The sequence below is a fragment of the Hyperolius riggenbachi genome, chromosome 11 (genome assembly GCF_040937935.1).
Source record: "Hyperolius riggenbachi isolate aHypRig1 chromosome 11, aHypRig1.pri, whole genome shotgun sequence".
Taxonomy (NCBI): Eukaryota; Metazoa; Chordata; class Amphibia; order Anura; family Hyperoliidae; genus Hyperolius; species Hyperolius riggenbachi.
In genome coordinates this window covers 193,009,910-193,154,088 of record NC_090656.1, presented here as the reverse complement: position 1 = coordinate 193,154,088, position 144,179 = coordinate 193,009,910, and the positions used below count along the sequence as shown (strand labels likewise).

The window sequence follows — 144,179 nt, the reverse complement described above, 5'->3', positions numbered from 1 at the left end:
TGATACCACCACAGCAATCTATAACCATCGCACAATAAAGCGTCGGTGAACTTACTTCAGACGTGCCGCACGCCGCTTGTTCCTCAGCATACATGAGGTCTCCAAGCTGTGAAGGGGTTAGTATCGCTATTGCAGATTATACTTAAACGCGGTGTTTATGCTGTCAGAGCGACAATGCAGGCGTGGGAAGCGGAAGAAAATATATCCTACATGAAGCGGAAACGGGTTATTGTCAGCATGGCGCTACAAAGAGAAAGTGGGCGGCAAGGTGTAGGTGAAGGAGTTAAGAAAGAAAAGAGCATGAATACTAAAATTATAAAAAGGCGGAGGATTATGGAAAAGAAAAAAAACATTAAAAAAAGAAAGAAAAAAAAATGAAAATGTGCTCTAACTAAATCTATCATTGTTATTTTTGTAGTTGATAATGGCTTTCAGGTTGACATGAACAACACGGAGGCGCTTCTGCTTGTGGCTTCGCGTATGAAAGAAAAAATGGAGTTGCTGCCAATTATAATCTGAGCAGCTTTTTTGTATGTACATTTAGCTACATGGATATGTTATATATTCTTCCATCCTAGCCTGCTGTCTTGAAAACGTTATATTAAAATAATGGCCCACATTCCATCACTAGGTTTGATCCAACCTGCCATCACAGCAGTCTGGCCAATCCACAACAAGCTGCCCAGTTCACAGTCCACTATGGACTGGTGTGTACTGTATACCACTGTACACCCATATAAGGATACATGGGTTAGGCTTCCTTTATACACTAGACAGAGCATAAGTAAGCTAGATAGGGAGGCAAAGGACCTCGTTCACAATTCACCAACATAAAGCAAGAGGACATTTTTGAAATTTATTTTAAAGAGGAACGAAAAGGAGAAAAAAAAATAAACTAACACATTGCAAAGTGAGAAGTTATAAAATAGAATAGAGATCAAGAAATGATTGATATTCGCCATGTAATTTGTTCATATTGTTTGGTCCACAATGAGCCTGCACATCATCCTATTTACTTACCACAAGAAAATGTATGTGTGCATCAAACACCAAGTTTAACCCTAACAAATCTGGCTTTGCAGATTTGGCCTAAATGGCTTATCATGAGGCATTACTCATGCAAATATGCATTTGCTTTCTCATGCCACATTATGCAGGGTCAAAAACCAATACCGCAAAGTGGTTGCCCTGCGGGAATTACTTCATGCTATATTAGCACTATCCAGGAGCGCCATGGGGAGGCTTCCCAATGCCTCCATACAACCAGGGACCCCAAGCACTCTCCATGCTTGGGAACCACAGCGGCACCCCGGAGGGGGAGGCTGGGGGGCACAGGTGACCCCCCCCCCAAGCGTGGCCAGCCCTGGGGAGAGCCATCCACACCCACCTTCCAATATTAAAAACAGGCACTTACCTTAACGTCCATTGCGTTCTGCTACATGAGCATTACTTGGGAGCACCACATGAGAAAAAAGTGAAGCATGGGCCACCCCAAGCTTTGGAGCTCAGGGCTGGCTTACACGCAACACTCCAGAGAGGGGGGAGGACAGGCGCAGACAGCTCACTCCAGGGCTCACACCACCTAGAACAAGCCATCCACCACCTGCCTCCAAAGGACAAGACTCCGTGGCCCCACGGTTGTATGGGGGCATTGGGGAGCCTCCCCGTGGTGCTCCTGTATCGTGCTCCTGTATGCATGAACTAATTCCCGCAGGGCAGCCACTTTGCGGTATTGGTTTTTGACCCTGCATAATTTGGCATGCGAAAGCAAATGCATATTTGCATGAGCAATACCTCATGATAAGCCAATTAGGCCAAATTTGCAAAGCCAGGTTTGTTAGGGTTAAACTTGGTGTTTGATGCACGCATACATTTTCTTGTGGCAAGTTTCATCATATTTACTACTGGCAGACATGCACCAACTGCCATTATCTATAACCACAACCCCTAACAATGCGGTAGGCTAAAAAAGGTTGTTTTTTTATGGATATACAGTACATATGCACAGAGGGAGATACTATTTGCTTGGCAGTTGGAAACAGCTGTTATTTCCCACTATGCAACAAGGTTCACAGATAGCAAACTGTCAGGACCTAGGTCCTGACATCACACTGTGGGAGGTGTTTCAACACACTATCATCCATACAGACCCTCCGATGATCTACTGGAGAAAAGGTAAAGATTTTCTTATGGGAAAAGGGGTATAACCTACTGATTGGGATGAAGTTCAATATTTGGTTACAGTTCCTCTTTAACCTAGAAAATGTACTTAGACCCACCAGTGGAAAGAATTTTAGCTTGCACACATTCATTTGTAGGCAGTTTTATTTGTGTTTCTCCCCCCTAGACACAATTTGCAGACCTGTCCAGGTATTAATGAGGATTGGAGATTGCGTGAAGCAGCCAGTTACAGCACTGGGAAACTTTGGCGCTGCGGATGAAAGGTGAGTCTAAGTTAGGATTTGTGGTTCGGGGTTAGGAGCTATTTTATGAGTGTTAATGGTATGGGCTGTGTAAGTAACAACTAGGGTTAGGAGGTTAGGGTTAAGTGTCAGGAAGGACTTAACATGGGGGGGGGATCTCCGCTATGCATCACAGTGCACTCTCTCTACCGCCATTCGCTGGCTCCATATCACATGACTGATGTGAGTCATGTGATCAGAAGCTCAGCAAATGGCAACAGAAAGTGCAGCTGTGATGCATGTAGATCCGCGGCACCAGAAGCAGGTTAATATAATGCTCCCTGCGGAACTCTGTATGGTGAGGGTGGCGGGGATGTTTGTTTAGGCTAAGTACCTAGGGGGCCCCATGACATTTTTTTTCAGGGGGGCCCCATACATGGGAATTATGACCCTGTCTCCATAACTGACTTGAAGTGAACCAGAGATGAATGAAGCACCCTCATGTATTTTACCATATATATCCGTGGGAACATTAGAGAAAACACCTACCCTGCTCTCTGTTTCATCATTCACTGCTCAGCCTGCTTGTTATCAGCCCTGATAAAATCCCTGACTGAGCAATCAATCTGGCTTTGCTCAGTTTGTCTTTTCTGATGTCTTTTCAAGCCCAGGCCTGCCCCCTTCTGGCTCTGCTATAAGTATAAGTATATATATGTGGAAGGTAAGTTCCCCAGAGCTGCTCCATGCTCTGTACACACGCTGCTGCTCCATCCAAAGTCAACTGTAGCCGGGAAAGCAAGTGGGTGGGGCAGCTCATAGTGGCAGCAGCAGCACAGTGCTGTGAGCTGCAGGATACCTGCAGATATTCTGGTGTCTCAACCTATGCCTATCCCCTATGCCTATTCTGGGCACCCTAAACTTACCTACGACTGTCGTGAAATATTGTAACATTTAAAATGCATGTGTATAAAATGTACATTTGTTCCAGAGTAAAATATGCTACAAATGTATTTTTCCATTATCGCTGTCACTTACAATAGGTTGTAAAAATCTGATAGATCTGACAGGTTTTGGACTAAATAATTTCCTCATAGGGGATTCTTAGGCCCCGTTTACACTTAATCAGTTGGTATGCGTTAGTATTCATTAGTACGCGTTAATGCGCCTTGGTATGCGTCTTTTCCATAGCAGTGCATTGGGAAGAAGATTTCAGTTAAAACGCGTTAAGTGTGAAGTGTGCCATAGGAAAACATGGGCATTACTTTGAAAATCAGTTTTCTTTCAGTTACAGTATAACTGAGAGCAACTGATTAAGTGTAAACGGCGCCTAATGCTGAGTACACACTATGAGATTTTCTGGTCGATTTACTGTCAGATCGACTATTTCCAACAGGTTCAATTTCCTTTCCGATCGTTTTCCGAGCATTTTCTGATCGATTTCCTATTAAAGTGCTCGGAAATCGATCGAAAAGCAAATCGGACATGTTGAACATAATCGATCTGACAGTAAATCGACCAGAAAATCTCATAGTGTGTACCCAGCATTAGTGTTCTCTTTATTTTCAAAAGCACTTATTGAACAGCTGTTGCTCAGTCCAACTACCAAAATAGTGTGTGAGCAAGTAGGGAGGCAGGTCAGCATCTTTGTGTAGATTCTTTCCTGGGAATGCTTTTGCAAAGAATAAAATACTTAGAATCTCCCATGAGGAGATGGACTAGTCCAAAACCTGTCAGAGTTGTCAGATTTTTACTTCCTACTGTAAGTGACAGCAACATAGGAAAAGGGTAATTTACAGTGCATTTTTACTCTAGGAGAAATGTATGTCTTACACGTATGTATAAAAATGAATTTAAAATTTTACAAATGTTTGTGATAGTGGTTCATTAACTTGTACAGTTCATTACTGGTCTAGTTTTTTGTTGTAAGTAAAAGGACCCATACACTGGTCGATTTCAGCCATCGATCGATTCTATGGAATAAATCGATCAATCCGAAATCTATTCTATTTCGATGGATTTGATCTATCTGACAGGATGGAAAATCTGGGTCGATCTGCTGCTGGCAGCAGAATAATGGCCCATAGAGTTGCATTGGATCTAATGGTCCAATAATACATATCTATCTGTCTGTCTGTCTGTCTGTCTGTCTGTCTGTCTGTCTGTCTACTATATCTGTGAGTCTATCTATCTGTCTGTCTGTCTATATATTAGTCTATCTATCTATCCAGGGGTCTAGTCCTGGGAAAAGAAGTGAGTGGACTCACCTAAAAAACCCATGCGGCGCGCCAAAAATGGGCGTGGCCAAGCATAATGTGGGCGTGGTCATGGGTGGGGCCAAATATACATGACCTTAGCAGTGATGTAAAAGAAAAAGGTCTGCCAGAAAGTTTGAGCTCTGCCGTAGTGTATCCCCCCAAAATAGATGTAATCTGACAGCATTTCACCAAAAAGACACATAATCTGGTAGAAGTTCCTCCAAAATACAGATAATATGGCAGTGGTTCCCCCAAAATAGATAATGTGGCAGCAGCAGTTCCTCCAACATACACAATTTGGAAGCAGTTCCGCAAAATATGCGAAACCTGGCAGCTGATCACCCAAAATACATATAATCTGGCAGCAGTGGTCCCCCAAACATACACAATCTGGCAGCATTTCCCCAAAATACGCATAATCTGGCAGCAGCTGTTCCCGTAACATACACATAATCTGGCAGCTGTTCCCCAAAATACACGTAATCTGGCAGCAGCCGCTCCCCTAACATACATATAATCTGGCAGCCAGTTCCCCAAAATACATAACAGCGGTTCCACAAAACTGCAGATAATCTGACAGCAGTTCCCCCAAAATAGGTACCCCCAGCATAGGTAGCCAGGTCTATAGGTGTCCCCAGTATAAGTAGCCATGAGTATAGTAGTCCCCAGTGTATGTAGCCAGAGGTATATGTGCCTAGTATATGTAGCCAGGGGTATATGTCCACAGTATATGTAGCCAGGGGTATACGTGCCCAGTATATGTAGCCAGGGGTATACGTGCCCAGTATATGTACGAGGGATATATGTGCCCAGTATATGTAGCCAGGGGTATATGTGCCCAGTATATGTAGTCAGGGTGTATATGTCCCCAGTATATGTAGCCAGGGGGTATATGTCCCCAGTATATGTAGCCAGGGGGTATATGTGCCAGAATAGGTAGCCAGGTGTCCCCCCAGCAGGAGGGGCGCAGCGCAGTGGAAGGAGAGCTGTGAGCAGCGGTGGAGAAGGGGGCCATCTCCCCCCCCTTCTCTCACCTCGGGGCTCTCCTTCCCTCGCTCTCCCCTCCACAAGTAATGTGCGGGCAGCCGGCAGCGGGCGGGACTTACCTCTCCTCGTTCCGGGCGGGCAGCCGGCAGCGGGCGGGACTTACCTCTCCTCGTCGTCGGAACACCGGATCTGCATGCCGCAAGTCTGGTCTGGATCAGACCAGACTTGCGACATGCAGATCCGGCGCCGGAACGAGGAGAGGTAAGTCCCGCCCACTGCCGGCTGCCCGCCCGGAACGAGGAGAGGTAAGTCCCGCCTGCTGCCGGCTGCCCGCACATTACTTGTGGAGGGGAGAGCGAGGGAAGGAGAGCCCCGAGGTGAGAGAAGGGGGGGAGATGGCCCCCTTCTCCACCACTGCTCACAGCTCTCCTTCCACTGCGCTGCTCCCTCCACACAAGCCAGCGTGGACGGCGTCCACCGTAGGGAAATAGTAAGTGGACGCCGTTCACGCGCGTCCACGCCCCACTCGACCCCTGTATCTATCTATCTATCTATCTATCTATCTATCTATCTATCTATCTACTATATCTATCAGTCTATCTATTTATCTATCTTCTATCTGTCTATCTATCTATCTGTCTGTCTACTATAGGTAGTCCCCTGTTAACGAACGAGATAGGGACTGTCGGCTCATTCTTAATCTGAATCCGTCCTTAAGTCGGGACTACCTGTTCTGCTGCCATTTTTAATGCAGAGTTTTTACCTTTACCTCCGCTGCGCCAACTCCGCATTAAAAATGGCAGCAGAACAGGTAGTCCCCGGCGGCGTAACGTCATCGCGTCAGGTCAGCTGGCATTCGTATTGGCGGGTCGTTTGTAAGTCGGGCGTTCGTAAACCGGGGACTACCTGTATATCTGTCAGTCTATTTATCTATCTATCTATCTATCTATCTATCTATCTATCTTCCAATTTTATCTATCTATCTATCTATTTATCTATCTATCTATCTATCTTCTATCTGTCTGTCTATATATCTGTTAGTCTATCTATCTATCTATCTATCTATCTATCTATCTATCCTTTATTTCCATTTCTGTCTATTTGTTGATCCATTATCTATCTATCTATCTATCTATCTATCTATCTATCTATCTATCTATCTATCTATCTATCTTCCAATTTTATCTGTCTATCTATCATCTTTTTTTAATTAATTTCTATTTGTCTGTGCATCTGTCGTTCTATTCATCCTTCTATCTATCTAGATATTCAATATCTATCTATCTATCTATCTATCTATCTATCTATCTATCTATCTATCTCAGTCCATCTCTCTCTCTCTCTCTCTCTCTCTCTCTCTCTCTCTCTCTCTCTCTCTCTCTCTCCATCCATCTCTCTCATTCTTATCCGCATCTTCCTGTGCTTAGCTGCTGCCCTTGCTTCTCCCTCCTTCCCTTTCGCCCACACACTCTCTCCCACGCTCTCTCACTCTCTTTTCACCCCTCCTTATAATGAATTCCTTATTTTTAGCTCTTCTATTTATAACCTATTGCTAGCAACACTAAGCAATCAGTACCAATGGCAACTTCCCCTTCCAAACACAGTAACACCCCAAATCTTATACTGACCACAAACAGCAGCCCTACTGTAGACTGAATGCATACCCTGCAGTGAAGCAGAGCATTTGAGCACAGTGCCGGCATGCAGCTCAGTCCATTACAGCCGCATAGTGTGTTGCGTGTTTAGCTGTGAGTGACAATTCCTCAGCTGCTTTACAGCATAACACAATCATGAAAAACAGGATCTGTACAAAATCCTTCATGAACATACATGATCTAATGAAAGGAAATGAAACAATCAGGCACACTTACCTAGACAAGAGTACGTTCCAACAAATATTGTAAAGGCAGTGAATCAGATTGGACAACAAATAGAGAGGTGCCCATGCATTTATAGATGGGCAATAGATGTGGCCAAAAGATCGATCCCTCTCAGATCAAATCTGATCATTAAGGCATTGAATCCTTCCACACACTAGGCACAGATCTGTAATATATTTCTGCATGAAATCTATTAAAAATCTATTGAACTGCATCATTGCACTGTTAGAGGCAGTGCAACGCAATGGCCTGCCAATCTACCGCCACTCTCGAACGACCGCCTATTGATATCACCTGTAGGGTGCAGTTGACCAATTCAATCGAGTTTCACCAACATCGGTTGAATGACTGATCAGAATGACACGTTGGGGTATCGAATTCTAGTAGATTCAGTCAGGGTGTACGAATCTGCTGGGAATCGAGGTAAGGGTTCGATAAGTGTATGTTCACCTTAATTCTGTACGTTACAAGAATAAATGCTGTTACCCAGTGCTTCAGATATCCACTGTTGCATTATCTTCTAGACCAGTGTTTCTCAACATTTCATGGGTAGGTACCCCTTTTGAAAGCCTGTGCTGGCCAAGTACCCCCTGATATGGTAAAAACGATGTAAAGTACCCCTTGATACAGACACACATAGTACTGTACTTGATAATTGTTTCTAAACCATTTCCAAGCATTTGCTATTGTTTTTAATTGGCTGAAACACTGTTGTTTAAATGGGATTTGTTATTTTCTGAAACCATAAATGTACTAAACTTAATTAAATACATCAAGCCCAAGTACCCCCTGGGTTACGCGTACCTCATGTTGAGAACCTAAGTTCTAGACTATAGAGTAACACACTAACATACATCTTCATGTCATCTACACATATTAAATCTTACTTTAGAGTGATTTTGTGTGATAATATGAATCCATACATGTGCATTGGTTGCAAAAACATCATTTATGCTATGCTAATTTTAGCAGTATAAACAAACACTTGGGAGCACCCTCCAAGCTCTGAATGTAAAGTGTGTGCCAAGATCCTGGCCCCTATACCACAAGGGGAAAAAACTGCAAAACTTCCTGAAAGGATCTGCACCACACAGAAGGTTGTATTTATAAGCTCTTCAAATCTTTATTCCATAAAAATCGACAAGGCAGCGACAGCCCGCTGTTTCGGCCCAAAATGGCCTTTCTCAAGTTGCCAGAAAAGTCAATGCATTTGACTTTTCTGGCAACTTGAGAAAGGCCATTTTGGGCCGAAACAGCGGGCTGTCGCTGCCTTGTCGATTTTTATGGAATAAAGATTTGAAGAGCTTATAAATACAACCTTCTGTGTGGTGCAGATCCTTTCAGGAAGTTATGCTAATTTTAGCAGGCCTGCCATAGATGGTCCTAGGGCTAGGCAATCTTTGCACAGTTATTGAAGTCAGAGGTATGGCGATTGATTTGCTAAACCATCACTCCCCCAAAACCCATGCATTATCTCACTGTCCTTATTTTGAGTTCATTCATTATCAGTGTGAGCCTTTTTGGTGCAAGATGAAGTAAAAAAAAGGCTTACTTTGCGTCTGCACAAACTCCGGGCCCGCGCTGATTACTATTCCCCCTCCGAGTTCTAGCGACTTGGGGGGACACGTAATTCGGGACCTGGCTGTTGCCGTTGGCCAAATTAACTTGTTTTTACTATTTTGTGCAGTGCCCAGCTAAAACTCCTGGTGTTCAAATCAGGCATGCAGCGCTGGCGCCAAAACAATCTGGAAAGGGCTGCGGTGAAATCAGCTTCCTCACTTATATTTCACCTAAATTATAAGGAGAGGTGATTTATGAGGAAAACAAACAAGGAGAGATAAATCATGAGTGAAGACAGATAAGGAGAGATAATTTGTTAGCTAAACAGATGAGAGGCAACACATCAGATAATTTTTGTGATCCAACCCCATTATGATCCAACCCCATTATGATCACAAGATGTACAACAGCAAATCCACAGAGCCCTCTGTACTGTTAGCTTCAGACGGGTATAGCCATAGCTTTGGCATACATAGTGACCCAGGAGCAGAGAGGAGGGGGTGGGGGTATTGTCACCATAAAAATCAAACTTCAACAGCAACTGGTCTGAGTGTATTGTGTGATAAAGATGCTAATCCTGCATTAAAAACTTTCAAAACTTTTTCTGCTGTTATGGTTTGGAGTTATCACAAACCTTAGGAGCACTGGCCCTTTAATAGCCATTGTCATTCAGTTGCATTCTAGGGGTTCTTTTATCTATTTTTATCTATATTATATTCCTCCTCTTCCCTTTATTTCTCTGCCTAGCTGTCTAGCTGAAACATGATCCTCTGCTCACTTGTGTTTACAAGCAAGGCTGAGGTGACTTAGCGATTGGAGGAGAAAAGAAAAAAAGTTAAGGGAAGAAATTACATCAGTATTTAGCCTCAGACTGTGGGCAAAAGACATGGTTCCCACCAGGAACAGATTTTTATTCATTTACTATATAAAATTCACTGAAATCAAAACGTGGACAGTACAATACAGGTGTTATGTAAGTAGATCAAGTATTTATCTACTTATATATGTATTTTTTTTCGCCTGGCAGAGTGACATTGGAGGATTCCATCATTAATGCTCCTAGGTCAAGGGGGCGGGAGGAGGAGGAGGGGCACATAAAAGTTTTGCAACGAGGGCCCATGATTTTCAGATACACCACCAGCTATGAGGAAGGAATCCCACTCTCCACATTACTGTCTGCAGAACCAGACTCCACAATCAGATCCGAATCACGTGTTATTTACAATATATGATCCATATCGCTCACGACCTCTTAGTATATATATATATACATATAGTCACAGTGATTATATATAACTTGTACCCAAAGTCCATATTTTCATCTTCTGTATACATTTGTCCTGTACTTTAAAAATAGAATCAGGGACTATATTTAGAGCTGATTATTAAAACTCCTCCGTCGCTCTGCTGCAACCCTCCCTTCCTCGCTCCCTCTTCCCCCCTCCCTTCTTTGTTGCCACTCTGTGTCTGTGTATGCATGGATATCACTCGCTGGCTGCCTGACCTTCCTTCTCTCTTCTTCTTCTTCCCTATTACCAGCTTATAAAATCTCCCCTCTTGCTTATAATATACCCCTATGTATTCTTTACACATCCCCTGTGAGTTTGTGTCTGCCTACAGATGAACCAAATGCTTTCCTCTCCCTGGTGCTGGCGCTTTCCTTTCCCTGGTCCATGGTGCTGAGAAGCAGCTCTGCCCTCTCCATGGTGCTGAATTTGCTTTTCCTCTGTCCATGGTGCTGAAAGCAGCTCTCCCTTCTCCATGGTGCTGAAAAGCAGCTCTGCCATCGCCATGGTGCTGATCTATTCTTGAATATGATAATGAATATCCTTCCACTGCATTGTTTATCTGAACTGCAGTAGTGATGTGGCTCTGCTGTTATCATACACGCGTCTGTGGATTCTGCATTATTTTGTGTGACACTCGCAGTCTGGAAAGATAGGATAAAGTATTCTGATGAAGGGTTTTGTTTTTTTATCTGTGCGTTGATTTCCCCAAACACAAAATGGTATTAAAGAGGTTTCATGAATCTATATTATTTATTATTACAAGGTGACAGTAAATAGGATATAGGAAGCCCAGACTGAGTAAAGATTTAAACAGCTTAGATCTGTATCAGTATTATTATGTATGTACTTAGTGCGGACAACAGAGTTCTTTACACAGTACATACTCATGTCACTAACTTTTTCTTTTTAGGGGCGGGTTGGGGGATTAATTGACCAGCATGCTATAGGCATATGGAGGTAATTCACATAAACACACAGGGAACCAACAAACTCCATGCAGATAATGTCCTAAGATTTAGAAAGTAAGTACTTATAAATGAACCAATATCTCAGCAGAAACCCTGTCTATTATCAAAGTCACCACTGCAGCTGCAAGCTTCATAGTGCCTGATGCAGTACAAAGCTGCATTAAGCACCCATTGCGCATGACTGCTCCCATCCTCACCCCCACCTTGTTTAATTGCAGTAAGAACTGGTTTCTGGTCTATAGACTATCAATATTTTGATTGTAGCATCGACTGAGAATGCCATAGTTTTGATAAATGTTCATTATGTTTATACTGAATCCAAGGTTTAATCTATTAAAACTACCTACTAGTGTATGGGCATAGATTGCTCTCATAAATCCACCATTTGCAAATAACTTATAAGATAGTTTAAAAGAGTAAAGAGGAGGGTCTTCCTCCTGACACTCTAGGACTTTTTTAAAGTATACATGTGATGGAAGGGGGAATGGATTTATGGGGATCAGAGTGGCCCGGTTGGATGGCGAAGGAGCCAATGGCCTTGTCATGGTCACTCACCAGTAAGGCCTGGGCGGCTGGCACGTTCGGGTGTCCGGGGGCATTTCGGGGCATGCCGTCGTGCTCTCAGACGGGGAGTACTGGCGGTGTGTGTCCGTGCGGGTCGTGTGCGGCGTGGTGGGCCTCTGCATCGGAAGGTGTAGGGGCCTGCATGCTGTGCGCGTACACGTGCGGGGTTTTGTCCTGTTATACACCTCTCTTCCAGCCTGTTGTTGTGTGTGCAGGCGTGTGGCTTGTGCGCATGCGCGCACGTTTTGGTGCGCGTGCGTGCGTTGTCATGCGCATGCGGCATTACGCATCGCGCGGTGGCGCTGCGTGTTGCGCGCGTGCGCCGTAGTGCAGTGCATGCGCGGCAGTACGCGTTGCGCGCGTGCGTCATTGCGCATGCGCAGTAAGGTCAAACGGCCTATAAAAGGCCTCAGAGTGCATTGCCTGGTGCTGTGGTATTGCAGCAAGTTTCCTGTGTGACCCGTCCTGCTGAACCTGTTCCTGTTGATTGATTTCTGTTGCCGACCTCTGCTTGCCTGACTACCCGCCTTGTTGCCAACCTCTTGCCTGTCTGACTACCTGCTCTGCTGCCTACCTTTGCCTGGACGACTACCCGCTTTGATACCCGACTCGGATTGGAAGAGGACCTGTCTGGTTGCTAGACCCGGATTTGTGCCAAGAACTTTGCTATCTCAGGTTGCTGAGTTATTGCACCACCTTACTCAGCTCGCGGAAGCGTCTGTCAACTGTCAGCGCTTCTGCCCCTTGCTCCATAGAGACTCTGTTCCAAACCCAGAGGTTCTGTTTGGTGAGCCGCATAAGCAGCTGTTATCCCAGCACTAGACTCCAGCCTTCAGGTACGTGAGTCGGTTGTTACAGACCTGAAGGGGGCTGGAGGAAGGCCCAGGTACGTATAAATTATTTTTTTTTTCCATCTCAAGTTTCCTTTAAGCAACATACCATCAATCCTAGCCACACATTCTTTATTTAAGTGGGCTTTATCCTGTGTATACACAATTTCATCATAAGAAAATAATTGTGCCTGATCATCTTGGCTGAAAATCTAAAGCGTGGACAGGTGTTCCCCAACAAAATTGGTGTCCTGTTCAGCAATCTGATGGAACAGATGGCTCTCTCCAGTCCATCATTGTTAAGGTCCGCCCCTTCCTTGCCCTCCACCCATCGCACAGGACACCCTACTCAGCCAGTTACTCTCTGTACAGTCCTTGTTACCAGACCACCACCCAAAATTATACCTAACAAACATTTTAAGTCTGCATGTAGCTGCAGCTTCCCACTCCCTTGTCAATGGATGTAAATGGCTTTTGTAGGAATGAGACTAAAATAGAAAGGAAAAAAACAGCAGTAGAAAAGATAAAGACTTTATACATGAGGAATGACATCAATCACTGGCATTTTAATATAATTTCTAGTCTCTTTCAGACGTCAGTTCTCTCTTAATCATACCTTGTGTCCCTTTCAACATCTTTTCTTTTTTGGATAAGACATTCCCTCTCTCTCTCTCTTTCCAATTCTTTGCTAGTCTTTCTGTGCCTGTGAGCAGCCCACCCTCTCTCTCTCTCTCTATCGCTCACTCTCTCTCTTCCCCACATGTCGGTGAGTCACTGCCTGCCGCTCTGAGTCACCCAAAGTATTTTTAGCAACAGATTTAGGCAGCATTGTAGTCCACTGCTGGGGACGAGGGGACAGAGGGACAGAAGGGGAGGGAGGGGAGTAAAACGGAGGAGGGTCTGTGAGGGGGTGGTTACATGGACACTGCAGCAATTGTGTGCTATTACTGCACAAGAACAGACAAATCAGGTATGTAGTAAACAAGCAAGAGATGGATAAGAGGAAGATATTGACTCCAATACTAATCCATGCTGTACACAAATGCTATAGTGATACTAATGCATATTCATATAAGGTATAGTGCAATTCATATACTTATTCAGTGCAGAATGTGCATAACTGTACAACAGTCCATAGCATGCATGTAGTACAAACAAAGACACAGGGTGGGCTCACCAGAAAAATTTCACTCTGTGTCCCAAGCGTTTCATAATTAGGAGCTCTCATACCCTAATTAACCCTAGTTTTTGTACACAGCAGGGAGAAATGGCAGAGCATCGTGAAGCCAGTCCGCATCTGAATGACTACCAACAGAGGTGTGCAAAGTTTTTTTATAGGCAAACTGCACAACTTGCACTCAAAACAGATGCTACAACTTTAATGGAGGATGTTAGCTTCCAAAACCGTTTTCATGCAAAGTATTCTGTACTAGATCCTTCTACCACAGTGAGGTCATCCTATTGGAAGGGAACCTAACCTCTATTTAAATAACGAAACAAGCATATGTATAATCTGAGAGCAGGTATAAAGTAAAGTTACATTTTCTAGTCAACAGGGAGAAATGGCAGCACATCTTAGATCAGGCCGCATCTGAATAACTACCAGCATATGTATGCACGGTCTCCTATAGGCAAACGGCACCCATTGCAACCAAAACACATGCTACAATTATTCACTAATAACCCTAATCTCTAATTAAAGGGAAATAACATGCAAACAAGAGTATAACCTGGGAGCAGCTGGCCAACTTACATTTTGTACAGAGCAGGGAGAAATGGCAGTGCAACAAGCCAAGTCGCATCTGAATGACTACCGGCCATACATATCTTTGTTTTGTCGTTTAACTTTGTAATTTAATGAGTTTAGGGTCCCTTCCAATAGGAAGACCTCACTGCGGTGGAAGGGTATAGTACGGAATACTTTGCATGCTAACTGTTTTGGAAGCTAACATCCTCCATTAGTCTAAATTTGGTTAGTCTAAATTTCCCAGGTTATACTCTTGTTTGCATGTCATTTCCCTTTAATTTGAGGTTAGGGTTATTAGTGCATAATTGTAGAATCTGTTTTGGATGCAATGGGTGCAGTTTGCCTATAAGAAGCTCTGCACACATATGCTGGAAGTCATTCAGATGCAGCCTGATCTAAGATGCACTGTCATTTCTCCCTGTTTTCCACATAACTAAACAGCTTAGGCCAAACAGCACTGGGAGGGTGGGATTACATACCAATATACCTCACAGACAAATGCAGGAGTGAAAGCTCTAACATGTGCTCCCTATGCAGACAGTTTGCTAGGGGCATGCGTTGAAAGAAATGCAAGGAATATTACTTCACAAATGTTATTGTTATTGATATTGTGTTTGGTGTGAATGAAATGTAAATCACCTGTACACAGGCTAGACAGATCTCAAAGTGTGTACACCGTGCCCTCGACACGTTGCCGAGAGATCCGCATCATCTCAGTCGAGCACATGCTAAGCCCACTGTTCCCCTACTCAGCCCGCCCACTCAAAGCTGCTCTGTCATCTCTCCTCCCCTTCCCATCTCTGTGCCTGCACATACAGTAGGATGTGCCAGTGGAGGTACTGAGAGAAGCTCCCACACAAGGATTTCCATTAACCATTTTTTATTAACCTAGTTTACCTCTAGTCAAAAAACAAACAAACTAATAGATACTCTAATTACCGGACCTCTTTTAATCTGGGTTGTGCATGTAGCTCCACCCCATTGAAGAAAAAAGCCTCAGCCTTTTCTCTATTTACAGTGTCTTTTTCTTTAAGGGAGCAGAGCTCTGCACTAAATCCCAGCTGAAACAGGACTCTGGTGAAAGGTATTACAAGCTCAATGTGTCGGGGCATTATAACTCTAAATCATTAGTATAGAGGGCGGTTTTTGACCAGAGGTATGCAACACAAGGAGACATGGATGCACAAAACAGCGGTAATACTGCCGTGCACACTCATTGCACAGCAATATTACCCTTATTTCTTGTCTCCACATAGGAATGAATGACCAGCACTTCAGCATTTCATTGAACAACCAGAGTGAAATATAGCTTCCTATGGCTTCACATACAACGTGCCACAGCCAAAGCACAACATCCATGTATAGTAGAAAGTGAGAGAGCGGGCACCGATGCTCATGTCGCATAAAAACATTTATTGGCTGCAGATGGAAAACCAGAGGAGGGCCCCGATGGAGAGCGCTCACCCCTACCTGACAGCCGCTTCACAACACACGTTGTACCATCAGAGGATTATCGGGGGTGCAGGGAGGCCAGTGGCTGCGCTGTAAAACCGCTAACATTTGTATCAAAGCGATGTGTTTGACGTCACCGGTAACGTGTGTTGTGAAACAGTTGCCAGGTAGGGGGAGCGCCCCCCCCTTAGGGGCCTCCTCTGGTTTTCCATCTGCTGCCAATAACTGTTTCTATGCAAAGCTGGGACCTTCTCCAGCACCCAAGGCTGAGACTCCAAAGTGCGCTCCTCCATCCCTCCCATCTCAGCCGTCACACACTGATTGCTATTAGACTAAGAGGCGCCCCAGGGCCCCTAACATCTTATTCTCTAGTTATCTGGCTTGCTGTCTTTCTACATAGCCTTACTTCTGCCTGCAGTACCGCGAATTACGCTATTAGCACAACTCCCCTTACCGAGTAGCAGGACCGTTGGTACGGTAACAAGCATTACAAATGGTAATGCTGTTATGTGTATCAACCCCCTGATGAGATATATATGTACAGTGCCAAACACACAAATAACTGTGCTGTGTTTAGTATTGCTCGGATACCCCCTATCACAAATTCGAATAAATACGGCCACGGCAGTATCGAAATCCGGATCGTGATCCGGATTTGAAACGGAATTCCGAATTCGACTCGGATTTAACCGTGGTTGCATGTAGAATCCGTGATCACGTTAATAGCAAAGCCCCCTCATACATGCTACAATCACCAAAATTGCATGGATTATAAAGGTGAGAAGTGGCTACAACGTAAAAAAAATAATATTTATATAAAAATTAAAAAGAACTTTTAGTTTTTGAGAAAATCGATTTTAAAGTTTCAAATGAAAAAGTATTTGTGATTAAAACCCCACCAAAACCCGCCGACTGTAGCAGTTAATAGCAAAGCCCCCTTACATGACAGAAAACCAAATTTGCTGGATATGTTAAGTAGAACAGTTGGAACAAGGGGGAAAAAAAGACCTTATAGTTTTTGAGAAAATCAATTTTAAAGTTTCAAAGGAAGTTTCAAAAGATAAAAGTATACATTTAAATGCAGTAAATATATTAACTGTCATTTACTGCATTTAAATGTATATTTGTTTCCTTTGAAACTTTAAAATCGATTTTCTCAAAAACTATAAGGTCTTTTTCCCCCCCTTGTTCCAACTGTTCTACTTAATATATCTGGCAAATTTGGTGTTTCTAGCATGGAAGGGGGCTTTGCTATAATCCGCTAAAGTCGGCGGCAGATTTTTTTTTTTACCTAGTTCCCTATCAGGTCCTCTCCTCCTCTATGTGCTGTGATTGGCTATTGCCTTTTTAATCTGATTGGTTAATATGATCACTTGTGACTATATAAGCAGGTGTGGTTTTGATTGTATTTAGGCTGAGTGGCTTGAGAAAGAGCTATCGAAACAACGGGCTGTCGCCGCCAAAGCCTATTTTTTTTTACTATTATGTCATTTTAATAGCATTTCAATAAAGGGCTTATTTTTATTCCGTGGTGCCAGCCCTTTTTGTATGCATGCTGTATGGGCCTCATTGGTACTGAGACCTTTGGCTTGGGCACGCAGGAATTTATCCTTTTGCTGAGTGCTCCTCCACTCCAGGATTTTTGCTTCTTTTTGTACCTGAAAGAATTAAACATAAAGCATACAAGTGACAGCTTCTCTCAAGTTGGGACCAACTCTGCTATAGCAAACCCTCCCTGATAAGGAATTACAGCCTTAAAGGATACCCAAAGTGATATGTGACATGATGAGATAGACATGTGTATGAACAGTGCCTAGCACACAAATAACTATGCTGTGTTCCTTTTTTTCTTTCTCTGCCTGAAAGAGTTAAATATCAGGTATGTAAGTGGCTGACTCAGCCACTTACATACTTTGGGTATCCTTTAAAACTTTTTTCCTGGAAGTGAATATCTTCTGAGTGCAGGGGATAGATAAAAAGGGTCAATAGTTTGTATATTTTGGCTTAGAACTCTCTCAGCTCTCAGGCTGTGATAAGGACTGTATCATTCATTTGAGACATTACATTTTTTTTAGCTAATACACAGAGACTAAAACTGTGGGATCATAAAAAAAAGTTATTTTTAGGAGTAGAAGAATAGATACAATTGTTTATCTCATCAGTTTCCTTTCACCTCGGGTTTCCTTTAAATATACTGATGCACAGCATGCTTGCTTGTGGCATTATGCATGTTACATGGCCTGAGTTAGGAGTCATAGAATCCAGTGGAGCCTTATTGTGGGTGGGGCATATGACTACACAGAATCATGCATGTTGTTGTAAACGAATACCTCTGAATTTTAATTAGCTGTAGGGACAGCAGATGTATCCTGAGCTGACTGCGTTTGAGCAGCTGGTGTTCAGTATGTTTCTGTGTACCAGTGTTAATCACTTGCTACTGAAAAGAAGATACATACACATAAAAAAGCAAAGAAAAACTTTCTGCATTTTTGGCCCCCAGGGCTTTTCTCACTGTATACCACACTTGCAGTATAAAAACTGCCATGTATCTGCATGCATTTTTAAAGTGAACCTCCAGACTAAAATTCTACTCCGCAGCATTGAAAAGGCTTGGTGTTTCTTTAAAAGTTTCACAGTATCAGAACTTTGTTTTTCTTACTGAAGCCTCATTTTTAGCTGCACAGATGCTAAGCTCCGCCCCATCAAAGAAAACTGCCCGGGCATTTTTCCCCTGATGCTGTGCAAAGCATGATTGGATTTCTGATGTTGTTGTTCTCGTTCTGCTGTTTTGGCGCAAATTTTTTTATTTTGAATTTGAGATTTGAAGCCTAGCGCTTGCAGCTGGGAGGGTTGATCAGGACACAGGACAGTTGGAACTGTATCTCATGTTCCCTGTCACCTCCTTTCAACCGAAAAGATGGCTGCCCCCATGAAATCAAACATTTGCCTGTTCTTTTAAAATAAGTTGGGTAAGAGATTACTGTATATTACCTATCTATTTTAATAAACATAACTAATGTAACTTAATGGCAGTGTGTTTGTTTAGGCTGAAGTTCCTCTTTAAAGTGGACCCAAATTAAAAATACAAGATTTCAGAAATAAATCTATAAATCTATTTTCTAAATTATAATAATAAATAGCAGCCTTTTTTCAGATGCATGATGACAAATATAAAATATTTTACATTTATTGGAGGAACCCCTCCCTTCCTTTCAAATTGCTGGGATTTTTCCGGCAAACTGGTGGAGTAGATGGTGTCCAGCAATGGAGGAATTGCTAATGGCTGCCACCTGTAAAACCCTAGCTATGAAAAGAGAAGGGTGAAAAGCATGCACTGAAATGCTCATAGGTTTGAAGGAGTGTTTGTTTATCTTTGTATGTGTCAGAGTGGTGCAACTAAATATTTTTACTTAAAAAAATGTTTGGTTTGGGTCCGCTTTAAGTATGCACCACAGACGGCATTTGCATTGCGCTTGTGCACTGCTATGCAAGTTTGTAATCATGTTTATGTTTTCATTTGTATTCATGAATCTATGGAGGTGATCACAAAAAAAAAATCCTGAATCACGTTGGTGCTCTTGTTATTTTGTATGTTTCTATTGACTATAAAAGAAGTGCAAAACACTTAAAAATGCATCATGCAATATGTTTGCATATCAGATAAAAATAGAACTCTTAAGCTGCGTACACACACCTGATCTTTACAAACGACAGGTCCTCAGACCCGCCCGCGGGGCGGCCGTTCTGCCGACAGTTTCCCGGTGGGTACAGTCTTTCGGCAGGCTAATAAGGCTGATTTTGACTGATCCGCTCAGGTCTGACGACCCGTCCAGTGCTGCTCATCAGGATACCGGATATCCGAATAGACTCGGATATCCGAACTTTTTAGGCCTATCCGATCGGATCCGGATTCCGGATAGCTGGACGGAAATCCGGATAGCTCTATGCGGATAGTTGGTCGCATAACCCGGATATCCGCGGATACCGATCGGATATCCGAATCCGGGTACTGTAACCATGGACATGATGTCCATGACGTCATTCAGCCAATCAGAGCGCTCCCAGCCTAAGCCCAAGCACCCAATCACAGAGGGGAACCTTGGCCAGTCCCTCCTGTATATAAGGAGGGGGGCATGTTAAGAATCTCGTCCTTGCTTTGTGACTGCCACTGAGATAGTTTGTCCAGTGTGTTTGGCTGAAGCAAGTACATTATCCCAGTGATAACCCAGCGTTTTAACACTAAAACACCTTCTGGTTTTACTGTTTTACTGTGTTGTAGTTAGCTTAGCTAGTCTGTGTAATTTGTTAGTGTCAGTCAGTCTTGTCAGTCAGTCTTTCAGCTGCAGCAGCTGCCTGTGCCTGCTACTAGGTCCTGTGTCTTTGTGTGTGCTGTGTCTGTGTGCACACACTCCAGGCTCCTTGCTGCTGGCTGGGCTGCTATTACTACTGCTACTAGGTCCTGTGTCTTTGTGTGTGCTGTGTCTGTGTGCACACACTCCAGGCTCCTTGCTGCTGGCTGGGCTGCTATTACTACTGCTACTGTGGTTTTATATTGTGTAGTTGCAGACAGTGCTAGTACTACAGATTATTGCTGCTGTGCTGCTGCTGAGTGAGCAGTGTCAGTGTGTTTAGTTGTTGTACTCCTGTCTGTCAATCTGCTGATCATTTCCAAGCCCGCCGCCAATAATAAAAGTGCACCAAGTACCCCACACACATCATCTGTGACGTCGACTCATCAGTGACAGTGAGTCTTGTACTATGTCTGGCACTGGCAGTGTGAGACGGGGGAGGGGCAAGGCCAGAAGGAGAGTGAGCAACATTGCGGCCTCTGGCAGCAGTTCTGCCGCATCAGTCATTCCGCCGCTACCCACTGGCAGTCACGCTGCAGAGACGCAGCAGCGTGTTGCGTCAATTTTCAAGCAGGGTCAGCGGCGCAGATTGGAGGAGAAGGACGCCGCGTCTGTGATGCAGCAGATGGCGCATGACGAGGAGCAAGCCAGTGACAGTGAGGCCACCACCACCAGCCCTAGCCCTAGAGAAAATATTCTCAGCAAAATTGGCTTTACAGAAGAGTCTGAGATGCTGACAGTAATTGTTGGGGGGGAGCCCGTCCATGATGTGTCAGCAGAAGAGGAGTTTGAGGCGGGCTCATCATCCCAGCAGTTTTACGAAGGGGAGTTTGATGATGAGGTGAAGGACCCGGACTACCAGCGACCGGAGGGGCATGTCAGCTCTGACTCTGAGGAGGAGGAGTCAGTGTGTATGGCACGCAGGTTGAGCATTGCAGGGATTGGCAGGAGCAGCAGTGGGCATGGAGTACGTGACCCGCAGGCTGCTGCTCCATCTGTCAGTGGCACGACTACCACCAGCCGCACCACTCAACCCCAGGCCCCAACCACCACCGGGAGAAAATCCACAGCAGCATCCCGTTCTGAGCCACGTAAGGGAAAACTCCAATCCCCAATATGGCAGTTTTTCCATCTGCCCTCACTGGATAGCAAATTTGTAACGTGCAAATTATGCCATGTGAAGCTGAGCAGAGGGTCTCACCCCTCCAGTTATGGCACCTCCAGCTTCATCAACCATCTGGGCAATAAGCACAAACCTGAGCATCAGGAATTCAAGCTGCTGAAGGAAGCTGGCGCTGGCCCTTGCAGAGGTCAGAGCACTATAACCAGCTTTGCCACTCCTGCTGACACTGAGGCCTGTTCAGGCAGCCAGTCCTCCTCAGTGGTCTCCTCTGTTCCCTCCTCAGCTTCCCGTGCAAGCCTAAAACGCCCCCACCACCAGACCCTGCTGAGTGACTCTTTTGTGGTCAGGGCTCAGCCTCCCGGCAGCCGTCGCATACGCCAGCTGAACGGCTTGCTTACACGGGCCATGTCCTCCCAGCTCCTCCCGTACTCGTTTGTGCAGGAGGGGAGCCGGATGCGTGCGCTCCTGCAGTGCGCAGCGCCGGATTGGCCAATCCCCAGCCGGCACTACTTCGCACGCAAGGCCATCCCAGCACTGCACTGCTTTGTAAAGGCCAACGTGGAGCGTGGGCTGGATCATGCGCTTGGTGCGCGCGTCCATGTGACAATGGACTCATGGAGCAGCCGGTTCGGGACAGGCCGCTATTTGTCCTTCACCGCGCACTGGGTCAGTTTGGTGGAAGGGGGTGAAGAGGAGACAGCAGCATCATCACCACGGTGGGTGGTGCCACCCCGCAGCAGGGTCAGGGGAAGTGCAGCAGCTTCCAGCTCTGATCCGGTTCCATCCGCCGCCAAACAACCCCGCCTCAGCAGCAGCGTGAAGGCCCACCACTGCCAAGCGCTGCTGCAGATGGTCACGGTGGGCAAGAACAAGCTGACGGCAGACCACGTCTTGGCCAAGCTCCGAGAGCAAGAGAGGAGTTGGCTGACCCCCAGAGGCCTCAGAGTCGGAGAGGTGGTGGCCGACAATGGTGCAAACTTGGTTGCCGCCATCCAGCGGGGAAACCTCACCCACATCCCCTGTCTGGCCCACGTCCTGAACCTAGTGGTGCAGAAATTCCTGCACACCTACCAGGGGATGGACACTCTTTTGGGAGCGGCAAGGAAAACGGTGGGTCATTTTCGCCGCTCGGGTGGTGCCACAGCGACCCTTACAGCCGTGCAGATGGAGCTGAACCTCCCACAGCACCGCCTCATTATAGACGTTCCAACACGCTGGAATTCCACCCTGGCGATGTTGGAACGTCTGGTTGAACAGAGGCGGGCTGTCAACCTGTACCTGGCCAGAGCCACCATGGATGCCAACTTGTTGGGGACCGGCACCACCCACCTCCCAGACATCATCCGCCCTGCTGAGTGGGGAAAAATGCAGCTGGTGTGCTTTGTGCTGGCACCCTTCCTGGAGGCCACCAACATGGTCAGCCGGGACCATGCGTCGCTGTGTGAGTGGTTGACCATTGTGTGCATGCTGGACAAGGCCCTCGATGCTCTGCTGGAAGTGGGAGAGGAAGCCTTGATCCAGCAGCAGGAGCAGCAGCAGCACACTTCACAGTCCACCTCTGTGCAGCAGGAGGAGGATTCGGAGGAGTTGGAGGAGGACTTTGAGGAGTTGGAGGTCCCTGACCTTGAAGAGGAGGGGGCACAGCGGAGTGCAGCTGCAGTAGTGCGGGGGTGGAGAGAGCAAGATGAGGCTCCGGAATCAGAGGAGGACGACAGCACTGTCAGCGGTGCAGAAGATGATAGGTCAGCAGAGATGGCAGCCCTCTTCCCCATGGCAGTGCACATGCTGCAGTGCCTGCGCAAAGACCCAAGGGTGAAGGAGATGAGTGCTCGGGAGGACATCTGGATCACCCTGATGCTGGACCCACGGCTGAAGGGGAAGCTGGCTCAGTTCCTGCCTGTAGGAGGAGACCCTGTGCGCCGAATCAGGGACTTGCAGCGGATTCTGGTTCGGCGCTTGGAGGAAGCCTTCCCCCGGACTCCCACCCCCCCTGCTGTCTCAGTCCAGCCAGCACAGCAGCAGGTGCCTGCATCCAGCATCAGCAGGCGCCCAACAAACCTGCTGTCTCTGACAAAGGCGCTCTATGCCACACCAGTACCGCTGCCTACAGAGGAGGTGCCTGCAGCAGCATCCGGCTCTCAAAGCCAGAACCAGCACCTGACCCGGATGGTGGCCGACTATATGGGGTCCTATAGCGGGCTTGACACCGACACCCCTGTGGACCCCTTGGAGTACTGGGTGAAGCACCTGGATATCTGGGGCGAGCTGGCGCAATACGCCCTGGAAGTGCTGTCCTGCCCGCCTTCCAGCGTTATGTCGGAAAGGTGCTTCAGTGCGGCCGGTGGCGTGGTCACTGAGAAGCGCTCTTGTCTGTCAGGCCAGTCTGTGGACAGACTGACTTTTTTAAAGATGAACGAGGCTTGGGCAATTGGTGAGTTCCTGGCCCCTGTTGTTGGCAAGAGGGGGAAATGAAGTGGCTGAGTGGTTATCACTATGCCTGCTTGCTGCTTAACCACCCTTTACCACCACAACCTCCTGACTCCATCTTCATGAAGCCAGGTTCTTATTTTTTGAACTGTGCCGTGGTACCTGCCATGGTCAACTATGTAAACACAATAGCTGTGTAATTTTTTTGGAGGTGTCTGTGCTGTGCGAGTTGTGGGGAGGCCCCAACTGCGTCAGTACGACCGCTTCCTGGAACCTCTCCTAATTTTTTACTGTGCCGTGGTACCTACAACAGTGCCATGGTCAACTATGTAAACACAATAGCTGTGTAATTTTTTTGGAGGTGTCTGTGCTGTGCGAGTTGTGGGGAGGCCCCAACTGCGTCAGTACGACCGCTTCCTGGAACCTCTCCTAATTTTTTACTGTGCCGTGGTACCTACAACAGTGCCATGGTCAACTATCTAAACACAATAGCTGTGTAATTTTTTTGGAGGTGTCTGTGCTGTCCGAGTTGTGGGGCCCCAACTGCGGCAGTACGACCGACCGCTTCCTGGAACCTCTCCTAATTTTTTACTGTGCCGTGGTACCTACAACAGTGCCATGGTCAACTATGTAAACACAATAGCTGTGTAATTTTTTTGGAGGTGTCTGTGCTGTCCGAGTTGTGGGGCCCCAACTGCGGCAGTACGACCGACCGCTTCCTGGAACCTCTCCTAATTTTTTACTGTGCCGTGGTACCTACAACAGTGCCATGGTCAACTATGTAAACACAATAGCTGTGTAATTTTTTTGGAGGTGTCTGTGCTGTCCGAGTTGTGGGGCCCCAACTGCGGCAGTACGACCGACCGCTTCCTGGAACCTCTCCTAATTTTTTACTGTGCCGTGGTACCTACAACAGTGCCATGGTCAACTATCTAAACACAATAGCTGTGTAATTTTTTTTGGAGGTGTCTGCTGTCCGAGTTGTGGGGAGGCCCCAACTGCGTCAGTACGACTGCTTCCTGATACCACTCTGATGTTGATTGACAGCCATTTTTTTAGGGGGGGGGGGGATTTTAAGTCCACTCCCCACATCATCAGTGTTTCCATTTTCAAAATTATGATGCTACATGCCTCATATACCCTAAAAAACCTTTTTAAAGCAATTTAAAGGCCACTTCCGGGATTAAACACGGATATCCGAATCCGATCGGATACTAGGGTCGGATATCCGAATCGGATTCGGATCGGAAAATTTTGAATTCGGATATCCGACCCGGATCGGATAGCGGGGTATCCGGATCCGAATCGGATCCGGATTTTGAAAAGGGGTATCCGAGCAGCACTGGACCCGTCGTTTGTAAAGATCAGGCATGTGTACGCACCATTAACCATTTCAGCCCGCAGGGATTTTTCACCTTATGCATCAGAGCAATTTTCACCTCCCATTCATTCGCTAATAACTTTATCACTACTTAACACAATTTATTGATCTATGTCTTGTTTTTTCCTCCACTAATTAAGCTTTCCTTGGGTGATACATTTTGCTAAGAATTATTTTTTTTCTAAATGCATTTTAACAGGATTAATAAGAAAAAAATTGAAAAAATGCATTATTTCTCAGTTTTAGTCCATTATAGCTTTAAAATAATCCATGCTACCATAATTAAAACCTATGTATTTTATTTGCCCGTTTGTCTGGGTTATCACACAATTTAAATTTTGTCCCTATCACAATATATGGCACCAATATTTTATTTGGAAATAAAGGTGCATTTTGTCCATTTTGCGTCCATCACTATTTACAAGCTTATAATTTTAAAAAATGTTCATAGTATACCCCCTTAAAATGCATATTTAAAAAAATCAGACCCTTAGGTAACTATTTATGTCTTTTTTTTTTATTGTCATTTTTTTTTTTACATTAAAAATTTTATTTGGGTAATATTTTGGTGTGGGAAATAAACAGTTAATTTTTAATGTCATTATATGTGTAAATTGTAATGTAAAAAATATGTAGATGTAGTTTTACTATTTGGCCACCTTGAGCTTTTTTTTCATATTTTCCGGCGTAGAAGACAACTGGGCGTATAAGATGACCCCCCAACTTTTCCAGTTAAAATATAGAGTTTGGGATATACTCGCCGTATAAGACTACCCCTCTTCCAACGCGCACTAAATTAAAAAAAATAAATCATATACTGGTGCGATGTATGAACAGATACTGGTGTTGTACTGTATGTGGTACCCAGTATATAACCGTATATATGTGATTGACTGGTTGGATTGGTCAACTCTCACTCTCCCTAAGCGGATTGGTCAGCTCTCCCTGTCTTCCTGTTTATCACAGCGGTATGGAAGAATAGATCGTGCTGTACCCATAAAACACGCCTCTTTCACCCTTCTGGCCCACCCTTGTACCCTATTTACCTCCTTCTCTGCTTTTCAGATCTCACACATGTGTACCTGCGCTGATTCACTACAGTCCTCAGCAGCAAGGTCTTGAGAGGCGGTAAAGGGATAGGGAGTATCACCCGGCATCAATGACACCCGGCGGGTAAGACGACCCCTGACTTTTCAGAAGATTTGCAAGGGTTAAAAAGTAGTCTTATACTCCAGAATATACAGTACCTCTCATTTAACATCAAAATATTTTAGCCACCTCCACCCCACCCTATCAGTCAGAAACAGGAACTTCTCATCAGAATCTTGTTTTAGAAATTAATCCAACTACATTTTTTTTTAGCTCTTTGGCCAGTTACTGTATGGAATGAAATTGCCAAAACTTCAGCTCTGTCGTAATGGCCTAGCAAGGATCCTTTGTGCGGGTGAGTGGGGGGTGTAGCTTAGTTATCTGTAAATTTAGAATTAGCTTTTATCAACTGTTTCTAGATGGTATAAAATGTATAATATACTGCTATTTTCCAGTTATGAGAATAAGATCAGGATGCTGATCATTGTCTACTCAGCCAGTTACTTTACTTCTTCCTTTTATGCATTCATCAGACACTATCAGTTCTTGTTCTCCCCGTTTTCATCCTATTGGCTGCTCTACTGACGAAATAAACACGTTATTTTTATTCTTCTCTGTTCTATTTTCTGCTCCTGTCCCTTCTTGTGACAGCTTTAGTATTTGGCAGAATGCTGAAGAGGTCTAATAATATGCATCATTGGATGGAGTGTATGTTATTGTGGGCAGGAGCATCAGTGTGTTTCACATTGTCTTTCTAAATAATATCCAGACTTAAAAATAGACATCCACGGCTGGTCCAGAATGTAGAGACCTAAGGGGTGTTATTTATGGTGAATTTGTTGTATTCAGGTTTCCAGTTCTTGCTCCTATTCAGTAAAGGGCCAGGGGAAGAGAGAAAAGCCAGACCTGGGTCTGTGGACATTTTTCAGGCTTTTCTCACTTCCTCTAAAAACATGAAGCCCTGCCCCTGCAATAAGCGTACGGGATCAAGTCGCTGATGGTGCCTTCACTGCGACTCACCAGGTTGGTCACCTCCTCAAACGGCTGCATGAGCCTGCATGCATTTCGCATCAGTGTCCAGTTGTTGGGCCAGAACATCCCCATCTCCCCAGATTGTGTCCTTTTACTGTAATTGTACAGGTACTGGGTGATGGCTTTCTCCTGTTCTAGCAGGCAAGAGAACATGACCACGGTCGAATTCCAGTGAATCGGGCTATTACATATCTAGCGTCTCACAGGCAAGTTGTTATTCCGTTGAATGTCCGCAAAGCATGCCATGGCCGTGTAAGACCGCCTAAAATGCCCACACAACTTCCTGGCCTGCTTCAAGACGTCCTCTAAGCCTGGGTACTTTGACATAAATCTTTGAATGACTAGATTGAGCACATGTGCCATGCAGGGTACATGTATCAGCTTTCCCAAATCCAAAGCGGAAATGAGATTGCTGCCGTTGTCACACACCACGTTGCTGATCTCCAGCTGGTGCGGGGTCAGCCACTGATCCACCTGTTTGTTAAGAGCAGTCAGGAGAGCTGGTCCAGTGTGACTTTCCGCTTTGAGGCAAGACATGTCTAAGATGGCGTGACACCATCGTACCTGGCATGCAGCATAGGCCCTGGGGAGCTGGGGCTGTGTAGCTGGACAGGAGATCGCAGCATCAGTAGAGTTGAACTGCCACTCAGCCACGGAGGAGGAGGAGGATGATAGCGAACAGGATGTAGCAGGAGGAGAGGAGGTGGCAGAAGGCCTGCCTGCAAGCCGTGGAGGTGTCACAAGTTGATCCGCTGCACAGCCATGTACTCCCTGCTTGCCATCGGTCACTAGGTTGACCCAATGGGCTGTGTAAGTAATGTAGCGGCCCTGACCGTGCTTGGCAGATCAGGCATCCGTGGTCAGGTGGACCCTTGACCCAACACTGTGTGCCAGAGATGACACCACTTGACTCTCCACTTCACGGTACAGTTTGGGTATCGCCTTTTTAGGGTAATAATTGTGGCCTGGTATCTTCCACTGCAGTGTCCCAATGGCCACAAATTTACGGAAGGCCTCAGAGTTCACCAGCTGGTATGGTAACAGCTGGCGAGCTAACAGTTCCGCCATGCCAGCTGTCAGACGCCGGGCAAGGGGGTGACGGGCAGAAATTGGCTTCTTCCACTCAAAGATCTCCTTCACGGACACCTGGCTGCTGTGGGCAGAGAAGCAGGAACCGCTCAAGGGCAGAGGTGGAGTGGAGGAGGGTGGCTGTGAAGGTGCAAGGTAGAAAGTGGCTGAAGATGCCGCACCTGAAGGAGCAAGAGGGTGGCTTTCCTTTTGTGTGCTGCTTTTGCTCAGGTGCTCTGACCATTGCAGTTTGTGCCTTTTCTACATGTGCCTTTGTAAGGCACTTGTCCCTACGTGAGTGTTGGTCTTTCCACAGCTCAATTTTTGGAGGCAGAGAGAACAGATGGCATTGCTCCGATCTGAGGCAGACACATTAAAAAATGTCCAAACCGCTGAGCCCCCCTGGGGTGATGGCACTATGATGGCATCAGCAGCTGACGTTGAAGGGCATGTTGGCTGGCTGTACATAGGTGGCGATACATGGTGCCAGACGCTGCCACCAGCTGTTTCTGACGACGAGCTCGCCCTGCTTCTTTCAGGAACTCGTCTCCTCCTACTCCTCTCTGACTCCCCCTCTGAACCGTCCCCTTGGTCATCTTGTCTCTGAGGAACCCATGTGGGATCCGTATCATCATAATCATCCTGCCCAGCTTTATTTGCCTCAGACACCTCCAAAAATGCACCAACAGCAGGTATTTCATCATCCTCCTCCTAACACGTTACGTCCATAGTGTCGCCGCCTAACTCAGACATATGAGGTGGTGTAACTTGCTTAGCACCTTCATCTGGTTGTAACAATAATGGCTATGAATCAGTTAATGCCCCACCAATTAACTCCTGCGAAGAGTCAAATGCAGCGGATGTGGTGCTTGTAGTAGCGTTGGTGGCTGCGGAAGATGAGGTATTTTGTGTTAAATAGTCAACCACGTCCTGACAATCTTGGGAGTTGATGGGTTGTGCCTTCTTCTGAGCACTGTACTTTGGGCAAGGGCCACTCGAAATCACATCAACACGACCTTGTACAGACCTGCCGGGTGGCCTTCCTCTGGGTCTGCCTCTACCTCTGCCTGTTTTGTCCGTTGTGTCTATATCTGGGGGGATGAAGTGAAAGGTATGCACTGACTTGACTAATACAATGTGCAGTCACACAGGTGCAGTTAACAGGTATGCACGGAGTGGTATATCACACTGCGTGCACTCACGTAGGGAGGTGAGTTCACTGAACACAGCAGGTAGGTATATGCAGTGATGAGGTGGGTGCACTGAATACAACAGGTACGTATATGCAGTGATGGGTATTACAATGTGCACCTGTCACACACAGACAGGTAGCGGACAGGCACAGTGACACTGCATGCGCTCAACTCACGTAGGTAGGTGGGTGCACTGTGAACAACAGGTAGGTAGGTATATGCAGTATTGGGTATTACAATGTGCACCTGTCACACACAGACAGGTAGAGGACAGGCTTGGTGACACCGCATGCGCTCAACTCACGTAGGTGGGTGGGTGCACTGTGAACAACAGGTAGGTAGGTATATGCACTACTGGGTATTACAATGTGCACATGTCACACACACAGGTAGTCACTGAATTTGCTGGGCCTGGCAGGGGCACACACACAGTATGAATTATCAAGGCTGTCTATGCAACACAAGTGTCAGTGGGACACACAGAAAAAAAAATAGATCACAAGAACAAGATTAGCTCTCAAAAGAGCTGTTGTGGGGTGCTATTGTAGCAATATGAATCAGCAAGGAGCAAGCTAAGAAGCCTACAAGAGCCTAACTAATCTTTCCCTATGAGAGTCTGAAACAGCTGCAGCAGCTGTCACTTCTCTATTTACTGCAGGCACAGGAGTGAGTAAAATGGCCGACAATGCCTGCCTTTTATAAGGGGGGTAGTGGCTTCAGGAGGGAGTGTAGCCTGATTGGCTACAATGTGCCTGCTGACTGTGATGTAGAGGGTCAAAGTTGACCCTCATAGAGCATTATGGGGCGAACCGAACTTCCGGTAAAGTTCACAGTTCTCCGCGATTGCGAACCCCCGGAAGTTCGCCGGGAACCTTTCCCCGGCGAACCGTTGGGACCATCTCTAGTGGCAAGTGGAATAAATGGGCGCCACCATAGGCGCCAATACAAAATACCCGCATTTGGGCACCTGTATCAGGGCTTGCTATATATCGGCCACCCAAATTTCCACTGTGTTGCCCAAAGACTGCCATTTTGTATTGGTGCCTATGGCGGCACCCAATTAGTCCACTTGCTGCATGCACGCATTTTTCCTGCTCCCGACTGAAGGGAGATATCAACAGTGCAGAGAGCCGGGTGAATAACCTCTCATTTACACTCTCATCAGGACGCTGCATAGGGATGGAGGGAAGGAGGGAGAAACTTATGGAGGGGAGTGAGCTGACATTCCATCATCAAGCGCCTGTAACAAACAAACAAACACAGAACATTTATATTGCGCTTTTCTCCTGGCGGACTCAAAGCGCCAGAGCTGCAGCCACTAGGACGCGCTCTATAGGCAGTAGCAGTGTTAGGGAGACTTGCCCAAGATCTCCTACTGAATAGGTGCAGGCTTACTGAACAGGCAGAGCCGAGATTTGAACCCAGGTCGCCTGTGTCAATGGCAAAGCCCTTAACCATTTCACTATCCAGCCACTAGGCACAGGGACCAAAAAAAAAGCCTATGTGCGGTCTGTTTATATACCAAAAAGACCACATGGGGGCCCCAAATCTACTACCTTGCCTAGGGCCCCAGTACATCTTAAAAGAGTACCTGAGATGAAAACAGCTTCCAGGTTCCATACTTACCTGGAGCTTCCTTAAGCCCTCTTGAGGCCACTCAGTGCCTCACCAGCGCAGCACCATTGTTTTTAGCTAGCTTACCACTCCCAGCATCTAATACTTGCCCGAGCTATGCTCGGGATTACCACCAGGGGGATAAGAAAGCTCCAGGTATGTATGGAACCTGGGACTTCTTTCTTCTCAGGTTCCCTTTAATTCATATCTGTGTGTACATAGCTTTAGAAGGGCAAAAAAGAAAAATACACCAGACCCTGTTTTTTTTTAAATTATTACACACAGCAGCTGGTAATATGATGGAGGTAAAGAAAATAAGATGCAGAGAATGTATGGGACAAAAAGGTCACAGGGCGTGTTCTAATCTCTAGCCAGCCCAGTGACATGTTAACACAAATTGGCAGCCTAGTTTAGCATAACAAGGGCAGTCTGATTAGCACAACAATGTCGTGGCTTGCGCTATGAATATGCTAATTAAGCTGGTAATTGTTTCAGATGTGCTCTCAGCTGGTTGTCTGGGCACCTCTGTGTTCCTAGGACAATATTCAGCAGGGCGATTATGTAGGTTACGATCTCCATGTTCGCAAGGCAGCTCGACCTTATAAAGGCGGGATTGTTGTTGTCTTGCCTTAAGCTAACTAGCAGATTTTATTTTTACCATAACGTGTTAAAGAGCACAGTGTAATCTTCATTTACATCTTTATTTGTGTGGATTAGAATTTGATCATATGCTAAATGAGATATCTTTGAAAATCTACATACTGTAGGTGAGATGGATTATTTGACTACAGCAGAGGGTGGAGTTAGAGGGGAACAGTCCCTGCGACAGCTACTGTCCCTGCCACCCAACTGCTGGAGCTGACATGTCAGTTTTACAAAATGGTACTAATGCTGGGATTACACCATACAATGTTCTGTTAGATTTTTCTGTTAGATTCTCTAAATTCAACATGTTGGAAATGTATCTATCTTCTTACCATCTATCTGCCGAGCAATTAGGCATTGTTCTACTCAGCAGGAGATGACCAGACGACAATGCACCAGAGATAATGACCATTCTCTACAGAAAATAATCTAATTATGCATTCTAACAGAAAATCTAACAGAAAAATCTAACAGAAGAATTTAACAGGAAATTGTATAATGTAATCCCAGCATTAGAGGCAGAGGATCAGCGGGATAACCAGGCAACTGGTATTGTTTAGAAGGAAATAAATATTGCAGCCTCCATATCCCTCTCACTACGGTTCTCTTTTAACATGAGGTTATGGTCTCTTTATAGGGGATTCTCAGCAATGCTTTTATTCTTTATAAAGAATGGATATTCCCAAAAAAGGATTTAAACAATGATGCTGGCCAGCTTCCCTGCTCGCTACAGTTTTTGGCAGTTGGACAGAGCAACTGCCATTCACTAAGTGCTTTTGAAAATAAATAATTCCCTGGGAATCCCCCCATGAAGAGATGGACTAGTCCAAAATCTGTCGGTAATGTCAGATGTCTAATACCTACTGTAAGTGACCGCAACATAGGAGAAAAGTAATATATGGTTCATTTTACTCTGGAAAAAAACGTACTTCTTATTGGTTTATGTTTGCACATATTTTAAACGTTACAATTTTTCACCATAGTGCCCCTTTACATTTTCCCAGGACCCCATTTTACCTGGAACAGTCTCTGCCATTATTACAGAGGATTCTGAAAAGACAACATCCTCTCTGTACATGGAAGTGAACGCGGCCACCCTTCCCCACTCAGAGGCACAGAACAACATGTGACCCTTACAATGTAATATGGGACATCTCTCAGCTTGTGGCTTGCGGTGATGTAACATGCAGCCCATTGTGCTGTAATACATGTTACATTAGCGGATCAATAGTTTTCTTTTAGATGGCAATCTTAAGCTTTTTCTAAAAATATATTCCATTGTCCAACAATATTTACGCACAATCGATAACATGCATGATAATCATATGAACCAAATAGATTTTTTGTTTGCGTAATATAAGGTTTTGGAAACCCATATAACCTATAAGTGTAAGCAAAACCATGGCATGGAAGTGTCTTGACACACATTTGTTTAAAGGAAACCTGAAAGGGTAAATAGTGACCAATTTGGGTTCTTAACTTAAGAGAGGGAAGACAATGCACCAGAGATAATGACCATTCTCTACAGAAAATAATCTAATTATGCATTCTAACAGAAAATCTAACAGAAAAATCTAACAGAAGAATTTAACAGAAAATTGTATGGTGTAATCCCAGCATTTTGTATGGTGTAATCCCAGCCCAACGGCCTGTTCCAGTGCTGAAAAGTGTCGGCAAGGGCTTGTTGTCGACAGCTTGCGCATGTGCTGTAGAACAGACCTGATCAGGCTTCAGTGGGAAAAGACCAGACCAGTCAGGTCTGTGCTACTGCGCAGGAGCAAGCCGCCTGCACAGTAGCAAGGACCTGATTGGGCTCTGCTTTTTGCGCTGAAGCCCAAGTTTATCCGTGCAACTGCACAGGCACCGTGCAGCCGTAATTCAGGGGTCTTTGTTCCTGATTGGCTTGGTGGAGGAAAGAAGGAGAACCCTCAGGAGAATACAGTGGCCTCCCTCTCCCAAGGTAAGTATCTACCCCTGCCACCCAAACCTCACAGATCCACTTTAATTTGAACTGCACTGGCAGCTGATGCTGACGGGTATTCGTCTCTTCAGCACACTGACCACTTCCTCCATCACTGATTGTCTGTACTGTAGTTTGCAATCTCCTCACATGAACGCCACATACTGTGCCCACCTCCTTGCAGTCTGAACAGTGTAAATGATGCGACCAAGATGTGAGGAGCAGCCACACCCACAGGGCAAGAAATATGACTCTTTATAACAACAGTTAATGACATGTTTATCTAGAATCATAGCTTATGTTCCATTTTTTGAATTTTTAACATGGTTTCTGTAATAAAGCTCTCCATGTGACATTTCCTGTGCTTCGGCACTTGTAAGACAGTGTTATATTATATGCTTTGTCATATGTCATGCTCAGGGCCGGCCCGCTCATGAGGCGGGGTGAAACTTTTGCCTCAGGCGGCAAAATTCCAGGGGCGGCACCCGCCCGTCCGTGGGTGCGGGGAGCCGGCCGCCGAGCTGGAGGGGTAGCTGGCAGGACGGGGGTATTGGGCCTAGCGGCGGGGAGGGGGGTCGGACCCCCCCCCCTCCCTCGCCTGGGTCCCCCGTGCTCCGCTCCCCTCCAGCCTTAAATACAAGCAGCCGCTATGTGTAAGAGGCACGGGCGGGTAGGACTCACCTCTTCCTCGTTCCAAGCGTGCGCTCCACTGACGTCACTTCCTGCAACGCAAAAAAATTTTTTTGCCTCAGGCGGCAAATAGTCTAGGGCCGGCCCTGGTCATGCTTGAAATGTCTATTCACTATTCTTCAATTGGCATTTACATGTTATTGGTTGTATTCCTTTCAATAAAACTTAATTGATTAAAAAAAAAGAAATATGACTCTCTGTCACAGCAGCTCCTGGTCATGTGATCACAATTTCAAAAGAAGATTTTTAGTGGCAGGCTCTTTTCTCAGAAAAAAAGTAACTTTTGGGTGCTCTGATCTGTTTACACCTGTCCCTAGTGATGGGCTACACTATTCATAGTCCCCTAATAAGAAAATAATTTTTGGTCACGTATGTTGTGTTGCGTGAACACAAGGATCTATAATACACGCCTATTGAGCAAATGGTTCTCAAGAGTCGTGAGAAAGAACATCTATTCTTAGTTGTCAACACCTCCGAAAATAATGAATATTTTTATTTGCATTATTAGTTTCCTTTTACTGTTTGTAGCTCTTTAGCACTGACTCATGCTCTTCACGATGCTGACCCCTCATTCTCCTCTCTGCTGCTATTATCGCTTGACCATTTAATAATCAACGTTGCCTAGTCATAGGTATAAGTAATTGGTTACCCTTGAATTTCCAGCAAACCTGAACTGAAAAATAAAAGTCAAAATAAACATACACCCCTCATACTTACTCCTGTATAGTCTACTCATCAATCTCTTGCTCCTCTCACTCATCCTGTTTGTTCACTGTGATCGATGGAATTCTCTGTCCTCCATTTTACAAATCGTGATGACCCCATAACAGCTCCCGGATCAGAACCTGTAATATCACCCGCTTGAGCCATAGGGAAGTGGACATTACCTTGCACAGTTGTCCTTTCAGACTAGATCTAATTGAAACCAGAATTAATCGTTGTTAGAAGAAAAAGGTGAGCCTCTGAGTGGAACTGATGACGAGGTAAGTATGTAATATTCATTTGCAGGTACATCATGTGTTTAACTTGCACAATTTGGGGAAAGAGACGTCCTGGTAGATAAAAGCTTGTAAAAGCAGTTTAAAAATCGTAAATGGAAACGAGGTAGCTTACCTCAATGATGAAATCTTTGTATTAACAAAAAATTTATTTAGCACAGGCAACATGTTTCGCAGGTCTAAGCCCGCTTCCTCAGGCCAACTGATAGAATCAATCCAGCATAGGGAGCCTCTCTATCTCGTTTCCCTTTTCAATTTAAACTGCTTTTACAAGCTTTTATCTACCAGGGCACCTCTTTCCCCAAATTGTGCATCTTATACCCCTGCACATATCCTGTCCGAGGGCTGGTGACAGAACACACATGGTCTCCACCACGGTGGACATCTGTCCCCTTTTTACCAGGAGAGCGACCGCATCCAGGTCCATAAGGGCCACCTCGAGTGGAGTCGGGTTTATGGTCTCCACCTGCTTCCTGTTGACGGTTAACCATCCTTTGTGAGTAGTGTCTTACTTAATTTTATATTTACATTTAACATACCACACTATTGGGCTACCGTCTTCTGTCTCCTGTGCTTTTCCTACAAGGTGTCAAGACACCCCCATTAAACTATGTGTTTAACTTGGTTCATATTCCCTTTAAACCTGCATTTGATATAAACAGTTTCTAGAAGACCACGTACCATTGTAGACTGAAGCCCCACCACTTCTATGGATGTTCTTGCCGTTGTTTTTCAGGCGTGAATTACTCAACGTCTTTATGTGTCATCCCACTAATTAAGATGCCTCCTCGTTAGTAAACAATACATTTTCCCTGCAAAGAGGAACATTCTGTCTTTCTAAATATATAAGGCACTTGCGCTTTGTGGGAGTTTGGACTCATAACTGGGAATGAACCCAGAACATTTACAATTCCAAGAAGCCTATCTTAACGCAGTGGTTGACTAAGACCCCCCTCTGTTCATATAAGAGCAGATGGTGGCTCTCTCTTTGTTATCTCTTCGTATGGATATGTTCTGCTCTCATTTAAAGAACAATCATGAACAATATAGAATTCAACAGAAATAATGATCGCAGATCATGTGGTTGGTCCAACCAGGAGAATTATAATGTCTTCAACTGCTCAACCATTATGTCGCTTTCAGGATAACAATCCAACCCAGTTGCAAATCCCAGCATCGTGAGACCATTATCATAAAGCCACTTTCTGTAAATCCAATAAACTTCATTTCACTTCTCAAATATCACTGTGTGTGTCTCCTATATAATATATTTAACTGACATTTTTTATCGTAACAGCCAACGAGGAAAATCATGACGATTAACAACGTTGCCCAAACGTTCGCTTCTCACTGTATATTGTGCTTTTTCTCCTTGGCGGATTTAAACCACTTCAGGGCTGCTGCCACTGAGGGTGCACTGGCAACCAGAATAATAATGCAGCCTTGCCCAAAGACTCCTTGACCCATATGCAGTTAACATTTTTCTCCTAGGAAATAATTTTTCATCTTCTATTTAAAATAACTTTTCAGCACTTTGCAATTGAAAAAGTCCCAAAAGGTAGGTGAAATTATTTTGAGTATTTTCTCACTTGCTGGTGGATTAAAAGGTATTTTATTGACAAATTTGAAACACAAATTATCACACGGGAAAAATCAGGAGAAAAAGTTAATTGCATATGGGTCAAGGAGTCTTTGGGCAAGGCTCCATTATTATTCTGGTGGGCCCTTATTGTTTTACATACAGTTTGAGGCCGGGTTTGAAACCAGAATGAATCGTTGTTAGAAGAAAAAGGTGAGCCTCTGAGAGGAACTGATGACGAGGTAAGTATGTAATATTCATTTGCAGGTACATCATGTGTTTAACTAGCACAATTTGGGGAAAGAGGCACCCTGGTAGATAAAAGCTTGTAAAAAATCGAAAAGGGAAATGAGGTAGCTTACCTCAATGATGAAATCTTTGTTTTAACAAAAGATTTTATTTAGCACAGGCAGCACGTTTCGCAGGTCTAAGCCCGCTTCCTCAGGCCAATAACAGTGCCAACTGATAGAATCAATCCAGCATAGGGAGCCTCTCTATCTCGTTTCCCTTTTCGATTTAAACTGCTTTTACAAGTTTTTTTCTACCAGGGCACCTGGTTATATAGGAGACAAAGAATAATGGTGTGGATCGCTGCAACCACCAATGCAACCAACGGGAGCCTGGGACTCAGAGCATCCAGCAGCAGCAACAAAGAAAGGGATGTCCCGCTACACCGTTGTAGAGTAAAAGGATCTCTCCAACTTTATTAAACACATCAGCAAAAACACAGACAAAGGCTCACGCGTATCGGAGCTCTACATGGCTCCTTAATCATAGCTTATGCTTAAGGAGCCATGTAGAGCTCCGATACGCGTGAGCCTTTGTCTGTGTTTTTGATGATGTGTTTAACCTGCTGAGCGGTCTGGACGAGCTCAGCTCGTCCAACACCGCCAGAGGCTGCCGCTCAGGCCCTGCTGGGCCGATTTGTGTCAAATAAAAAGCAGCACACGCAGCCGGCACTTTGCCAGCCGCGTGTGCTGCCTGATCGCCGCCGCTCTGCGTCGATCCGCCGCGAGCAGCGGCGAAAGAGGGTCCCCCCAGCCGCCTGAGCCCAGCGTAGCCGGAACAAAAAGTTCCGGCCAGCGCTAAGGGCTGGATCGGAGGCGGCTGACGTCAGGACGTCGGCTGACGTCGATGACGTCACTCCGCTCGTCGCTATGGCGACGATATAAGCAAAACAAGGAAGGCCGCTCATTGCGGCCTTCCTTGTTTATTCTGGGCGCCGGAGGCGATCGGAAGATCGCCTCCGGAGCGCCCTCTAGTGGGCTTTCATGCAGCCAACTTTCAGTTGGCTGCATGAAATAGTTTTTTTTGTATTCAAAAAAAACCCTCCCGCAGCCACCCTGGCGATTTAATCAGAACGCCAGGGTGGTTAATAAAGTTGGAGAGATCCTTTTACCCTACAACGGTGTAGCGGGACATCCCTTTCTTTGTTGCTGCATATAGGAGACACACACAGTGATATTTGAGAAGTGAAATGAAGTTGCATATGGGCCCAGGTGTCTTTGAGCAAGGCTCCATTATTATTCTGCTGGGCCCTTATTGTTTTACATACAGTTTGAGGCCGGGTTTCGAACCCTGGCCAAAGGAACAAACCATACATCCAAGGCAACAGTCTTAACCAGTACCCTATCCAGGGGCGTAACTTGAAATCACTGGGCCCCCCTGCAAAACTGTATGCCCCCCCCCCCTCACTTTCTGCACTGGTAAACTGAGAACCAATGTTAGGCAATTGGCCAGTGCACACCTGAATGTGTTTTCCCCATGCAGATAAAAACAGACAGCAGTGAAGCACTGCAGACATTTTCTCTATCAATTACATTAGCTTCTGTGATAAAACTTGCATGTTTTCACACATACAGACACACATGGGGCTTGATTCACTAAGACAAATAGCATGCCTTATCAGAGTTAACATGCCTTATCAAAGTTAACATCAGAGTAGCATAGTGAGTGCTACAAACTTATGCCTGCTAATTGTCAATGACGAGAGCTTCACTTGTCCTGCCCTGAGCCCCACAGTGGAGCTCTCGTCATTGCCAATTAGCAGGCATAAGTTTGTAGCGCTCACTATGCTACTCTGATAAAGTGTGTTAACTCTGATAAGGCATGTTAACTCTGATAAAGCGTGTTAACTTTAAGAATGCGTGTTAACTTTGATAAGGCATGTTAACTCTGATAAGGCATGCTATTTGTCTTAGTGAATCAAGCCCATGGTGTGCAGAAAATGCATACAGAAAACTGACAGACGAGTGTGCTCGCAGCTTCAGCTTATTATTACACTTACTCTGTCCATCTCTGATGGAGCAGAACTGGCTCTGCAGACTACTCCTGAATCACTGCAGTACACAACACTTGTGGAGGGGGTGGAGAGGCTGGGGTCAGGGCGTTCTACACAAGAGCCTGCTGCACACTGAATAGGGACTGTCTACAATTCCTTATCAGTGGCTGAGCAGATGTAGTCATTAGAACAATTGTGCAGAGAGCAGAAAGTTTTTTCTCTCTATTCCCTTTGTTGTCAGTCTTTCAGGACAGGGAAAAGAAACTTCTCCCCCTATAGGGCCCCCTGCAGCTTCTGGGCCCTCCTGCGGCTGCATCCCTTGCCGAGTCTTTTGTTACGCTTCTGACCCTATCCAGTGTAAAACAATAACGTTTTTTATTATTTTAGAAAAGTCTGTGATAATTCAACCTGTGCTTTTTCTTTTTTAATAGGCAACTTTTTTCATGGCTTATTTGTTAGGATTCAATTACAACTTTTTTACGGTTGTGCATGGCAACAGTCAGCCATTGGGACTGGCCATTCTGGAATAGAGGGAATAGTCCAGCAGTAGACCTGGTGTAACCTGGCCCTTTAGGTTGACCATACGCAGTATGAAGACAAGGTACTCCTGTTCATGTTTAGTAATTACTGGTGAAGGTACAAGTGGGAATTAGTGACTGAGGCGTTGTCCTGCAGCCTACATTTCCAATCTGAATCAGTTATTATTATTATTATGCCTTTTTATAGTGCTGAAACTGTCTGCAGCACTTTACAAAGTACAATGAGCAATTTATGTCCATAACTGTCCCTCAAGGGCTACCGTAGTCTGAGCTCAATTTGTTGGGAAGCCACTCAACTAATCACTTCGTTTTTGGGAAGTGGGAAGAAACCAGAGAACTCAGAGTAACGCCTAACAAACATCAGAAGAATGGCCAAATTTAATGGAGATTATGTACTGGTCAAGATTTGAACGTGTGCTACCAACTTAGCCACCTTGCTGCCCGATGAGTCTATGGATACCCCGACTAAATGAAAGAAAAAAGGCTCACTGTGTGGTAATGTTTAGCAACACACTTCAGAGCAAGGTTGTTGTGTACTTGTTTGGTGCCCAAGGCAAGACAACCAGTGTCACCGCTCCCTCACACATACGCCGCTACTCTATGGTGAAGAGGCGAAGGAGGAGGCAAAGCTGCAGGAGACAATGGAATGCTAGAATAAACTACAGACTGCCATGGAGCGCTGGAATACATCACTGGGACACTGGAAAGAAGGAATATACTAGATTTTTTTTATTTTGTTTGCAGTTCTGGGGTATAACTGCCTCTGGAATTACTGCTGCTGTTCTAGTCCTGTGGTGCAACACTTATATTATTTATTTGAAAATTGTCACAAAAACCCAGGCGTGGCATGGCGGAAGGAGATCAATGGCAACATTTCCCCCCAAAATACGTATTTTACTCAGATGGGAGATGGGGAGTCTAACCAACAAAACCTTTATTTTACAGCACAAGTGGTCAGTTTTGAAACATTTTTCCTGCTACGAATCATATCTTTTGCTGCCTGTGTGGGTTTTATTTTTACACTGAAGGGGCTTGATTCACAAAGCCGTGCTAACTGTTTAGCACGGGTGTGCTAAACAGTTAGCGCGTGAAGTGCCGTTCGCGGACTTTTGCGCGCGCAAAGTGCCGCGATTCGCGTGAATTGCGGCAATCTGCGCATGCAAAAGTCTGCGATCGTGCGAATCGCGGCACTTTGCGTGTGCAAAAGTCAGTGAACGGCACTTCGCGTGCTAACTGTTTAGCACACCCGTGCTAAACAGTTAGCACGGCTTTGTGAATCAAGCCCAAGGTCTGCATTAGAAATGCAGATTCAAATTAAGAAGTCATACAAAGAAATTGATTTATCAATGCTCTCACATGCTCAGTTCATCTAATTAACACATTAATCAATTGTACTTTTGAAATTTATTTTTAGATTTTATTAAAAGTGACATGAAAAATAAAGGTTCCTGTTTTGAATTGCTGCTATTATTGCACACTTTTCACGAGTGCATGAAAAAGGGCGCCAGGAAAAAAGGGCCCGGCTGGATAACGAAATGGCGCTGGTGGACAATGAAATCTTAATAACCATTGTTGTCAAACTTGGTTAACAATAATACAGTTTTAAAAACAGATGGAGATAATAACAAAAATATATTAACGTTAAAAATTGTTATGTAATACAACAATACAGATTAACCCAACCCTACTCTCACACAGTACCCTCCCCTGGTGATGCCTAAAACTAACCACTCCCCTGGTGGCGCCTAACCCTAACCACCACCCGGTGGTGCCTAGACCCTAAAACCCCCCCTGGTGTTGCCTAAAACTAACCGACGCTCAGGTGGTGCCTAACCCTAACCACTCTCTCTGGTGGCGCCTAACCCTAACCACCCCCGGTGGTGCCTAACCCTAATACCCCCCTCCCCGGTGTTGCCTAAAACTAACCGCCGCTCAGGTGGTGCCTAACCCTAACCACTCCCCCTGGTGGCACTTAACCCTAACCACCCCCGGTGGTGCCTAACCCTAATACCCCCCTCCCCTGTGTTGCCTAAAACTAACCGCCACTCAGGTGGTGCCTAACTCTAACCACTCCCCCTGGTGGCGCCTAACCCTAACCACCCCCGGTGGTGCCTAACCCTAATACCCCCCTCCCTGGTGTTGCCTAAAACTAACCGCCGCTCAGGTGGTGCCTAACCCTAACCACTCCCCCTGGTGGTGCCTAACCCAAACCACTCCCTCTACAGAAACACCCCTTTATACATAGAAACGATAATGAAAAATCTGTACATGCAAATGAAATAATATTACAAAAACTATAACGTTGCAAGCTTCTAAAATGATAACATATTTAAAAAACTGTAAGTTTCTAATGTTGTGAAGGATATTAATTAGGCGTCCTTTTTTCTGCTTTTTTTTGCCGTATTAACGATAATTGCATTAGAGTTTATGGCGGCGCCCTTTTCGTCCACTAGCTGCCTGCTACCCTTTTCACAGTTTAATATTAAACAGAGGGTACCTTAGTAAGCACAACACAGTTTTAATACTATTTAGACACCTAATACAACATACTTAACACAACACCCCTTATCCCTATTACTGATAAGACATAAGCACCCCCGTAGCGACTCAGAGAACCCTCTTACCAGAAAGGATTGATGGTTAGATGTAGTTGACTGAATACAGTCAGGCTTCAATGCGGAAAGCCATATTGAGAGTAAACTGTACTTGACATTAACTGTTACCATGAGAATGATCTCAAGCTATAAATAGCATAGGTTTGCAATTAATGCTTCTAAAGGTGGTGCCAGCAGATATTTAATGCAAGCGGCCAGGGCATTTTTCACAGGAGGGTTGGACAACTTTGTGTCCTACAACAATCAATTATGAATACAATATTGTGCAATATGCTTACTCTCTTCGTATAATCCTGGAGTTTGTTTAGCGCAAACCTGAACTCAAAAGTAAAAGTCAAAATAAACATACACAGGTCATACTTACCTTCCGTGTAGTCTACTCCGCAATCTCTCCTTTTCCACATCTTGTTTGTCCTCTGTGATCAATGGAATTCTCCATCCTTCATTTTGAAAATGGCCATTGCCCCATAACAGCTTCCGGGTCAGCACACTGTTAAACTGTAATATCGCCCACTTGAGCTATAGGGAAACATGGATATTACCTTGCACCTCAGTTGTTCTTTCAGTTATAACTGACAGCAACTGATATGTAACTGACAGCAACTGATATATTTCATTTCTTAGAAAATCATGTCAGAACTGGAAGGAGTTGTAAGAAGAAAATGGTGAGCTTCTGAGAGGAACTGTCGGGAAGGTAAGTTTGTAATATTCATTTGCAGGTACATCATGTGTTTATTTTAAATAATTTCACTCGGTGCAGGTTAACTTTAACATTCCACCAGAAAACTAGGATAGCATACACATGTTCATTGCTGTCCCTGTGCTAAGTGAGGCCCCGTTTTCAGTGGGGTGTTGCAGTGCAAAGTAACAGGTGCACTGGAGCACGGAGCGCTTCAAGGCAATATAAAAGCTATGTGATGTTCACAGCATGTCCAAAGCGATCTAACATAGTGCGGCATCCCAACACACTCTACACAAATTGTGGACTTCTCACCCTCTTACACATCAGTGAGGCAAGGAGCTAAGATCACCTGTCTAATGTTGTGTAGGTCCTCCTTGTGCCACCCTGCTGTGGAGTGGTGGACTTGATGAAGATCATTGAAGCCTCTGCATCACCCCCCCCCATCATTTGAATTTTTTTTCCCCAATATATAACCAGGGGCAAGCCCAGGATTTTCAAGGGGCGATTCCTGAAAGGTCTCTCTCAGCCACGCTCAATATAATAATATGGTGGGACATTAGACTATGACTATGGGAGGTTGTAAGCTTCTCTGAGGACATTCAGTGACATGACTACGTAGTCTGTAATGTGCTGCAGAAGAGGTCAGTGCTATATAAATACATAATAATAATATTGTAGGGACATTAGACTATGACTATGATAGGATTCCTGAAAGGTCTCTCTCCGCCACGCTCAATATAATAATATGGTGGGACATTAGACTATGACTATGGGAGGTTGTAAGCTCCTCTGAGGACAGTCAGTGGCATGACTATGTGCTCTGTAATGTGCTGCAGAAGAGGTCAGTGCGATATAAAACATAATAATCTTTGGAATAAGACATAAATGTTGAATTTTGTATTTTTTTTAGGGGGAGAAGGGTGGGATAGAGATGGGGGGACAGAGGCAGTAGAGTGGGAGAAAGAGATAGAAGAGAGTGGGGGAAAGAGATAGAAGAGAGTGGGGGAAAGGTAGAGAGAGGAAAGCAAGAGACAGCAAAGGGGAAGAGACATGAGTGAGTGTCATTGTGTCTGTGGGGAAGAAGAGAGTGGGAGAAAGAGAGAGAGGAGATGGGAAGAATGAGAGAGACACACAGGACAGACTGAGGGGGGATTCTGGGCAACAGCAATCCCCTCCCAAAACGTTCTTTTGATTACTATATCTTAAAGGGAATCTGAAGTGAAGATAATGATTTGTATGTGTAGCACAGCTAAGAAATAGCTAGCAAAGAAACGAGTCTCATATTGTTTCCAGTACAGGAAGAGTTTAGAAACTTCAGTTGTTATCTATGCCAAAGATCTTCTCTGAGCTCTCCGACCCAACTTAGGACAGCTACAGTGCTGTTTTCTGAAGCACTTATCTCAACTGTCTCTCGCTGTTTCTTTTTTGTTTAAGGTTTTACTGCCAGGAAGCTCAAAGGGTCAATTGCTTTGCTCTGTTTCATCATTTAAAATACAGAGTGTAATCGGTAAACTGCAATAACTAGAGAATGATACAATGTTATAAAAAAGCTATATAACTTCGCCGATCTCCCACTTAAAGAGGAACTCCAGTGAAAATAATGTAATAAAAAACGTGCTTCATTTTTACAATAATTATGTATAAATGATTTAGTCAGTGTTTGCCCATTGTAAAATCTTTCCTCTTCCTGATTTACAGTCTGACATTTATCACATGCTTAAAGGATAAAAGGGGTTTTAAAGGAGCTTAAAAGCCAAAAATTTGGTAATTAGAGGAGGCAGTGGTGGACTTACCTCCTCCAAGCAGACACAACACGACTGTACATTCAGTCTATTTATTAACGAACTCCAGATAAAACAAAGCAACGCGTTTCACGGGTCAGTGCCCGCTTCCTCAGGCAATAGAAAAAGAGTTACAACATCTAGCAAAACAAACAACACTCGGCACCTCTTATTCCTGAGTGGGGTCAGGATAATCTCCCCACCTGCCTTTACAGTGGTTGCCTATTGGTGACCCATGCTTGTGAGTATAACAACTATTACTCTTTGTCATTATCTCCTTTGTCAATACATACTACACTATTGGGGCTCTTGGTGTTCCTCTGTTTATCTCGTTTGCAAGTTCGCTTGGCCCTTCAGTGGATCAAGGATACCCAAACACCAATCGTAGACCCGCAACATGGATTTCGTCAACGATCGTTCTACCCACAGGACCAACCTCCTGGCACAATTCAAACGTCAACCGGACCTACCTACCGCTCCCGTCGCCCCATCCACGTCTGACGGCCCAGCTCTGGTCCCTATCGACCTCAAGCCCACCTTTCAGAAACTAGAAAATGCTCTGAAGGATGAGTTCTTCCAACTTGCTGACATTGCGATGCAGCAGACTTATATTAGTGAGAAAATCTCACCCGATGGCATCAGATTTAAGACTCTTTCGGCCTTCCCCAATGATCCAGTGTATACTACTGAATGGTACGAATATCTTGAATCTTGTAGTGAGGGGATGATGACCAGGTTGATAAAGAAACGCACTACCCTGGTCTCAGACCTCCAAACTACCATTAATGAATGCAGAGATTTTCTCTCCCTCCACGTTGATAACCCGCTATATTTTCCTCTGATGTCTGGACTCACTAATAGAGTCCAGAAATTTGAACGGTACACAACGGACAATAAAATTAAAAAACTAAATCGAGACCGCCTGGCGTACGCGGAGCATCGAGAGAGGGAGCGCAAGCCTAGGACTCCCCCTAACGGTCCTCCACGTCCTCCTCACCCCCTACCACATCACCCGTTACACACACCATGGCCACTGATGAGTATATCCATCCCACCCCCACCTATCAGATACCCACCCTACCCACCACCGCCCATCTTTCACCCTCCCCCACCACCCACCCTTGGCCCAGCCCCTACACACCACCCTAAACCCACCAATATCCCGGTCCTCACTAACGCACCTAAGCCCATCACAACACCATCTATAGACCCGGCCATCATCATACACTCCACACCCATCACCACTATTGAACCTAAACCCGAAAGGACCAACTCAAAAAAGAGAACTTTCAATGACATTACTAACAGCCCAGAAAACACCGATGTGGTTCCTGAGATGGCAGGAAACACACAAGCCTCTAACCCCCCGAAATCTAAAATAAAAGCCGCAAAACTACCACACCTCGATTTCACCATCATTGACCCCACACTAGCAGCAAAAGGGGTTATCCAGAATCATACTCAAGTCTCAATGCCCGAACCAGCATCCCCTACTGAATTAAGGATGTCACAGATCAGCCTCTGTGCCACAGAACCATCATCACCCAACTATTCCCCACTCTCCTATTCCCCAGTCCCCAGCCCCCAACCGTCCACTTCCCATGCAGCCATCCTACCTCAAACACACCATAACCCCACTACCGTCCAGACCTCCATGACTTCCTTTCTCCAACCTCTCACCATTCAGTCCCACCCAGCCCCTGTCCTACAAAAGGACCTCAGCCCCTCCAATTCTTTTTTAGAACTCCCTCTGTCCCTTATCAAACAAGGGACAATCAGCCCCCAGTTTCACCCATACACAGCACCGAACAGAACCCACCTCCCTGAATAACACCTACAACCCCCAATCAGCCGAAAACCAGAAAGAGGGGCTCTAGGGGTAAAGGTAAAAAAAAGAAAAAGCCAGCTACCACCATCACACCCAATGACCCACCCATAAAATGTATCTTTAACCTGTCTAGCCATATCCTCACCACACATGAAAATACACTATTGGAAAAAGGACTTTCATTCTGCCCCATCAACTCTGCTAATATGTTCAATCTCTTTACAGACCTGAATGTTTATATCAGAAAACTTACATTAAAGAGACACTTTGCCATTAAAAAGAATCCCACACTGTCTACCTCGGCTCCCCTCATCATTACACAGAACGACAATATCCCACTTACCACGGTCAACCCCAATGAAATTCAATTAGAAAAATGCATTACCACCCAACTTAAGGGCAAATCCAGATTTTATCCCACAGCATCCAAAGGCCATTTCATTGAAACATTCTATGCATTAGTTCTAGATGACCTCCTCACTCTTCAGACCCACACCCCCATGATCAAAGATAATCTCACCCATCATGAGAAAATTGCCCTTAAGTCACTCCTCAAAAACCCCGATCTGGTTATCAAACCCGCAGATAAAGGTGGGGGTATTGTCATCCTCAACAGACTTGCTTATCTGGAAGAAGCTAATCGACTTCTAGACAACCCTGACCATTACAACAAACTTACCTCAGACCCAACCACACCCCTCAATAAGATCCTCATGACTTTCATCAATCAAGCTTTACTCTCAAACATTATCACCACAAATGAACGTAACTATATTGTCAATCATCATCCCAAAACACCTTTTTTCTATTACTTACCAAAAATACATAAAGATTTACATAAACCACCCGGCCGACCCATTATCGCAGGCATTGATTCCATGACCAGCAATTTGTCCCGGTTCATTGACAAACACCTACAACCCCTTGTAATAAACTTACCCTCCTACCTCAAAGATTCCCAACATCTTATACAGCTTCTATTCCCTATCACTTGGTCCTCTGACTATCACTGGCTTACCTGCGACATATCCTCACTTTATACCAATATTCCCCATCAATTTGGTTTATCTGCAATAAAACACTTCCTAAACACTCTTCCATCCATGCCCTCCATACAGCAACAATTCATCCTACAGTGTACTGAATTCACTCTTAATAATAACATATTCTCATTCAATAATAATTACTATCATCAGATCAGTGGAACTGCAATGGGCAGTTTCTTTGCGCCCTCTTATGCAAACCTCACCATGGGCCTCATAGAACTTCAACTACTAGACACTTATCACCCATTCCATAACAACATAATTCTGTACAAACGATATATTGACGATTTATTTTTTATATGGAAAGGCGACGCCTCACTAATCCCATCCTTTATCCAATATCTTAATACCAATAGAGCAGGCCTTCATTTTACATCTCAATATCACCCAACCTCCATAGATTTCCTCGATCTTACCGTCTTCATCGAACAGGGCTCCATCAAAACAAAAACATATTTCAAATCCGTTGATTCCAACAATTTTATACACTTTAATAGTTTCCACTACCAACCTTGGACACAGAATACACCATACTGCCAGTTTAGACAGATCTATAGAAACTGCACAGACAACCAAGATTACCATGTTCAATCTGATATACTCACTAAAAAATTTTCCGCGAGGAAATACCCCAAAAAACTTATCCGGGACGCACGTCATAAAGCAGAACTACCATATAACCCCAAACCATCGACCGCAGATAGCAATAATCCACCCCCCAGATTCATCACTCAATATTGTAGAGAACACCAAACTATCAGGAAAATAATGAACAAGCGTTGGGAAATTCTACTCCAGGACCCATTCTTGAGACCCCTCCTCCCCTCCAAACCACTTATCACCTACCGTAGAGCCCCCAGTCTCCGCAATTTACTAGCCCCCAGTAAACTTCGCTGCCCCAAAACTGAACTTACACACAGTTTAGCCCCTTTGACACCTGGCTCACGACCCTGCCAACGTCCCAGATGCCTAGCCTGCACCTTTGTAGCCAATGCTACCACCTTTACGTCCACCATCACCAACATCCAATACAATATCAAAAAACAATTGTCCTGCCAGTCCTGATTTGTTATCTATGTCATTTCATGTCCCTGCCATCTTCAGTATGTGGGTAGAACCACACAGGAAGCCCGAGCAGAATTGGCCAGCATAGAAGAAATATCCTGAATAAATTCCCTATGCACAGCGTGTCACGGCACTTTCACCAAGCTCACCAAAATAATCCTAAAACACTCTCCGTCACCCTCCGTCACCCTCATCGACAGCACCTGCGATAAAGAACCAGCGGCATTCGAAAAATTAAAAAAAGCTTGAAATGTATTGGATCCAGACCCTGAGGACACTGGTCCCAGGGGGTCTGAACGAGGTCCTGGAAAAAATATACTAAAAAAAAAATGTTTCATTCCATATGATGCATCCCTTTTGTTCCGTTTATTTTTAATTAGTCCTCTCTTTTTATATTTTATAGTATTATGATTTTTATCCTCACTTTTATGCAGATTGATAATAAGAATTTTATGTTGTACCAGTTTTATGTTTATGTTAATGTTATTTCTTAAATGTTGTCTGAAAAACATTTTTGGTCAAATACACCCACTAACCCATCTTTTAACCCTCCCCCCCCTCTCGAGAATCATATCTGGCAACTTTAATGATACTTCAGAAAAAACAGAGGTGCCGAGTGTTGTTTGTTTTGCTAGATGCTGTAACTCCTTTTTCTATTGCCTGAGGAAGCGGGCACTGACCCGTGAAACGCATTGCTTTGTTTTATCTGGAGTTCGTTAATAAATAGACTGAATGTACAGTCCTGTTGTGTCTGCTTGGAGGAGGTAAGTCCACCACTGCCTCCTCTAATTACCAAATTTTTGGCTTTTAAGCTCCTTTAAAACCCCTTTTATCCTTTTGGCGTCTCTGTTCTCTCCTATATAATATTGTATCCACCCTGGGTGGAGGGTTGCGACCCTTTTCTACTATCTACAGAGAGCGACTTCTTATTCCTGAGTGGGGTCAGGATAATCTCCCCACCTGCCTTTACAGTGGTTGCTTATTGGTGACTCATGCTTGTGAGTATAACAACTATTAATCTTTGTCATTATCTCCTTTGTCAATACATACTACACTATTGGGGCTCTTGGTGTTCCTCTGTTTATCTCATTTATCACATGGTGACATTTTTACTGCTGGCAGGTGATGTAACTGCTGCTTGCTGTTTTGGCAGTTGGAAACAGCTATAAACAGCTATTTCCCACAATGCAACAAGGTTCACAGACAGGAAACTGCCAGAAGTACCTCAGTACTCAGAGATTCTTGTGGGAGGGGTTTCACCACAATATCAGTCATGCAGCGCCCCCTGATGGTCTGTTTGTGAAAATAAATAGATTTCTCATGTAAAAGGGGGTATCAGCTACTGATTGGGATTAAGTTCAATTCTTGGTCGGAGTTTCTCTTTAACACTCCCTCCTACAATATCTGTGCCGCCTATAGCTGGTATTTATTGTGTACACTGCAAGAAAGAACAAGAAATTCCCCTGCAACATGCACCACTGTAAAAATGAATATCACATAACCATAAATCAATAATCAATTTAATTCATTCAATCAATTATTTTTTATCATAGTTAGTACACTATAGCAGAAGGAATTGTGGTCTGGCACTCAAATGCTTGAACCTGGGGGTGAGATGGCCTTACTCAGAGGACGCTAGCATCACATGCAGTATAACACATCTTCACCTTAACATTTGATGAACAACTTCTAGAAGGCTTGCAGGAAGAACTCAGGGACGTGCAGCAAGTAGCGTCAGTGCAGAGCACAACAACAAATTTAGCACATGAAAAAGGAGGATACTGTGCACCTGTCTCTTAAGCAGTTCCAGAATTTATTCTGTTCCTCAGCCAAAAGTATACAGTATTGACATATACAAAAGACGTCGTCCAACCTGTGTGTTGGAAGTTGTTGCGGTGATGGAGGGAGAGGTGACCAGGGGAAGATTGGACGGCACTTTTACAGCCGTTTCACGCCGCTCGTGAGGAAGCCCTCCGGCGCCAGCTCTTCACGGACACGCATGTGAGCAAGCGCCCGAGCGGCGTGAAACGGCTGTAATTTTTTTTCTTTCAGTGCCGTCCAATCTTCCCCTGGTCACCTCTCCCTCCTTCACCGCAACAACTTCCAACACACAGGTTGGACGACGTCTTTTGTATATGTCAATACTGTATACTTTTGGCTGAGGAACAGAATAAATTCTGGAACTGCTTAAGAGACAGGTGCACAGTATCCTCCTTTTTCATGTGCTAAATTTTTTATTATAGCTCAGCCTAATGCTTCATACACACTTGAGATAAAAGTCTTTGGAAAAGGCAAGATCACAAACCAATCTTAAGGTCCGTACACACGCCGGACTTTAGGCAACGACGGGTCTGTCGTTGCCTCCCGCTGGGTGGGCGTGCCAGCGACAGTCCGGCGTGTGTACGCTCTGTCGTCAGACTGATACGGCTGTTTCTGAGCGATCCGCCGGGCGGATCGCTCAGAAACAGCCGTATCAGTCTGACGACAGAGCGTACACACGCCGGACTGTCGCTGGCACGCCCACCCAGCGGGAGGCAACGACGGACCCGTCGTTGCCTAAAGTCCGGCGTGTGTACGGACCTTTACCACTCTTCCATGTAGTATGAGAGCCATACTCTACACAGTCTATTCTATGGAGCTGCACTCCCCATCAGATAAAATCTTTGCAAGATGCTGTACACAAAGATGCTGTACACACTCAAAAGATCAGTATCTGCAAAAGATCTGTTCCTGCAAAATATCCATTCCTGCAAAATGCATTCATAGTCTATGAGATCTGCAGATCATCATACACACTTGGTTTAACAGACAATCATCTGCAGATCAGATCCACCAGGATGGATTTTCAGATCTGCAGATGATTGCCAGATATGCAGATGAAGTCTGTTAAACCAAGTGTGTATGATGATCTGCAGATCTCATAGACTATGAATGCATTTTGCAGGAATGGATATTTTGCAGGAACTGATCTTTTGCAGATAATGATCTTTTGAGTGTGTACAGCATATTTGTGTGCAGCATCTTGCAAAGATTTTATCTGTTGGGGAGTTCAGCTCCATAGAATAGACTGTGTAGAGTATGGCTCTCATACTTCATGAAGGGTGGTAAGATTGGTCTGTGATCTTGCCTTTTCCAAAGACTTTTATCTCAAGTGTGTATGAAGCATTACAGAAAGAGACAAAAGAAGTCTAAAGACAATTAAAATCAGCAGAGGGGGCCTGCTAGCCCAAATCCATTAACATATGCATTAACTAATCAGTGTGTGGTAACCCAGAGTTATGGGGTAATATAACCCTATGTGAGATATAACCCAGGTCATATAGTTGCTAACTGGATTGCAATACAAAATCAGATATAGTGCATCAGTAAATCAGAGTAGTAGAACAGTAGTTAAACCAAACCTGATGTGAAAATAAACTTCTGAGATAATGAATTGTATGTGTAGTACGGCTAAGAAATAGAACTTTAGTAGCAAAGGTGAGTCTCATATTGTTTCCAGTACAGGAAGAGTTAAGAAATGTCGGTTGTTATCTATGCCAAAGAGCTTCTCTGAGCTAAGTTACAGTGCTGTATTCTGAAGCACTTATCTCAACCTGTCTCTCACTGTTTCTTGTTTGTTTAAGGTTTTACTGCCAAGACAGTTCAAAGGGTCATTAGTTCTGCTCTGTTTTATAGCTTAACACACAGAGGGCCTGATTCACAAAGCGGTGCAAACACTTTGCACGCCTGTGAAAAGCCCTTAGGCGTGATCTGAAGGAATTCGCGCGAACTCCCGCGCGCAAAGTTTTGCGCGCGTAGCGCAGTGCGCTACACGCGCAGCGCACCGTGCTTTGCGCGAAGTGCCCATTAAGCCCTACGGGACTTTGCGCAAGACTTTGCGCGCGGGAGCTTCGCGCGAGTTAGAGCACAAAGCGGTGATAACTTTGCTAGTGCAAAGGTTATCACGCCTAAAGTCTTTTAGGCGTGATAACTGAGTTATCACCGCTTTGTGAATCAGGCCCAGAGTGTGGTTTGTAAACTGCAAATATGACAGAATGATGCAATGTTAAAAAAAATAAAAGCAATATAAGTGCAATTAAAAATATGAGACACTTTTCTTTACTACTAATGTTCTATTCATTATCTGAACTACACATACATTTCATTATAAGTTGTTTTTTTCGCTTCAGGTTTGCTGTGATTAAAAGTGATACCAAGAAAGTGGTAATGATTCACAGTTATTGAAAATACAAAGGCCCTCTTTCAATTCACTTTTTCTCCTGAGTTTTCTCCAAAGAGATCATTTTTCATCTTCTTTTTATAATACCTTTTAACCACTTGCCGACCAAGTGGTTTCCTATTGACCTGTGCTGGGTGGGCTCTTCAGCCCCCAGCACAGATCGTATTGCAGGCAGGGCGATCAGACTTCCCCCCTTTTTTCCTCACTAGGGGGATGTCCTGCTGGGGGGGTCTGATCGCCGCCGCTCTGCTGTGCCTTGCGGGGGGGGGGGCGATCTCATTTACGGCGCTGCTGCAGCGCCGTGCACTGTAAACACCCAGGATTTCTTCCCCGCGCATTTACATTTCGCCTGCGAGCCGCGATCGGAGGCTCGCAGGCAGTTCACAGAGACACCCTCCGTGAACTGACATGGAACGGCCGCTCAAACTTTCCATGGAAACCCACAGACAACCAGTTTACGCCAATCGGCGTTAGCTGGTCGTCAAGAGGTTAAAGTGAACCTCCAGACTAAAGATCTACTCAGCAGCATTGAAAAGGCTTGGTGTTTCTTTAACAGTTTCACAGCATCAGAACTTTGTTTTTCTTACCCAAGCATCATTTTTAGCTGCACAGAAGAAAGCTGCCCGGGCATTTCTCCCCAATGCTGTGCAAAGCATGATGGGATTTCTGATATTGTTCTCGTTCTATTGTTTTGGTGCAATAAAATTTTTTATTTTAAATTTGAGATTTTAAGCCTAGTGTGCGCAGCTAGGAGGGGTGATCAGGACACAGGACAGTTGGAACTGTGTCTCATGCTCCTTGTCACCTCCTTTCAACCAAAAAGATGGCTGCCCCCATGAAAAAGATGGCTGCTCCCATGAAATCACAAACATTTGCCTGTTCTTTTAAAACAGGGTGGGTAGGAGATTATATTACCGATACCCATCTATTTTAATTACCGTAACATAACTAATGTAACTTAATGACAGTATGTTTGTTTAGGCTGAAGTTCCCCTTTAAGCTCTTTACAATTAAAAAAAGTAGAAAAAAATAGGCTATCAAAACTATTTGATCAGACTGTGTAGCTTTAATCTGGGAGAGATTTACGCTTCCAGAACACATTCACATCAAAATAATGAGCATATCTTAACGTTCTGTGAATCACTGCAGGCTTTTTTTTAATGTTCTTGTTCCAGATATTGAAAGCACTTGCTGTCTTTATCTTGAATGTAGATGACATGCTTTAAAAATAAGGAGGTGGGAGCAATTTGCTACTAAGCAAGTTGTTTCTGCAGCTGCCATGTTAAAGGGACTCCGAGCTGTAATTAAATTCAAAATCTGAACTTACCTGGGGCTTTTTCCAGCCCACCGTAGGTTGGGAGGTCCCTCAATGTCCATCTGGCTCTTCTCCCAGGGCCTGGTCAGAAATGGCTCCCGGCGACACTGGGCCCGAGTGTCGGGCTCCTCTTCCTGAAAGGTGACGTACTGTCACGCCGGCCGCCATGATGACGCGAGGCGGCCGGCGTGGTGACGACTGACTTCACCTTTCAGGAAGGTTGAATATGCTTTCGTGGCTGCGCTCCCATTTGTGTACGATCACAATTGTTTAGCACATGTGCAAGTATGGTCTGCGCATGCTTCAGGCTAGATACTCATCTATGGAGAGGGAAGGCTCTGCACCCCATAGAGCCTATCGAGCCTCTTGCCATCCCCTCATTCAACAGATGTGCCCTGTTCAAATTACATGCCTTAGGAACTCTTAGGACGTATTATGCTAGCATCCCAAGTTTTTATTTCCCTTTTAATGCATCCCAAAATGTTATATGCTTTCGCTGCAGCTGCCTGGCATTGAATATGATGATTTAACTTGTTGTGGACAAGTACTCTTAAAGCGGATCTGAACTCAGAACGTCCTCTCTGCTCTAAAGGATATGCAACAGCATAATAACCTTTAAACGAAAAAACATTTCTTTGTTACAGCCGATACAAATCCTAAAATCTGCATTGTTTCAACTTCCTGATTCATGGAAACAGACATATTGTTAACATTCTGTGCTTTCAAATGAGCTTATCTGTCATCTCTGCCGTGGCAGTCATGTGACACAGGGGAGAGATCAAATTGCAACTTGTGATTCGACAAAATGAGGGGGAAATAAACAGGCTAAACTCTCTAAATACATACAGGGTGCATTTCTCTATGAAAATACATCCATACACAAGCAGGCTGTATACAGCCTTCCTTTTGAATCTCAAGAGATCATTTGTGTGTTTCTTTCCCCCTGCATCTCTCATGCACTGAAGTGTCAGGCTGCTCTTTTCTTCCTGCAAACAGCTTTGCCCTTGTCTGTAATTCCTCACTATGTGAAAGCCCAGCCAGCTCAGAGGACGATTTATCCAGCTTGTAAAAGATAATAGAGAAGAGAGAAGCTGCTCTAATCTAAATAATACACAGGCAGTGTGCATAGAAGGGCCTGGAAGGGGGAGTTCATAGCAGAACCACATCACTGAAGAACTTGGCAGCCTTCCAGACACAGGCTGACAAGTCTGACAAGAGAGAGATAAGTTGATTTATTACAGAGACTGTGATAGTGCAAAGTGATGCAGTAAGCCAGAACACATTAGAATAGCTTTTGGAACTTGTAGGATGATAAAAGAGGATGCAATTTTTGTTACGGAGTCTCTTTAATAAATAAATTGAAGAGTACTGAACCCAGTACTGACTCCTGTGGGCCGCCACTTCTAACGTCACCTATTTTGAATATATGATCCATTGACTATAACTTTTTGCTTTCTGGCCATTAGCCAGTTCCCTATCCATGCACACAGATCCTTCCCCAGTCTGTAAATGCTCAACTTTTGCACCAGACTGTTGTGGGAAACAATATCGATGGCCTTTGCAAAGTCCAAGTATGTCACATCTACAGCATTCCCAAATGTCCACACTAGCATTCACCATCTCATAAAAGCTGAGTATGTTACTCAAACAAATCTGTCCTTAGGAAACCATGTTTATGCTGAGAAATTAGATTATTCTCTGCTATGAAGACTTGAATAGCAACTCTTAGGAACTCCTCAAATAGTTTGCACACAACTGATGTTAAAGTGGATCCGAGATGAACTTTTACTCCTTGCATAATTGTGTTCCTTACATATAGTTTATAGAGCATTCCTCAAGCCAAATACTTGTTTTGTTTTAATACCCTAATTTCCTATAAACTAAACAAGCCACATCCACAGCTTCTCCAGAGTGCCTTGGCGCTTGCAAGGGATTGTGGGATTTCAGTCTGGGCAGGTGAAAAAGGTGTTACTAGCTTTAGATTTCAGAGGCAGAGTTTTCACAATCTGAGAGCTGCAGTGCAGATACAGATCAGTTGCCTGTGTAATGGAGGAGATAAGAGTGGAGTTTTCACAGAATATGCAGATTAGCATGCCTAGATACAGATAAGCTTGCCTGTGTGTGTAATTGTGTAATAGTGACAAGCAAAAAACATGTCTGCTCCCATTGTATCACAGGAAAAAATATTAATATACTGTTGAAGCTGTTTGAAGATAGATTTGCTGTGTAAACTATCTAAACTTTAGATAAGATATATAGACAAGTCACTTGTTATATTTAGTTTTTCATCTCGGATCCGCTTTAAGCTTACATGTCTTTATTCTCGGATCTGATTTTTTTTTTTGCCCTACTTAAATGTTGGGAAAACATGGGCTGTACGCCAATATATTGGAACTATCCCACTTGAAAGAGAGTAACAAAAGTTAAAATAAAGGGGTTTATCAACAACTGAACTGAATTCCCTTAGCACCCGAGGATGTAAGGCCTGGGCCCATATGCAATACACTTTTTCTCCTGCGTTTTCCTAGGTTATATTTCACAAGTTGTCAATTAAAAACCTTTTAAACTGCCAACAAGCTAGAAAATACTCATAATGATTTTTATAGTACTTGTTCACCTACTTTTTGGTACTTTTTCATTGCAGAGTGCTGAACAGTAATTTTAAATAAAGGATGAAAAAATGATCTCCTAGGAGATAAATCAGGAGAAAAAGTAAATTGCATATGGGCCCAGGTGCCTTATCAGTTTTGATTTTATTTAGCATTGTCTTCACTCCAACCCAATCTTCCAATATTACAATTGGAAGATTGGGTTCCTTTTGCTTCTGTAATTTGCATCAACGATGTTTGCCTTGTGAAGACAGAAGCAAAACAAGCATTCAATAGCTCTGCCCTACCTTGGTCATCCACTGTGAGAGAACGCGGAAAAGACGCCGCGTGTGCTGACAGCAAGGCGGCTAATTCCGCGTCCAGCACGGCAGTTTGCACGCAGAAGCATGTGTCTGGTACTGTGACAGAACGCGGAAGAGCCGCCGCGTGTACTGATAGCAAGGAGGCTGGTTCCGCGTCCAGTGCGGCAGTTTGTACGCAGCAGCATTCGTCTGGTGTGGCTGGGTCTGTTAGTTCAAACAGATTCAGCTGAGAGGCAGAACTTTTATGACGGCCAAGGGGGGATCAGCTGACCAGGCTGGTCAGCTGACCTCAGAGCAAGTGGCTTTTGGTTTATCACTTAGGGGTGGCGCCAGAGAGCGCTACTCTATATATAGTTACTGCTGGACAGTGACAAGTTGTCTGCCGTTGCGAACACTACGTGGATGCACTCAGACCTTAGTCAGATCCAACAGTGTGTTTGAACCAGGAGGACCTGGGAATTCACACTGAGCCAGATTACTACTGTGTTACTATTGTGTTATACTTCAGACTAGTTCCAGGGTGTAGAGACCTCGGACCTCACACCTAAGATTAGGGAACTTGTGTATCATTCTGTTATACATCAGATTAGTTCCAGGGTGTAGAGACCACGGACCTCACACCCAAGACTAGGCATTGTTTGATATCTGTTATGACCTATTGCTTTCCTGACTACCTCTCCGCTCGCTGATTCGGTACCACGTATAACTGATCTTCTGTTGCCAATCCTGCCTGCCTTGGATACCGAATCAGCCTTCTGTCTTTGTGCTTTGTCTGTCTGTGTGTTGCCGACCTGGCTTGCCCGACCCCGAGAGCTATCTCTCTCCACCTAAGAGATAGTCTCCTAGATCAGTCAGTGACATCCACCTTCAGGTGTCACTCACTCACTGGCCCTTCCTACCTTCAGCCTGAGACTCCACCCCTTGGAAGATCTCAGGCTGCTGGAAGGTTCTCGTGCTTCTCAAAAGAGCAGTGTTGCCCACACTGCCAAGGATCACCTGCTCATCAGGTGGATTACTCAAAGTAAATACTGTTGCACCAAACACTTACGATACATACAGGTGTCCAGAGGTTAGTACTATATCTGTATTATTGGTGATTCTGTAGATCATCAATAATCAGATTCTCTCTGTGTGCTGACACCGATCGTTACAGAACTGCAGACCAAAACCAAATGGACGCACTCCACAGTCGTCTTGATGCACTCACCACTTCGGTGGAGAATTACACCCGAGTGCTGGACAGTCATCAGACCCAGATCAACGCTTTGTCTGGGTCTGTACAAGTCTTTCAGACGGCTGTAAATACAGTGCGATCTCCTCCAAGTACAGACTTACGTATGCCTGTGCCCGAAAGGTTTTCTGGTAACAGATCTGACTTCCAGAATTTTAGAAATCGAGTGTTATCCTACTTTGGGTTGAGGCCTAATTCTTCGGGAACCGTGGCACAGAGAATTACGTTCATTAAGACTCTGTTGTCAGGGGATTCTCAGACCTGGGCATATAGTCTTCAACCAGGGAATGAGGCCCTAGCCTCAGTTGAGGAATTTTTTAAAGCTGTGGCTATAATTTATGATGATCCGGACATTGCCTCTACTGCTGAGCGGAAGCTCAAGACTCCGTGGCAGGGCAAGGGTCCGGTGGAAAATTATGCAGCTGTGTTCAGGAGATGGGCAGTTTCAGCTAGATGGGACTCAATTCTTTACTTCTGGACTGCTTTTTGTCAGGGTTGTCAGATGCAGTCTCTGATCTAATGTTGGGTCATCCTGAGCCGAAGTCCATTGATGAGGCCATTTCATTAGCAGTCAGGGTTGATCGTCGCCTACGTTACCAAAGACAGACTCGGGGAAAGAACAATGTGAGATATGTTTCTTGCGCCTCGCCTCCACCCGTTTCACCTCCGCCGGAGCCAATGCAGATTGGTCGGTCAAAATTGTCCCGGGTGGAGCTGAGTCGCAGAGGGACAGAGCAGCTCTGTCTATACTGTGCAGAGGAGGGTCACAGAGTACAGAATTGTCCCAAGAAATCGGGAAACGCTGCCGCCTAGGTGTAGTTGGAGGTAATACCCTAGGCGCACAGTCTTTACCTCTAGACGATAAACGTTTGCTCCTCCCTTGTACGATATCCTGGAAGGATCAAACAGAGACCACTGAGGCCTTCATTGGCTCAGCAGCCAATTTTATGGATTACGAATTTGCTAAGAAATTGGGGATTCCTATTTCCCTGTTGAAACAACAGATTCTGGTCACTGCAGTGGATGACTCCCCTCTACAGAGTAAACACCCTCTGTCTCAAATCCCAGAGTTAAGGCTTACGGTGGGGCTGTTACATAGAGAGTGTCTGCAGTTTCTGGTCTTGCGTATGACAACCTCCACGATCATTCTTGGTATGCCATGGTTACAACTTCACTCTCCTCAGATCAATTGGGCTTCAGGTCAGCTAACGAGCTGGTCTACCCATTGTTATCATCATTGTCTAGCGAAGGTAACGTTGGGTAAAACCAAGATTCACATGGAGGGGTTGCCAGACCAGTACTCAGAATTTGCGGATGTGTTTTGTCCCAAGTCAGCAGATACACTTCCTCCGCATCGTCCTTTTGATTGTCCCATTGATCTCAGGTCTGGTTGTATGCCCCCTAGTGGTCATCTCTATAATTTATCTGGGCCAGAGAAATTAGCTATGCAAGAATACATCCGAGAAAATTTAGCTAAAGGCTTTATTCGTCCCTCTCGGTCACCAGCAGGGGCAGGATTCTTTTTTGTGAAAAAAAAGGATGGAGGCCTCCGTCCATGCATTGATTATCAGGGCTTAAACAAAATCACAGTAAAAAATCGTTATCCTCTGCCCTTAATAGATGATTAGTTTACCCAAGTCACCAATGCTAAGATTTTCTCGAAGTTGGATTTAAGGGGTGCATACAACCTTGTGCGTATCAGGGATGGTGATGAATGGAAGGCGGCCTTTAACACACCCGACGGGCATTACGAGTACCTAGTGATGCCCTTCGGGTTGTGTAATGCCCCGGCCGTCTTACAAGAGCTGATTAACGAGGTCTTCAGAGAGGTATTGGGCAAATTCGTCTTAGTGTACTTAGACGACATACTAATTTTCTCATCCAACCTCTCAGAACACAGGAAACATGTTGGGTTTGTGTTACGGAAGTTAAGACAAAATATGCTGTATGCTAAGTTGGAAAAGTGCATTTTTGAAGTGACCTCTGTCGCCTTTTTGGGGTACATAATCTCAACCTCTGGCCTCTCTATGGACCCTGGAAAGGTTTCAGCTGTCTTGGAGTGGCCTCAACCTGTAGGACTGAAAGCTCTCCAGAGGTTCCTGGGGTTTGCCAACTACTACAGTAGGTTCATTAAGGGGTACTCTCCGGTGATTTCACCTCTCACCAGTCTCACCAAGAAAGGGGCAGATACTCACCACTGGTCCCCAGAGGCCCAAGCTGCTTTCTGGACTCTGAAGAAATTGTTCTGTTCTTCACCCATACTGAGACATGTTGGCGTCACCTTTCCCTTTATTGTGGAGGTAGATGCCTCAGAGGTAGGGGTAGGGGCTGTGCTGTCTCAGCGTTCCGGTTTGCAAGGAAAACTGCATCCTTGTGCCTATTTTTCCCGTAGGTTTTCACCCGCAGAGAAAAACTACGATATAGGCAATAGGGAACTTCTTGCCATCAAATTGGCCTTTGAGGAATGGCGACATTGGCTAGAAGGGGCAGAACATACCATTACTGTTTACACTCACCACAAGAATTTGGAGTACATTGAGGGCGCTAAGAGACTTAGCCCCCAACAGGCCCGGTGGTCGTTATTTTTCTCAAGATTCAGATATGTAATCACGTATACCCCTTGTAGTAAGAACATCAAGGCAGATGCCTTATCCAGGTGTTTTGAGCCCGAGACAGCACAGCCCTCAGACCCAGAGACCATTGTCCCTCAGAAAGTGGTCCTGGCAGCCACTGAGACCTGGAAAGACTGGACTGTCACTTTAAGTCCGTTCCAACAAGATGTTCCAGAGGGGAAGCCTGAGGGGGTTATGTTTGTACCATTGCCTTTTCGTCTACAACTGTTGTAGCTGTTTCATTCCCACAAGAATGCTGGGCATCCTGGGGCCACCAGAACTCAGGATCTCATTGCTAGATGTGCTTGGTGGCCGTCATTGGCAGCAGACTGTAAGGAGTATGTAAGAGAATGTGCAGTATGTGCTAGAAGCAAACCCTCTCGTCAGGCACCTGTTGGAACATTGCAACCTTTGCCAGTTCCGAATGAGCCGTGGACCCATTTGTCCATGGATTTTGTAGGCGAAGTCCCCAGGTCTGAGGGCATGACGGTCATTTGGGTGGTAGTCGATCGATTCAGTAAGATGGCCCATTTTGTCCCCCTGAAAGGACTCCCCTCGGCCCAGGAATTGGCTGATCTCTTCATCCAGCACATTTTCCGGCTGCATGGCATTCCGGAAAATATAGTGTCAGATCGGGGAGTCCAATTTGTATCCAAGTTTTGGAGAGCATTCTGCCATCAGTTAGACATGGAGCTTTCTTTTTCATCAGGCTACCACCCACAGACCAATGGCCAGACTGAAAGAGTCAATCAGTCCCTGGAACAGCTTCTGAGATGTTATGTTGCAGATGCAAAAACCGACTGGGTCAAATTTTTGACGTTTGCACAATTTGCACACAACAACCTGAAAAGTTCCTCTTCAGGATTTTCCCCATTTCAGGTGGTGACGGGAAAATCACTTAAGTTCACCCCATTGCCAGTGGCTTCTACTCCGTTTCTAGCCCTGGAGAATTGGCAGAGGTCTTTAAAACAGATTTGGGGAATGGTTAAAAGAAATCTGGGGAGGGCTTTTCAGAACCAGAAGAAACAGGCTGACAAGAGACGTTCCATAGAATGGGAATTTCTTCCTGGAGACTTGGTCTGGGTGTCCACACGACATTTGGCTCTAAAGCAACTGTCACCCAAGTTGGGTCCCAGATTTGTGGGTCCCTTTCCAGTGACCAGAAAGATCAATGTCACTTATGCCATTGATCTCCCTACCAGCATGCGAGGTGTGAGATCATTTCATGTGTCCTTACTCAAGCCGGCAGTGCACGTGGATTCCGCTCCCCCCCCCCCCCCCCCTGTGTTGATTGATGACCAACCTGAGTATGAAATTGAAAAGATTCTGGACTCACGGCTTGTGCAGAACTCCGTGCAGTATTTGGTTCACTGGAAGGGGTATGGCATAGAGGAAAGAACTTGGGTGCCAGACTGTCGTATGCACGCAGAGGAATTAAAGAAGGAATTCCATAACTTGCATCCTGGAAAGCCTGGTGGGAAGTGTCCGGAGTCCACTCCTCAGGGGGGGGGGGGGGGTACTGTGAGAGAGCGCGGAAAAGCCGCCGCGTGTGCTGACAGCAAGGAGGCTAATTCCGCGTCCAGCACGGCGGTCTGCACGCAGAAGCATGTGTCTGGTACTGTGAGAGAACGCGGAAGAGCTGCCGCGTGTACTGATAACAAGGCGGCTGGTTCCGCGTCCAGTGCGGTGGTTTGTACGCCGCAGCATGCGTCTGGTGTGGCTGGGTCTGTTGGTTCACACAGATTCAGGAAAACGCGTGCGCGCGCTGAGAGGCAGAACTTTTATGACGGCCAAGGGGGGATCAGCTGACCAGGCTGGTCAGCTGACCTCAGAGCAAGTGGCTATTGGTTTATCACTTAGGGGTGGCGCCAGAGAGCGCTACTGTATATATAGTTACTGCTGGACAGTCACAAGTTGTCTGCCGTTGCGAACACTACGTGAAAGCACTCAGACCTTAGTCAGATCCAACAGTGTGTTTGAACCAGGTGGACCTGGGAATTCACACTGAGCCAGATTACTACTGTGTTATTATTGTGTTATACTTCAAACTAGTTCCAGGGTGTAGAGACCACGGACCTCACACCCAAGATTAGGGAACTTGTGTTTCATTCTGTTATACATCAGACTAGTTCCAGGGTGTAGAGACCACGGACCTCACACCCAAGATTAGGGAACTTGTGTATCATTCTGTTATACATCAGATTAGTTCCAGGGTGTAGAGACCACGGACCTCACACCCAAGACTAGGCATTGTTTGATATCTGTTATGACCTATTGCTTTCCTGATTACCTCTCCGCTCGCTGATTCGGTACCACGTATATCTGATCTTCTGTTGCCAATCCTGCCTGCCTTGGATACCGAATCAGCCTTCTGTCTTTGTGCTTTGTCTGTCTGTGTGTTGCCGACCTAGCTTGCCCGACCCCGAGAGCTATCTCTCTCCTTTAGGAGATAGTCTCTAGATCAGCTAGTGACATCCACCTTCAGGTGTCACCCACTCACTGGTCCTTCCTACCTTCAGCCTGAGACTCCACCCCTTGGAAGATCTCAGACTGCTGGAAGGTTCTCGTGCTTCTCAAAAGAGCAGTGTTGCCCACACTGCCAAGGATCACCTGCTCTTCAGGTAGATTACTCAAAGTAAATACTGTTGCACCAAACACTCACGATACATACAGGTGTCCAGAGGTTAGTACTATATCTGTATTATTGGTGATTCTGCAGATCATCAATAATCAGGTATATATCTGTATTCTTGGTGATACTGCAGATCACCAATAATCAGATTCTCTCTGTGTGCTGACACCGATCGTTACATCCACCATTGAGTTCACTACCTCATCCTTTAGGCGTCCAATACAGTCCACCTTTCTTTTTTGAGTTGATATACTTGTAAAACTTCTTTGGGTTAGATTTGATATCCCTAGCGATTTGATTTTCAGCTTCAATCTTTGCCAGCCTAATTTCTTTTTTTACAACTTTTATTGCACTCCTTATAATTGCTTAATGCAGCCTCAGTCCCCTCCTGTTTTAGGACCTTATAGGCATTCTTTTTCCCCTTCATTTCATCTCTAACCTTTCTATTCATCCATAGAGGCCTTTTTTTATTCCTAGATATTTTGTTTGCCGGCCTGCTTCAGGAGAGACTGAAGCATTAAAAGGCCAGCTGTGTGAATGTTAGTAGTGTTACACAACACAAAATAATTAATAAATAAATGGAAAGCACTCATCGTGCTAATATTGAGTTGTTATGTCTGATGCACAAGCTGCCACCCATGGTGGAGCCACTCTACAAGATGGAAATGTTTAGCAAAGCCAATCGCTCATGACCAGTAAGCAGTAGGGAAGGTAGATGCATTGCTGTAGACACTGCTGGACGCCGAGACATGACTCACACCAGCTATGACAGATCAGAAGAAGCTAAATAACTGTACACAAAATGACAGTCCCTACTTACATAAAATTATGTGTGCAGGACTGGTATTGCTTAAAGGGAACCAGAGATGAACAATTCACACAAAATAAACATATCAGTTGATAGCTTGTAAAAAATAAATGCTCTGCCTGATCATTTCGCCACTCTGGTGTGCCTTTTTGAGTGTTTTTTATCCATTATTGCTCCAGGAAATATCCAATATGGCCGCCGGCTCATATCTCTTCTGCTTCCAGGTTATAAACTGTTCTGGATGTGCTGTCTAGCCTCTATGAGACTATAGACAAGCAGGGCTGCTGCAGCCTTTCATCTGTCTGCTTTCATTATTCTGGTATGCTGTGTGGCTGCCTGTAGGAAGTGTCTCTCATAGAAATGAAACTGCATACAGTAGATAATGACTGGCTGCACACTGCACACAGATACACTGTTTCAGAGCTTCTTTCTCGGCAGCAGCAGCCCCTCCCATGTCAACAGCTCTGAGTATGAAATCTGAGCAAGGAGGTGGCAGGCTTGGGCTTGAAAAGACTCCACAGAAGAGTGACTCAGCTATAATGATTCCAGGTCAAACCTAGACTGAATCAGTCGGTGGATTCTTATCACAGTTGATAACAGATAGATTAGACTGAGAAGAATAAAACTAAAAGCAGGGTAGGTGTTTACTGTCATGTTCCCACTGATAAATGTAATAAAATACATGAGGGTGCTTCGTCTCTGGTTCTTTTTAAGACCACTTAAAAAGTGGACCTGAACTCTTGCACGGGACGGAAGGAAAGCAGAGTATGTATTTAGAGAGTGTAGCCTATCTAATTCCCCCGCACAACTGTAATTAAATTTCTCAACTGTGTCAGCTGGCTGCCTTGGCAGAGCAGCTAATTTGTAAACACAGAATGTTAGCCCTATGTCTGTTTCCATGAAAGCCGGAAGAAGACCCATTGCAGATTTTTTTGCAGGATTTTTATCAGCTGCAACAAAGAAATGTTTTTTTTTCTTTAAAATTTATTATGCTGTTGCTTATATTTTAGAGCAGAGAGGAAGTTCTGAGTTCAGGTCTGCTTTAAGGGAATTTACTCTCGCAGACTTTGGTCAGAGTACCAAAAGAGCGTTGGCACTAGCTTTAAAGATTGATTACAAGTGCAAAGTCTGAGCTAAGACTGTGCAGATAGTTATTGAGAGACTATGGCCCTCATTCAATTCCCTTTTTCTCCTTGGAGATCATATTTCATCTTCAGTTTAAAGGAAACCCTTTAAGAAAAAAAGTGCCATAATGGGTTTTCCCTTGGGAGAGGGAAGCCCCTGGGTCCTCCATGGGCTTCCCCATCCTCCTCCACTAGGATATTCCAGCGCTGTCCCCACATGAAAACCATTGACGAGCTTGTTGACAGCTCACCCGTAGCACAGACCCGCTTGGACTTCAGCAGAAAAAGCAGCGGCCGATTGGGCAGCCTGCACAGTAGCACAGTATACCGGGCTCAGCTCATGCGAGCGGGTCCATGCTACTGTGCAAGCGCGGTGCGGCTGCACTTCGGAGGTCCTTGTTCCTGCTGTAATTGAAAAAGCAGGTGAAAAAGTACTGTCAAAATTATTCTGAGTATTTTCTTACTTGCTGGTGGCTTAGAGCCATACTATTGATAAGGTGTAAAAACATCACCTAGGAGAAAACCTTGAAGAAAAAGACTTGAATAAGGGCCTATGTCTTAATTTAAAGTATATGTGATCAGAACTATTTGCTTACAAAAACATAGCACCTTCAAAGAACAATCCATGTCCTTTGTCAGAGACTGCCAATAGGAAGCTGAGAACAGTACTGATGACAAATGTGACATTAAAGTGTTCTCTACCATATGCTTTCTTTTTACACCACCAGCCTATTTGGGGACCTCAGTAAAGAGCCTCACTCATGGTGGGCTTTTTGCATTATTAACCATCTTAGCGGTATGGACGAGCTCAGCTCGTCCACCACCGCCGATGGCTGCCGCTCAGGCCCTGCTGGGCCGATTTTGTTGAAATAAAAAGCAGCACACGCAGCCGGCACTTTGCCAGCCGCGTGTGCTGCCTGATCGTCGCCGCTCTGCGGCGATCCGCCGCTAGCAGTGGCGAAAGAGGGTCCCCCCAGCCGCCTGAGCCCTGCGCAGCCGGAACAAATAGTTCCGGCCAGTGCTAAGGGCTGGATCGGAGGCGGACGTCGGCTGACGTCCATGACGTCACTCCGCTCGTCGCCATGGCGACGAAGTAAGCAAAACACGGAAGGCCGCTCATTGCGGCCTTCCATGTTACTTCTGGCCGCCGGAGGCGATCAGAAGAACGCCTCCAGAGCGCCCTCTAGTGGGCTTTCATGCAGCCAACTTTCAGTTGGCTGCATGAAATAGTTTTTTTTTTATTTAAAAAAAACCCTCCCGCAGCCGCCCTGGCGATCTTAATAGAACGCCAGGGTGGTTAAAGGTCACCTGAAGTTCTTTTTAAACAATACCAGTTGCCTGGCAGCCCTGCTGATCTCCTTGGCTGCAGTAGTGCCTGAATCACACCAGAAAAAAAGCATGCAGCTAATCTTGTCAGATCTGACAATAATATCAGAAACACCTGATCTGCTGCATGCTTGTTCAGGGTCTATAGGTAAATATATTAGAGGCAGAGGATCAGCAGGAAAGCAACACAACTAGTATTGCTTAAAAGGAAATAAAGGAAATAAATGTGGCAGCCTCCATATTCCTCTCACTTTATTTGTCCTTTAAGTCAAAAAGAACAGATCTCCATTATGTACCAGGTACTGAAATGCTTCTAGACTTTTGCTTTAAAGCAAATCTGAAAGAAATACAGGTCCTTCTCAAAAAAATTAGCATATTGTGATAAAGTTCATTATTTTCTGTAATGTACTGATAAACATTAGACTTTCATATATGTTAGATTCATTACACACAACTGAAGTAGTTCAAGCCTTTTATTGTTTTCATATTGATGATTTTGGCATACAGCTCATGAAAACCCAAAATTCCTATCTCAAAAAATTAGCATATCATGAAAAGGTTCTCTAAACGAGCTATTAACCTAAGTCCAGTGTCAAGTACTCACAGCCAGTGATGGTCTGGGGTGCCATGTCAGCTGCTGGTGTTGGTTCACTGTGTTTTATCATGGGAAGGGTCAATACAGCTAGCTATCAGGAGATTTTGGAGCACGTCATGCTTCCATCTGCTGAAAACCTTTATGGAAATGAAGTGTAATAAACATGGAGGAAGCAGCTGCGGGCAGTCTGGCGTCCTCCGCGGCTGCCTCCATTCCTCTGCCTAGCATGTCACCCATGCCTCCGGCGTCTAGCACGCCGAGGACGGGTTTTTCAGCCGCACATAGGGTTGCATTGTCGCGTGCGCGCGCGCGCGCACAGACAGGACCTTTATGCGGGGAGGAGGCGCGTCAGCTGACCAGATGGTCGGCTGACGTCAGAGGAGACGTTGGCCGCACCTCATTGGTTCAAAGGAGTGGGCGTGCCAATTGGGTCTCCTCTGCTTCTTAATCATCTCGGCTTCACTCGCAAACTGTCTGCTGTTGCGAATACTACGTGTTAGCGCTCAGACCTTAGATAGATCCGGTGTGCTTTGATCCGGGAGGAAACCGGGGATTTCACACTAGATAGGAATAGTATTGTTTTTATTACTCTTTATTGATATCTGTGTATGACTCTGGCTTGCTTCTGACCTCTCTCTCGTTTACTGTCTCTGTACTTCTGCCCATCTTATCATGTTGCCGACTTAGCTTGTATTACCACCTTCCTATTGCTTTCTGATTCTGTACCGTTACAACCTGTCTGTTGCCGACCTTGCCTGTCTGACCTCGCCTCCCCACCAGAGAGCCCTGATCTCTGGTGAGGGCCTCTGTACTGATAGTATCCACCAGCTCCTCTGGTGAGGTATAGCTAACCTATCAAGTACTACTGTTGCACCAAGCACTTCACCTGTTACACCATCTGTATTTGTTGTCACGGCAGCTTCTGATATACTAGCATTATAGGTGATTCTGCAGATCACCTTTAATCAGGTAAATATCTGCATTATAGGTGATACTGCAGATCACCTAATTTGAGTTCCTTAGAACATTTTTGTACGACAGGAGATATTGGCAGCGCTTCCAGGCTGCACCCGAGATGACCAGCTGCATAGATGTGCAGAACCCACACACTGGCAGATTACACAACTTGCGTTCAAAACTGATGCAGCAAAGGAGGATGTTGGCTTCAAGGACAGCCTGTGCACAGATTGTACAATACTAGACTCTTACACGACGATGATGTGCCCTCTCATCCCTAGAACATATCTGTGGGCAGGACACCATCTTCATATTACTACTTTTTTGGCTGTTTTGCACTTCCTATGGGGCAGCCGTGCTGATTGACCCAATCACTTTTTAATTTTATTCATCAGACCTGCCACACGGCCAATAACACTACTTTCTTTTATTTATTGCGACTATATTCCTGAGACAATAAACGCTTTTACCCACACTTGTTGAAACTTCTAACAATTGTGACAAATAGATACAGTATCTGATTGTCAAGTGTATTTACTAATATATGCAGGAAGGTATTCAGGCACATTTAAAAACCAAAATAGAAGGGTGTATATAAAAAATGGGCGCCCGCAAATTTGGTCACCAGGAAAAGCCGATAGTAGAGTATAGGTAAATTTACAGATATTCTACTATTAAAGTGGAGAAATCATAGTACTGGTACTAAATACTGATATTTTACTCCAGCTAAACCGAAGCCTATTCTCACAATAGACCCTCCCACTACCGATGCCTAAACTTAATCCCTCCCCCACACACACACACTAACCTTAACCACCCACCCCATGGCTAACCTTAACCCTCCTCCCCCACAGCTAACCTTAGCCCTTTTACCCCCCAAGGCTAATATTTACCGTCCTACCCTCCATTGCTAACCTTAACTGTCCCTGCCGCCGCAACAAAAAGAAAACCCCCATAATCAGTAGTTCTCAGGGGTGCCGCCATAGGCTCCCATTGAATTATCGATAAGAAGGCGGAATTAGGGTTGCTGTGCCCCCGACTCCTGATATTTATCAGGCACTTCGGGCACCCAAATTTTTCCTCCTTACCGATGAATCAATTGGAGCCTATGGCTGCACCCAAACTTCCGTCTATAGCAGGTACCCAAATTTTCTATTTCCGATAGATGAGGCAAGTGTACCCAGGGCCGGCCCGCTCATGAGGCGGGGTGAAACTTTTGCCTCAGGCGGCAAAGTTCTAGGGGCGGCATCCGCCCGTCCCTGGGTGCGGGGGGGCCGGCCGCCGAGCTGAAGGGGTAGCTGGCAGGACGGGGGTATTGGGCCTAGCGGTGGGGAGGGGGGTCGGACATTAAGAGGCACGGGCGGGGGATCACTCACCTCTTCCTCGTTCCAGCGTGCGCTCCACTGACGTCACTTCCTGCAACGCCGGCCACTGTATTGTACGTGGCCGGCGTTGCAGGAAGTGACGTCAGTGGAGCGCACGTTGGAACGAGGAAGAGGTGAGTGATCCCCCACTCGTGCCTCTTACTGTCTGTCGGCTGCTTACTCTACATTTAAAGCTGTAGGGGAGCGCAGATCGGGGGACCCAGGCGAGGGAGGGGGGGTCCGACCCCCCTCCCCACCGCTAGGCCCAATACCTCCATCCTGCCAGCCACCCCTCCAGCTCGGCGGCCCCCCACCGGGGGGGGGGGGGGGGGAGCTGGCGGCAATTTTTTCAAAATTTGCCTCAGGCGGCAAACAGTCTAGGGCCGGCCCTGAGTGTACCAGATGGAATTCACCCACAGGTATTTAAAGAGTTGAGTTAATTTAGCAATAGAATAATTTATCTTGTTTTCTGGGATTATCTTTCAGATGGGCCAGTTCCCTATGACTGGTGTACAGCTGATGTTGTCCCTTATTCAAAAAGGGGAAAAAATCTGACCAAGGAAACTCTAGACCTGTAAGGTTAACATCAATTGTGTGTAAACTGTTTGAAGGTATCCTAAGAAACATTATACAAAATGATTTGCCAAAGAATAATCTAATTTTACATAATCAATGGATTTACCAAAGACTGGTCTTGTCTGACCAACATGCTCAGTTTTAATGAAGTGGTCAATCACATATATATAGTGGAAAAGCAACAGATATGATGCACTTGGACTTTGCATATTATCTTGATGCAGAAGCTAAGGCTGCAGGGACTAATAAAATGTGTATATATAGACCAAGAACCGGTGCAGAAGGGACAGAAGGCAAAGGGTAGTGGTAAAAAGATCATACTCAAAAATGGGAAAATGTTAGCAGTGAGGTTCCGCAGGGGTCAGTATCGGGTCCAGATCTCTTCAACTTATTATTTAACCACTTGCCGACCGCACACTCATACCGTGCAGAGGCAAAGTGGTAGCTGGAGGACCAGCGACGCACATCTGCATCGCCAGGTGCCTCCCTAATTAATCAGGAGAGGTCGCTCGCGCGAGCGGCCGTTTCCTGTTAGATCACAGAGCGGGTCTCCGTGAATAGCCTGCGAGCCGCTGATCGCGGCTTGCAGACTAAATGTATACGCAGGAGACATTTGTCTCCTTTGTTTACATTGAACGGCGCTGCAGCAGCGCCTTAAGGCAGATCGGCGATCCCCGGCCAATCAGCGGCCGGGGATCGCCGCCATGTGACAGATGACAGCCTGTCACTGGTTGCACAGGACGGATAGCGTCATGTGCAGCCCCGATCACCAGGGGTAAGAGGGAGGAGAGGGAGGGTGGGAATTCCGCCGCAGAGGGGGGCTTTGAGGTGCCCCCCCCCCGCAACACCGAGGCAGGCAGGAGCGATCAGACCCCCCTGCACATCATCACCATAGAAGGGAAAAAAGGGGGGCGATCTGATCGCTCTGCCTGCAACCTGATCTGTGCTGGGGGCTGCAGAGCCCACCCAGCACAGATCATAAAAAAACATGCTGGTCCTAAAGGGTGGGGTCCTCAAGTGGTTAATGGGTGGAATACAAAGTAGTGTTACTTGATACGAAATCATCAACACTCGACAGGAGAGTAACATATAACAACAGGATGGCTATATGGGTAGGAATATGACAGGTGATAAATGTAATATGCAACTTGGATGTACCAGTGGCAAAACTTCATATAAACTAAATTTGAGTAGAGCAACCATATGCAATTCAAAGCAGCAGCAGCAACAAAACCAAATAAAATGTTGGCATAGTTAAAATTAGAAACAAAATCATGAGCTGCTGAACTATACTAAACTAAACTAATGAAAGGGATAGAGGAACTCACCTGTGAAGCAAAGTTTCACAAACTGGGCTTATGTAGCTTGGAAAAGAGAGTCAGAGAGGATTTCTGCCCTGATGGCGTTCTTTCCTCTGGATTGAGGTGCAGTGGGGTTCAAATGTTTGAACTTGATGGACACATCTTTTTTTTCAACCTACACAACTATGTGAACCATAAATTAGATTCTTTGGTCTTGATTAATTAAACTTTGTTAAATCTTCCGGAAACACACACAGCGCGGGTTAATATTAGTGCACGGTCCAATCAGCTGAGCGTGCACTCTAACTTATGTGCCATGCCCCTAACTGCCTCCCAATGTGCTCTTAGTGCGACCACGGTACTCCACTGGAGTGGCCGCTACAACATTAATGAATGTAGTAGCAGCCGTGCTAGTGAAGTACCGCGGTCGTGCAGTTAAGGGCATGGTGCGTAAGTTAAGAGCACGCGATATGCTGACAGGACCTGATACTAACCCACGGTGTTTGTGCCCGTAGATTTAGTGAGGTTTGGAAATGTATAACACCATTAGAGTGAGGAGAATATCTTATCTTGTCATAATTTGGATCTAACTGTCCATGTCATAGATTCCATGAGTTTTTTGTGCCAGCAACGACTTTTCAATTGAAATTAGCAGCCCTTAAAGAGAAACTCCAGTGAAAATAATGTAATAAAAAAGTGCTTCATTTTTACAATAATTATGCATAAATGATTTAGTCAGCGTTTGCCCATTGTAAAATCTTTCCTCTCCCTGATTTACATTCTGACATTTATCTCATAGTTACATAGTTATTTGGGTTGAAAAAAGACATAAGTCCATCGAGTTCAAGCAGAGAACAAAATACAACACCAGCCTGCTCCTTCACATAACCCTGTTGATCCAGAAGAAGGCGAAAAACCCTTACAAGGCATGGTCCAATAGGCCCCAAATGGGAAAAAATTCCTTCCCGACTTCAGATGGCAATCAGATAAAATCCCTGGATCAACATCATTGGGCATTACCTAGTAATTGTAGCCATGGATGTCTTTCAACGCAAGGAAAGCATCTAAGCCCATATGGAAAATACATACTACCAGGGCCGGTTTAAACAACAATGGGGCGCCAGGGCAAAATAAACCTGGGGGCCCCCCCAACAGATACCCCGAAACAAGAATCGGCATTAAGGGACCTTTTTTGCAGCTGGTATAGTCAGGGTGTGAAGTCCCAATCGGTCGGAGCTCCACATTCTGGCTATCCCAGCCTGCATGGGGGACAAGGGGTTAAAAGGTTTCAGGAGAGGGGACCCCACATAATTAAAAAAAAAAATCCCACAATCTAAACATAAATTTTTTTTGGGGAAAATAGGAAAAAATGCTCGAGATCTTCATACAGCCATATTGCGGCTGTATAGCAATCCCTGGCCCAAGCGCTGCGGCTGCATGTGGACCCCCTGGAAACCCCGTCAGGAAAGTATTGCTCTTTCTTTTGATACATGTAAAATGACATGTAAAATTACACTACCGTTAGGTTTTGCTACTAAAAGTGACATTTACCGCATTTAAAAGTATACTTTTGTCCTTCGAAACTTTAAAATCAATTTTCTCAAAAACTATAAGGTCTTTTTGAAAAATTGTTTTCTCCTCTTATTCCCAATGATCTCCTTAACATATCCTGAAAATTTAGGGTTTCTAGCATTTAAGGTGGATTTGCTATTACCAGTTAAATTCGGCAGGTTTTAAAATGTGTATTTTTTCCTTTGAAACTTTAAAATTGATTTTCTCAAAAACTATAAGGTCTTTTTGAAAAATGTTTTTTTTTCTCTTGTAGCCACTGGGGGCCCCTACAGGCTCTGGGGCCCTGGGGCAATTGCCCCCTTTGCCTCTATGGAAGCGCCGCCGGTCCTGCATACTACATTATTGATTGAGAATAAGTTTAAAAGCTTGCCATTTCCCTTCAGTGTCCTCCCCTTGTAGTACATTATCCCAGTTCACCAAACTTAGTGCCTGCCTGAGTTGATTAAACTTTGATTCTCTAAGTTTTAGTGGTCCCGCTGCCCCCGCGGCCTATCAGTCACCAGATCAAACGTTATCATGTTGTGATCACTATTTCCCAAATGTTCTTAACCACTTGAGGACCCACCCTTTACCCCCCCTTAAGGACCAGCGCTGGTTTGATTGATCTGTGCTGGGTGGGCTCTGCAGCCCCCAGCACAGATCAGGGTGCAGGCAGGGAGATCAGATTGCCCCCCTTTTTTCCCCCCTATGGGGATGATGTGCTGGGGGGGTCTGATCTCTGCTGCCTGCGAGTGGCTGGCGGGGGGGGAACCTCAAAGCCCCCCTCCGCGGCGAAATGCTCCCCCTCCCTCTCCTACCTGGCCCCCTTTGGTAAGCCGGGCTGCACAGGACGCTATCCGTCCTGTGCAGCCAGTGACAGGCTGTCTCCTGTCACATGGCGGCGATCCCCGGCCGCTGATTGGCCGGGGATCGCCGATCTGCCTTACGGCGCTGCTGCGCAGCAGCGCCGTACAAATGTAAACAAAGCGGATTATTTCCGCTTGTGTTTACATCTAGCCTGCGAGCCGCCATCGGCGGCCCGCAGGCTATTCACGGAGCCCCCCGCCGTGATTTGACAGGAAGCAGCCGCTCGTACGAGCGGCTGCTTCCTGATTAATTAGGCTGCAGCTGGCGACGCAGTACTGCGTCGCTGGTCCTGCAGCTGCCACTTTGCCGACGCACGTTATGAGTGTGCGGTCGGCAAGTGGTTAAACCTGTACATTTGATACATTATCTGGTCTATTAGAAATGCTCAAATCCAGTAACGCATTCCCCCTAGTTGGTTCCGTTACCATTTGAGTCAGGTAACTGTCCTGTAGTGATGTCAGAAATCTGCTGCTTTTACCAGAATGGGTAGCCTCAATACTCCAGTCAATGTCTGGAAAGTTGAAGTCACTAATAACTATAACCTCATTTTTACTTGCAGCTTTTTCAATCTGTTGTAGTAATTGCAGTTCTGCAGCTTCATGAATATGTGGTGGCCTGTAGCATACCCCAATAAGCAAATGGCAACAGTTATTTTCACCATGAATATTTACCTAAACGGACTCCACATCTTCACAATCTTCATCCATCTCATCGTTTAGAACAGCTGTAAAATAATTCTTAACATAGAGACAAACCCATCCACCTTTTCTCCTAAACACATTGTATCCCTCTAAATTTGCTATCCAGTCATGGCTTTCATCCATCCATGTCTTGGTTATTCCCACAATGTCACAGCCTTTGTCAATCAGTATGAACTCTAGTTCGTCCATTTTATTTGCAAGGCTCCTAGCATTGGTTGCCATGCACTTTATGTTTTTACCACCACGTTTTCCAATCTTGGTGACATGAAATGGGCTACTTGAAGTTTTACCAACCTCCTTACTCTTTACACTGTCCCCACCCCCCTCTCCACCCCCATAATGTTAGGCTCCCACTGTCTTTTTACCTTATCTTGTCTACATATTGAGACTTTACCCTCCCACCTCCCCCCAGATCCTAGTTTAAAATCTCCTCCAATCGTTTAGCCATCTTCTCCCCCATTGCAGCTGCACCCTCCCCATTAAGGTGCAGCCCATCCCTGCTGTAGAACCTGTAGCCGACTGCAAAGTCTGTCCAGTTCTCCAGGAACCCAAACCCCTCCTTACTACACCAATTTCTCAGCCACTTATTTAACTCCCTAAGCTCCCTCTGTCTCTCAGATGTAGCACGTGGCACTGGCACTGGCAGTATTTCAGAAAACACCACCTTGGAGGTCCTTGCTTTAAGTTTATCTCCAAGTACCTGAAAATCATTTTTGAGGACCTTCCATCTCCCACTAACTTTGTCATGGTGACAATTTTACTGCTGGCAGGTGATGTGAGTGGAAAGAGATGCTTCTTGCTTTTTTGGCAGTTGCAAATAGCTGTAAACAGCTGTTATTTCCCACAATGCAAAAAGGCTCCCACAGTGTGATGTCAGAACTATGGTCCTGACATCACGCTGTGGGAGGAGTTTCACCACAATATCAGCCATACAGAGCCCCCTGATGATCAGTTTCTGAAAAGGAATAGATTTCTCATGGGAAAGGGGGTATCAGCTGCTGATTAGAATGAAGTTCAATTCTTGGTCACGGTTTCTCTTTAAGAAACCTCATATGCCTCCACAGCCACTTAACAGAGTTTAAGCCAGAGTCAAATGTATACAGTTTCAGAACACCAGAGATTCCTGTTCCATAATGTTGTCACTTGAAAGCCAAAAGACAACAGATTTCAATGAATATGAAAGTGCCAACTGAAACCTGATATTGCTCAAGAACTAACTGCATGCTAGAAATAACTGGTGCCAACCCTTCATATGGGAAGGACAGTGGCTGAAAAGGGCTTCTGTCTAATCAGATATGAACCCCTTAAATGGGAACCGTTGTCAAAATAACATAATGAATAAAATGGCTTATCTTTTTTTGCAATATTCATTTATAAATTATTTAGTCAGTGTTCACCATTGTAACATCTTTTTCTGATATACTTTCTGACATGTTTCCAAGCGGCAACATCTTTAGTACTGGCAGGTGATCTCTGCTGAATGTTTATTTGCTGACAGTACTTAAGCCAATAGAAACGATCTCTGGTCTCCCAGAATGCTCTGGGGTGTGGGGGAGTATTCCGCATAGTAAACAGCCTAGGCTAAGCCTTAGTGGGAGGGCAGGGTGACACACCGATATACAGTAATATATAGATATAGAAACGTTTCTGATGCTGAAACTAGGATATTTAACCTAAAAAAAGGGTATCCTGAATACTTTACTGTATTCTACTATATGTCTTTACAGTGCCTCTTTACATATTTTCAAAAACATCGATGGCTTAAGACCATTAAGTCCATAACTCATCCTCACTCGGGGGTGTTGTGTCTCATGGTGGTTTGGGTAATCCCTCCCCCCCAAAAAGAATTGCAGATACATAATACAATCAATAATGTGCTCCCTCAATGGGGGGTGGGGGTAGATGAGCTATACTGGGTGAGAGAAAGTTTAATAGTAATAACATAATTAAAAATGTCACATCCTCGCCACCATGTTCACACAGACTTGAACTCTAAAATGGGCGGGAGCCGCCTTACAGGCAGTCAGGTACTTCAAGCTTTATATTTTCTATCCTAAGGTAACTACAGTATATTTTGGACAACTAAGCAGTGATGTAAATTCACTTACCTATGAATTTACATTACTCCACATTTGATTCTCTCTCCTGGAGCTTCCTGAAGGGAAGACTCTGTAGGATCCAGGGCCTTCCCTGTCCATAGGTAAACGTTTTGCCTCGGAGGAAGCTTGTCAGAGCAAAACGGCCATTAGGCAGCATCTGTGCCCTGCACCCACCACCCGCTTGCATATTCAGCAGGTACACTGTTTGTGGACAGCTGTATGATTATACCAGTTCAACCTTGAATAATAAATGAGCATTGTGCTGTACATGCTTCTTTTTATGCTATTTTTTTTGCTTTTACATTTACTTTAAACTATCAAGAAGTATAGTTGTCTCTTGATCACTATTTATGTATATATACGGTATGTGCATGTTTATTTATTAATATTGTGTGTGTGTGTGTGTGTGGGGGGGGGGGTTAAAACAAAAAATAATATTATGGCTTTTTTTTTTTTTTTACACATTTTTATTAGACTGAAATACAAGCAGTACAATAAAATAATTATCTGTTCACATAGTGCAAATGGTCAAAACAGTAGAACAATATGAACTTGAGACATATAGAAAAATTATTTCTTAGAGCGGCTAAACTGATAGATAACACTACATGGAAACAAAGATCAGTCCACTTTTAAGTCATTTTTTTTTTCCTTTTAACTAGCCTGCAGATGGCAGAACCTCAACCTGAGGGAGCCATTAGCAGGAAACCTCTAAACTATTTCTAGTTTGATACCGCAGGCGTCCAGAGCCCAGAACAGAGGCCTAAATAGGCCTGAATAAGACCAAGGCCCCAAATTCCTGTGAGGAAATCAATAGATGTTTCTTCATCCCCCGAATAGTTTATTTGAAAATAAGTAGGAATGCTAAATTAATCCTAGTCTCCCACATCAAATATACCCAGGTTTCCGGCTATACGTCCAAGTAGATACCACCTCGTCCATTTTGAAGGGTTGCATAATATTATACAGTTGCGTTCTCGGAACGTATTTCTTAATGAATTGTCCCCATAGTTTGAAAAATTTGGCAGTTGCCTTGGTCTTATGTTGCTCTGCATCAAATTTGGCAATGTACATTAAGGTATGCATTGTGTCTACCAGTTGTTTATGGGATGGGGGGAGAGAATGAACCCATTGAGTCATTATACATTTTTTTGCTGCCACAAAAATAAAGTGTTCTATAGGTTTAATATTTCTATCCGTTTCCTTAGCTAGGGGGTTGCTAGCGTGGAAGAGGGCCTCCCAAAAAGTCAAAGATTTTTTCTTTGAAGTTATTATAGAGCACATTTGTTCTACCTTTTTCCAAAACCGTTCAATCTGAGGGCACTTCCATAGTAAATGGGCTAAATCCGGAAGCTGCAAGTTACATTTCGGGCAATGAGTAAGATAGGTGGAATTCGGAGGGAGGTGCTTGAAATTAAAGGCATAATAACCTTTTGTCATAATCATAATTTTCAACTGCATCTCCCTCCAAGTATATTATGGCTTTAAAGGACCATTATAGTGAAAAAGTAAGCAGTTAAAACCTGACAGAACCGACCGTTATTGAACTAGTCCAGCCTCCTCATGGAGGATTCTCAGGGTTTTCTTTATTTTCAAAAGCATTTCCTGAGTAGCAGTTGCTCAGTCTAACTGCCAAAATAGTAAGATACCAGCCAGCCTCCCTACTCGCTTGCACACTATTTTAGCAGCTGGACTGAGCGAGTGCTGTTCAGGAAATGCTTTTGAAAACAAAGAAAACCCTGAGAATGCCTCATGAGGAGAGGGACTAGTTCAAAACCTGTTGGTCCTGTCAAATTTTAACTGCTTACTCTTTTCACTGTAGTGGTCCTTTAACCACTTTTGGGCATGAGTCTCACATCCAGTTTAGTGCTCCTGGATGTTCCTGGATGTGAGACTCATGTCCTGCTCTAATCTCCGCCTCCACGCACTTGTGCATGTGCGCTCCTACACACTTGTGCACACATGAAACAACAAATAAAGTTGAAGAAAAAGAAAGTTTAAAAAAGTTAATCAAAGTGTTAAAAAAAATCTGTATTGGAGTTGTAACCCCTACCAAGTCAATTAAAGCGGAACTGAATACATAAAAAAAACCAAAGTGTTTCACTTACCCGGGGCTTCTGCCAGCCCCTTGTAGCCTTCCTGTCCCACGCCAGTCCTCCACAATGCTCCATTCTCCCGCCGCCAGCTAGTTTTGGTTCAGTCGACGTGGCAACAACGGCTGCGCGCCCCGGGCCACGGGTATCTTTCTTCGCATTCCCGCCAGCAATAACGTCCTGTACTTTTAGCGCAGGCACAGGTGCCGTCATCTTAAAGTTGACAGTATAACCAAACCAAAACTAGCTGGCGGCGGGAGAAAGGAGGATCGTGGAGGACCGGCGCGGGGCAGGAAGGCTACAAGGGGCTGGCAGAAGACCCAAGTAAGTGAAACACTTTGTTTTTTTAATGTATTCAGTTCTGCTTTAACCCCTTGTGTCACCTATACTTATCATATACCTATGACACCTGAAATGTGTGTCACCCTTAGCAATCAGATGCGATCACTGGGCGACAGTTTGGGGACCCAACACTGTATAGATACATCACTGTGCTTTTCAGCACTGGGGGTCCCCAAACTGTCGTGCTAGCGATCGCATCCAATTGCTACAGATGCACATGCTGGTGGTGATGGTCCACTACATGCACAACTAGATTCGAAATATGGCATATTTTATGTTTATTAAGCCAAAGAATATATTTTGAGGTGTTTTATAACTGTGGCACTATTTCTTAATGTAGAATGACAATTCTTGGAAAACAAAATTTCCCAAAGAAAGCCTATGTTATATCAAAAAAATAAATACAAATATAAAATATATATATATAGTTATATTACTTTGATGGCATATGTATTATAAAAGTTATTACTGTATTCAATAGCAACACAGCTGAAAGGACAAAGTTGTCAGGAAACATAAAGAGGAACTCCAGCCTAAACAAACATGCTGTCATTAAGTTACCTTAGTTATGTTAATTAAAATAGATAGGTAATATAATGTCTTACCCAACCTCTTTTTGGTTGAAAGGAGGTGACAGGGAGCATGAGACACATTTCCAACTGTCCTGTGTGCTGATCTCTCCTCCCAGTTGCTAGGCAATGAGAATAACAACATAGGAAATCCCATGATGCTTTGCACAGCATCAGGGGAAAAATGCCTGGGCAGTTTTCTTTGGTGGGGCGGAGCTTAGCATTTGTGCAGCTAAAAATTAGGCTAAGGTAAGAAAAACAAAGTTCTGATGCTGTGAAACTGTTAAGGTGCCCATACACTCGTCAGATTAGCAGCAGATAGATCATCAGATGGATTTCTTATCTATCTGATGTGTTTTTAGAACATTTTTTACTAGGATAGAATTCCAATAGATTTCAGTTTGAAATCTATTGAAATTCGATCTGATGGCATTTTTTTGCCATCAGATTTCCATTAGGGCCAATGCAAAATGATAAGCAATCTCAACAGATCAACCTGGATTTTCCACCTTGCCAGTTCGATGGAAATCCATCGAAATCGATCAAAATTGGCTATCGATCAGTCGATTGGCCAACCGATTTGCAATCGATCGATCGATTTTGATCGATCGATCGGCCAGAAAAGCGGCTGAGTGTATGGGCCCCTTAATGCTGGGTTTACACCATACAATTTTCTGTTAGATTTAACTGCCAGATAGATAAAGTTCAACATGTTGGAAATTTATCTATCTTACGATCTATCTGCCAAGCAATTAGGCATTGTTCTACTTAGCAGGAGATGACCAGAAGACAGTGCACCAGAGATAATGACCATTCTCTACAGAAAATAATCTAATTATGCATTCTAACAGAAAATCTGACAGAAGAATCTAACAGAAAATTGTATGGTGTAATCCCAGAACAAAGTCTTTTCAGTGCTGCTGAGTAGATTTTTAGTCTGGAGGTTCACTTTATGGTGTACAATGAGGTGGTTAATGCACAATTGCACATTAATTCATAGTTACATAGTTGAGTTGAAAAAAGACATCCATCCATCCATCAAATTTAACCTGAAAATATGATACAACATTTTCATAGATCTTAATTTTGTGTATCTTATATGTTTTTAGACATGTTTCAATATTTGTAGATAATCCACATATTTGTACGAGTAATGTTGTTTTAATAATTGTCTATACTATAGCACCCATCGATGGGAGATAATCAATTTGAACACTGCCAGCGAGATTTAAAAAAAAAAGAGTTTTAGTTTAACTTGCATGTGCTTGCTCAAAAAGGGTACTTCCATGGGCGTAACAATCACCCCTGCGACCACCGCCATCACAGGGGGGCAGAGGCTTTGGGGGCTCCTCCTCCTCCCTCTCCCCAACCACAAGTGCAGCCAATTAGCAAAAAAAACCCTGTTCACTCACAAACACCTTCCCTGCCACCTCCTCCTGCCATGCAGAGTAGCAAGTAGTGTGTGCGTCTGTAATTTTGTACTGCTTCTAGAAACTGCTTCATAGCATAATACTCCCTGCTGCCATTCGCTGGCTCCCAATCACATGACCCTCATGGGGTTCCGGGACCAAATGGGGCACATGCTTTCATTTTTACAGGGGGGCCCTATTAAGTCTAGCCAAGCCTCTGGGTACTTCGCTATATTTTCACTTATTTTGTTTTAGTTTAATATGTTATATTATGCTATCTTCAAATGTATCTATGACTTTTTAGCACATACCTATGAGCTCTTTCAAGTGTACCTGAGATGACATGTGACATGATGAGACAAACATATGTATGTACACAAACTAATACCTAATCTGGGTTTCTTCTTTTCTTTTCCTGTCTGAGTTAACCTTCAGGCATGCAAGTAACAGTTTCCCTCTTGTGGGACCCTTGTGGGATATTAGTGTAACCCTCACTGATCAGGAACTACAGCCATAAAACACTTTCCTAGCAGAGAAGAGCTGAGAGCAGTGGAAAGATTAAAAAAGGTCAATAGTTCATGTATTTTAGCTCTGGGACACTTAACAGACTGCCATTGAGCAGAAACAATAAAACATTAAATCTACTTTGTAAAGGTTTAAACATAAAATAAGACTGAGGGATTTCTAAAAATGGCATTTTAGGAGTAGGGAGATAGATACAATTGTATTATATTCATCTTCAGACACTTGAATTGATCTGACGAATGGTGCCTTGCTCATGTAGCACATTGTCCATAGTGTAATTAAGAATTTGTTTTCTTTTTTTATCCACCATACTGGTCATTGTACGTCATTGAGTTAAGATATCCTTACCTTTTCCCTTTGTATATTGTTTTTAATTACCCCCCGGATTGTTCTGGATTGTTGTTGCTGGACCTCATCTGTGTCCCAATCGCACTGTTCATGTTGGAGGGTATCATTTACCATACCAGTGATGTTGTTTGAGACTGTATGCACTGTGTATGTTATCCAGGCTGGCTGTGCTGCTTCTGTGCATGACTTGCAATAGTTTGCTTAGCTTGCATGTCCCTATGCTGCTTCATTAACTGGCTGGATTAGTCGCTATACGGACTGTCAATTATAACATCTATTAACATCCCTATGCTAGTCCACAAGCACTTCTGGACATTATCCCTGTGCGTTTGGTGATGTGGGCTGTTTTGAGTGGTGCTGCCGTGTGCCTGGGATGGCCAACCTGTATTTTTAATCACATTTTATAGTCTGTCACAGGCCCAGATTTACATCACAGGAGCCTATAGTCACAGATGTTCTGGCACCCTAGACTTCGCACTCCACAATCCTACAAACCCCACCTGAACCACACCGCAATTGTGCTGGCTGGCCCAGCTGTGACTTCTCCCTTACTTCCCTTGCCCGTCATAGGTTTCCCTTAGCATTAGGTAGATAGAGGAACCCTCAGTATTAAGTAGCTAGAGGTGCCCCCAGCAGAAGGAAGATCTCGTCAGTGGAATGCAGAGAGCTGGGTGAGTAACCTCTCATGTACACTCTCATCAGGACTTTGCATAATGAAGGAGGGAGGGAGGCTGTAGGGGAGGGGAGTGAGCCGCCTTTCTATCACCAGGCGCCTGTAGGCACATGCCTACAGTGCCTTATGGTAAATCCAGCCCTGGTCTTTCAGTGTTCTCCCCAGGCTCTTTTAGCCGGGTGCTCCACCACGATCCCTGTGAGTTTATTCGGGGACACCTTTCACTAAAAGAGTCAATCAATATTAAAGTGTACCGTAAAAGTGCCCCAAGGGAGTACTGACCTCGGGAGGGGGAAGCCTCTGGATCCTAAAGAGGCTATCACTGTCCTCCACAGCAGAGGGGATCCAACACCTGGACCCCCAAAGATCTGATTGTCTGCGCTTGTTGGGAGCCTAGCGCAGGTGCACCAGCGGCTCTCCACTCAGAGTCCGGCGGAAATAACCGAGCCCATTTGGGTCCGCTCTACTACGCAAACATGAGCCGTCTGCGCCTGTGCAGTAGAGCAGACACAATCCGGCTTGGCTATTTCCATTGGAGCTCGAGCAGAGAGCCGCTAGTGCACCTGCACAGGGCAGGCAATGTAAATATTATAGTGACTCTGCATTCGGGGCTGCCCATGTTTGGGTGGACTGCACCCTTTTAAACTGCTAGGTTTCCAATAGGTTGTAGTAAACTACGCCTACACACAGCCAATCACAACGTTTTTGTGCTGTAGAGGGTGCTGTGATTGGACAACTGTTTCCTATGAAGATTCCAGCTGGGTCCCCTAAAGTAGACTAACACTGGAGCTTCTCCCCCCCCCCCCCCCCCCCCGAGGTAAGTACTCCGCAAGGGCTCTTTTTTCCCCCTGCAGGTCTACTTTAACCCTTACACTCAAAGCTTACACTTGCAGCTACACATAACAGACAGCAATAAAAGCTGCGAATTAAAAAGGAGAATATGAGTTCTTTATTATTTTATTTTTATTATTTCTTCCCCCAGAAAAACTGCAGCATTCTCAAATTAAGCCAACCCACCAATCGTCATGATTCCCTCCTTAGGACTGGTCTACTTACACCGGTATGCAAGCAAACAATTAATGCCTACAACAAGCATGCAGATCAGATGTTTCTTCTTTATTCTTCAAACTCAGCAGAGTTATTTCCATATACCTAGCTAGAAGAATCGGCTTCATCGGCCCCTCCAGACGTTGGGTTCATGTGTCGCATTATCATTTGAGTTAACTGGTTGTGGAGCAACGCAGTACGAATCCACGTCCATCAGGTGGTGCTACGGCTCTGACTGGACGTGGATTCAACGTAGCACTAAATTGTGCGTCCCCACCGTTACCGCCGATCTTGCCACTCTGCACCCACCGCAATTCGCTCGCTCTGCCATCTATAAGACAGCAGAGCTCTTTAAGCAGGTCAGGAGCTGCTTTCATTGGCTCCTGACCACGTGATCACGGAGAGCCAATCACATTGGCTTCCATTGATAGACAGCATCAGGAGCCAATGAAAGCAGCTCCTGAACGGCTGTCAGCACTCTGCCATCATAGAGACGGCAGAGAGAAGAGCCTGCGGCGATGGGTCAGCGTCATGACTGGCGAGAGTGGCGGGTAGGTGCAGCGATTCGTCGGGAGGCGGCGTTTTACCGTACCAGCAGTCTTTGGTCCTTACTGGGGCACACTGCTGGTACAGAAGTAGTTAATGTATGCATTTGTTTTTCTCCTTCTATTTACAAAAGGTAAGTTATACCCAATGCTAAATATTAACCACTCAACTTGCTTAAGACCACACACAAAACAAACAAATGTTACCAACATTCTCCAGATAGAATCAGCTTAAGATCCTATGTCTGGCCTAAAAATCTATACATAATTCCTGCCCAACCTACATATCTGACCTGTTTAGCAGATGGATAAAAGTTGGGGGTGATAAAAAAATTGCACCCTACAGGAGTAAAAAACACAGAGACAACAGGAGCCCGAATGGTGCCGTAGGTCACAGTAGTGGGAAAAAGTAAGCGTAAAGGTAGATTATACTCACAAAGGTGGGTACCAGGCAGAGCTGGTGGTGGTCACGCTCTTGATAAAAAAACACCAACAAGTGAACCTCCAGACTAAAAATCGACTCAGCAGCACTGAAAAGGCTTGGTGTTTCTTTAACAGTTTCACAGCATCAGAAGTTTGTTTCTCATATACAAGCCTCATTTTTAGCTGCACAGAAGAAAACTGCCTGGGCATTTTTCCCCTGATGCTGTGCAAAGCATGATGGGATTTCTGATGTTGTTGCTCTCGTTCTGCTGTTTTGGTGCAATTTTTTTTTCTTATATTTTGAATTTGACATTTGAAGCCTAGGGTGCGCAGCTGGGAGGTGTGATCAGGACACAGGACAGTTGGAACTGTGTCTCCTGCTCCCTGTCACCTCCTTTCAACCAAAAAGATGGCTGCCCCCATGACAAAGATGGCAGCCCCCATGAATCACAAACATTTGCCTGTTCTTTTAAAACAGGGCGAGTAAGAGATTATATTACCAATCTATTCTAATTAACCTAACTAATGTAACTTAATGACAGTATGTTTGTTTAGGCTGAAGTTCCCCTTTAAGTGACCTGTAAATGGCCCAAGAGGGATGTTTCCCCTCCAAAAGGAGGGTGATGACACAAGATATGGGAAAAGAGGCGCCCAGGAGTAATAAAATACTTTAAAAACAAATAAAATGAAAAAAGGTGAGGTGTCTTACCTCAAGGAAAACAAACTCACTTAATAGAAGAGTGATGAGGCACCTTATCTAGTACTAGTACTGCTTGGCACTGCTTTTTGGCCTGAGGATGTGGGCAAGTACCCACGAAACGCACTGCCAGTGCAATAAAAACTCTTTTATTAAGTGAGTTTGTCTTCCTTGAGGTAAGTCACCTCATCTTTTTTCATTTTATTTGTTTTTCAAGTATTTTATTACTCCTGGGCGCCTCTTTCCCTAACATCTTGTTTAGCAGATACACAACTGGCTACCCACACCACTCCTCCAGTGATCTCCTCGTAACCACCCCACGCATCTCGCACTCCCATGCGCGACTACAGGACTTCACTAGAGCTGCCCCCATCCTCTGGAACTCTCTCCCACTGCCCATCAGACTTTCTCTCTTCTTCAACACCTTCAAACAAGCCTTCAAAAATCACCTCTTCAAGAAGGTCTACCCCACTTCACCGCTGTTCTTACTCTCTCTGCCGAGAACCTCTAAAGACAGCCCCCCTCATTTTGTGTCACCACCCCTCCCTTCTTGTGTATCATTCTTGATCATGCATGCTACCCACAGAATAATGTGAATTTAGATTATTGGGACTACTATTCCAGTGCATAATCTGGCATTGTGTATCTTATTGCTCATTACCTGTATTATGTCGTCTTTTACCCCTGTTATCATTGTCTGTAACCTTATTTATTGCCCAGTGCTGCATAATATGTTGGCGCTATATAAATCCAATGACTAATAATAATTATAATATTTCCAAATCCACACGCCACTTTTACTCAATCCCGGAAAAAAAACCCTGCAGTAGGTAATCCCTAGGCTGCCCTGAGCTCTGTATGTACCAAATTGCTACATTGCACAGGGCCATATTACTCCATGCTTCTAACAGGAACTTAACTCTGAATTTCCTCTCTGCTCTTAGCCACAGCATGATAACCTTTATAAAAAAAAAATCTTCAATACAATTTTTGGAACTAATGGAAAAAATAACGTTTTACTAGGTTTCGCTTTGTTTATTTGCAAGAAGCACTGAAAGCGGTTCTCAACTCAGAACTTCATCTCAGCTCTAACTGTGAGAAAACGCGGAAGAGACGCCGCAAGTGCTCAGAGTGAGGCGGCTGATTCCGCGTCTAGCATGGCATCTGGAGTGTTTAGGCACGCGTCCACTAGCGGGGCGGAACACGGAGAAACCGCCGCATGCCCAGCGGCGGAATCCGCGTCCGACGCGGCAGTCGGTAAGCATAGGCCTATTACTGACACAGTGGCTAAGCGAGGGGAAACCGCCGCATGCTCGGTTGGCGGTGCGGCTGGCCCCGCGCTCGAACAGGCTGACGCATTGCAAAGCATGTCTGGTGTGGCTGGGACTGATAGTCCACACAGGTTCAGAAGGACGCACGCGCGCGCGCGCTGAAAGGCAGAGCTTATATGACACTCAGAGGAGAGTCAGCTGACCAGGCCGGTCAGCTGACAAATCCATCTGTTCTCATTGGTCCAGCACTTAGGAGAGGCGCTGGGAAGCGCTGGTGTATATATACTGGGTGTTGGTCATTCCTCTGGTGTCTGGCGTTGCGATCACTACGTGGTAGCACTCAGACCTTGTCAGTATCTGTGTTTATTAGACCAGTTTCCAAGGTGTTGATGGCCAAGGATCTCACACCTTAGTCTAGGAAGTCTGTTATTATATGTATTATACTCTAGATCAGTTTCCAAGGTGTTGACGGCCAAGGAACTCACACCTTAGCTTAGGCATTGTTGATTATTTGTTATGACCTTCTGCTTTCCTGACCATTCTTCTGATCTCTGATTTTGTACCTTTGTCATTCTGATACTCTGTTGCCAAAACTCGGCTAGTCCCTGGATTCTGCATCTGCCTCCTGTCTCTGTACTTTATCTGTCCGTGTGTTTACGACCTGGCTTGTCCGACCTCGAAAACTATCTCTCCTGTTAGGAGATAGTTCACAGATCTGTCAGTGACACTTCTCCTTTGGTGTCACTCACGTTCTGTCCTTCCCATTCTCTGTCTGACTCCTCCCCTTGGAGAGTCCAGACTACGGAAGGAACCAGTTATCTGCTCCTGCACCTGTCTTCCAGGTGCGGTCCTCAAAGTATTACTGTTGCACCAAAACACTCTTATCTCTCAGGTGTCCAGAGGTTAGAGATATATCTGATTATCGGTGATACTGCAGATCATCAATAATCTGGTATATATCTGCATTCTCGGTGATACTGCAGATCACCGGTAATCAGATCCTCTCTGTGTTACACCGATCGTTACACTAACATATAAGGAACAGCATAATAACCTTCAAAGAAAAACATTTCTTTGTTACAGCTAATACAAATCCTGCAATGAATCTGCAGTTTGTCTACTTCTTGCTTTCATGGAAGCAGACATATTGTTAACATTCTGTGTTTACAAATGAACTCTCTGCCATGGTAGTCAGCTGACACAACTCAAGGATCAAATTACAACATGTGCTTAGTCACAGATGAGGGCCAATCAGGCAGGTGGTACATACAGGGTGTATTTCTATATGTTTTCCTTCTATCCAGTGCAACAGTTCAGGTCCCCTTTAAATACAGTTGACGTGCTTTATGATGCATTGTGGGCAGGGAGATACATAAATCTTGTATGTTAGCTATGTATTCATTGGAAATAACCATTCAGGTTTGGCAAGTCCAGACTCAATATTAGGCAATAATGCTGGAGAGGCAATGCCTACATTAAAAATGCATACTTACCAGTCACAGTCCTCGTCTCTTCAAGGCTTCCCCAACTCACCTTTATTGCTACATTCTGACAAGTGTCAGGCCCTTCTCCATGGCTCTCTCCCAGAACAGGAGACTGGGACATGTTGGAAAATTTAGTAATTATTGTTTTTATTTCTGCACTAATTATATCAACGGGGCGCTGAAATGAATCAAAGAGAAGCTGCCTATGGCTATGGGAATAATTCAGAAATGTTGGTAAACAGAGGCGTCAACAGAATAAAACACTGTAAAATCAGATTGAAAATGGTAGTGGTGGACTCACCTCCAGGTGTATGACACCGATAGTCAGTATTTCAACACAGTTTTAATTTAAGACATAAAAACTTTAAATTGCAACGCGTTTCGCAGGAATCTCCTGCTTCTTCAGGCAAAATAAAGTGTAAGTATCTGTGGCACAGTGCTTGGTGTCTCCCTGCCTATAGATATAGCTTGTAGTAAGTGCTAATCCCTTACCTAGCAGAGATACAACTGACTTGGAAATGGACCAGCTACAGGTGTAAAACGGAAGTCCCCCAATACAGGGAACCTTTAGGGAGGAACATGACTTGGTATGAAATATGATGGGGATATATTAAGGAAGGGGTGGTAATCACTGCATTTCTAGAGACGTGTTCATTTGTTTTGTTTCTTGCTTTCAGCTCAGCGCTCCCCAAAGTCCTGCAAGGTATAATGGGTTTATAAAGCACAATGGCAATAGCCCATATCAAGAGTCTCTTATCTGGAGCTTGAACCTTGAAGCAGTGAGCTGTTTATCAACAAGATGCACACCAAAGCTCCGAGTATAAAAATAGCTCCTGCTTTGAAGCATTTCAGAGAACAGCTAACGGGGAGCAGAGGCAGTATATAGTTAATTCTGCTGTATACTAAGCTCTTACCAAATATGGATAAAACGCAGGGAGTATGCAAAGAAGCAACCGTCATTCACAAAACACAGTGTCGTCACTCCAACCTACATCTAATTATCCTTTCAACAATAAAAGGAGAGAGAGAGAGGGAGAGAGAGACAAATATATAGATAGACAGGAAAATCAGAATCAGATACCTATTTACAGCCACTGGAGAAAATGCAGGGGGTGAAACGCTGCTAAATTAATCATATCCTACGAAAATGTGTTTTTCTCCCCTCCTCTTCTATAAGCGTGGGCTGAAAGATAAGTCAGAACTCAAAGGCAATGTTATTCAAATGAGGTATAATCATTCTTAGAATGAAAAGTGGAATACACTGCAGATGTCAATAGGCACGTCATTCATTCTCTGCTCAGCCCACAACCCTGTCGTCCTATTTTGTCTCCCTTCCAATGATTATATTCATTTAGGACAACCTATTGAAATTCTGAGACTCACCCCAAATCAGCATCAGCACCAGTAGCCCATCTACTCTTGCCTAGACATAATAGTGATCCTAACATAATCGTCTTACTATCCCCTTTGATGGCATCCTTAGAGAACAACTGGAATGTGACTAATCTTTCTATATATATAGGTCAAAGAGAAAAATATATATAAGGAATGAATTCTATATTGCCACAGGTCTAAACTGCTCCAGTGTTTGAAGGGAATATAGTATTTTCACGCCTGTCTCTGCGGTTCTCTCCAAATTGGGTACAGAATGTGATATTTGGCTCTTTGCAGCAATCTCTCTCTCTCTCTCCAGCTCCCCCTCCCGTTACTCTACCCCCTCCTTTCTCTTCTCTCTTGTGGCACAGCGTCATCGGTAAGAGTTGATGACGCTTGCCTGTAACAGCAGAGAGAGGCAGTTCCCTAACCATGCAACCCATTGATGATAAACTCCACTCTCAACTCACCCCCCCCCCCCCTCCCCGCGTCTCACCTGCCCACACACTCCTCAGTTACTATATAAGAGAGCCAACAGCTACAGTTCTTTAAACCAGAATCCAGATACAGTCATCAGGAAAACAGGAATACCACACTATCTGGGGGAAAGAGAAGAAGACAACCAGCGAAACGGAAGACGAAGACGGGAAGAGGAAAGCAGAACGGGGCTCTCTGGACTGACTCTCAATCAGCACCCCAGAGACCCCATCCAAAATGTATCGGTCTACGAAAGGTGCCTCAAAAGCAAGAAGAGACCAGATTAATGCAGAGATCCGAAACTTGAAAGATCTCCTTCCCATCTCTGAAGGCGACAAAGTGCGGCTATCTTATCTCCACATCATGTCCCTTGCCTGCATATATACCAGGAAGTCAGTTTTCTTCTCAAGAGGTAAGGCTGGACAGATGTTGGCATCTTAATTAAGTTTAAGAGAGACTTAATATCATCTTCTGTTTAAATGTATCTATGATTAAAGAACTGCCTGTATAAGAATGTTAGTGTTGCTGCCCTGTTATTGCTAGTGGGGTTTTGACAACTTGTAGTGGAAATGTGTAAATACTCTTTATAAAGCTAGATTAATGATGTTAAGTGTTAGCCAAACCCAACGTCAGGGGAGTTTGTTTGAGTCTTGTAGCCTTTGTCCATGGTGCTGAAATATAGAACAGTCTGTTCTGTCCCTCTCCAGGGTCCTGAAAATTAGATTCCAAATCATTCTGAACGTCTGTGTATATAGAACAACTAGTCCTTAGCACTGCTGCACTGGATCTTAAGAAACAAATCATTAACCATTATACTCTATGTCTATGTAACAGGTCAGCAAATTAATGAGTTAGAAGGTCTACTTTCGAGCCAGGACCTACAAGATTTTGTCCACAACCTCCCTGGATTCCTACTGACCTATACAAGTGAAGGAAAGCTGATCTATGTGTCAGAAAACGTGACTGATCATCTGGGACATTCAATGGTGAGTCAACGCTGCTTTTATGAATGCATGCCTTCTGCCCGCAGATCTAATGCGGTTTTATGCGTAGCATGACAGTAGAAGCTAAATATAGAGAATATTGTTAAACATCTGAGTTTAATTCATATAGACGTACCTATTCTGAGACTGAATAACATTAGTTAATATAGTGAGACTTCAGGTCCAAGTAAATCTTATTAAAACTGCAGAATGGATCAGTGACCACAAAATAGCTAATATATTGTTGCTTGGTTTTATTCAAACAGGTTGATCTGGTTGCTCAAGGAGACAGCATATATGATATCATCGACCCTTCAGATCATTTTGTCATGAGGAATCAGCTGGCTCTCCCCTCCTCACTTGATAGTGGTAAGTATCCACTCCTCCAAATATTACAACTTACTCGTCTTTCTTAATCGTTGCCCCTAAGTAAGGGTCTAAAACAGAAGTAATTGTATTTCTGCCTTTATAACTGTTGGAAATGCTAGATTTACTGATAGTCTAACAATATATTAGATGTTATGGAAATTGCTGTAAGATACATTCAACAAGTAGATTAAATCTGTATGGTCTGTCTTTTCATTTTCAGATAGAATGTTCAGATGCAGATTCAACACTTCAAAGACAGCCAGGAGGCAAAGTGCGGGTAACAAGATGGTCCTGATACGAGGCAGGTTCCAGCCCTCCCCACCTGGCACTTACTGGTCATCGAACCCAATCTTCACAGCCTTCTGCATCCCTCTCGACCCAAAGCCCAGAATAACGAATAACCACTTCCTAATGGACTTCTTTGAGTGTTATCATGCCAAGAGCCTTACAGTGCTGGATGCTTCAGACAGGTACGGTATTTGCCATATATACTATATGGTGCTATCTTTTCTTGGACTAGCTTGAGTCATGTGTGTTCTTAATTTACAGCAGTAGGCGTGAAATGATCATACTTATATTCTTCCTCTTTCCTTTTAGCTCACAGCTGCATTTGGGTTATGAGAAGAAAGATATGATCTCCAAGTCATGGTACTCCATAATTCACCCTGAAGACCTTGCCCAGCTCTCCGCACAACATTACAAACTATGTAAGTTGATATTTGTAGTTTACCAAAGCCCTAGTCAATAAACTAAGAAACATTTCACGTTTGCCTACGTTCCCTTGAAATACCCAATCAGGTTCATGACTTTTTTTTTTTCATTTCTTGATCCTGATTGGGCATCTGATGAAAAAATGGGCAAAGGTGAATTGTTCTTCTCATTAATGATGAAGTGTTAGGACAGTTAAGAACTACAGAAACTCTTGTTAAAGACTTCAGTCATGGACAAAGTCAGAGAACAGAACTACAATTAATAACCAATAACATAAGTGAAAACCTGCCCTCTCCCCCAGGATCGCCATATTAGGCTAGACTCAGGGAGGTGCTAAAGCTTTGCCACCCAATCAAACACTGCATATTCACTTTAACCCTTTGCACACTAAAAGCCTTTTAACCCTTTGCACATTTTGTACAAATACTTTTTTTGCCCACAATAAAAGCATTGTTAGTATTGTCCAAAACTGGTCTCTGCTTATAAGTATCAGACCCTTATAGGAACGTGAATACAAATTAACATAAGGACAGAATAAGATCTGTGAGAAGGTTTATTGAAAAAAGGATAAGGGGACAAGTAAACACACAGTGACAGTGTAGAGAAGAGAGAGCTCTGAAGATAAAAACACAGCAAGGAAAAAAAAGCCTAGGATGTATTCTAGTCATTCCTCAGTAACTGTAATTCCACTAACATCCTGTTCTTTCTTTCTGCAGTAAGCGACTCAAGTGAATGTAGAGCAGAAGTGGTATTACGTCTGCTGAGAAAAGATCTCCAGTGGACTTGGGTGTACACCCTTTTGCTTCTTGAAAACACTGACACTCCAATCACCTCCTACAACTATGTTTTAAGGTAAGGACTTATACTAATAAGGACTTATACTTATATATCAACTGCCAATAATCTGATGCATGACATAATTTGTAGCCAGTGTTTCTAAACAGTGCTTGTCTTCTTTCCGCAGTGAGGCGGAAGCCTGGTGCTTAAAGCAACAGCTGACTACAGAGGAGTCTCCACTTACCTTCTCTGTGAGCGGCACTTCATCATACCAAGAGACTCTTTTGTCCCCAGGAGCCCTTTCCAGCCCAGATCAAGTCTTCACACCTCTTGCGAACACACCAACAAGTATTACTCAATCCTTCGAGTTCTCAGAGCCTGTGGCAGTCAGCCCAGAAGATCCAATCTTGTGCCAAAGTGCTGCACCACTTATGGAAGACACTGCCAGCGAAGGCCAAGCCGAGAATCAGTCTCTCTTCAGTCTATACCAATCAGCACCATACGATCAGAGCTTTAGAAGAGAACAAAGTGGAGCAGCACCCCCCAAAGACTTTACCTGTACTCCACCATACACACCACACCAGAACTGTACTTTCCTTTTTGGGGCTTCAGAAAGTGCCCCACAAACATCTTCTGAACAGGACTCAACTACATTAAATCCTGAACTGTACTACTCTTACTGCAGCTCCCTCTATGAGAAGCTGCCTCCAACTCCAGATAGTCCTGGGGAGGGTGGAGATTGCACAGTCATGACTGTACCTGAAATTCCTGGCCCTCTCTTTGTGGATATGCCAATGCTTCCAGAGGGGATAGTGACCCCTGAAACTTCACCCATTAATCAAGTAATCTTCAGGTATTCAGAACAAGAGAAGAATGAGATAGACCTATTGGTCAAGCAAATTGGCTCACTGGCCAATGTATTTAACACTGTGGCTGCTAAAGATCTTCCATGCTCTGAGAGCATGGTTTTGAGTAGCCATGGACTGGCATGCCGAAGTGTTTCTCTTCCTGCCAGTCTTCCAGATGCAGATTCTTCTCCAAACTTTCCTCGTTCCTGGAAGAGCATCGACCTCTCTCTTTTCTTGACATGTCAAGAGCAAACTCTCCCTGCCGGTAACCATCCGGTTTGCAGCCTTTTCAAAGACTTCCCTGACTCTCCACCTTTTGGAACCATGGGGTCTCCTTGCAGCCCCTTAGAAGAGGATGAAGTAGGAGAAGACCTCTCCGTATCTCCATCCATGATTACGAACGTGACGACTGACCTGTCGCCAGAAGAATGTAACTTCTTAGAGGAACTGATGTCCTACAAAACAGACCTTGAGGCAGGTGCCTCAGAGATTCAATGTGACCGGTTTAATGATGAGTTGTATCAACTCCAGATTCAGTTGCAAGACGGCTTCCAGCAAGGTGAGCTGTTAGTAGTTATAGAAGTACGCTTTGATCAATGTTTGAGAACTAAAGAAATAGATATTCAGATGGCAGGCCCATATTATGCATGAATATTATCTACTAAACTGAAGTTTTCAACAAACTCCTCAAACAACTAAACTATAGTCAATGCAGCTTAAGTGTTAAAGCTAGGAAAACTTAAAAACTACTGTGTTGCTGACTGAAAATGACTAAAATAATGTACTAAATCTCTCTCTCTCTCTCTCTTTATTCTTTCCTACAGATGGAAGCGGAAAACCTTCGTTTTAAAATAAGTCTGTGACTTGCTTCGATATGTATGGCATATTGTCATATCCAGAGCAGATTTTTTCCTGCCTTATTAAGAACAATAGATGACGCACAAAATGGGAGAGAAAACGACTTTTTGCGTCGTCCATCTCTCCCGTTCATCGCTGAACTCTTTAATTCCCTGTTTCTCTTTCATTCCTCTACTCCTTTTGACAAAAATGTGTGCATGTTTACATGATTCAAGATATCTCTTTTGTTTTCATTTGAAAATGACAGTGAAAAAAATAATGACCCATCCTTCAAAAGTTAACATTGTGTGTTTAGAGCAAATTCATGAAACTTCAGAAAAAACATCTGTCAGATGTCGATCTATATTTCAAAAAAGTGTAAAAAAATATATACATATATTTTGAGTGAACAAAAAAAAACATTTGTTTAAACAAAGAAATGGGATGGGTCATTGTTCATGAAAAAAATGTTGTACAACATGTCTATTTATACAAAAAAGAGTTTGCAGAACTGAATAGAAAGAGAAAACAGGTTTGTTGAGAAAGTTGTAAGTAGTCTTACATAAAACAAAAAATGTATTCACTCGTAGTGAAACTAAAAAATGATGTAGGGTATTTATTTTTGCCTGAAAAGTTCATAAAGTTGAATGATTAAAGTCTTAAGAATTTTAGCAAATGGAATGTCTTAAACTGTAGAGATTAAGGTCAATCGACCTTGAAATATTTAAGTAAATTCAGGTTCTACAAAGCCTTGTACTGTACCAAAAGTCAATAAGTGTAACTTTACTAATGTGCTATTCCGTACTAGGACACAAAGACAATTAAAAAACACCTGGACCTAGAGGAATATGAGGCTGCCATATTTATTTCCTTTTAAGCAATACCTGGCAGTTTTGGCTGCAGTATTATCTTCAGTTAAAATCTGATCTGCATGCTTGATCAACAGCACAGCCAGGTAATTGGTGTTGTCTAAAAGGAAATTAATATGGCAACCACCATGCCCCTTTCAGTTCAGGTGTCCTTTAAATCACTAAATTATCGGCAATTATTGTCCTTGTTCTAGTAAACTTTAAAAATCTATGAGTGCCATAGACTAAAATGAATAAACCAACCTTGCATTAACATTTTTCTCCTTCAGTCACATCTCACAACTCATAACAGTAACAACGTCCAGAAAGATTAATGTAGATCTGCTAGCATTTGTAATCCATATCAGTTTTTCTTTATGAAATGACTGCTCTATCCCCCTCTTGCTACCATCTATTCATTAAGGAAATTAAACCTAACACATATTTTGAATTGAACTGAAGTGATGTTAATATTCATACCACAAATATAGAAATACAGAAATCACATGCAGAGGAGGTTGACAGGTATTGTACATTCATATAGAAATGTCTGTACAGTTGCCATGTCCTGTCCCCTTATGAGTGAATGTAAACATTTACTGCTAAACTGTCAGATATTCAGAGAAGTCCCCCTTTGGCTTTTGTGCAGTACGGGTTAGCACCTATACAAATGTAAAAGAAACAAAAAATCAAAAACAATCAAAAATTTCTACAAACTATATAGGGATTACATTAATCCCCACCGGAAAAAAAAATGTAATGTAACAGTCATTATGAAGTGACATTGGGCCTGAATTATCAAGATGCACAAAGAAAATTGGAGCAACATTGGATCATTTAACCAGAACAAATGCAATCGTTATTTTGAATGGTTGCCCTGAGCAACTACATCCCTTTGCTTTCATTTTTTTATTTGTCTTGACAAATCATGGCCAAAACATCATTTGACGTCTTATTATGGTACACCCCTAAGTTGTATATGCATTGTCTAACGCAAGGGTGATCTGTATTCTTTGCTCATTGACCACATGTAAACTCCTTTATCGAATGTATTTGATGAAGAAAAGGAAAAAAATGAAAAAAAAGTGGACATCAACCTGAGGAAAAAAAATAATGTACTACTGCTAAAATAATGCATATGGGGAAATTTGGTACACAGCTAATCGGTGCCTTTTGAATTAAAATATATTTATTTTTTGAATTATTGCACCTTTAAAAAAAACAAAAAAACAAATGAGATTGAGTTTTAAACACAGTCTCTGCATAAAATGTGATAACAGTGCTTAATAAAAAGCAAAGTAAAATAAAGTATATATGTATCAAAATTATGGTGCTGTGGAGTGCCATAAAAGATGACGTAGGATTTTGCTACGATTTAAGTATAAGGATATTTTTTCCTGAACTGTTGTTTTTCAAAAGTTTGAGAGAAACGGTGAAAAAAAAAATTATAAAAAAAATATATGAACTGTACATTTATATATATATACGTATTTATAATTTTCTAACGTGTATGGCAAAATGATTTGTGTTGGGCTGGTGATGTAAAGTCCTGGTCTTGTACAAAGTTTTTTTTATGGTTATGGTAAAGAAATCTATAAATGAACATGTGTCAAGTGTGTTTTACTCTACGAGCTGGCAACTAATATTGGCCTGAGGAGGAGGGGCTTATGCACATTAACTGGGGGTTCACATGGAGTAGGTAACCAATATGAAGGAGGGAAGGGGGGTGCTAATGTAGATAGAGGAGATCTGTTGCATATTGGCATTGCTGCTTCACTATAGCAGGATGCTTCTGAACAAGGGTGGGGGAGGTTGCAAAAAATGAAAGAGGGTGTTCTTTACCTTGGGGGATGGTATGTAAAAGAAGAAGAAGGGATGTGGTGCCATGCATGGAAGAGATCTGCGGCACATGGAGTAGGGTTTGCTGTTTAATAAAGAGGGAAGATGTAGTGCCATAAAGAAAGGCTGCTGTACAAGGAATGAAGGTAAATGTGAGATTCATTAAATAAGAGGATGCTGCACATGGAAGGTGGGGGAGATGCACATAAAAGAGGTTGGGGAGTTCACATGATGGTTGGCCTAGGAGGCTCATGCCTGGATCTGCCTTCCAGGACAATCATCCTGTGTGACTATTAATGACTTGCAATGTCTATGCAGATGCAGTGTTCTGACTCAGCTGCCTGCATGTCTGTATTAGTACACTCAGAACTACCAAGACCAGGAATTCAGCTTGACACTCCACCATCTGGCAAAGCCCAGAAAATCATCACCCAAGGGGAAGGCGGCACATAGATGAGGAAACCTGCTGCTCATAAACAGGTGCTTCACGTGGAATGAAGTCTGCACAATAAAAGGTGGGTTGCTGCACATGGAAGAAGGGGCCTTCCTGCAGATAGAATAAAAGGTTCCACATGAAATGGAGAGGGACAATGCTAGAGGCTGTACATGATGGTTGGCACATGGAATGGGAGTTACAGCTGCACAAAAAAGGAGGCTTTCTTAGGCAGAAGGAATCATCTACAGAATGCGGTTGGTTCTCGAGGAAGGGGGGGGGGCAGAAGGAGAGGATTGGTGCTTATAGGAGGATCTGCACAAGGAAGAAGGAGATTGGTGCTCTTAGAGGAGATCTACACATGGAAGATGCTTATGGGGGGGGGGGGGGTTACACTTAAAAAAGGTAGGATTCTACACATGGAAGAGAAAAGGTGATAATCGTGGTAGAATCTACACATGGAAAAGGCAGGTTGGTGCTCATGGGGGAAATCTGCACATGGAAGAGGAAGGTTGGTGCTCCTGATGATCATGGGGGATGAACACATGGAATAAGGAGGTTGGTACTCGTGGGGGATCTACACATGAAAAAGGTAGGCTAGTGGTCATGGGGGATCTCCGCGTGGAAGAGGGAGGCTGGTGGTCATGGGGGATCTCCACATGGAAGAGGGAGGCTGGTGGTCATAGGGGATCTTTCCATGGAAGAGGGAGGCTGGTGGTCATGGGGCATCTCCACGTGGAAGAGGGAGGCTGGTGGGCATAGAGGATCTCCACATGGAAGAGGGAGGCTGGTGGGCATAGGGGATCTCCACATGGAAGAGGGAGGCTGGTGGGCATAGGGGATCTCCACATGGAAGAGGTAGGCTGATGGTCATGGGGGATCTCCACATGGAAGAGGGAGGTGGTGGTCATGGGGCATCTCCACATGGAAGAGGGAGGCTGGTGGTCATGGGGGATCTCCACATGGAAGAGGGAGGTGGTGGTCATAGGGGATCTCTACATGGAAGAGGGAGGCTGGTGGTCATAGGGGATCTCCACATGGAAGAGGGAGGCTGGTGGTCATGGGGGATCTCCACATGGAAGAGGTAGGCTGGTGGTCATGGGGGATCTCCACATGGAAGAGGGAGGTGGTGGTCATAGGGAATCTCCACATGGAAGAGGGAAGCTGGTGGTCATAGGGGATCTCCACATGGATGAGGGAGGCTGGTGATCATGGGGGATCTCCACATGGAAGAGGTAGGCTGGTGGTCATAGGGGATCTCCACATGGAAGAGGTAGGCTGGTGGTCATGGGGGATCTCCACATGGAAAAGGTAGGCTGGTGGTCATGGGGGATCTCCACATGGAAGAGGGAGGTGGTGGTCATAGGGGATCTCCACATGGAAGAGGGAGGCTGGTGGTCATAGGGGATCTCTACATGGAAGAGGGAGGCTGGTGGTCATAGGGGATCTCCACATGGAAGAGGTAGGGCGATTGAGCAAAGAGGAAGGAGGAGAGTGAACGCCTACCTATAACATAGCCGCCGGGAGATTTAGGCTCAGGGGAAGGCCGATAAACGGCTCACCCTGCTAATGCACAAGTCCCGGCGGCGTTAATTCCTATTCCGCCTCCAGGCCACCATGGATAGTGGGAGAAAGACGTAATTCTGCTGCCAGGCCAAATTACAGTGCTCTTGTAGTGATTTGTGCTCCGTCTTCTCACGGCACCCAAATCAGTCACTGAGCGCTGCTATAGCCGTACTTCCTATTACAGTCTATGGTGGCGCCACTTGCACTCAAATCTCCTGCGCTTTTTTTTAACGCGCTCCGAGTGAACACCTTTTGCATTTTTTTCCCTATTTAAAGGGAATCTGAAGTGAAAGGAATACAGAGGTTCCTTTCTTCATTGCTATATGAGCAATGCCAGTTACTTGGCAGTCATGCGGAGCTTTAGATGTTTTGGGCAGGAAACACACTTGTCCTAGCGTTTCTGTGTACGATTGTGTTTGCATTCACATATACCGAGCGTGATTTTCTGAGTTTGTTCATGATTTTCTGGATTACAGTGAAATACATTGTAATCAGGAACATGCACATCATGTGAAATGAAGCAGAAATGTCCATTTTGAAATAGTGGGGAAAAACGTGAATAGGACACAAACAAAGGCAAACAATATGTGATTTCGAAGCAGGCCGTTGAGTTTAGTGACCAGTGTGGTAATGCATATTTTACCACGAGGCCAAACGTGCAAATACAAAGAGTAAGATCCCTGCCTAAGGCCTGGATCCCTCTACAAAATGCTATCGCTAATCGCAATCACTAGCGTTTTGTATGAGCGTTTTGTAAGCCATTTCATGGCGATTTTGGTAGCGATTTTAAAAAGTGTAAGGTTTTTGCAAGCGATTGCTAGCGTTTTAAATTACTGCACACTGTAAAAAAATTAAAATTAATTGAAAGGACCAGTTAGAATTAAAAACGCGAATTGCTGCGCAAAGTCGCTCTGTGTAGGTTTTGACGAGCGATTACGCCAGCGTTTACATACGTTACATTGCAGAAACGCTAACGCTAAAAATGCTGCATGTCCTGCATTTGCGATTTTGGTAATCGCAATCGCTCCAGTGGAATTTGGCCCATCCATTAACATTAGCTGAGCGTTTAGGGAAATCGCTAGCGTTTTGAATCGCTCCCTAAACGCTCACAAAATTGCTCTAGTGGGTTCCAACCCTTAGAGTCACACACCCGCAACAACAAACATACAGCCAGTGGAGTCACACCAGAGTATCTGAGCTGCATGCTCATTCTAGATCAGTGACTTCAAGTATTGGAGGCAAAGTATCAGTCAGATTGTAAGCTGGCAAGGGCATCTCATCCTTGTGTCTTGGAATTTGTTATTCATTTCATGGCTTGCACTCTGTTATACATTTTATTCACATCATGTTTCATCTGTCATGGTAATCACCAGTTCTGTATTATCTACCAGTGTCCATGTTTGATGTATATCATTGTCTGCATCATTAGGTACCCCTTGTTTGTTTTCCTGCTTTGTACAGCATCACAGAATATGTTGGCGCTTTGCAACTGCCATTGTTTATTAGCGAAATAATATGGCAGCCTCCATATCACCTAGCTCAATGGGCTATGGCACTTGTTTGGGGATTGTTGCAATTTAGACCCACCTGTATGTACTATAGCAGTGAATGAGGCAGGTCATTTTAGTGTGGCGCCTAGGAATATGGGCACCGCCAATGTGTAATTTGGGTGCCGACAATAGCCGGAGCCCAAATTATAGTGTTAAGCGTAGGCAGGGGTGTAACTAGAAATCACTGGGCCCCCCGGCAAAATTTTGGATGCCCCCCTCGCTTTCTGCACAAGTAAACTGAGAACCAATGTTATTCAGTTGGCTAGTGCACACTTGAATGTGTTTTCCCCGTGCAGATAAAAACAGACAGCAGTGCAGCACTACAGGCATTTTCTCTATCAATTGCAGTACATTAGCTTCTGTGATAAAACATGCATGTTTCCACACATACAGACATACATGGGGCTTGATTCACTAAACCGTGGTAACTGATATCATGGTTGCGCTGCGTGCGTTATAGCGCGCATAACATTTTTTGTGCGCAATCGTGAATTTTCGCACACAATTTCATTTTCGCACACATTTTTGCAAAAATTTGCAATTATGCTTGTAAAACGTTAAGCATGTTATAACGCAGGCATAATGCTAGCGCGACCGTGATATCAGTTATCACGGTTTAGTGAATCAAGCCCATGGTGTGCAGACGGACGCACACAGAAAACGGACGAGTGGGCTCCCAGCCTCAGCTTATTACACACACTCTGTCCATCTCTGATGGAGCAGAACTAGCTCTGCAGACTCCTCCAGCATCCCTACAATACACAGCACTTGGGGAGAGGTAGAGAGATTGGGGGCTGGGCGCTGTACACAAGAGCCTGCTGCACACTGAAAAGGGACTGTTACAAATATTTGTAGGATTGATTCCTTATCAGTATCTGAGCAGATGCAGTCATTAGAACAATTGTGCAGAGAGTAGAAAGTTTTTTTCTCTCCGTGCCCTTAGTTTTCAGTCTCTCAACACAGGGAAAAGAAACTTTCTCCCCCCACGGGGCCCCCTGTAGCTTTTGGGCCCCCCTGCCACTGCATTCCTTGCAGGGACTATTGTTACGACCATGGGCATAGGGGCTAGATTATGGATTTGGTCAGGGTTAGAATTAGTGTAGATACAGGAGCCTTAGGGCCCTTGAACACTTAATGTGTTGGTGTGCGTTAGTACGCATTGGTGCGCGCTTTTCTATAGCAATGCATTGTGAAAAAGACTTCAGTTAAAACTTGTATAGTGGGAACTGTGCCATAGGAAAATAATTTGGTGAGAATAAAAGCTTCTGAACTAGTAGCTGCAGCTCCAAATAAATATACATTTCCATTTCTAATTTTTCTGGAAAAATATTAGTTTAAAGAGGAACTCCAATGAAAATAATATAATAAAAAGTGCTTCATTTTTACAATAATTATGTATAAATGATTTAGTCAGTGTTTTCCCATTGTGAAATCTTTCCTCTCCCTGATTTACATTCTGACATTTATCACATGGTGAAATTTTTACTGCTGGCAGGTGATGTCAGTGGAAGGAGATTCTGCTTGCTTTTTTTGGCAGTTATTTCCCACAATGCAATGAGGTTCACAGACAGGAAACTGTCAGGACCATGGTCATGACATCACACTGTGGGAGGGGTTTCACCACAAAATCAGCCATGCAGACCCCCCTGATGATCCGTTTGAAAAAAAGGAATAGATTTCTCATGGGAAAGGGGGTATCAGCTACTGATTGGGATGAAGTTCAATTCTTGGTTACGGTTTCTCTTTAAATCACACCTTAATTGATATGGAGACTGACATTTCCTTTTAAACAGTGTAGATTACCTGGCTGCCCTGCTGACCTATTAAAGAGAAACCGAGGTGGGTTTGAAGAATGTTATTTGCATACAGAGGCTGGATCTGCCTATACTGCCCAGCCTCTGTTGCTATCCCAAACCCCCCTAAGGTCCTCCTGCACTCTGCAATCCCTCATAAATCACAGCCACGCTGCTGACACACAGCTTGTCAGAGCTGGCTGTGTTTATCTCTATAGTGTCAGTCTGCTGCTCTCCCCGCCTCCTGCAGAACTCCAGTACCCACCTGCATCCCTTCCCTCCCTGCTGATTGGAGGGAAGGGACGGGGGCAGGGACCGGAGCTATGCAGGAGGTGGGGGAGCAGCCAATACTGACACTACAGATGTAAACACAGCCTCACAGCACGGCTGTGATTTATGAGGGATTGCAGAGTGCAGGAGGGCCTTAGGGGGGTTTGGGATAGCAACAGAGGCTGGGCTGTATAGGCAGATCCAGCCTCTGTATGCAGATAACATTCTTTAAACACACCTCGGGTTCTCTTTAAGCTTCATACACAGGTCCCGGATAGGTCCTCTGGCAGGTTCCCTTGGGTGGCACTGCAAGGCCCACACTGTACAGAGGCCTGCAGACTAGCGATATGTTCTGTTGCTATGTGGCAGAGAGGAGAGCTGACGGAGTGATACACAGTGGGCGGGAGGAGTGAACAATTCCCTCAGTCAAATCGATATATGCCAGGCAGACCACTGGCCAAGGGGGTTGGGGCTGCTGCACCCATGCTGGATTCTCAGCAGAGGCGGTCATTATCGGCCATCTCAACTGAGTTTCATCTAGAGCAGTGGTCCTCAAACTAAGGCCCATGGGCCGAATGTAGCCCCGAGGCTTCTTTTTACCCCCCCCCCCCCCCACACACACACACAAAATGTATTACTTATAAATGCGGTATGCTGCATCTTTAAATATTGGTGGCCCGTATATAGAATAGCAGTTCTGGCACCACCCATCCACATGGAAGCCAGAAAGCAGTCATTTGCTGGCTTCTGGGTAACTGGGTGGAGGGGATAACTTGTAACCAGCAGAATCACATATATTTTGGTCAGTGCTGTGCAGGAATGTTATGGTTTCTTTGCAAAGGGGAAATGGAGGATTGCACTGCATATGTTTCTACAGAGATCGTGTGTGTGTATGGGTGAGATTGTGCTGCAGGCTTCTGTAGGCCATTGGGTGACATTATAGCTCACATATGACTTGCTATGTTAGGGTCACGATATTTGCACTGTGTTGGTGGCATAATAGCTGCACATGGTGGGTTGGGGGGATACTATCTGCACATGCTGTGTTGGTGGCATAATAGCTGCACATGCTGTGTTGGTGGCATAATAGCTGCACATGCTGTGTTGAGGGGCATACTATCTGCACATGCTGTGTTGAGGGGCATACTATCTGCACATGCTGTGTTGGGGGACATACTATCTGCACATGCTGTGTTGGGGGGCATACTATCTGCACATGCTATTTTGGGGGGCATACTATCTGCACATGCTGTGTTGGTGGCATAATAGCTGCACATGCTGTGTTGGGGGGGGGGGGGGCATACTATCTGCACATGCTGTGTTGAGGGGCATACTATCTGCACATGCTGCAGTGGAGTGCATACTATCTGCACATGCTGCAGTGGAGTGCATACTATCTGCACATGCTGTGGTGGGGGACATACTATGGCCTGGTGCACACCAGAGGAGTTTTTCTGAGCGTTTTGAGTTTTTATATCTGCTGCTAATGTTATCCTATGTGTCTGTGCACACTGGAGCAATGAGGTTTTGTAAAAAAAAACCCATAGCATTACATTGGGAAGAGGTTTTAGAGGTTTCAAAAGCCAATGTAATGCTATGGGTTTTTTTTTTTACAAAACCTCATTGCTCCAGTATGCACAGACACATAGGATAACATTAGCAGCAGATTTAAAAACTCAAAACACTCAGAAAAACTCCTCTGGTGTGCACCAGGCCTATCTGCACATGCTGTAGTGGAGTGCATACTATCTGCACATGCTGTGGTGGGGGGCATACTATCTGCACATGCTGTGGTGGGGGGGGGGGGACACTATCTGCACATGCTGTGTTGGGGGGCATACTATCTGCACATGCTGTGTTGGGGGGCATACTATCTGCACATGCTGTGTTGGGGGGGGCATACTATCTGCACATGCTGTGTTGGGGGACATACTATCTGCACATGCTGTGTTGGGGGGGGCATACTATCTGCACATGCTGTGTTGGGGGACATACTATCTGCACATGCTGTGTTGGGGGGGGGGGGGGACACTATCTGCACATGCTGTGTTGGGGGGCATACTATCTGCACATGCTGTGTTGGGGGGCATACTATCTGCACATGCTGTGTTGGGGGGCATACTATCTGCACATGCTGTGTTGGGGGGGCATACTATCTGCACATGCTGTGTTGGGGGACATACTATCTGCACATGCTGTGTTGGGGGGCATACTATCTGCACATGCTGTGTTGGGGGACATACTATCTGCACATGCTGTGTTGGGGGGGCATACTATCTGCACATGCTGTGTTGGGGGGCATACTATCTGCACATGCTGTGTTGGGGGGCATACTATCTGCACATGCTGTGTTGGGGGGGCATACTATCTGCACATGCTGTGTTGGGGGACATACTATCTGCACATGCTGTGTTGGGGGGCATACTATCTGCACATGCTATGTTGGGGGGCATACTATCTGCACATGCTGTGTTGGTGGCATAATAGCTGCACATGCTGTGTTGGGGGGCATACTATCTGCACATGCTGTGTTGGGGGGGGGGACACTATCTGCACATGCTGTGTTGGGGGACATACTATCTGCACATGCTGTGTTGGGGGGCATACTATCTGCACATGCTATGTTGGGGGGGCATACTATCTGCACATGCTGTGTTGGTGGCATAATAGCTGCACATGCTGTGTTGGGGGGCATACTATCTGCACATGCTGTGTTGGGGGACATACTATCTGCACATGCTGTGTTGGGGGGCATACTATCTGCGCATGCTGTGTTGGGGGGCATACTATCTGCACATGCTGTGTTGGTGGCATAATAGCTGCACATGCTGTGTTGGGGGGGCATACTATCTGCACATGCTGTGTTGGGGGGGCATACTATCTGCACATGCTGTGTTGGGGGGCATACTATCTGCACATGCTGTGTTGGGGGGCATACTATCTGCACATGCTGTGTTGGGGGGCATACTATCTGCACATGCTGTGTTGGGGGGGCATACTATCTGCACATGCTGTGTTGGGGGACATACTATCTGCACATGCTGTGTTGGGGGGCATACTATCTGCACATGCTATGTTGGGGGGCATACTATCTGCACATGCTGTGTTGGTGGCATAATAGCTGCACATGCTGTGTTGGGGGGCATACTATCTGCACATGCTGTGTTGGGGGGGGGGGGACACTATCTGCACATGCTGTGTTGGGGGACATACTATCTGCACATGCTGTGTTGGGGGACATACTATCTGCACATGCTGTGTTGGGGGGCATACTATCTGCACATGCTGTGTTGGTGGCATACTATCTGCACATGCTGTGTTGGGGGGCATACTATCTGCACATGCTGTGTTGGGGGACATACTATCTGCACATGCTGCAGTGGAGTGCATACTATCTGCACATGCTGTGTTGGGGGGCATACTATCTGCACATGCTGTGTTGGGGGGCATACTATCTGCACATGCTGTGTTGGGGGACATACTATCTGCACATGCTGCAGTGGAGTGCATACTATCTGCACATGCTGTGTTGGGGGGCATACTATCTGCACATGCTGTGTTGGGGGGCATACTATCTGCACATGCTGCAGTGGAGTGCATACTATCTGCACATGCTGTGTTGGGGGGCATACTATCTGCACATGCTGTGTTGGGGGGCATACTATCTGCACATGCTGTGTTGGGGGGCATACTATCTGCACATGCTGTGTTGGGGGACATACTATCTGCACATGCTGCAGTGGAGTGCATACTATCTGCACATGCTGTGTTGGGGGGCATACTATCTGCACATGCTGTGTTGGGGGGCATACTATCTGCACATGCTGTGTTGGGGGACATACTATCTGCACATGCTGCAGTGGAGTGCATACTATCTGCACATGCTGTGTTGGGGGGCATACTATCTGCACATGCTGTGTTGGGGGGCATACTATCTGCACATGCTGTGTTGGGGGACATACTATCTGCACATGCTGCAGTGGAGTGCATACTATCTGCACATGCTGTGTTGGGGGGCATACTATCTGCACATGCTGTGTTGGGGGGCATACTATCTGCACATGCTGCAGTGGAGTGCATACTATCTGCACATGCTGTGTTGGGGGGCATACTATCTGCACATGCTGTGTTGGGGGGCATACTATCTGCACATGCTGTGTTGGGGGGCATACTATCTGCACATGCTGTGTTGGGGGACATACTATCTGCACATGCTGCAGTGGAGTGCATACTATCTGCACATGCTGTGTTGGGGGGCATACTATCTGCACATGCTGTGTTGGGGGGCATACTATCTGCACATGCTGTGTTGGGGGACATACTATCTGCACATGCTGCAGTGGAGTGCATACTATCTGCACATGCTGTGTTGGGGGACATACTATCTGCACATGCTGTGTTGGGGGGGCATACTATCTGCACATGCTGTGTTGGGGGGCATACTATCTGCACATGCTGTGTTGGGGGGCATAATACCCGCACATATTGGGCTTGATTCTCTAAACCGTGATAACTCAAATATTGCACCCCATCAAAGATCACACCTTATGAAAAGATAGCACACCTTGTCAGAGTTAATGTGCCTTATCAGAGTAGCATAGCGAGCGCTACGAACTTATGCCTGCTAATTGGCAATGACGAGAGCTCCACTCATCCTGCCGTGAGCCCCTGTGGGTTTGTAGCGCTCACTATGCTACTATCTTAAAGGCGTGTTAACTTTGATAAGGTGCGATATCCTTGATAAGGTGTGATTTCTCTTCATAAGGTGTGATATCTTTTCATAAGTTGTGATATTTGAGTTATCACGGTTTCGTGAATCAAGCCCTTTGTGTTGGTGGGCATACTATCTGCACATACAGTACTGTGTTGGGGGGGGGGGGGGGGTACTGTCTGTACATGCTGTGTTGGGAGGGATACTGTCTGTACATGATGTGTTGGGAAAGATACTGTCTGCACATGCTGTGTTGGGCAGCATAACAACTGCTCTGGTTAAAAGGGAGACATGAGGGCTGCCCATGTTAATAGGCGTTGTCTCCAATACCTAGGCTCAATGTAATGGTTTTCTACATCATTTTATGTATGCTCTGCCCCCCCCCCCCCAAGCAGTCTGAAGTATGTTGACCCAGCCCTTGACCGAAAAAGTATGGGGACCCCTGATCTAGAGTTAAAGTGAATGGGAACCGCATTAAAAAAAAATGAAGCAAATACTTACCTAAGGAGAGGGAAGGCTCTGGGTCGTATAGAGCCTTCCGTCTCCTCTCTTGGTGCCCTCTATCCTGTGCTGGCTCCCCCCCGTTTCAATCCCCTGCCGAAAGGGTATTTGGAAGTCTTCTGGAGCCGTGTCCTCCCGAAGACGTGCGGCTCCATACTGCACAGGCGTGAGCGTGCAAGAGAGCGTGCTTGCGCAGGCGCAGTACAAGGCCGCCCTTCTTCAGGAGCACTCGGACTCCCTGAAGACTTCTGAAGCCTCCTACGGCCGGGTAAAGCAGTATTTGACTAATTTAGTCAAATACTGCTACCGGGTGAGCCAGCACTGGAACGAGGGGACCAGGAGAGGAGCGGGAAGGCTCTATAGGACCCAGAGCCTTCCCTTTCCTTGGGTAAGTATCTGTCTCGTTTTTTTTAAATGCGGTTCCCATTCACTTTAACCATCTCAGCCCGCTGGGATTTTTCACCTTATGCATCAGAGCAATTTTCACCTCCCATTCATTCGCTAATAACTTTATCACTACTTATCACAATTTATTGATCTATATCTTGTTTTTTCCGCCACTAATTAGGCTTTCTTTGGGTGGTACATTTTGCTAAGAATTATTTTTTTATAAATGCATTTTAACAGGATTAATAAGAAAAAATTCATTATTTCTCAGTTTTCGGCCATTATAGCTTTAAAATAATCCACACTACCATAATTAAAAACTATGTCATTTATGACACCATTTAAATGTTGTTCCTATCACAATGTATGGTGCCAATATTTTATTTGGAAATAAAGGTGCATTTTTTACGTTTTGCGTCCATCACTATTTACAAGCTTATAATTTAAAAAAATGTTCGTAGAATACCCCCTTCAAAAGCATATTTAAAAAGTTCAGACCCTTGGGTAACTATTTGTTATTTTTTTTAATTGCAATTTTTTTCCCATTAAAAATTTTATTTGGGTTATATTTTGGTGTGGGAAATAAACAGTTAATTTTTAAAGTTATTATATGTGCAAATTGTATTGTAAAAAATATGTAGATGTAGTTTTACTATTTGGCCACAAGATGGCCACCTTGAGTCATATGCAATTCACTTTTTCACCTTAGTTTTCTCCTAGGTGATATTTTTGAACTTGTCAATAAAATGCATTTTAAGCCACCAGAAAGCAAGAAAATACTCAAAAATTGTAACAAGAATTTTTTTTCCCTGTAAAGATTATTATGCTGTTGCTTATCTTTTAGAGATGAGATGAAGTTCTGAGTTCAGGTCCATTTTAACATCAGAGATTCTTTATCACCTGTGACAACCTTCCTAATCTCTGAGGTTTTTGCTAACATGGATGGGTAAGGAGCCATTTAAAACAGTCTAAATATTATTTTGTATATTATTCAGGTTTACTTGACCACCCTGGTGGTGATCCCGAGCTACGCTGGGGATAGCTGCTGGCAGCTCTATGCAGAGTATAGCGTGCAGCAGGCGCTTTTACTCACCTCCCGGGGAATCCAGACATCGGTAGCCGTTCTCCTTCCTGTCCTCAGAGGCTCTAACTCACTCTGGTAAGATTGCGGTCATTGATCTCACCAAAGAGTTACAGCACCACCCAGAGGATGTAGGTAAAATTGCAGCGCTGGAGCCCAAGGAGGTGAGTCAAAGCAGGGGCTGCTGCAGATTCTGGCGGAGTTGATTTATTTCCAATTTTAGGGTCTGAAAAGTTTTAAAAGGACAATATATTGACACAGAAGGGGAGGACATAAATCCTTGAGTGCCACTTAACTTTATCCTCCAGGCTTGTCACCCCAGGCAGTCAATTGCCCAAAGCAGTCCCCGAGTAAAGCCTGGTGCACACTTCAAGTTCTGATTGGCCTATCAGTGACCACTTCCATGTAGTATGAAGCCAACAGATTTTGGATACTGAACAGATTGGGTAGGTAAGATCTCATACTACATGGAAGTGGTAACATTGGCCAGTCATTGGCCAATATAAATTTGATGTGCATATGTACCTTCAAACTAGGGACACTTTAGTACTCCAGCTGGATTTGTAGCTGTGACCATACCAAGCGCAATAGTACAATTTGTACTTCAGAATGGTAAATTGTAAAACAAAAAGAGGTATCGAGAGCAAACAATAGTGTAGATTATTAACCACTTCCCCACCACAGGTTTTTTCCACTTCAAGACCAGAGCAATTTTCACATAACACACCTCCCATTCATTCGCCAATAACTTTATTACTACTTAACACACTGAAACGATCTATAGATTTTTTTTTTTGCGGGACAAACTAGGCGTTCTTTGGGCAGTACTTTTTGCATTATTTTAATATATATGCATTTTACAGGGAAGAATGAGAAAAATTGCAAAAATTCATCTTTTCTTAGCTTTCAGCCATTGTAGTTTAAAAAAAAAAGTGCTATTGTAGGTAAAACAGTCACATTTTATTTACCCATTTGTCCGGGTTATTACAACACTTAAATTGCGTCCCTAGTACAATGTATGGCATTAATATTTTATTTGGAAACAAAGGTGTATTTTTTCAGATTAGTGGTTTTTTCATACTATAAACATAATTATAAGCTTTTCTTTACAAAAGCAACATTAATATACTGACATAACATACATATTTAAAAAGTCCCTAAGGTAACTATTTATGTAGGGTTTTTTTTTCAATGTTGTAATTTTTTTTTTAAGTTTTATTTTGGTAACTATGGGTTAGGGGTGGAAGGGGTTAAACAATAGTAAATATTTAATAAATGTTTGAATGTAAGTGTCTTATGGTATATTGGAGTGTATTTGGTTGTATTTTACTTTTTGGCCACAAGATGGCACTACACTTAGGTCACTGCGCCCTTTTAGGCACAACAGTGCGCCGTTTTCGTCGCACCCGGTGCACCGTTCCGCGAGCACCGGGCTTTGCGTGCGCAGTCTTGCGCTGAATACTTTGTGCGCGAGCGCTAATTAGCGCGCGCAAAGTTGCTTTAGGTGTGATAAGGGGCTTTTCAGTTAGCACCGCTTTGTGAATCAAGCAGAAGGTGTGTGAGGCAAATTGGGTGTGAATACGCACAATGGGTTATCTCCAAGGCAACCAGTGTATAGGCAGGTGGGGAGATTAGACCCAACCCCACTCAGGTTAAGAAGTTGCTCTCTGTAGATCAGAAAATAGGGGGTAACACCCCTCTACCAGGGGTAAACAGTTTGTAGTTGATGGAATGAATCAGAAGCGCCAGGAAGAATAAAATACACAAAAAATAGTTTAAAAATGGGAGGTAGTGGTGGACCTACTCACTGAAGACTAGAAGTGTCAGGATCAGGGGGAAAAAAATGTATTATATACTCCACAGTGTTTCGCAGATATTTCACCCACTTCCTCAGGCAATCAACAGGATAAACTTATAGGAGCTCTCAGCAGGCCACAACTTCACATGTTTAACTGTTTTTAGTGTAGTTTATTCTTCCTGGAATTTGGTTGCGTAATTGTGCATAATGTGGAAAACATGAGACAGGTTTCTGTGTCGCTTTCTTCTTATTTTATTGAAAAAGTTCCAAAAGGTACTGTAACCCCTCCAGACAGTTGAGGCTCCCAGCCCACAACATCCATACAAAATAGAAAAACCATCTTGAAAACAGGGAGTAGAGGAGTTGTACAGGTGGAATACTTTGCCATTGGCTGCAGCTCAACCTACCCCTCCTCACCCATTGTACCATACTGCAGCCCACTACACCTGTGTAGAGACCACTTCCTGTACTAAAGGCAAATATAGCAGCCCACAAGAATTATCATTCTGAATCTAATATACAGTTTCTCCACAGGCTAAGAGATGCGACAGTTTACAATCACAGCCAAAATAGCTGCTGCCACTATGTGGTTATACTAGAGCAGTGATCTGCAAACTTGGCTCTCCAGCTGTTAAGGAACTACAAGTCCCACAATGCAATTGCCTTTATGAATCATGACTGTGGCTGTCAGACTCCTGTAATGCATTGTGGGACTTCTCCATTGACTCTCATCAGATGTGCGGCAAATGCGTTTTCACACATCCGCAAAATGCGTGAAAATTTTAACTAGTGTGAACCCTGCCTTATGGTAAGACTAGGATCAGCAGGCTGCAGTGTGGGATGATGGAATGAAGGGGTGGGGCGAAAGGGGTGGCAGAGGCATCCCGGAATTCTTCTGTACGTAAATGGTCACTGGTTCTCCTATGGAACAGAATGTTAGTGATCTGATCAGGCGAGAGGTCTTGTGTCAGTAGAATGAGATAACACGATGCATAAGGGACACTCCAACTATCCCTCTAGATGGATTAGAATCTGCAGCTTCACTGTGTAGCATTTTTATTTACATAGTTCACATAAGAAAATCTGGTCTTTTCAAGCATAGCGCAGAGTCTTGTCACACTTGTCATCCCTTCTTTTTGCTGGCCAAGGCTTCTGCAAGTCGGGCTTCCGCGGCAGCTTTAAGTGTCACCTCTCTCTCCTCCAGAAACTTCCCATACTCTACTGGACACAGGCTGAGGAGACAAGACACAAGTCAATGATGATACACAATGGATTGAAGGAGCACCCACTGGACAAGTTGGCGTGCCCAGACTCCTACTCCTGTGTCCGCAGGAGTACACTCAGGTATCTTCAATGAAGAGTCGGCACCACCCAAGTAAATTATAGCTCTTTTATTGTAGGGGCTGCAATTACCCCATACATTAAAAGAGCTATAAAATACTTGGGTGGTGCCGACTCTTCATTGAAGATACAAGTCAATGATGATAACAACCGGCGTTTTACCAAATGTTCTCCAGATTTCTAACTGGAAACAGACATATTAACACTGAAAAAAAACCTAACCATTTTCTCCTCCATCATAGCAAGCTATCACTGCATTACTGTTTGATGGTTTCATAAAACTGACTGGAACATACTAGGAATTGCTGCAGCGCTTTTAAATCAGGCGAACGCTGTGTGCAACAATTTGCAGTCACGTTTCCCTTCTGATTAGCGGTTTTTTTTTTCAAATGTAAGCTTTATTATACTTACCAGATGTCCCAATGTCTGGCTTCTGTCCGTAGCCCTGTCCCGTAATGGAAGAGGTTATAGGTGCTTCTCTAGGACCAATCAGAGAAGTGCCTGTGACCTCTTCTGCTAGGGGGTGGGGCTATGGGCAGAAGCCAGACATTGGGACACTCAGTAAGTATAATTAACTATATTTAAAAATCAAAATGCTCTGCCTCCAAATCGCTGCAAAATTGCTTTTCAAAGTCATTTTGCAGCGCTTCTATACATGGTATTGAGCCGAAACATGCCCCAAAAAAAAAGCTCTGTGCTGCAATTGCAATTAACCCTAATCGTAACTACACTAGTGGGGTCCGCACCGTTTAAATACATTGGCAAAGCGTTTTTTGGCATTGCCGGAGATCATTGGGGATTTAATTGCTCTGCTATCTCTGCAGTCTGAACTTCTGGCCCTTGTGTGCCTGCTACTATTTAACCTCCTAGAAATACACAGCAGGCCATTGACACAGAGGCAAGCCAAGTCTGCATGGTGCTATGTGCTGGCTGGGCTGCCTGAAGATAAGAAACTTTACTCTCTCCTCCCCAGCTCTGTCCAGCAAGCCCACGTTTAGAGGTATGGTGCTAGGGAATAACGGACTCAGCTGCCAGATTTTGTGTATTTTGGACGCCTGTGTTCAAGTGTGTGTGTGCGTCTGTGTTCAAGTGTATATATGTGTGCGTGTTCAAGTGTGTATACGCATGCATGAACGTGTGTGTTCATTCAATTTTGATTTCCTTTCAAACAATACTACTTGCCAGGTTTGATGCCTTCCGAGCATGGACAGCTCTCTTTAAACTCACACCACAGATTTTCAATTATATTCAGGTCTGGGGACTGAGATGGCCATTCCAGAACGTTGTACTTTTCCCTCTGCATGAATGCCTTAGTTGTATTTTGAGCAGTGTTTAGGATCGTTGTCTTGTTGAAAGATCCAGCCCCGGTGCAGCTTCAGCTTTGTCACTGATTCCTGGACATTGGTCTCTAGAATCTGCTGATACTGAGTGGAATGCATGCGTCCCTCAACTTTGACAAGATTCCCAGTCCCTGCACTGGCCACACAGCCCCACAGCATGATGGAACCACCACCATATTTTACTGTAGGCAGCAGGTGTTTTTCTTGAAATGCTGTCGACTGCTGAAACTAAAATTTAGTTATTTGGGCATAACAAGGGGCATTATGCATGGAGGAAAAAGAACACAGCATTTCAAGAAAAATACCTGCTGCCTACAGTAAAATATGGTGGTGGTTCCATCATGCCTAGGGGCTGTATGGCCAGTGCAGGGACTGGGAATCTTGTCAAAGTTGAGGGACGCATGCATTCCACTCAGTCTCAGCAGATCCTGGAGACCAATGTCCAGGAATCAGTGACAAAGGTGAAGCTGCGCCGGGGCTCGATCTTTCAACAAGACAATGACCCTAAGCAGTGCTCAAAATCCACTAAGGCATTCATGCAGAGGAACAAGTACAACGTTCTGGAATGGCCATCTCAGCCCCCAGACCTGAATATAATTGAAAATCTGTGGTGTGAGTTAAAGAGAGCTGTCCATGCTCGGTAGGCATCAAACATGAATGAACTAGAGATGTTTTGTAAGGAGGAATGGTCCAAAAATACCTTCAACCAGAATCCAGACTCTCATTGGAACCTACAGGAAGCGTTTAGAGGCTATAATTTCTGCAAAAGAAGGATCCACTAAATATTGGTTTAATTTTTTTTTTTTGTGGTGCCCAAATGTATGCACCTGCCTAATTTTGTTTAAACAAATTATTGCGCACTTTCTGTAAATCCAATAAACTTCATTTCATGTCTCAAATATCACTGTGTGCGTCTCCTATATGATATATTTAACTGACATTTTTTTATCGTAACAATCAACGATTTATACAGGAAAATCATGACGATTAACAAGGTTGCCCAAACTTTCGCATCCCACTGTATAACTGCATCACGTTGGGTTGCCGTTATATCATCCGATGCAAGAGAAGGACACTTACTGTTCTCATGTTTAGGCACAATGATATCTAGCTAATATGTGCAGCTTATTGAATATGATGAAGATGAGAAAGAGATATTTGCTGTTAGTAAGCTGCAACTCTCATCCGGCACACGTCCCCCCTGCCAACCACACGCATTATTCCATGGCCACAGAGCGGTGACAGTACATTATCACCCAGAACACATACTCACTCCCGCACAACTTTAATCCCCAGCGAACGGGCACTGCCATGGATACACTTCACGATTTCAAACAGTGGCAGGTCTCGCAGAACAAATGACTCATCTTTAGATTTCACCACAGCTATTTCGTATAATTGCTTCAGAGTCACCATTCCTGCAATTTCATGACCTGTTAACAGAACACAGGAAAACACACAAATTACCCATTTCTTCAATTATTCATTTTCATGGATTTACAGCAAGCATGGACTAAAACTTTAGTTCACATGTTCCAGGTCTGCCAGGCCAAAAACAACAGCGCCCTAAACAAAAACACCAAGAAAAAGTAATGCAACCAGTGGCATATCTAGGTAAAATAGTGCCCATGGCAGACACTGCAATTGCGCCCCCCCCCCCCCCCCCCAAAAAGCCCCCTGAATAACCGCATCCTACCTAGCATCATAGGCAGAGCAGGTTTAGTAAAAACTGCAGGTCCTGCAGCATTTTAGGAGCAATTTTGCTCCAATGCGAAGGATAGGAGCAATGCAAACTTGCTTTTAAATCTCTTTTAAAAGATGATTTTGCAGGGTGTGGGTGATTTTTCTTTTCAATAAAGTTTTTACTACCTGCTGAGTCTCACAAGGTCCATGCCTACTGGCCTCTGGCATGTACCCACAGCCACTTGCTCAAAAGGTCACCAATGTGTCTCTATTTGGAGATAGTAAACCACCAAGGGTAGGGGAAGGGGGGGGGGGGGTCTATGTGCTTGAAGCCAACGGGCGCAGACCTTGGTAGACCCAGTAGGTGTGTGTTGGTGTGTGTGTGTGATGGTGTATGTGTCAAGCATTGTGTGTGAGAGAGAAAGCATGGTGAGTAAAGTAGCAGGATTTCATCAGGTCAGACCACCAGTGAGAAGCCCCCTGCAGTAAGTACTTAAACTGGTTATTGGTCTGATAAATACCTTTAAGCCCTAGCAGCACCGCTCGGCCAATCACGTGAAGGGATGCCCAGCCTGCAGCCAACTAGCAAGAGCGGTGCAGCAGTGCTGGGCGGAAGGAGTGTGTGTATGGGGAGATGAATAGCCGGCTGGGTTGAGAGTCTCTCCCTCAGGACACAAAGTACTCGCGCAGCTGAAGGCGGACAGTTTAGGGAGTGTGAGTGACTCAAACCTGGCGGGCGGGCGGAAGGTAGGAAAGAGTCGCCGCACAAACTTGCTGCCCATTCACAGAGACGGGGGACAGCGCTCAGTCGTACACAATCATAAATCATGTGACCAGCAGGGGGCACCGCATGCAGGTATCACTCGGAGTTGCATAGGTTAGCAGGATATGGTTTAAATTGAAACCAATATTCTATCACCTTCCATAAGCTTACTCTAACACAAAAATACCTCCTATACTCTGCACACAAGCTCCCCAACCCTGTCCTCAAGGCCCACCAACAGTACATGTTTTGCAGAAAACCACAAACATTCACAGGTGAGGTAATTAGTGTCTCAGCAGAGCTGGTTAACTACCTCTCTGGATTTCTGCAAAACATGCACTGTTGGTGGGCCCTGAGGACAGGTTTGGGGAACTCTGCTCTACACCCAGCCCTCCCCCGGTCCCCAGGAAAAATTCACACTGGAAATCGTCAGACCAAAAAGGGCTTTAAAAGGGATACTTAAGTGAAGGGGGAAAAATGAGTTTACCTCACCTGGGGCTTTCCTCAGCCTCCTGCAGCCGATCGGTGCCCTCGCAGCCCCGCCCTGATGCTCCTGGACCCGCCGGCGGCGACATACCGGTTTCGCCGTCACCAGCCGATAGGCATGGGAACGCGAGTGATTCTCTGCGTTCCCAGCCATAATATAAACCCCTATGCTGCTATTGCGGCCTCCTGGGCGCAATAGCAGCATAGGGGGCGATATACAGGCTGGGAACGCAGAGAATCACTCTCGTTCCCATGCCTGTCGGCCGGTGACGGCGAAACCAGAAGTCGCCGCCGGCGGGTCCAGGAGCATCAGAGCGGGGCTGCGAGGGCACCGATCGGCTGCAGGGGGCCGAGGAAAGCCCCAGGTGAGGTAAACTCATTTTTCCTCCTTCACTTAAGTATGGCTTTACAGTAAAGGTTGGGATTACCACCCAGGGAAAGCTAAACTGTGAACTGTTAACCTTCAAATACGAAGAATCCATTCTATTTGTGTATCATCCCAGAGGAATAACCTGTTCCCTGAGGGAGCTAAAGCCTCATGCACGTGATAGGTCAGGTGAGAATCTAGCCTGTATAGAGCAGCCCCGATGTGTCACCGAGTGTTTTGGAGTACCAGATCGTCTCAGCTGAGCATGGGCCAAGCCCAGTGATCTCCTACTCAACCCAACCAATCCAAGCTGCTCTGACGCCCATCCTCCAATCAACCCTATCCCCCTCCTCTAAACATTAACACTCCCCCCCTCCGAGGCACAATTTCGGTGCCCAATAGGATCGCAGGCACCAAGGTATGCAGTTATGCAAATTGCGGCCATGCGCCCGAATTTCCCTTCTTTGCCTCAAATTGCGGCTTTTATAATTGGCGCCTATGGCAGTGGCCTTTTTCCCCCCAATTCGATTCTGGCTACCTCTGTGTTTATAAAACAAACTTGGCAAAACATTCTTCAAGTCATACATAAAGGCCCGTATGCAATTTTCTTTTTCCCCTAGGTGAAATTTTCACATCTAGTCAATAAAATGCATTTAAACCACCAGCAAGCAAGAAATTACTCAGAATAATTGTGATACCTTTGCACCTGCTTTTTGGTACTTTTTCAAATTGCTGAAAAGTTAAAAGAGAAGAAATGATCTCTGGAGAAAACTCAGGAGGAAAAGTGAATGAATGATCTAAGTATCTCCCCACAGAGCTGTAGTGGTAGTGTAGTGCATAGCACCCTTACCATGCAGTATTGGATCTCCAGTTCAACTCTGGGCCAGGGCCCTATTTGCATGGAGTTTGCATCTTCTCCCCTACTTGTCTGGGTTTACTCTGGGCAGTCTGGTTTTCTCCTCTCACATCACAAAAACATACAAAGGGTAATTGGCTTCCCCCAAAATTGGCCATAGACTTGGACGGATATAGGACCATGGTAAGAATTAGATTGTAGCCCCCTCTGAGGGACATGACGTGCTGGAGCCCACTAGTAATTGCGAATCACAATAGCTTAAGCGCTTTTGTAGAGATTTTGCAGAGTTTTCCGGAATGATTTCTGCTGATTTTAAAGCGTTTTTAAATTTAGTGCTAGCGATTTGTATAGCGATTGCCATTAGTGCAAGGCTTTATGGGTGCAGCAAGTGGTTTTAGATAGTAAAAGTGATGCAAAATAATTTTGTACAGTGATAGAAATGCGATCCTATCCTAGCCTGGGACTCACTGAGCGCACAGTGATGGCGATTTCCAAAATCGCAAAAGTCTGCAATTTTTCCCGGAGTGATGATGATTTGGCTCTGCAGCCACTGGTGCCATTGCTCCAGGACCACTCCCAAAATGCGGCTTTGGTATTAGCAATCTCATCTCTATGATCCCTGCAGTGGCACACATGATACGAGACGCCACCAGAGTTTGTCATAGCAACAAGACTGCTAATGACAAGAAATGGAGCAGTCCCAGCGGCATGGACCATAAAACAAAAATAAGCACCACCGCTCTGCATATCCCTACAGGGCCACAGAAGATACTTCAAAGGTTTGCTATACATTCCAATCTGGCGGCAGGTGCAGTAGCACGGCCACTATGTGACAGCAACACTGGCAGGGGGAGGGGGGGCATGGCTGTGAGTGCACAGGTTTTTTTCCCCCAGCATTTTGTGGTAAAGGGTACACTTGAGGGGAGGGGGGGGGGGGGGGGGAGAGGCACTGACTAATATCTCGAGAATAAGCCGAGACCCTCACTGCTGGGCCACTTTTTTGCCTTAAAAAAAAAAAAAAAAAAACTTTGCTTATACTCGAGTATATTCAATATTCTAGATTTGAATTTGTGCTCACACCTATGTGGGACATTTGAAATGAGCGAGCATCTTATATGTTGGCATATTGGGGTTTTGTGCTTGTGTAGGGGTTAAAATAAATGGGATGTTTCAAACCCCGATCACCGTGCCGGTGATAAATCAGAGCCTCCAGCAGCAGAGCAGGCTCTGATAAAAAAAAAAAAAAAAAAAAAAAAAAAAACTTCAAAGTAAACAAGTTGTAAATACTTGGTTCAATCTTCTAGTTTTAAAACATTGAAGTTAGTGTAGCACCATCTTGTGGCCAAAAAGTAAAAATACACCCAAATACACTTCCACAAAAAAGGTTATACATTTTTATAATTTTTTTCAACTCCTTCCAACAACCCACGAAACAGGGGGAAAAAAATTACACCTTTATTTCCAAATAAAATATTATTGCTATACATTGTACTAGGGACATAATTTAAATGTTGTAATAACTGGGACAAATGGAGAAATAAAATGTTTCATCAATAGCACATTTTTAAACTATGGAATAAGAGCTGAGAAATGGTAAAAGTTTTTATTTCTCCCTGAAAAATGCATATAAAATAAAATAATTCTGCCCAAAGAAAGCCTAGTTTGTCACGCAAAAAATATATAGATAATTTCAGTGTGATAAGTAGCGATAAAGTGGCAAATGGATGGGAGGAGCGTAATGTAAAAATTGCTTTGATTTTGAACGGGAAAAAACCTGTGGTACTGAAGTGGTTAAAGAGGAACTTCAGCCTAAACAAACATACTGTCATCAAGTTACATTAGTTATGTTAATTAGAATAGATAGGTAATATAATCTCTTACCCACCCTGTTTAAAAAAAACAGGCAAATGTTTGTGATTCATGGGGGCAGCCATCTTTGTAATGGGGGCAGCCATCTTTTTTGTTGAAAGGAGGTGACAAGGAGCAGGAGACACAGTTCCAACTGCCCTGTGTCCTGATTACCTCTCCCAGCTGCACATGCTAGGCTTCAAATGTCAAATTCAAAATGTAAAAAAAAAAAAAAAAAAAAAAAAATATTGCACCAAAACAGCAGAAAGAGAACAATATCAGAAATCCCATCATGCTTTGCACAGCATCAGGGGGGAAAAAAGCCCGGGCCGTTTTCTTCTGTGCAGCTAAAAAATGAGGCTTGTATAAGAGAAACAAAGTTCTGATGCTGTGAAACTGTTAAAGAAACACCAAGCCTTTTCAGTGCTGCTGAGTCGATTTTTAGTCCGGAGGTTCACTTTAATTCTACATTTCAGCCTGACAGCACTGGCTGTCCATGAAATTATCTGCTATCAAGACAAAAAAGGCAGCTGGACTGGAAGGCAGACAGCCATGTCTATGGTCACCTTTAGGACTGAGTACAACTAACTGTCCCTGAGAGGGGCTCACATCCTAATACCTACAAACAGTCATATATACATCACAGTCCTTGTACACAAGCTAGTCTAAACTCAGAGATGGCCAGACAAGGCCTCTCCGCAGGGGATCAAGCATGTGATCAGCAGCCCTGATAAATTGTGGAAGAGATCCAGGGACACAACCCCCCCCCCCCCCCCCTTTCATATCCTTCCTCAAATAAAGGCACAGCTAGAATAACTACAGACCTGTCTGCGAAGCTCCTTTCTCGATGCCTGCTGCAGCTTTCAGGAAGTACGATGTAGGCGGTTGCCCAATCTTCAGTTGATATGACCTGTCTGGCTACAAAGACAAAAATGTAATGTTTTGTAAGAAATGTGAGAAAACCCACCATACAGCGGATAATGTACACATAGTGAAGTGCTTGCTGAAACAAAAGGTTGCCAACATATCTCCCCTCATCTCCCACTGCTGCCCAAGTCTCTCTCGCTCAGTGGATGAGGATTCTGGGAACTCTGCTGCACTTTTACCAAGTGAGCAATTCAGAAAGAAGGATGTCACATTCCACCATTCCATCAATCAGCCCCTAACCTGCCCCTTGCGGGCAATCTGATCACCCATCCACACCAATAGATCGCCCGCAGATCCGACGTCAGATCACCTCCCAAGTGCATTGTTTTCATCTGTTCTCTACCCTAAACACCCACTAATTACCCATCAATCACCCCCAGTCACTGCTACCTACCAGATTAGACCCATATCTGCCCCTAGGGCACTCAATCACCCGCCCACACCCTCAGAACGCCCTCAGACCCCAGCCCTGATCACCTCGCCAGTGCATTGCTTGCATCTATTCCCCCTCTAATCACACCTTGAGACACCCATCAATCACCTCCTGTCACCCCCTAGCACGCCTACCCATCAGATCAGGCCCTAATTTGCCCCGTGTGGGTTCCTGATCACTCGGCCAAACCCTCAGATTCCCCTCAGACCCCCTTCCGATCACCTCCCCAGTGCATTGATTGCTTCTATTTTCCCCTCTAACCACCCCGAGACACCCATCAATCACCTCTTGTCACCCACCTAGCACTCCTATCCATCAGATCAGGCCCAATACAACCTGTCATCTAAAAAGGCCACCCTGCTTATGACCGGTTCCACAAAATTCGCCCCCTCATAGACCACCTGTCATCAAAATTTGCAGATGCTTATACCCCTGAACAGTCATTTTGAGATATTTGGTTTCCAGACTACTCATGGTTTTGGGCCCGTAAAATGCCAGGGCGGTATAGGAACCCCACAAGTGACTCCATTTTAGAAAAAAAGACACCCCAAGGTATTCTGTTAGGTGTATGACGAGTTCATAGAAGATTTTATCTTTTGTCAAAAGTTAGCGGAAATTGATTTTTATTGTTTTTTTTTTTTCACAAAGTGTCATTTTTCACTAACTTGTGACAAAAAATAAAATCTTCTATGAACTCGCCATACACCTAACAGAATACCTTGGGGTGTCTTCTTTCTAAAATGGGGTCACTTGTGGGGTTCCTACACTGCCCTGGCATTTTAGGGGCCCTAAACCGTGAGTAGTCTAGAAAACAAATGCCTCAATATGACCTGTGAATAAGACGTTGGGCCCCTTAGCGCACCTAGGCTGCAAAAAAGTGCCACACGTGGTACCGCCGTACTCAGGAAAAGTAGTATAATGTGTTTTGGGGTGTATTTTTACACATACCCATGCTGGGTGGGAGAAATCTCTCTGTAAATGGACAATTGTGTGTAAAAAAAAATAAAAAATCAAACAATTGTCATTTACAGAGATATTTCTCCCACCCAGCATGGGTATGTGTAAAAATACACCCCAAAACACATTATACTACTTCTCCTGAGTACGGCGGTACCACATGTGTGGCACTTTTTTACACCCTAAGTACGCTAAGGGGCCCAAAGTCCAATGAGTACCTTTAGGATTTCACAGGTCATTTTGCGACATTTGGTTTCTAGACTACTCCTCACAGTTTAAGGCCCCTAAAATGCCAGGGCAGTATAGGAACCCCACAAAATGACCCCATTCTAGAAAGAAGACACCCAAAGGTATTCCGTTAGGAGTAGGGTGAGTTCATAGAAGATTTTATTTTTTTGTCACAAGTTAGCGGAAATTGATTTTAATTGTTTTTTTTTCACAACTTGTGACAAAAAAATAAAATCTTCTATGAACTCACCCTACTCCTAACGGAATACTTTTGGGTGTCTTCTTTCTAGAATGGGGTCATTTGTGGGGTTCCTATACTGCCCTGGCATTTTAGGGGCCCTAAACTGTGAGGAGTAGTCTAGAAAACAAATGCCTCAAAATGACCTGTGAATAAGACGTTGGGCCCCTTAGCGCACCTAGGCTGCAAAAAAGTGCTACACATGTGGTACCGCCGTACTCAGGAGAAGTAGTATAATGTGTTTTGGGGTGTATTTTTACACATACCAATGCTGAGTGGGAGAAAGATCTCTGTAAATGGACAATTGTGTGTAAAATAATAAAAAAAAATTGTCATTTACAGAGATATTTCTCCCACCCAGCATGGGTATGTGTAAAAATACACCCCAAAACACATTATACTACTTCTACTGAGTACAGCAATACCACATGTGTGGCACTTTTTTGCAGCCTAACTGCGCTAAGGGGTCCAAAGTCCAATGAGCACCTTTAGGCTTTACAGGGGTGCTTACAATTTAGTACCCCAAAATGTCAGGACAGTAAACACACCCCACAAATGACCCCATTTTGGAAAGTAGACACTTCAAGGTATTCAGAGAGGGGCATGGTGAGTCCGTGGCAGATTTCATTTTTTTTTGTCGCAAGTTAGCAGAAATGGAAACTTTTTTTTTTTTTTGTCACAAAGTGTCATTTTCCGCTAACTTGTGACAAAAAAATAATATCTTCTATGAACTCACTATGCCTCTCAGTGAATACTTTGGGATGTCTTCTTTCCAAAATGGGGTCATTTGGGGGGTATTTATACTATCCTGGAATTCTAGCCCCTCATGAAACATGACAGGTGGTCAGAATAGTCAGGGATGCTTGAAATTGGGAAAATTTACTTTTTGCACCATAGTTTGTAAACGCTATAACTTTTACCCAAACCAATAAATATAGGCTGAATGTTTTTTTTTTTTATCAAAAACCTGTTTGTCCACATTTTTCGTGCTGCATGTATACAGAAATTTTACTTTATTTGAAAAATGTCAGCACAGAAAGTTAAAAAAATCATTTTTTTGACAAAATTCATGTCTTTTTTGATGAATATAATAAAAAGTAAAAATCGCAGCAGCAATCAAATAGCACCAAAAGAAAGCTTTATTAGTGACAAGAAAAGGAGCCAAAATTCATTTAGGTGGTAGGTTGTATGAGCGAGCAATAAACCGTGAAAGCTGCAGTGGTCTGAATGGAAAAAAAGGGTCTGGTCCTTAAAGGGACACTTAAGTCAAACAAAAAAAATGAGTTTTACTCACCTGGGGCTTCCAATAGCCCCCCGCAGCTGTTTGGTACCCTCGCCGTCTCCCTCCGATCCTCCGCTTGCCCCGCCGGCAGCCACTTCCCGTTTCGGTGACAGGAGCTGACAGGCTGGGGACGCGAGTGATTCTTCGCGTTCCTGGCCACAATAGCGCCATCTATGCTGCTATAGCATGTATCATATACCATATAGCAGCACAGAGGGTGCTAATGTGTCTGGGAACGCGAAGAATCACTCGCGTCCCCAGCCTGTCAGCTCCTGTCACCGAAAACAGGAAGTGGCTGCCGACGGGGCCAGGAGGATCGGAGGAAGACGGCGAGGGTACCGGACAGCTGCAGGGGGCTATTGGAAGCCCCAGGTGAGTAAAACTCATTTTTTTTGTTTGACTTAAGTGTCCCTTTAAGGGGGGGGGGGTAAAGCCCATGGTCCTCAAGTGGTTAAAGGCATACCCATGAGAAGTGCTCGGAGTCCCTTTAAAGGTGGCCACACACCAGACAATTTTTTAAATATCTGTTCAATTTAAGAATTGCAATCAATTTTTCTGACTGATTGTAACATTTCAAAAATATGACCAATGTATTACACACCTGTGTTAATTTTTTTCCCCCAATTATGATAAAAATGATTGGAAATCAGAGAAAATTGCTAGGGTGTGTATATTAATAAATTGACAATCTAACACACACCATACAATCTTTTGATTGAAAAATTGAAGAAAAAGATCTGGCATTCCAGTTTGATTAAAATTGAAAAAAAAAAAAAACAGGAAATCCGATCAGATTTTTCAGTCGAATGAAAAAAAAAGCTTTTGTTTTTTGGGAGAGCCGATCGTTTTTATCGAATTGCCGTAAAATCGGATCATTTTATTGTATCGTGTGTGGCCACCCTAATGGAAAATAGATCCAATTGGGTCAACATCAGGAATCCTGTAGGCAAGTGAAGCGACCAGAAGACTACTATTGGCTATACAGGTAGCGATCCTTTCGTACGGTGACCGGGAGTGCACAAAACCCCAACTTTTTTGTTTTAATGCATGGTTAATGAATTTTACTACAAGTTGGATTTTAAGTTCTTGGTCTGCTTCAAGGTGACAAGGTATGACAAAAGTAAAATCTGTTTCCAAGGACAAAGCAACAAATAAAATACTTACATTAACTAAGATTTTCACTCGTAAAGGGACACCATCGATAATATCTTTGGTCTGCTCATTGAAGTCCTTACAAAACTGCCCTATTGGGACACCCCTCTGCAAGACAAAAACACAACACAAGACTTTTAGAAAACCTTAAAATAAATGTGATCCAGCATTAAAGTTTGGCAAAAAAAAATGTTTCACAAATTTAGCCTTTAAAGAGGATCTGTAACATCAAAAACGTCCCCTGGGGGGTACTCACCTCGGGTGGGGGAAGCCTCAGGATCCTAATGAGGCTTCCCACGCCTTCCTCTGTCCCACGGGGGTCTCGCTGCAGCCCTCCGAACAGCCGGCGACAGGCCCGACTGTTCAATTCAATATTTACCTTTGCAGGCTCCAGCAGGGGCGCTGTGGCTGCTTTCGCTCCGAAGGAGGCGGAAATACCCGATCTCAGTCGGGTCCGCTCTACTGCGCAGGCGCCAGAGACTTGCGCCTGCGCAGTAGAGCGGACCCGACGGCGATCGGGTATTTCCGCCTCCTTCGGAGCCGGCAGCCGCCAGAGTGCCTGCGCAGGAGCCAGGAAGGTAAATATTACGTCACGGCTGCACGGAGGGCTGTGGCGAGACCCCCGAGGGACAGTAGACGGCGTGGGAAGCCTCATTAGGATCCTGAGGCTTCCCCCATCCGAGGTGAGTACCCCCCAGGGGACGTTTTGTCGTTACAGATTCTCTTTAAAGCGGGATTGTCAGCCATAAAATCAAATTCCATTCACCCACTGCTCTGTGTTCATTATGCAGCCTGGAACCTCACCCTGCAGTGCAAGCTCTCCAATCTATTCAGAAATGTTTCTGGTGTAATAAATATCATCTGTCAGCCTGGCTCTATTTGGTACAAGAAGGAAGCTTGTCATCACCCCTCCCACATTCCTACTCTTCGCTGATTGGCTATTGGCAGTTCAGTGTGATATGAGGCTGAAATCTTGCTGTGCTCACATAGCAAGCTAGCTAGAGGAGATTCTAGAAGGAACAAACATAAAAAGAGTGAGTGAGTGAGAAAGTGAGTGAGTGAGACAGAGACCGAGAGAGAGACCAGGTTCCCACTGGCAATATGTGGCAAACTGATCCGTTTTCATGGCACTGTGCTTTTGACCTCTTTGTTTTCCTCTTCTTAATAATGTATGGCCCTGTTAATGACATTAATATCCTTGTATACCCCCTGGAAATGTATTACCATGTGATGCTTTTGTTCTCTTTTTTTAGACTTTGGTATATGTTTGTATTTTTGCTGTTTTGACTTGTTCAATAAAACACTTAAATATGAAATAAAAAATAAAAAAAACTGATCCGTTTTGTTTGCCACTCTGTTTGCCGTTCAGCTGCTTCTCTTCTGTTTCCCAATACCCCCTGTGGATTTTGCTGGCTAGAACTGTCCGTTTCTTCACTAGTCTGAAGAAACGTTCCGTTTTCTCATATCCCCCAATGCAATGCTTCAGCTTTCGTTTCGCTGGGCTCAGCAGTCCGGAAAAATTGCTGCAGAACCAAATTTGTGGTCCATTTTAACAGAGCAATGTGAACGGATCCATAGGTTAACAGTGGATCCGTTCGCATCTATTAGATTCCGTTCTAACAGGATACGAGAACGGACCGTTTTTTTCAATGCTATTGTGAACTGGGCCTAAGGGAGGAAATCACATCAGTATTGGCTCCAGTCAGAGGAACCAAAATGGCAAATGACAGGAACAGATTTCTCTTTACTGTATAAAATTCACTAAAATCAAAATGTGGACAGTACAATCCATGTGTTATGTATGTAGAACAAGTAGTTGTCTACTTATATATGTGGGTTTTTCCTGGCATAGTATGGCTGACCCTGCTGCTTTCATTAAAAAGTAAAGGGTAGAATGTTTCTGAGACATTTTTTAAACAATACACATTGCCTGGTTGTCCTCCTGATCCTCTGTCTCTCAAACTTTAGCCATAGACCCTGAACAAGCATGCAGATCAGATGTTTCTGACTCAAGTCTGACTGGATTAGCCTCATGCTTCTTTCAGGTGTGTGATTCAGACACTATTGTTGCTAGAAAGAGACGCAGGACAGCCAGGCAACTGGTATTGATAAGGAAATAAATATGGCAGCCTCCATAGGTCGCTCACCTCAAGTTCCGTTTAAGCCTTGTACACACACTAGACGATATTCAGCCAAGCCAGTCATTCGCCGCCATCTGGCACGAGAATCTACATTTATAGCTGCCCCTCCAGCTGGATCACTAAATGACGAGCAGAGAATGAGTCCATTGTGGTCATACTTACCCAACTACCGGAACCTGTTTACTTGTGCGCCGCTCCCCGATCCAAGCTGCGTGCCTCCATATCGCTTTTTACCCGTAACTTCACCCTGTGTACACACCTTAGATTGTTCACAGAAAAGGTGTCTGCCTCTGTCCAGAGTCTAGCGGGTGTACTGCTGCTCCCGAACCTTCCTAATGCGTCACCGAGACTACAGGATCATCTCGTCAGAGCCCAGGCCACCTCCACTGTTCTCTCTACTTACCCCTCCCACTTTGTTGTAAGTCATCCATCCACCTACCTCCATTGTAACAGAATGCTTTGCTAGCCTTCAGTCTACAAACACATCTGTACTGAATTCCTAAACTGTTGCTCAAGGGATTCCCAATCCCTGCAGGTAACATTAGTTGAAAGTGTTTTTATGTAGCTTAACCACTTCAGGACCACAGTCTTTTCGCCCCTTAAGGACCAGAGCCTTTTTCTCCATTCAGACCACTGCAGCTTTCACGGTTTATTGCTCGCTCATACAACCTACCACCTAAATGAATTTTACCTCCTTTTCTTGTCACTAATAAAGCTTTCTTTTGCTGCTATTTGATTGCTCCTGCGATTTTTACTTTTTATTATATTCATCAAAAAAGACATGAATTTTGGCAAAAAAATGATTTTTTTCACTTTCTGTGCTGACATTTTTCAAATAAAGTAAAATTTCTGTATACATACAGCGCGAAAAATGTGGACAAACATGTTTTGGATAAAAAAAAAACCATTCAGTGTATATTTATTGGTTTGGGTAAAAGTTATAGCGTTTACAAACTATGGTGCAAAAAGTGAATTTTCCCATTTTCAAGCATCTATGACTTTTCTGACCCCCTGTCATGTTTCATGAGGGGCTAGAATTCCAGGATAGTATAAATACCCCCCAAATGACCCCATTTTGGAAAGAAGACATCCCAAAGTATTCACTGAGAGGCATAGTGAGTTCATAGAAGATATTATTTTTTGTCACAAGTAAGCGGAAAATGACATTTTGTGACAAAAAAATAAAAAATAAAAAAGTTTCCATTTCTTCTAACTTGCGACAAAAAAAAATGAAATCTGCCACGGACTCACCATGCCCCTCTCTGAATACCTTGAAGGGTCTACTTTTCAAAATGGGGTCATTTGTGGGGTGTGTTAACTGTCCTGACATTTTGGGGGTGCTAAATTGTAAGCACCCCTGTAAAGCCTAAAGGTGCTCATTGGACTTTGGACCCCTTAGCGCAGTTAGGCTGCAAAAAAGTGCCACACATGTGGTATTGCCGTACTCAGGAGAAGTAGTATAATGTGTTTTAGGGTGTATTTTTACACATACCCATGCTGGGTGGGAGAAATATCTCTGTAAATGACAATTTTTTAATTTTTTTTTACACACAATTGTCCATTTACAGAGTTATTTCTCCCACCCAGCATGGGTATGTGTAAAAATACACCACAAAACACATTATACTACTTCTCCCGAGTACGGCGATACCACATGTGTGGCACTTTTTTGCACCCTAACTGCGCTAAGGGGCCCAAAGTCCAATGAGTACCTTTAGGATTTCACAGGTCATTTTGCGGAATTTGATTTTCAGACTACTCCTCACGGTTTAGGGCCCCTAAAATGCCAGGGCAGTATAGGAACCCCACAAATGACCCCATTTTAGAAAGAAGACACCCCAAGGTATTCCGTTAGGAGTATGGTGAGTTCATAGAAGATTTTATTTTTTGTCACAAGTTAGCGGAACATGACACTTTGTGGGAAAAAACAATTAAAATCAATTTCCGCTAACTTGTGACAAAAAAATAAAATCTTCTATGAACTTCCCATACTCCTAACTGAATACCTTGGGGTGTCTTCTTTCTAAAATGGGGTCATTTGTGGGGTTCCTATACTGCCCTGGCATTTTAGGGGCCCTAAACCGCGAGGAGTAGTCTGGAAATCAAATTCCGCAAAATGACCTGTGAAATCCTAAAGGTACTCATTGGACTTTGGGCCCTTTAGCGCAGTTAGGGTGCAAAAAAGTGCCACACATGTGGTATTGCCGTACTCGGGAGAAGTAGTATAATGTGTTTTGGGGTGTATTTTTACACATACCCATGCTGGGTGGGAGAAATACCTCTGTAAATGGACAATCGTGTGTAAAAAAATCAAAAGATTGTCATTTACAGAGGTATTTCTCCCACCCAGCATGGGTATGTGTAAAAATACACCACAAAACACATTATACTACTTCTCCCGAGTACGGCAATACCACATGTGTGGCACTTTTTTGCACCCTAACTGCGCTAAAGGGCCCAAAGTCCAATGAGTACCTTTAGGATTTCACAGGTCATTTTGCGACATTTGGTTTCAAGACTACTCCTCACGGTTTAGGGCCCCTAGAATGCCAGGGCAGTATAGGAACCCCACAAATGACCCCATTTTAGAAAGAAGACACCCCAAGGTATTCCGTTAGGAGTATGGTGAGTTCATAGAAGATTTTATTTTTTGTCACAAGTTAGCGGAACATGACACTTTGTGGAAAAAAACAATTAAAATCAATTTCTGCTAACTTGTGACAAAAAAATAAAATCTTCTATGAATTCCCCATACTCCTAACTGAATACCTTGGGGTGTCTTCTTTCTAAAATGGGGTCATTTGTGGGGTTCCTATACTGCCCTGGCATTTTAGGGGCCCTAAACCGTGAGGAGTAGTCTGGAAATCAAATTCCGCAAAATTACCTGTGAAATCCTAAAGGTACTCATTGGACTTTGGGCCCTTTAGCGCAGTTAGGGTGCAAAAAAGTGCCACACATGTGGTATCGCCGTACTCGGGAGAAGTAGTACAATGTGTTTTGGGGTGTATTTTTACACATACCCATGCTGGGTGGGAGAAATAACTCTGTAAATGGACAATTGTGTGTAAAAAAATCAAAAGATTGTCATTTACAGAGGTATTTCTCCCACCCAGCATAGGTATGTGTAAAAATACACCCCAAAACACATTATACTACTTCTCCCGAGTACGGCGATACCACATGTGTGGCACTTTTTTGCACCCTAACTGCGCTAAGGGGCCCAGAGTCCAATGAGTACCTTTAGGCTTTACAGGGGTGCTCAAAATTTAGCACCCCGCCCACTTGCCAGGACAGTTAACAAACCCCACAAATGACCCCATTTTGGAAAGAATACACGCTAAGGTATTCCATGAGGGCCATGGTGAGTTCATAGAAAATTTTATTTTTTGTCACAAGTTAGCGGAAAATGACATTTTGTGAAAAAAAAAAAAAAAACACAAAACCACAATTTCTGCTAACTTGTGACAAAAAATAAAACATTCTATGAACTCACCATGCACCTCACGGAATACTTTGGGGTGTCCTCTTTCCAAAATGGCATCATTCGTGGGGTCTGTCCTGGCATTTTAGGGTCTCTGCAATCATTACATGTATGGCCAGTATTAGGAGTTTCTGCTATACTCCTTATATTGGGCATAAGGGTAATGCACTGTGGGCTGAAAGGAAAAATGAACGTCAAACAATCAATCAATGTGGATGCCAAAAAATTTTGAAAAAAAAAAAAAGAGGAGGAAGGCGTCTGCCAGGACATAGGAGCTGCCGCCCCAAAAATCCAAACCCACCAGCTCGTATGCCCTGGCAAACCTGATTTATCCATTCACACTGATCGATGTGGATGAACAAATCATTGCTTGAGTTCTTTTTTGATACAAAGTGTTTGCCAAAGCATATGAATCCCCAACACCACTCCTCGGCCCATATGCCTCGGCAAACGTATCTTTTTGACTGCGGAGGAGAAATCTCGTCCTGCAGCGCTACATGCACCGACTTGTGTGTAAGCTGACAGACGCGCAATGTTCTGTCAGGATGCACCATCAGTGCTGCAGCTGATTGGTCGGTCTGGATAGAAAAAAAGACAAAACAATACAAAAAGGAGGGGAAGGCGTCTGCCAGGACATAGGAGCTGCCGACCCAAAAATCCAAACCCACCAGCTCGTATGCCCTGGCAAACCTGATTTATCCATTCACACTGATCGATGTGGATGAACAAATCATTGCCAGAGTTCTTTTTTGATACAAAGTGTTTGCCAAAGCATATGAATCCCCAACACCACTCCTCGGCCCATATGCCTCGGCAAACGTATCTTTTTGACTGCGGAGGAGAAATCTCGTCCTGCAGCGCTGCATGCACCGACTTGTGTGTAAGCTGACAGACGCGCAACGTTCTGTCAGGATGCACCATCAGTACTGCAGCTGGTTAGTCGTTCGCTCGGTCCACCTGGAAGGTTATTGGATGGAAAAAGAGAAAAAAAACCCCAAAAAACAAGCAAGCAGCAAAGCAATTACTTCATTAACATTAATAACCTTTGAACTTTTTTAATAAAAAACTTAACATTGCAAACCAAACATTAACTTCTTTGCTTACCTGTTTTTTTTTTTTTTTTAACTTACCTCCCGAGGACAAACCTCTCCTCCCCCATGGAACAATGTGCGAAGTGCAAATCGCACAGAGTTGTGGCGAAATACATTCCGCAATTTGTCCCAAGTGAAAGGAGAGGTTTCTGGCAGCCCTGTGTATTAGGGTCTCTGGAAACCCGATGTTTGGTTTTACACTGCATATTGACATATCCGGTGGGTCGAGCCCGCCGCACCGTATCGTCCAAAACAGACCTTCAGGCAATACCACAAGAGTAGCATTCGGCCTAGTAATGAACTGCGTCGCCATAGACTAACATGACTTCCGCGCCGATCGATATTGCCACAGAAGCCACGCAGTAACGTAGGCATGCACTAGCGTTAAGTCAAGCACTTCCGGCGTAGGGGGGGACCGCAAAGTGTGACTTTTGCTAGGCATTTTGCCCTAACGCATCGCAGCAGTGTGAAATAGCACTGAGAGACCCTTGTGTGCCTACCGCTGTGTGTGGAGTTCCCTATTCTCTAATAGTGTACCTGCTCGTGGTACCTCTCAAAACACTCCCCTAGGCATAGGCCAGGCTGGTCAGGACAGGTGGGACAATAAACAGTGGTGTCACGCCTTATTCCAGCCCTGCTGCAGACACGACAGCGTTTTCTTCGGATTCGTTGACCTGGGGTAGTCGGAATTGGATAGGCGTAATGCCTTCCATGTAGCCGGCTAGTTGCATCTTGGGGTTGGGCCACGGCACCTCCTGGATACAGGAGTTCCATCACGATCTGTTTATTAAATTGAATAAACGAGCCAGTTCTCCCAGCCTTACTGTAGAGAACAAAGCTGTTGTAAATTGCCAATTGAATGAGGTAAAAAGACACTTTTTTATACCAGCGTCTTGTTTTTCGGGCAACTAAATAGGGCGCTAACCTCTGGTCATTGAAGTCCACCCCTCCCATGTTAGTATTATACTCGTGGACGACAAGGGGTTTTTCAATGACCTTAGTTCGCCGTTGAATTTCAACTGTCGTGTCTGCGTGAATGGTGGACAGGAAGTAAACCTCCCTCTTGTCCTTCCATTTCACCGCGAGCAGGTCGTCAGCACACAAGGCGGCCCTCTGCCCCTGTTGAAGTTTGGTGGTAATGAGCCGTTGGGGGAAGCCCCGGCGACTAGGCCGCACGGTGCCACAGCATCGGATTTTTTCTATTTTTAAGTGCTGAAAGAGGGCCACACTTGTGTAATAATTGTCCACAAAAAGATGGTACCCCTTCTGGAACAAGGGTGACACCAAGTCCCACACAACCTTTCCACTGCTCCCCAGGTAGTCAGGGCATCCGACCGGCTCCAATTTTGAGTCTTTTCCCTCATAGACCCTAAAATAAGATGTATAGCCTGTGGCCCTTTCACAGAGCTTATACAGTTTCACCCCATACCGGGCGCGCTTGTTTGGGATGTACTGTTTGATGCGAAGGCGCCCGGTAAAGCGTATGAGGGACTCGTCTACGCAGATGTCCTGGTCAGGGGTATAAGCATCTGCAAATCTGGATGACAGGTGGTCTATGAGGGGTCGAATTTTGTGGAGCCGGTCAAAAGCAGGGTGGTCACTTCGATGACAGGTTTCGTTGTCATTGAAGTGCAGGAAGCTCAGGATGTTCTCAAATCGTGTCCTGGACATGGCAGCAGAGTACAGGGGAACATGATGTGCTGGGTCCGTAGACCAATAAGACCGCAACACATTCTGCTTTACTAGTCCCGTGTGAAGGAGAAGGCCCAAAAAAATTTTCATTTCGGAAACTTGGACTGGTTTCCACCGAAAAGGCTGGGCAAGGTACTTTTCTGGATTGTCGGTTATATATTGTGTGGCCTTACGGTTGGTCTCTGCCACAATTAAGTCCAAGAGATCCTGGGTGAAGAACAGATAGAAAAAGTCTAGGGCCGATCCTAGATTATCTGTCTCCACCTGGACTCCAGACTGGGCGGTGAAAGGGGGAAGTACGGGTGCGGCGGAATCAGGGGATTGCCAATTTGGGTTTGCCAGCACCTCTGGTAAATTAGGGGTAGTACGGGCCCGTCTTCTTGGTGGCTGCGACTGGGATCTTACTGCACGTGCCACCGAACCAGTTTCAACTTCCATGCTGGTGCTCGCCACTTCACCAGGGTCTACGGAAGTACTGGTGCTAGGTCCAGGAGATGTTGTGCTGCTGGTGCCTGCCCCACTATGAAATCTCAGACCAGCACGAACACCACTCTGCTGCCCTTGAGGCTGATCCTGCGCCACCTGCGGTCCAACAACATGGGGTGTGGTACGCCTGGCTTTAGCCGGGACCTCAACCTCGTCATCACTATCGGTCAGTGAGCCACTGCTCAATTCAGGTTCAAACTCTGACCCGGAAGATTCGTCGAATGAGGCGTCCCAATCGTCCTCATCCGACTGGGCCATGTACCTGAGAACCTCATCATCGGAATACCCCTTTCTTGCCATGGTGGGCTGCTAAATTTAGGGGGTATTCCTCTGAGACTACGCAGAAAAAAGAGCACCTACCTAGCAAAAGGGAGTATTTGAGAGGTAGAAAGCTGTGCTCACTGAGTTTTGATAAAAAAAATAAATCAAAACTGAGGTTTACAGTGCCACAGCTATTGTACAGTGTTTTTTGCAGTGATCAGAAAAAAAATTCTGTCACTGCGGTGGGGCGGGCTGAACGCAAGTGCAGGCGAACGATCAGGCCTGATCGGGCAAACACTGCGTTTTTTTTTGTGGATCCTAGTGACCCTAATAGATCTGACTGCGATCAGTAATGATCACTTACAGATACTATATAGTACCAATGTTGATTAGCGACAGTGATGACGCTAATTAGTGACTGTGGTGCAGTGGGCTGAGCACTAACTGACACTTACAAAGGGGCCTAGCTAACTGGCCTAACTGCTAACACTAGTGATACTAAAAAAGTGACAGTTTTCACTGTTTTTAGATCACTTGGATAGTGACAGGGGGGTGGTGGCGAGTGGGGAATCGGAGGCAATCAGAAACAATCACAGGACAATCAAAGGCAATCACAGGGCAATCGCAGGCCAATCACAGGGCACTCAATTCCCGGGACAATCAAAGTCAATCACAGGGCAATCAAACCAATCACGACACAATCAAAGCCGATCACAGGCCAATCAAAGCAAATCACAGGCCAATCACAGGACAATCACAGGGCAATCAAACCAATCACGACACAATCAAAGCCGATCACAGGCCAATCACAGGGCAATCACAGGGCAATCAAAGCCGATCACGGGACAATCAAAGCCGATCACGGGACAATCAAAGACGATCACAGGCCAATCAAAGGGCAATCACAGGGCAATCACGGGACAATCAAAAAAATCACGGGACAATCAAATACAATTACAGCACAATCAAATACAATGCACTGGGAAGGTGATTGGGGGGGGGGGGGGGCTGAGGGCGATCTAAGGGTGTGGGGGGTTGATTAGGTGCCCGCACGGGGCAGACTGGGTCCTGATCTGGTGGGTGGCAGACACAAGGGGTGACGATAGGAGATCAGTGAGGGATTACAGGGGAGAATAGATGTAAACAATGCACTGGGGAGGTTATCAGGAGGGGGGGGTCTGAGGGCAATCTGAGGGTCTGGGTGGGTGATCAGGTGCCCCCAAGGGACAGTTTAGGGTCTGCGCTGATGGGTGGTGGTGACAAGGGGTGATAGACAGGTGATAGATGGGTGATAGACAGGTGATCAGTGGGTAAGGCAGCTATATAGCTGTATACACTATACAGGGGGGTGGTCTGGGAGGGGGGTCTGGGGGGGATCTGAGGGTAGGGGGGGTGATCAGGGGACCCTAGGGGGCAGTTAGGGACCTAACCTAGGGGATAGCGTCCCTAGATAGTGACAGGGAGTGATTGATGGGTTTTATGGGGGTGCTTGGGTGCAAAATGTGGTGTGCTGGGGTGAGCAGGGGGGGTTCTGAGGGCTGGGGTGGGCGATCGGGTGGTCTGTGTGGGTAAAAACGGGTGTTGATATGCTCACAGTAAGGGCTGCCGTCCTCTCTGATGGTCGCACGACGAGTGACCATCAGCGGAGGAGGCAGCCAGTATAATACACTTTGTTACAATAACAAAGTGTATTATACTCCTCTGATTGGCCGGATCGCCGCATTTGAAACCCGCCGGCGCTGCTAATTGGCCGGCGGGTTTCCGTGCAGAGTGGGCGGAGCCTATTGCCGGCGGCGATCGCGTCATTGATGACGCGATCGCCGCACAGCCACCGCTGATGCCGCCCCTGCCGATGGGCGTATTGCGGTCGTTTGGGCCCGGACTTTGCCGCCGCCCATCGGCTGGGGGCGGTCGTTAAGTGGTTAAAGAATACCCGAACTGACATGTGACAAGATGAGATAGACATGGGTATGCACAGTGCCAAGCACACAAAGAACTATGCTGTGTTCCTTTTTCTCTTTCTCTGCCTGAAAGAGTTAAATATCAGGTATGTAAGTGGCTGACTCAGTCCTGACTCAGACAGGAAGTGACTACAGTGTGACCCTCACTGATAAGAAGTTCCAACTATAAAAGACTTTCCTAGCAGAAAACTGCTTCTGAGAGCAAGAAAGAGGTAAAAAGGAACACAGCATAGTTATTTGTATGCTTGGCGCTGTATATACCCATGTCTATTTCATCATGTCATATGTCACTTCGGGTATCCTTTAAAGCACGCCTGCAAAAGTGAGAGGGATATGAAGGTTGACCCATTTATTTCTGTTTCTGGATGTCCTGCTGATCATCTGTCTCTAAAGCTATGTACTCACTATTCGACAGGTCCAGCGACGTCCCCTTGACGACGGTAGTTAAGCGATGCCTCTTCCTGCGTCAAGTGATCACGGTACTTTGCGCTGAGTCGCCGAGGATCTTAAAGATCTGATCTGCCTGTACCCATGTCGCAAGATCGCGGAAACCACCGCTCGTCACTCATAAAACCGTTGGGAAAATCATTGGTAAAATTGCAACATCGGTACACCGCTTAATACCTTTAATCATAGATCCTGAATAAGCATGCAGATCAGGCGCTCTGACTGGATTAGCCACATGTTATAGGTTTGTGATTCAGATACTACTGATGCCTAAGCGATCAGCAGGACTGCCAGGCAACTAGTATTGTGTAAAAGGAAATAAACATGGCAGGCTCCATATCCCTCTCACTTCAGGTGTGCTTCAAAAGGTACGTATACGCGCAATACAAAAGGAAACGACGGGTCCGCAAGACGCTCCCGCTGGGAGGTTTTTAGCCGACAGTATTCGCGTGTGTACGCACTGTGCGGATCGTTCAGAAACAGCCTTATCAGTCCGCCGACAGCGAGTACACAGGCGCATACTGTCGGCTAAAGACCGCCCAGTGGAAGGGTCCGGCGGACCCGTGGTTTCCTTTTGTAGTGTGTGTGTGTACGCACCTAAAGGAGGGTTCCAGGATGGGCTACAAATAAAGGCACCTGGAAAAAAGGGCGCTGGATATTGCCACCAGTGGAATGTTGGTTAAATGATCTAATCTAATTAAATGACCTAACCTTGCCTCTACCTATGCCTAGCCCTTAACCCTCCCTCTACCAATGCCTAACCCTTCCGCTTCTGATTCCTAACCCTCCCTCTACCAATGCCTAGCCCTCCCTCTTCTGATCCCTAACCCTCCCTCTACAAATGCCTAACCCTTAACCTAAATCGGGTTTCCTCATTTCAGGTTTGCTTTAAGATCATTGGTGCTCATAACCTAGTAGCTCCCTCAGTCACCTGTAGGTCCACTACTTTGTTAAATAAACAGGCACACCACTTTATAATAACACTGATTTATATACTGTACTAATGAATCACTGCAGCTAGGTACACAGTGGGACGTTGCGGTGCTACTTTACGGGGGCATCTTAACACAGAAAGTCACACTGTAATTGTAAGTCTATGGAACGTTCACAGTGCGTGTAGTGCATTGGGTTCCAACACACTACAGTATACCCACACACTGCATGCAGTGAATTACTCCATAACGTGTGCATTATCAGAGGCGGTGAAGCATACTTCACCTAAGCACCTAAAGGCCGCATAACACGCGGTGTGACTTTTTCGTTGCGTTGCATTCCTGTTATACAGGGAATGCAGTGTCCCACTGTAAACCTTGCCTTATAGAATGCAGGATGACACATTTCTTAGGACATACTTGCTACTGCAACTGTATTACGACCCAAGAGTTTACATCTGTATCAATGGTTTGTACTGTCTTTGCTAATGGCCTGCGGCTGCCAGGCTAGGGGTGGCTGGTCCGGTAAGGCTTTGGGCGAGATTTCACATGCTTCACTAGATTATGGGCGAGCCGGTGAATTTACATGAATTTTTAATTGGTAATCCTTCGTTAAAATTACACATGAAACCCTTTAGACTTATTGTAGAACAGGTTTCAGGTGCTCTCTAATATAACAGTTTGGCAGTAGTGTATAAAATGAAATAATTATCACAGCTGCGATACTGCAACCGCATGGTGTGAAATCAACCACAAAAAACAATGCATTTTATTATTTCTAATGAAAGAGCTATTGCATTTCTCACAGTCAGGTTTGTGCAAACCCCCCCCCCCCCCTCCAGTGAATGTAACAGGAGTCTGACCTGACCGCAGTTCCCTCACCTGCCCCAGTATGGGTCCCAGAGGTGGTCCTGGCGAGGCCTGTCCTGCAGCTAGCACTATTTTGATCACACCTGCAACTTCTTTTTTTGCACCTTTCACAGCACGACTGGCCTTAGACATGGCTGCAAAAGAAATGAGATGTGTTAATGCAATACGTTAAAATAATCAAAAAACAGCCTACAAACCTTTAATTCTTGAGATATATGATCCTTTCACACCGCATGCAGTATAATTCTGCATGCCAACTCACTAACCATACAATTTGGCGCTAGTCCAGGTTAGGGGACTCAGCCATAAATCTCACAAGGAAATTTCTCTAATATGATTGGGTGGACGACACCCTCTCAAACTTTTAAGCCGCATCTACACACGTAGATGCGGCTGCGATGCTCCCTATCAATCGAGCCGCTGATGCGGCTCGATTGATAAGATCCAACAGGACGGATCTTGCTTCCGCCGATTCCCTGCTCGCTCCCCGCGAGGGGACAATGGCAGGGAATCAAGCGGAAGATAAGCGGCGCCGGCGGGGACGAGCGGGGAATCGTATGCGGAGCAGGGACGCGGCGGGTACGCGGAAGAGGCGATCCAGCGGCGAATCGAGCCGCCGGATCGCAGCCTACGCGTGTAGATGAGGCTTTAGGTTGTCGTAAACTAGGCCAGCCCACACTATTCGACCAATCACAATGCTTTGTGCTGTAGAGTGTGCTGTGATTGGCGAGCTGTTTCCGATGCCAGGTCCCCGAAACTAGACTAAAGCCGCATCTACACACGTAGATGCGGCCGCGATGCTCCTTATCAATCGAGCCGCATAAGATCCAACAGGACGGATCTTGCTTCCGCCGATTCCCTGCTCGCTCCCCGCGAGGGGACAATGGCAGGGAATCGAGCGGAAGATAGGCGGGGACGAGCGGGGAATCGTATGTGGCGCGGGGACGCGGCGGGTACGCGGAAGAGGCGATCCGGCGGCTCGATTAGCTTGCTGATGCGGCTCGATTGATAAGATCCGACAGGTCGGATCTTGCTGCCGCCGATTCCCTGCTCGTTCCACGCGAGGGGACAATGGCAGGGAATCGAGCGGAAGATAAGCGGCGCGGCGAGGAGCGGGTATCGAATCCAGCTAATCGAGCCGCTGGATCGGGGGCCTCATCTACGCGTGTAGATGAGGCTTTAAGACTGTCCAATTAAAATTGGGTGCATACACACACACTTACGCATGAAGAGGGAAGCCTCGGGATCCACCAGAGGCTTCCAGTGTCCTCCTCAAGACCCTCTCGAAGATAGCGCCAGCGTTTAATGTGCAACCACGCGAGTATGGCCACGTCTGCCCAGCACCAGGTAGCCCCTTGTGGATGAACACAAGTGCAGTACGGTTGCGCTCATTCACGGTAGGGGAGCGCAGTCATTAAAAAGCATATCTGACGAACAAGTTGTCAGATATGTTCCAGGGGTCCATCATGCGTGACCCTGGCAGTTTGCAGGAGGTCACAGGAAGCCTATGAAGGATCCTCTTCAAAGGTTCGCCTCAGGTACACTTTGATAGATCATTATACTTGAAAGCTCCAGGCATGGACCCAAGATCATCTGACACGAAAAAAATGCTTTGCAGCATAGGGAGGCACTCTGCCCACTGAGAGTGGTCACATTGGAGGAAGAGGCTCACCCAGTGATCTAAAGACCCCCTTTAAGAATTTAGCAGTTTTTGACTAACACATGCGACCACACCACTAACAGCCATGTAACAGACCACGTGATTTCTAATACTTTCATTTCGTCTCCTACCGCGGCCTACCTTATTCTATACACCGGGGCCAAGATTTGATCACTCAGCTGCTCACAGAGCGCACCCTAACATCTGCCCGACCTTGGCTTCACCCACAGCGCTCTCCAGCCGCAGCACGTCTCCCAGCTAACCACCACTGGAATCCCGGCCACAGCTAAATTCTCTCTTCTCATTCGATAGACTGCCCATCAGTCATGCATCGGCAGCACGCTGATTGGTTGCAGCGAGAAAGAGGCATAACGTGAAACCAAGGCGACAAGTTCAAGTAATGACACAGATTACAGAGGAAAAACTGGCACGTGTCCCTTCTAGAACGGCCATATTTGTGGAGCCTAATCTACTAGATTTACGGAGCGTTCGAATTATAGAACTGTTGGAGTGTGGGAAAGTAGACCATAGTATTACATAGCTCCCAACTGTCCCTCTTTTGGAGGGACAGTCCCTCTTTGGGAGCCCAGTCCCTCTGTCCCTCTTTCCTCCTCATGTGTCCCTCTTTCAGGACTTTGTCCCTCTTTCTATGTAAATATATATATTTTTCTACTAAAAAATGTGTTTGATTGACTCTAAACTTTATTCACATCCTTAACCAGTTCGCATTCAGTCGTTTTTCGCTTCATGCATCCGAACAATGTTCACCTCCCATTCATTAGCCTATAACTTTATTACTACTTATCACAATGAACTGATCTATATCTTGTTTTTTCCGCCACCAATTAGGCTTTCTTTGGGGGGTACATTTTACTAAGAGCCACTTTACTGTAAATGCATTTTAAAAGGAAGAATAAGAAAAAAACGGAAACAAATCATTATTTCTCACTTTTCGGCAATTATAGTTTTAAAATAATACATGCCTCCATAATTAAAACCCACGTATTGTATATGCCCATTTGTCCCGGTTATTACACCATTTAAATTATGTCCCTATCACAATGTATGGCGACAATATTTTATTTGGAAATAAAAGTGCATTTTTTCCGTTTTGCATTCATCACTATTTACAAGCTTATAATAAAAAAAAAAAAAGAAATATTTCATCTTTACATAGATATTTAAAAAGTTTAGACCCTTAGGTAAATATTTGTGTTTTTTTTTTTATTGTAATGTTTTTTTGTTTTTTTTAATTAAACATTTTATGTGGGTATTTTTGGGAGGGTGGGATTGAAATTGTATTTTTTTTTGTAAATATATGTGTATTTTTGTTTTTATTTAACATTTAGATGTAGTTTACTTTTTGGCCACAAGATGGCAGCCATGAGTTGTTTACAGTGACATCACTCTAAGCGTACCACGTACGCTTAGAGCGACATAGGAAGCAGAAAAAGCGTAGCTTCCGAGAGAAGCTGTCGCTTTTTCTGCGGGGGAGAGGAATCAGTGATCGGGCACCGTTGCCCGATTCACTGATTCACTGGCTAACAAACCGCCGGCCGGGAGCGCGCGTGCACGCGCGCGATCGGCCGCGTGGACGCGCAGGAGCGCACATGGCTTCCTGGACGTGAGTTTCACGTCCAGGAATGTCAAATAGTTAAAGTGAACCTAAAGTCACTAAAAAAAAACGAGATGAACTCACCTGGGGCTTCCCTCAGCCCCCTGCAGACGATCGGTGCCCTTGCAGCTCCGCTCCGATGTCCCAGGACCCGCCGGCGAGCACTTCCGGTTTGGCCGTCACCGGCCGACAGTCATGGGAACGCGAGTGATTGTTCGCGTTCCCAGCCTGTATATCGCCCCCTATGCTGCTATTGCGGCCAGGAGCTCGCAATAGCAGCATTGGGGGCGATATACAGAGTGGGAACGCGAACAATCACTCGCGTTCCCATGCCTGTCGGCCGGTGACGGCGAAACCGGAAGTGCTCGCCGGCGGGTCCTGGGACATCGGAGCGGAGCTGCGAGGGCACCGATCGTCTGCAGGGGGCTGAGGGAAGCCCCAGGTGAGTTCATCTCGGTTTTTTTTTTGTGACTTTAGGTTCTCTTTAAAATTGATATATTACTAATTTTAAAATGTTAATAGCAAGGAAAATGAATCAGGATAGAAAGGACCAGTGTGGTTTGAATTATAAAACAACATGTTTTTCTTATGAAATCTTTATAGTATGCGTGACTAGGTGTGTGATGGGTGTGGCAGGGGCGTGGTCATGGGTGTGGCAGGGGCTTGGCTTAAGTATCCCTCTTTCTCATCTCAAAAAGTTGGGCGGCATGGTATTACATCGACAAAAGGAAGTAGATTCTCCAAATGTTTTAAAGGGAACTGAGCACATTCTCTTTCAATGGAATCTCTCCTGGCATAGAAGCTGCCATGTTCCCCCCTCCCCTTCTCACATTCCTTATTTACAGAAGTCAGAGATGCTATCTTGACACATTGACACAAACTAGGTCTGTGAAGAAACAGTCCTAATTACTAACCCCCTTTGTTGTCTAATAGCATTGTTTACCTCTTGGTAATTAACCCAATAAAACAATTAGGAACCTGAAAGCTCTGCGGCGGGGGACAGCCGGGCAGCCCTGCTGAAACAGGGTAATTAATCTACTTTGAATGTAAAATACAAGGTAAAATGAAAGTTTATTTTAATAATGAAACAGATTGTCGGCATGCATTTTTCATGTGCTATAGAAATGTCCTGAATGATAAAAAAAGGTGCTCGGTTCACTTTAAATTAGGCAGATTATAAAATATAAAACCTTTTAAAGTCAACCACAGGCTTGCCAAAATAATGAGAAAAAACTTAATATTATAATCATAGCTCCCAACTGTCCCTCTTTTGGAGGGACAGTCCCCAGGCCTGGACTTACCTCACAGGAGCCTATAGGTGGCCATACATTAGAAGATTATGGGCAGATTCGACCAAGAGACAAATTTATCTCTAATCGAAGCTGATTAGAGATACATTTTTCTCTTGGTCAAATCTGCCCATACACTACAGGCCGATTCTTGTCCGATTTCAGCATGAAATCATCAGGGAATCGACTGAGCCGCCGCATCCACCCGCCGCTGCCCCCAAAATGTATAAATCTATGTAGTGTGTGCATTTAACATTACCTGTCCTGTAGCAGCTTCTGCACGGCGTACGTCCATCTCGCCAGGTAACAGCCACATACACGCTAGCGGCGCATAGCGTCTGACACGCTAGCGGCGCATAGCGTCTGACATGCTAGCGGCGCATATCGTCTGACGTCAGACACTATGCACCGCCGACGCGTATGTGGAACCCGGCGAGATGGACGGAAACCACGTGGAGACTGAAACCGTACAGGTAACGTATAAATGCACACACTACATACATTTATACATTGCGGCGGCAGCGGCGGGGATTTCGCCGTCTCGTCGCTCGTTCCCAAATTGGCCGCCGTACCGCCGCACACCCGACCAACCAACTTCGGCCCGACATCTTGCGGAATGTGTGATCGACCGCGATCGATGCGCGATTCTGTCCCGAAATTGGTCG

The 144,179-nt window shown here is 44.8% G+C and overlaps 2 protein-coding genes across 2 annotated transcripts; one reads left to right on the top strand and one right to left on the bottom strand.

The window, feature by feature from the left end:
• Positions 1-90,475: 90,475 nt before the first annotated feature.
• On the top strand, positions 90,476-97,267 carry NPAS4 (neuronal PAS domain protein 4). The gene is made up of 8 exons (XM_068261637.1): positions 90,476-90,797; positions 91,220-91,371; positions 91,635-91,737; positions 91,958-92,207; positions 92,335-92,444; positions 93,165-93,300; positions 93,413-94,632; positions 94,898-97,267. The coding sequence occupies exons 1-8, from the start codon at positions 90,623-90,625 to the stop codon at positions 94,921-94,923; spliced, it is 2,172 nt and encodes a 723-aa protein (XP_068117738.1). The 5' UTR covers positions 90,476-90,622; the 3' UTR covers positions 94,924-97,267.
• A 14,648-nt stretch (positions 97,268-111,915) lies between these two features.
• On the bottom strand, positions 111,916-140,904 carry MRPL11 (mitochondrial ribosomal protein L11). The gene is made up of 6 exons (XM_068261174.1): positions 140,752-140,904; positions 138,963-139,084; positions 125,601-125,696; positions 121,196-121,289; positions 115,642-115,801; positions 111,916-112,919 (listed from the first exon to the last, which is right to left on the bottom strand). Exons 2-6 carry the CDS (start codon positions 139,080-139,082, stop codon positions 112,811-112,813), a joined length of 579 nt encoding a protein of 192 aa, XP_068117275.1. The 5' UTR covers positions 139,083-139,084; positions 140,752-140,904; the 3' UTR covers positions 111,916-112,810.
• Positions 140,905-144,179: the final 3,275 nt, after the last annotated feature.

Excerpts from the sequence above, each read along its gene's own strand:
- NPAS4 (XM_068261637.1), top strand. The coding sequence starts at position 90,623 with ATGTATCGGTCTACGAAAGGTGCCTCAAAAGCAAGAAGAGACCAGATT. Across the intron at positions 92,208-92,334 it reads GTGCTGGATGCTTCAGACAG|CTCACAGCTGCATTTGGGTT; the intron begins GTACGGTATTTG and ends CTTTCCTTTTAG. Across the intron at positions 94,633-94,897 it reads GCAAGACGGCTTCCAGCAAG|ATGGAAGCGGAAAACCTTCG; the intron begins GTGAGCTGTTAG and ends TCTTTCCTACAG.
- MRPL11 (XM_068261174.1), bottom strand. The coding sequence starts at position 139,082 with ATGTCTAAGGCCAGTCGTGCTGTGAAAGGTGCAAAAAAAGAAGTTGCA. Across the intron at positions 125,697-138,962 it reads TGGGACCCATACTGGGGCAG|AGGGGTGTCCCAATAGGGCA; the intron begins GTGAGGGAACTG and ends TTTGTCTTGCAG. Across the intron at positions 112,920-115,641 it reads GGGATTAAAGTTGTGCGGGA|CCTGTGTCCAGTAGAGTATG; the intron begins GTGAGTATGTGT and ends TTGTCTCCTCAG.